General features: G+C 38.5%; 1 protein-coding gene across 9 annotated transcripts; it reads left to right on the forward strand.

Moving 5' to 3' along the window:
• The first annotated feature begins 57,957 nt into the window (after positions 1 to 57,957).
• Positions 57,958 to 121,432, forward strand: CHD1 (chromodomain helicase DNA binding protein 1). 9 transcript variants are annotated; one of them, XM_062019423.1, is made up of 38 exons: positions 57,959 to 58,289; positions 60,016 to 60,051; positions 60,195 to 60,399; positions 78,901 to 79,099; positions 80,013 to 80,117; positions 81,741 to 81,808; positions 83,830 to 83,979; positions 84,301 to 84,581; positions 85,611 to 85,836; positions 86,681 to 86,781; positions 87,039 to 87,217; positions 88,083 to 88,210; positions 88,756 to 88,972; positions 89,549 to 89,638; positions 90,473 to 90,663; positions 91,708 to 91,896; positions 92,197 to 92,359; positions 94,553 to 94,705; positions 95,170 to 95,241; positions 96,801 to 96,950; positions 97,506 to 97,654; positions 97,900 to 97,996; positions 98,085 to 98,180; positions 99,970 to 100,146; positions 100,339 to 100,499; positions 102,080 to 102,121; positions 102,864 to 102,994; positions 103,362 to 103,500; positions 104,212 to 104,362; positions 105,294 to 105,416; positions 105,798 to 105,935; positions 109,079 to 109,342; positions 109,741 to 109,881; positions 111,809 to 111,987; positions 115,712 to 115,808; positions 116,013 to 116,070; positions 116,993 to 117,200; positions 117,406 to 121,432. In XM_062019423.1, the coding sequence occupies exons 3-38, from the start codon at positions 60,347 to 60,349 to the stop codon at positions 117,767 to 117,769; spliced, it is 5,430 nt and encodes a 1,809-aa protein (XP_061875407.1). In that variant the 5' UTR covers positions 57,959 to 58,289; positions 60,016 to 60,051; positions 60,195 to 60,346; the 3' UTR covers positions 117,770 to 121,432. The 9 variants fall into 9 exon arrangements, with proteins under 9 accessions (XP_061875415.1, XP_061875407.1, XP_061875414.1 ...); XM_062019425.1 differs by having other exon boundaries at positions 57,960 to 58,077; XM_062019429.1 differs by lacking the exon at positions 57,959 to 58,289 and adding an exon at positions 58,324 to 58,526.
• Positions 121,433 to 140,567: the final 19,135 nt, after the last annotated feature.

Raw genomic sequence — 140,567 nt, forward strand, 5'->3', positions numbered from 1 at the left:
TTAGACAGCCTTCCTTCATGCCAGCCGTCTTCCCTTTGTCCCAGTGAAATATTTGATTTCCCTTTTAATTTCTCAGCTTATTATAAAGACCAGTCTGATTACAGGTCTAAAGAAGCTCTAAAGAGTTTTCTGATAGTCTTTACTTTGAGAAACCAGGATGTTTCTATTTCACATTTAAACAATTTCCCCATGAACCAAAAGAGTGGTTCAAAGGAGAAACTGAAGAGAAAAAAAATATGGAAAAAATCTAAAACGTGTTTTCTAAAATATTTTTGACGGGGGTTTAACAGTCACAGGGGAAAATCAAATTTTTAAATACCAGGGATGGGCACTAATTTCTTACATTCCTAAATGTCATCTTTTATTCCAGGTTTATATTGTGAATAAAGTATTTGTGGTACTGCAAATTCAAATTTTACATCACCTCTGTAAAATTTAACTTGCCTGGCTAAGTGTAAGAATATAAATTTGAAGAGAAAAGTGTTCCAATCCTCTACTTGAATGAATTATAGTTCTTAACTGAAAATCATTTCAAAGCTTGTCCAATGCCAAGAAGTTATGAAAAGTTAAGTAGCAGAAGGATCTTTGATAAATCATTCTGAAACTACAGTAAAGCCTTATGAATGTCTGTGATACATTTCCCATATTAGCTAGGAGATGACATTTGGATTAAGGAAAAAAGAATAGATGAGATTGAAGATACAGAGATTTGAAAAGTAACCAAACCAGAAAATATCTGCAAGGTTAAAGGGGAGAAGAAAAAATCCTGCTATGGAATTCAGCATGAACTCACATGAAAACAAAATTTTGAAGAATAAAATAGCATAATGAGTGGAAAAAAGTGAAATGTAAAAGTCTTTAAATGTGATGATTTAATCAGAATAAATTAGGATATGAATAGAAATGTAAGTAAAAGATTAGTAAATATTTTCCAAAATAATAACGATGCAAACTTAGAACAATTAAGGGATTAAAGAAAACAGATACATAAGCAAAGGTATTTAAATCAAAATCAACGTAAGTAATCAAAGAGAATAGTATATTTCTATTTTTCATTATTAAAATATAAAGTCTTGAATTTCAAAACATTCAAACAAAAAAAGAAAACTCTTTTCTTCAAGCTGAAAAAAATCTCTCAAGGATATTCAAAAATAAAATACCTGGATGTGACAGAATACTGAATTTCATTCATTTTAAAGTATAAATGACTATGAAATAAGTTTAATCTTAACAGAAAAAACCTCAGTTGTGCCAAATCTGATTACAAAATCAACATTATACTCAGAAATTACTTTTTGCTGTTTTTAAAATGCAAAAATAAGGAGAATATCCTCAAAGATGCTGTCTAGAACTTGGCAGTAAAATGATGCAGAATTTCCTGTCAGTTCGTAAATGTTTTTCTTGAGACAATCCTAATATTTTTTTTTTTTATCTAGTACTTACAGCTCTTGTCCAAGAACAGAAGTCAAAACATTGAAATATTAAAGAAACTCAGAGAGGCTGTACTCATACTATTTGCAACTTAGAAGAAGACAAATATACAGTTTTAAAGGAGAACTCAGGTGTTCCAATTCCTGCACAGTACCATTGAGGATTTGATACTTGTTCAAAAAGAAGTTGTGAAACTGCCTTGTTTCCCAATAAGTAAAAAGTTTACCTTTTGCACGTAGTATGCTCCCTAATTGTCCAGAGTTATACATGATCCAAAATGGAAGTGACCTGGTCTATAGACTTGGTCTACGTTTGTTTCATCTCATGAGTCGAACACAGCACGCTGGAAAGAACAGCTTGCATTGTACAGATTCCTGTCACAAGAATCTTCCCAACATATCTCAGTTATGCTTGAGTAGTTCTTCTATTTGTGTACATCTTCAACAGGCATTCTCATTATTGTCTTCAGACACCAGTAGAAACCTTGGTCATAGCTTGCAGCTAGAGCTCTGGAAGGCTGCATGTTGCCCTGAGAGCTCTGTTTGTGTATGTGTATCAGTCCCAGTGGTTGCTAATACTACAAGTGATGCAAAGGACAAAAGTTTCTGTTCAGAGGTCTAACTTAAGTTTACTGAAGGAGCTTTATGATTGATGATGTAGTCCTGGAGACTGGAGTTTGGCTGGTGAAGCCACAGCCACTTAGCATCCTGATGTCCTCCAGCAGCTAGTCATCTTTGTTACATCCTCCAAACGCAGAGGCCAAGGTTGTCAGGGACCAGAAACCCTGGAGCTGGAGTAACAGATAAGGTCCCAAGTTATGAGTAAAAGTTTGACAATGATAGATGTTACATAATCAAAAAAATAAATACTTCTCCAGAAAAACTCAAGACATAAGTATATGTAACTAGAAGAATGGCATTGTGTTTAACCTTTCCATTTCTTTTCCTTCTCAGATACTTTATTTTTTTTTAAAGCACTTATGTATGTCTTGATTGTATAAGGATTAATCTTGAAAAAATATAGTCTTTTTTGATGGTATTTATTTAATTCATCTTTTGATGTTCCAGTATTGTAAGCTAGAAATCCTCTCACAATACTCATAGAAAAGTGGAAATACTGCAAATATTAGCAGCTGGGTTCTAGATTCTTTCAAATTTCATTGACTTAAATGTAACACCCCAGTAAAAAATTGCATCAAAAGCACTCAGTTGCTTTAAGTTGTCTTTAAATGTCTCCTTTGAGGCCTTAAAAACAACTGTTCACAGAATCACAGAATCTTTAGGATTGGAAGGGATCTTGAAAAATCATCTAGTCTAACTCCCCTGCCAGAGCAGGACCACCTAGAGTAGGTCACACTCATCCAGGTGGGTTTTGAATGTCTCCAGAGAAGGAGACTCTTCTTTGTATTTCTTTGGAACCTCTTATGTTCCAGCTTACATCCATTGCCCCTTGTCCTATCATTAGACATCACTGAGAACAGCCTGGCTCCATCCTCCCGACACCCACTCTTTACGTATTTGTAAACGTTAGTGAGATCACCCGTCAGCCTACTACGAGCTAAAGAGCCTCAGCTCCCTCATCCTTCTATCATAAGGGAGATGGTTGACTCCATCATCTTTGTGGTCCTGTGCTGAACTCTTTCCAACAGCTCCCTGTCCTTCTTGAACTGAGGAGCCCAGAACTGGACACAATATTCCAGATGCAGTCTCATAAGGCAGAGTAGAGGGGGAGGAAAATCTCTCTTGACCTACTGCCCACAACCCTTCTAATACACCCCAGGATGCCATTGGCCACCTTGGCCACGAGGGCACATGGCTCGCTCATGGTCATCCTGCTGTCCATCAAGACCCCTTTCCCCTGTACTACTCTCTTAACTATTCATTCCACAACATGTACTGGTACGTGGGGTTATTCTTTCCCAGATAAAAGACTCTCCACTTGTCCTTGTTGCATTTCATTAGATATCTTGCCACCCAACTCCCAGCCTGTCCAGATCTCATTGAATGGCAACACAGCCCTTTAGTGTGTCAGCCACTCCCCCAGTTTAGTATTGTCTGCAAACATACTGACAGTGCCCTCTGTTCCCTCATCAAGATTATTAATGAATATATTGAACAGTACCAGTTCCAGTACCAACCCCTGAGTGACTCCACTAGATACATGCCTCCAACCAGACCCTGCCCGAGACTCTCTGCCTTCTTTCCTTTAACCAGTTAACAATCCACCTCAGTATCTAATCATCCACCCCACACTTTCTCAGTTTTACTGCAAGGTTCACTAGAATTTATTACAGATCTATAGATAAAGTTATGTAACTATAAAGCTAACTGGCAATTTGAAGAGATGTTCCCAGGTCAGGCTAGCTTTCCAAATCCTACTTCTCCCTCATACCTGGATACTGCCAAAATACATCAAATTCACTGTGGATATGTAAGCAGCTTTCATTACTGATATCAGAGGTCATTAAAATAAATAAATATAAACTTCTAGTCTTTCATCACACTAAGAAGTGATGAAGTTTGAGGCTTTAGCTAGATAAACTTTAGAACACAAGAAAATACAAAGAATTACGCATCTCATTTATTTATGTAGTAGATATGTTTATGTATAACATAGTATACTTTTGATACATACAACTGGGAACAATTCTTCAAGAATTCACTTCATGTAATCAATGAGAATATAGTAGTTGTTGTTTGAAGCAACTTGGGAAAGCAAGAGGGTAAAGTGAGAAAATAACTGGTGTCTCTGACTTTGGAAGTCTAAGAGTAGACATGGCTACATTTCTTTGAAAGTCGATTTGGAAATGTACTGAAGCAAAAAAATCCACTATTTTGTGGTGATGTAGGCCTGTACATCTCTAAATTGAAAGTGCACAAATTAAGGCACAGACAATATTATGCCACTTTGAAGACAAATACAGGAGTGTTAAAACAGTGAACAACTGTTCTTTGTAGCACTGTGGTAGCATAGTCAATATTACACAAGTGTATGAACAATATGACCACCCAAGCAGCAAGCAACAGGATTGCAAGATAAAGAACAAGGGATTATAAACAGCTTGGACATTCCATCAGACACAAAAGGAGGCTGAGCAAGGAAAATTGCACTAGGAGCAGCAGAGATATCATAGAATCATATAATCGTAGGGTTGTAAGGGACCTTTAGAGATCATATAGTACAATCCCCAGGTCAACCTAGATCAGGAACACGTCCAGGCAGGTCTTGGAGACCTCCAAGGAAGGAGACTCCACAACCCCTCTGGGCAGCTTGTTCCACTGCTCCGTCACCCTCCAATAACTCAGCTTAAGCCCATTGACCTACCCCTGTAGTAGCCTAGTCAAACTTGCAAAGGAGGAAGAATTTGAGAATGTTTTCAAACTTGTTTAAATAAAGTCTGGTTGCCATTTGAAAATTACAAACCTGGGCAATAGTTTAATACTAGATTTTTATTCAAAACAATGCCAAAGCCCCCACTATCCTGATCCAAATCTCAGCATGCTACCCCAGCTGCCTGCACAATGTACACTACTTTGAGTAATCAGTTTCTGTAGTCTACAGAACATCCGCCCACATGAAGATGTGGCTGATAGAAGCCACGTCTTAGAAAAGTTTCAGAGACACGGGTATCAGGTCAAACATTCAGCCATGTGTGTTCCATCATGCCTTCCTCCTGCCTCTGAGATGGCAAACTGACTGAAAAAAACCTCTCTGTTATCATTAGCATCTTTCCTTCTCTGACCTAAGCTTCACTGCTCAGCTACCCCAAGGTCCCTTGCATGAGCAAGAGACAGAAGAACAAACTGCAGCACAAGCCCAGTGCAACCTGAAGCTGCAGCCTCTGTGGTATGTCATTATCAAATCAGGAAGACAATAGGAAGCTGATTTTGTAACTCTTGAGACTTTCTGTATGGGTGCAAATATTTCAGTCATCTTGATATCACTTTTGAAACAAAAAGAGAGCATAGAACAGTCACAATGACCAAAGAAATCTGAAGACAAAAGAAAATAGTCCACTTATACTTTCTCATTTCTTGTACCGAAAAGCTGTGCAGAGTGATGAACTTGTTCATGCAGACTACAGATGATCAAGGATCATAGCTTTCTGTGCTAACTACATAGCATCAGCTTCGTGGCTTTACATAGTCACATCTGGTTCCTAAAGTCTAACAGGCTTCTGTACATAGTGAATACATAATAATGTGTGAAATCTATTTTTTAGTATGAAATATATTAACAAATAAAGTTAGTCATGCCTTGTTGTAACGTTTGAAAGCAGTCTACTCTATCAGACTTACAAGCATTCAAATTGAGTGGTATGCAGATAGATAACATAGGTGTGCCTGGACATATACACACAGAGTTGCAGCAGACACATTGTTTCAATAAGGCTGTTGGAACATGGAGTCAGCAAACACCACCCTGTCCCACCCCGAACTGTGACAGAACCAACCTGAATCCCTACAGAGACTTGAGTTCTCTATCACTTTTTTATTTAGAGATTAGAAAGAAAAAACAAGCTCTTCTGATGATAGTTCTGAGACAAATTTCATTAGCAACATTTTTGTTCTGGGACCATTCACTACATTATTACAGAATAATGTATTGCTCCTCATCTCTTGTTAAAGTTTAGCTCAGCAAATCCTTAAAATTTTAATTCATTCTAATAATAAATATTACAAATGTAGTATCATTGGTGAATGGAAACCCTTAAAATATTCAATTAAAATTGAAAAAAATAGGATATATCGAATAGTGAATTCTATATTCTCTTGCTTACATTGTATCCCACTAAAACTATCCTACTGGGAATTCTACAGACAAGACTTTCTGAATATATACAGCATCTAACTAGCACTATAGAGCTGCAATGGAATAAGTTAGATGGCAATATATTTTTCATCTTATTTTTGTTGGAATTTTGTCATATTATCCCTCTAAGCTGAATGCCATATTATACATACAATCTGGATTAGAGAAGAATAAACTGCCAGAGACAATGAGATTGAAGATACTCAGTACCTCAAGTTAGTCAACATTATTAATCACTAAAAGTATAAGTTTTTATAGGATTTGAGAATTTAATATAAGAAAGTTCTATTTCAACATAAGAAAAAACTATTTCGCTACGTGAGGGAATACTGTCACAGGCTGCCCAGGGAAGCTGTGGAGTCTCCTTCCTTGGATGTCTTCACGATCCACCTGGACACGTTCCTGTGTGACCCGATCTAGGTGGACCAACTTTGGCAGCGGGGTTGGACTAGATGATCTCTAAAGGTCCCTTCCAACCCCTACTATTCTATGATTCTATGATTCTGCACCTGCAGACAAAATTCAAATTCTCAGCTTCTTTTTCAACATCTGTCTTTGGAAATACAACTGTAGGAAAGTATACTGCATCCTTGGTTCCAACTGTTGAATCAAATATGGAACAAGGGACATTTTACTTGTTAAAGAAAAAATATTTTCCTTTCAGAGAAAAAACCACAACTTTTAGCCTCTCTTATTATCAAAATAAAATTTTACAAAGAATAGATATCATAGCTAATTTTCCAATGTACCAGAAGTAAATTATACCATAACTACACCAGAAATAAGAAAGCAATAACTCCTGCAAAATGGTGGTTTCATTTCCCCCCAGCTTAGACATAGCTGTTCAAAGCTATGTCTTCTATAGTAACATGAAAAGAAAGAAAAAAGTCTTGCATGTTTAATATAGGACAAAATTTTTGATGGATTTCTCTTCATAATGGTAGCAGAAGGTAGGGTTTTTTACTGTATTGCCTGGCAACTTGCTTTGTGTTAACTTCCTTATAAAGTTATGGTCTCTTCACTGTTTAGTAGACTTACTTATAGTATGAAACAAAACGTTGCGATCTGTTGTCTTCAGCAAAGTGCTAAACCTGGTTTCAAGCTATAGGTACGTAGAATCACAAAAAATAATTTAACTGAGTCTGTTTTACAAGACAGCCTTATTTAGTTTATCAGTAGTATTCAGATAGCCTACCATATATGTCTCAGTAGGCTGAAAGATCTCATAGAAAATGGTCTTGTTTGTTATGACAATGACAGCTATCTGTTAAACTTTAGAGCTGACATTACAACAGAACACCTGAAAGAGTCCTCTTACAGTTTATGTTGCCATGTTAATTCCTCTTCTTGGGGAGAAGCTGCAGATGTAAAATTCTGAAGGGCTGTATCTGTAACCTGGGTCAGCAAACTGAGATAAAACAATTTATCACAGCAAACACTAACTACAGAACCACTATGGCTCCTTTTCAGTCACTCTAAACTATTCGCAGTGAGCCTGATGCATTAGTAAAGAATATTAACTCTAGGCAGTAAGATTTACACTACGATCACTTTGTAGAAAAGCTCCAGCAATCAGATATGGTTCAACCATTCATTTGCTGCTTGTGAACTGAAACAGTAATATAACCCTTTTTCTCACTCCATCACTAACTGCCCTTTCAAAAATCAAAATAGCTAAATATTTTATAACTTTTGTGCTTTGAAAGTCTATTAGAACATATTTTTGTTACCTTTTCCTTGTATCTAAACTAATCTCTTCAGAAAACTAAATAGCTGAATTGTAATACTATCCTGTGAGAGGTGTGAAAGATTTAATATGCATCACTGTGTATATACTGTGCATATACCTTGTGCAGTTCATCTCACCACTATTGTATGACTACTGATGAGATCCCAGTGAACTGGTGCACTCTCTCTGAAGACCTTTCCCAATTTATAAGACTTTTTTTTTTTTGGTGGCTAGATTTCTGACTTATGGTGTGCAGTATTTTGCAGACCTTACCTTCCAGGTTTACCTTCAAACATAAGGTAAATTCAAGTTATATATGTATCATTACTTTTCCTTCTACCTTCTTTTCTGGTTTGCCAGAAAGCAGTACAATTTTACTGTTGTTGATTTCTGGAAATGAGATAATCCTGGTATAGAACCTGATACTGAAACAGGAGAAAAAAATACTGACTGTAAAAAACAAAAAGGTGATTTTAGTTTGAAATCAGGGGGAATTTTGTCCTTGATACCAACACTGCATACGTGTGGAGAGAAAAGCTCTTCTTCTATATGGTGGTTTGTGGGATTTTGTTGATTTTTGTTTGGTTGGGTTTTTTTCCCTTTTAAATTGTTTGTTTGGCTTCTTTTGGGGGGGAGGGGTGACAAAATGGGCAGCTGTGAGCTCTGTGAGCTAAATAATAGTGTAAAAAAATGTTACTTCACTTGTACAATAGTGTCTCTCATTTGAACCACAGCGGAGAATTTTCAGTTCTCAGCTGGAAGAAAGCACACATCACTTTGAGTTTGACAAATATTTTCCTTGTTTTATTATTTTGTGCTGATGTATACATTTGGGAAAAGACTCAGAAAGAAATTCTTGATCATGACACTTTTATTAAATATACAGTTTACCACTCGGGCTGCTAGCAGTCTTCCCAATATTTGCTGTAAGAAGCCCTGAGGCTGAGGGAGCATTTGACAGAATTTCTTCTGACAGTCAAGGAATAGCAATATCCTTTTTTGTGCAAAAATCATGTCAATTAACACAGATACTTAAATTTAAAAATGCATATTAAAAAGTCATTCCTAATCTGAAGTGGCATACCATAATCTGTTTATTTTGAAGCTCCTAACATAAATCATATCCTTCAAGATATTACTTTCTCTCTTTAAGCTGTAGTGCTCCTATGTGCTGATTTCATCATCTAGAATACATAGTAGAGCTGGATCTTCAGCTTTTTCTATGAGGTAGGACACACAACAACAGCTAGCAAGTACAGAATAACCAGCAGATCCTCTGAGCACCCCTTTCCCACCCATATACACTCTTTTTCCTTACTCTTCTTCCAGTATCTTTTAATGGAAGATCATGAGCTATGTTCTGCAGAAAATAAAAGTATTCAGAATTCTTAACAGTATTTCATACATTTTCTTTTTTGTAAGCAGGAATTGTACTGGTTCTGCTGAAGCCTGAAGCATCTGATTTATTGCCCTATGGTACTCTCAATTACAAAATATTTGCTTATCATTAAGTAAAATATCCAAGTTAAATAATATGTACATAATTATGATTTTACTGTTCTCCAAAGCAGTACTTAAAATACTCTAGAAAAATGAGTACAAAAGGACAGAAGGAAAATATTACAGCTGTAAAGCTTTAAATTATATAAATCAATCCTGTAATTCCCCATATTTCTGATATTGGACCAGAGAATTCTGGCAGGAGCTGAGAATAGCTGCTTCTATGAAGGAAAAGAGCAGTGGCCACCACTGATCCTGAAAGAAAAATAAAGTTTATATTGCCCATGGCCAAATTTTGACAACACTCAAGACTTAATCAACACTGATATTGTCTTTCTAGCTTCCTTTCTTAAGCATCAGAAGATCTTAGCTTTACTCAGCTAGATAAAAGATAATAAATTCCATAAGCCACTATAGTTCAGGAATATTTTTCACAGTTCAGAATTAAAAGTGAGGTTGTTAATTATAGCTCTTGTAAAGTAGCTACAGCTTACCATAAAACTTTTGAGAAATTGCATTGTGTACAGAGTTCAGAGAATTACATCTGCTCTGCAATTCAGTAATATAGCTTCAGAAAGACTACACCAGCTTTAAGTGCGATACTGAGTTCTCACATCAACCTGTTCACGTCAACACAGAGCATTGCAATACATAGTAAACATGACAGCTGCTCTTACCCTATGTATGTGCCCAATGACTTCTCAAAGTAAAATATTCTTTGATTTCTGATTGAAAAAAAAAAGCGCTTTTAAAGTACTTTATGCAAAAGAAGATAAAGGTCAATATCCATTTTCAAACATAGATATTTTTATTTAAAAATGGAAATGTGAACATAGATTTGTGAAATAAAATAGAATTGAGGTAATAATTCCTGTACCAATTTAAATATGAAATAAAAGAAGTTATGCACATAATATTGGTTATTATGTTTTACTCAACTTCACTTTCACTGTGTTGGAAAAACATTGTCATTCTTAAGAGAAGTAGAAAAACTCAGAACATTCCAGACTGATAAATACTTAAAAGAAATAATTAGTCTTGTGAAATTACTGTTTGCTAGATTTCTTTTTGTAATGAAAATGTAGACAGATACATGTGCATATTTCAGTAAAAAATCTCTGTACTTATAAATGCTTGAATATAAAAAACTTTTCATATAAATATTTAAGAATAAGTAATCAAAAGTCTAATGTTTTTCAAAACACTGTACCTGTAAAAAAGGTATTATTATTTACGATGTTTCTTGTAAGAGCTAGAAAACAGAATCAATATTTTTGCTCTGGCATATTTTTTCTTCGCATAAGACAAGAAGGGCACATCTTTTATTATGTAAGTTGAGAATACTTTTTAAATTAATAACATTTCTCTTTTTTACAAGTATAACTCTTAATAAGCAGTTTGTGAACAATTCATAGTCAGCATTGTTACTGCCTTAACAATTACTTAGTTATAATTCTATTGTGTAGTACAATAAGTATTTAATATCCAAGGCAGAAAGAAAACTGCATACCTGATGACAGCAAGTACTAAGTAGAAGTCTGTCTCAGTTCTTGACAGTAAAGATTTGCAGTTGAGACAACTAAATAAATATTTAAAATCTGATTTTGTTGGAAAAAAATAATAGAAAGAACCCAGTATCCAACAATTCTTGAACTAGTCCTAACAACGGAGGAATTCTTACCTATTCCAATGCATGTCAAAAGGAATTAAATATGAAAATTTTGCATAAACCTTAACACAAACTCAGAATACATAAAGTTAATTTTGACTGCGTAAAAGGTCGTGAAGGTCATAAGCAGAACAGTTATTGCTATGCAGATTAAAGAAAAAATTCTGCATTATTGTGTGAATAGTATTTCTCTTCAAATACAAATTATAAGGAGATTAAATAATGTTAAAAGTTTTAAGTTCCTCTGTATTCATAATGAGTTTAAAATTCATGAATTACAAACATTATATGAGACCAGAAAGCTGTATCTAATGAATGATTTACACTCCTACAAAGGAAATGTATCACAACCACAAGGGTGAATCTAAAGAAAAAAAGGATCAGTTGCTCACATATGGGGACTACTTCTATATTAATCTAGGAGTCAGAGTCATGCAGTTCCTGGGCAAATTAACAGTAAATTCAGCAGAACTCTCAACACCTTGCTTCAAACATTTCCCCGGCTACATAGCTATGTTGACATTTACATCTGAACAAAAGCTGGAAGCAAATACTAGGAAAGAATGCTAAATTCACAAAGGGGAATAAAATAAACGTAGGGAAGTCTCAAAGTCCCTTCACTAGTTAGATATTTTAAATTAAATAGTGATTAAAAGCAAAGATGAAAATATAAATATATAGAGATTGCATGGCTACAATATTGCAAAGAGAGTGCATCAATATCCATCTTGAATTTCAAAATAAAGAATTTAGAAATGAAATTAGTGAGAGCTCTGATCTTGTGAATGTGAAAAACTGCACTTCAGTAATTTCAAAACAAACATACAAGACATTAAAACACAGTTTTAGATTAGAAGCTTACCTTGATTATGATGTATTATTGCATTATTATTGTATTAGTTATTCACTTCTGGACACCACTGTCTGATCCCAACATCTTTGCCTCAGTGAAAAAGTCAGAAAATATGTACATCCTTCCATAGACCAAAGACAGAACCACTTGTGTCTCAGAACCACACATTAGATCCCAAATTAAATCAGTGCCACAAACTTCAGTTAGAATAGACCAAAATTTTCCAGAACTGTGAAACACACTCATCTGAAATATGAGAGGAACAGGAGGAGAAATGCTGGAGTGGTGGGCACAATAGTACACTATATGGCCACTTAATTGTGATCCAATGTATGATGCTACTTCAATACATGCAATCCTCAGATCTCAAACTGCACATCCCAGGGGCACTGCCACCACCTCAGGCTATTTATCCAAAGAATTCTCTGCCCATCAACAAACCTTTACTTGTAGCTGAATTTTTCTTTTCAGTTATTTAATTCACATTTACTTCTCTACCTACCTCAGCTCAGGAGCATGCTCTTTATCGATCTGTTGAAGTCATGTATTACAATTTAGACCCAGCTGTATCTTAAAACTGATTGATTTATTTCTTTAGTTTAACTTTATCAAAGGTATTTTTCTGTTGTGATTGTTAAATAAATTACTTGGTTCTAGAAAAAAGCCATCATGAGATGCATCCTCCAGGTACATTATTATCCTGCTAATCAACATTTGCAGTATTATTTCAGTCCACCTTCTGCTTATATCATCATTTGTAATTTATCTCTGCTACTTTTTTGCTGTGCTTTGGGGTATTTTATTGACAATACAAGCTTTTGGACTATATTAATCTCAAGTGTATTGTTGATAATTAAGATACATAAAAATTATTTTAATGTCTCTTTTTTTTCATGCATCTGTTTCAAAATCTGTTCATTTCTATCTGTAACAGTAATTATACTCTGTAAAATATAGTATGCAACACCTTCAGGTGAGGATCTAAAAGTTGTTGTCCTTTTTGAATAATCCAGTCCTTAGGTAGGAAGACAAGTTAAAGCATAATGTTGAAGTTCTTTAGACACAAAACAAAATCTGTAGTCTATCCTACTGAAATTACAAATTACCTTGGAAGAACAATATTGATGTGCTATATTCTCATCAAGAGTAAATGCATAACCTGATAGACATAGAATCTATGATTAAAGTTAACATCTATTTTCCATACATCTATTTTTCACTACTAAGGGAACCTATTCTCTGAAAAGGGTCAGTAATGACATTCTCAAAAATGTGAGAGGCTTGCACATAGGCTTCTATGGTTTTTCTACCATGTCAAAACAAAAAAACCAAAAAAACCACCCAAAAACCAAAAAACCCAAACCAACAAAAAACCAAATCCAAGGAAGAAGCAGTTGCTGACTTTCTCCTCATCATTTTCAATGCTTTTTTACTTAGCTGGTTTCCAGCAAACTCGACTTCACAATTTGACTATCTCTAAATTTTCCTGAGTGTAATTTTTGAATACAGCGGAGTGACTACTTCTTTCCAAGTTGAAAAGCCCCTGAAAGCTTCTGATACCCAGAAGTCATAGTGTGCACTTGTGTGCTGACTTTTTGTTTAAGGTCACAGGCATAATATCTTCAAACTTAATGGGATTACTCATGTGCACAAAATCTCCAAAATGGAGATTCATAGCTCAAGACTAAACAAAAAAAATCTCAGTGAGATTAAGTCAATGTGTCTAGCTACCTAGTATTACTGTGTATAGAGCACTCTTGTGGTCCCATTAAAAACTACAGAGGTTGAACCCTATATGTGGCCGAAGGTGAAGCCCTGCAAAACCAAAAGAAAAGATGCAATTGAGTGATGTATTCAGAATATCTATTTCTATGCCTAGGAAAAATGTATGATTGTGAACATAGTATACAAATTGTGGAAGCACAGAACCTAAGCCACATTTCCGGAAAAGTACATATATGCTCACATTTTCAAGAATTCAAAGATGTACTAAATAGATGTGTTACATCCATTCTTGTTTACTCAGGTGGAAGACATGACAAATCAGACAACAGAACTTAAAACTAACTGTTGCTGTTGAAATTCTTAGTGAATAATTGTTGCAAATATACAGATACATATACAGAGATATATATAAGGGGTAATGGGATGAAGCTGGAACATTTAAACATGAGAAAAAAACTATATCACTGTGAGGGTGAAGGAGCACTGAAACAGCCAAAAAAGTCAAAAGATAAGTTTATCTTTCTATAATTATAATGCAGATTCTACTCTTGATTATTTTCAAATACAATGGTAACACTTGTTTTTTACAGAAAACCAGCAGAATACCTTTTAATATAAGAGAATAGTTATTACTACAATGTTATACAGCAGCTAACAATTTCTACTGAACTGAGTAATCTGTAATCTTTCATGAGACTTGCCACAATACACAAACCACAGTTCTCAGTAACCTAGAAAAACCTGTAGCAGAGGCTAACTTCAATTCTGCTTACATAATTATAATAAATTATCATGATAATATGTATATGACAATCAGTTCTTTCCCAGTATATGTTTTAATTTTTAAATGATCATGGTATTTTTTTTAAAGCATCTTTAAACTTCCAGAAAAGAAAAGCTATCAAGAAAAAAAGTTTGTAATGCAAGGATATCAGCAATGTCCACTAATTCTCCCATCAATGCTGTAGGATAAAGAGTGTACTCTCTTCCAGCAACAGACAATATTGTATTTTGCAGTTAATTGAGATGTTTATGTTGAACAAACACATTAGATAATACTGACTCACACCCAGACGTCTGCTTAGCAGTTATTCTTAACAACAAACAACGCTTAACAGTTATTCTTAGCAAGAATCATCACATTAGTAAAAAGGTTTTGTTGATTGGCTTACCCTGTGCCAGGTAAAGCATTTTATAGAATCAGGTGAAATATTTTGGCCTGTAATGGTTACTTCGCCCAAAACCACATGTTCAGTGACAACAGATTTCATTATTGTATTACATTTCTGCCAGACTATCCACATAAAAAAAGATTCTTAGGTTGTTTAGATGGAATAAAGATTTAATAAATCCCACATATAAATATCCACATGAAGAACTATTTCCAGTTTTCAAAGCTCAAACACATGGCCACAGATAGTTACTATAACTGGTAATATATCTATATAGGTTGTCCTTATTTTTAAAAGATACACAAATTTGATGTGTACCATGTTATACTGAACCTCTTCCCGCCACATATAATTGGAATGGCAAGTCTACATACACCCTGACAAATCTGCCATTGGACAAAACAGCAGTAACTGAGATGCATTTTAGAGTCCTTTGGAGGACAAATACAGTATCTCCAAGTGAACATGAGTTTTAAATGATGAATGAGTTTTAAAGCTCGTGATCAATGTTAAAGTAAGGTGATTTTTACAGTGACAAATACACTTCAAGACAGTGCACGCTCTCTTCACAAACATTTCATCCTTTGTGCTTAACTCATAAGATCTGTGTTTTAACGATGCTTAAATTTACAGTGAGGTCCTGGAAAATTTTCTACTTTTTGGTATAAAATTTGTACCAGTAAGAAACAACCAATAGTTTGATCACGTCTAGCATGTAGATGAACCTCTCTGCCAGTAATGTGAATGGAAAGAACTTGTATTATAATTTTGTGTCTTTTTCTCTGTAGAATCATAGAATCATAGAATGGTAGGGGTTGGAAGGAACCTTTAGAGATCATCTAGTCCAACCCCCCTGCAGAAGCAGGTTCACCTAGATCAGGTTGCATAGGAACATGTCCAGGCGGATCTTGAAGACCTCAAAGGAAGGAGACTACACAACCCCTCTGGGCGGCCTGTGCCACTGCTCTGTCACCCTCATAGTGAAATAGTTGTTTCTTATATTTAAGTGGAACTTTTTGTGTTCTAGCTTCATCCCATTACCCCTTGTCCTGTTGCTAGCTACTACAGAAAAAAGGGATGTCCCAACCTACTGACACCCACCCTTTAGATATTTATAAATGTTAACAAGATCACCCCTCAATCTCCTCTTCTCCAGACTAAACAGCCCCAGTTCCCACAGCCTTTCCTCCTGTATTCTTCCTATATGGAAGAATTTGTCCTATACTACTAGTAATTCTTAATATAAGTGTTTTTTATGATAGTCACTTTCAATCCCTTCCTTCTCCAAGTGGATATTCTTCTCTACAGATAGTAAAGAGCACTATTTTTTTCCATTTTCCCTGGAAATAGTGAATTGATTTACTATAACATTTAGACTGTGAGCCATGAGCTATTAGAGGCCTGTGCATTCTACTCTTGAAATACATGTTAGTGGAGGGAGAAGCACAGAATCCTTTAGAGATACTAGAAGGCCAAATTCATAGCTAAGGTGAATAGATAGGAAAAGCTGGGGTGGGGGAAAGAGATGAATGAAGTCAATAACCACTGTAGGTGACTACAGTGATCATGCAGAATCAGTGATTTCCCTTATGAATGCTAACAACAATTTAACATAAACTTTCAAACAAAAATTACTAAAATTACTCCTGCACCAAGAAATCCAGGAAAGACTTTTTTCATAATTTTTTATCATCAATAGGACATGAGCTTATGCGGGTCACTGTCCACTTGAACTGTTGGCATATCAGACAAGATTTTATAAGACTCCAGCCAAAAGATGCCATTGTAAGATTCTAATGGGAGACAAATGAAAGTTATGTGGTACTATTAAACTGAATATTGTAATCAACTGTATGGTGTTAAAGAGGTGTCATGGTTTTGTGTGGAGCTGTTTCTGGTAATAGGGAAGGGGCTGTAACATGGCTCCTGTAAGTTACTCAAAACTCTTCCCAGCTCTGAGCCAGACCCACTTCTGAGGCTGAACTAATTGGGTGCCTCCACAATCACTTTTTAAGAAGAAGGTGGGAGAGAAGGTTTCTTCCTGTTCCGTCTTGTTCTGGTCTTCTTTTTTTTCTGGTTGGTGGTTGTGCAAGGATGTCGTGGTTTAGGCCCATCAGGGAACAAAAGACCACGATTAGCCTCAAGTACCGAAGAGGCTGAGAATTGCTCGAGGGCAGGGAGGGCTTAATTGCCGCTTAAGGTTCAGGACAAAGCAGACCAGGCCACTCGGTTTGGGGAAGAAAAAAAAACAGAAAATAATTTAATGCAACATCAACTAAAACATACCCACAAAAACCCAAAACATAACCAAAACGAAACAACACAGAGGAATACGTCAATGAAGAGTCCAACCAGCCTTTTTAAGAACACCTTCCCGCCACACCTCCCCTCTTCCCGGGCTCAGAGCCCTGATCCCGGGGTTTTTACCTTGCCCCCCCCTGAACGGTTCGGGGGGGCAGGCAGTGGAGGTCTCAGTCAGTCTGCTCCCAATAGCTTCTGCCGTCTGTCCCTCCTCAGGACGTGCCAACTCCACACCAGTCCTCCCTGCAAGTCCGTGGGGTAGCTCACACACGTGGCAGCCCTGCACGGGCTGCTCCGACGTGCACCCAGTCCAAAGGCTGCAGCTCCTCTCTGCTTCTCGTGTGGGGCTGCTCTGCGGCGTGCAGGCTCTCCAACACGGCCTGGGCCATGGCCGTCTCCCCACACAGTCCCTCGCCCGTCCGGGCTCACTCACATGGAGCTGCTGGTGGCTCTCAGTCCTGCCACGGATCTCCACAGGTTTCAGGGACACAGCTTGCATTCTCGCCACGGCCTGCAGAAGGGTCTCCGCTCCACTGCTCCTCCTTCCTTCCTCCTCTGGCTGAAGGGTCCGCGTGGTCGCCTCCATCTTGTATCCCTCTTACACCTCCTGACTCGCATTTCAAATTCCCGTCCCCTAAATAGTGATCGCAGAGGCGCCAGATTGGCCCAGCCAGGCCGGAGGTGGGTGTGAACCCAGGAGCCGGGGGAGGGTCCGCAAACTCTTTACCGGGTCTTCACTGCAACCCGCTCCCCCTGTTACTAAGCCAAAAGCTGCTCCTTGCTAAACCAGAACAAAGGAGTTGGAAGAAAGAGAGAAGCAACCACGTTGACCTCAAGGTCAGCAAGAAGAGAGAGGAGGAGGTGTGCTGGAGCAGAGACTCCTGCACCTGTACACTACTCCTGTACCAGCGGTAGTGAGTATGCCCATAGGATGCCATGTCCCGTGTGAAGGACCCTGTATCAGCAGAAGCCGTAGCTGTTGGGAAGAACCCACACCAAGAAGTTTGTTAAGGACTGTGTCCCATGGGAGGGACTCCATACTAGAGCAGGGGAAGAAAGCCAGGAGTCGTCCTCCTCTGAAAAGCGAGAAGTGGCAGACAACATCTGTGAGAGATTGGCCACATTCCCCATTTGCCACCGTCCCATACTGTTGAGGGTGGAGGAGGTAGAGATATTGGGAGCAGATATGAAGTGAGCTGAGCCTGGGGTGAAAGGAGGGAGATCTTAAAGTGCTGGTTGTATTTTTCTCATCATCCTGTCCTGTTTCTACTTTTTGTTCAGTTCTGTTTCTTGTAGGTAGCAGAATAAGCTCTCCTTACTTTCCTCTCTAAGTCAAGTAGTGGAGTCTGTTTTGCTCAGAACCATAACTGAAGATAGCCACCTTCTACTTCCATTTCAAGGAACTGAACAGACATAGTACTTTCTCTTTAAACTGATGTGATGTACATGCCTGTTAACCTGTCTGAGACTTTGATTCCATCCCTCACAGCCTCTGTGTGTTTTCTGAACTTATCAAAGAAAAGCAGATTAACTTGCCTTACTTCAGTTGGATTCTCTCAGCACTAGTTTTCCTTTCTTCAAGCATATGACAGAATCAATGAGGTGAATGGAAAGTATCACTTCACTAGCCTGAAGCTCGGTGGTTTCTCCAGGAAAGTAGAAAGCATGGAGTTGACTCTCTGCCTAATACAGAATATAATTTTAAAACTCTTTCACATGAGAGATCACAATTAAGCTGTTTTAGAAAGGTGACAAGCATCACCTTGTTCTGAAAAGACCATGTCTGAGAGTATCCAGTTAAGTCTGTAGCACCCTAATCTCAGTGTGGAACTCTACATGATAAGAAAAAGACATATAGACTATATATTTAAAAGTATGTAATAAGATGTTTATTTATTTAATGACTCTGCAAAATAATCTATACTGATATTGAAACCTGTAATTCTAACTGTATTTCAGTTTATATTATCAAGTATAACCAATATGCAAAGTTCACATGCAAGAAAGAGAATTTTTTAATTGCTTTATTTTTATGCATTGAAAGTTTAAAAGCAGTTGTATTAATTCTTAGGGTGATTAATGTGCATACTAACAATTTCTTCAAAATATGCCTATGACGTTCACTACAGAACAAGAAAAAACTTCAATTTAAGTCAAGCCTCCCATCAAGCCTTCCATCAACCATGGAATAGGAGAGGGTAGAGTTAACATACAATTTGCTCAGAGTTGAATGAAGTATTCTTAAACAAAGCTGGGTTTCCCATCAAATTACTCAGAAGAAAAAAAAAAACCACTACATAATATCTTATAGGAATGTATCAATGCCTCCATAAAAATGTTAGTTGTTGAAACATACATTAAAAAATAGTACCTTTGATACAAATACATATCATTCCTCAGTTGCAAACAGTTTGCAATTGTCTTAACATAGTGCTGTATTCTGTTGTGTAGAATTGTCCTAAAGGTTTAGTAGTTAAGTGAACACTGGGACTAGCATTTGTCTAGGATAAAGGTTGATGAAAAGATTACTTTGACAGTAATCTTGTTTTGTGTCATTATTGAGAGGACAAGGTCTTAATGCAAGGTAATTTGGAATTATACAGTGATTTGGGTTGCAAGGGGTCCAAGGGTTGCAAGGGGGTTGCAATCTGACCCCTCATAGCAGGACAGCTTCAAAGTTAAAGACTCATTTGAAACTTGAGTAGGACACTTTTCCAGTTCAGTTCTGAATACCTTCCTCCAGCCACTACCTGCTCTAGTTCTAGACAAAGCCGTAAGAACATCATCATGGTTTATAACTACAATAATTACAAACAAATTTTATGTCTATTTCTCAAATGCAATCAAAAGCACTTAGAATCACAGAATCATAGAATCACAGTATGGTAGGGGTTGGAAGGGACCTTTAGAGATCATCTGGTCCAAACCCCCTGCAGAAGCAGGTCGACCTACATCAGGTCACAGAGGAACATGTCCAGGTGGGTCCTGACAACCTCCAAGGAAGGAGACTCCACACCCTCCCTGGGTAGCCTGTTCCAGTGCTCCATCATCCTCATTGTGAAACAGTTCTATCTGATGTTTAAATGGAATTTTTTTGTTCCAGCTTCATCCCATTACCCCTTGTCCTGTTGCTAGCTACTATAGAAAAAAGAGATGTCCCAATTTCCTGACATCCAACATTTATATACTTATAAATATTAATGAAATCCCCCCTCAGTCTTTTCTAGACTAAATAACCCCAGTTCCTGTAGCCTTTCCTCATAAGGAAGATGCTCCAGTCCCCTGATTATCTTGGTGGCCCTGCACTTGCTGCAACAGTATTGTTTCTTTACTTAAGCTGAGTTATTTCAATGTGTATCACTTCACTAATTGAAACAAGTTGTTGCTGAAGATGGGACACATATGTTTATCCATTCAAATATTAGTGAATTTATCTACTATTTACCATCATACATACCAACAGAAATATTTTCAGACCTCCTGATTTATTTTTAGCAAAATTGCATATTCTATCACAATTCTGACATATATATGAACAGATGGTGAGATAGATATACATATGTGCACACATATACAAAGAAGCAATGAAAAGCATAAACCATATGACTTTTAACAGACAATTTATTCAAGTCAATCCATATTGATAAAAAATTTCACTCAGTAAGTTTGGGGCATCCCTTTTTTCTATAGTAGATAGTAACAGGTCAAGGGGTAATGGGATGAAGCTGGAACACAAAAAGTTCCACTTAAACATAAGAAAAAACTATTTCACTGCGAGTGTAATGCAGCAGTGGCACAGGCTGCCCAGAGGGGTTGTGGAGTCTCCTTCCTTGGAGGTCTTCAAGATCCACCTGGACATTGTTCCTATGTGACTTGATCTAGGTGAACCTGCTTCTGCAGGGGGGTTGGACTAGATGATCTCTAAAGGTCCCTTCCAACCCCTACCATTCTATGATTCTATGATTCTATAAGTTCTGGCAGGAACTGTCAGTGTAGTCCCATTCCAGCCACATCTGAGAAATCTTCAAGAGCAACAACAAATGATTGACTGTAAAATCAGGAATAATTAGTAATACTGAAGCTTGTTTTATGCAGAATGGAAAACCAGATGTGTAGGCTAGAAAAATTGCACAGAATGTGGTTGCAATACTTAAGTAACATAACCTTTCTAAATATTGAAATATAATTCTTACATACTAATTCCTCATAATTCTTTCTGATTGAATGTAGTTTCAGTTTGAGAAGAGATTCCAAATTTATCTTGAGAAAATTTGCAACATTAAAGTATAACTATACATAATGAAGATGCTGAACAATTAAGAATGTTAATCTACATTATCAAGTAGATTTAACAATATGTAGGCATTTTTCTGGAACCACAATTTCTTGGGCAGCTGTGGCACGTTCAGTAAACCTGTTTCATTTTCAACAAAGAAAAATCTTAAAGTGTGCCATTTCAGACATAAATCCCCTTTTTAACCAGTGGTGTCTAGAAATCCTTGAATGAAAAATATCCGTAAATCTGAAAATCCTGATATACCATAATAAAGTCTGTTTCTGCTCAAAAGAAATTTGGAGTTACAAAGAAATGTCTCTAGCTCCTGGCAGGTTTTTTTAAGGCTACTTTCACACCATGAGTCTCAAGAGAGTATAATATGTCCAGATGCGAACACATGCCCAGCTCACACTTCAGTCCATGTCAAAGCAAAACCCCAATAAATACAACGTTTTCCCATGTTCTTCCTCCTCCTTCTCTGCCTCAGTTTTATGGATAATGAAGCTTAAATGTGACACAGAAGGAAGACAGCCGTTGTCTGGGGTCCCTCCTCTGGACAATAGAAGGATCAGAATTTAGGGTCTTGCCACACGGTTCATACATTCAGTGTCGTAGAGGCTTGGACCCGAACAGATTCAGAATCTGGTGTCTCACATTAGCAGGATCTAACTTATGTGAGGAGCAAATGGACAAGAACCTGACACAGAAGACATTAGCACTGCTATTCAGTGTCTAAAGACAGTTAGGTCCTAGCTGACTTTGTTTGCTATCATAGCAAACTCTCCTTACTGGGGTGAACTGATTTTCTTGAGTCGAGTGACAACTGTGACAAAAAAAAGAGATTATGATGTAGATGTGCTACTTACTGGATGTCTTTTAAAAGGCAAAATTATACTTTGCTGCATTAAGATGAATTGCACTCTAAGTATGTCAGACAATGGTAATAAAAGGAATGTCAGATTCACAGAATCTTAAAGGTTAGAAGGGATCTCAAAAGATCAGAGCAGGACTACCTAGAGTAGGTCACACAGGAACACATCCAGGTGGGTTTTGGATGTCTCCATAGAAAGAGACTCAACAACCCATCTGGGCAGCTCATTCCAGTGCTTTGTCACCCTCACAGTGAAAATGAGATCCCCCTCAGTCTCCTCCGAGCTAAAGAGTCTCAGCTCCCTCAGCCTTTCATTATAAGGGAGATGTTCCACTGCCTTCATCATCTTTGTGGCCTGTGCTGAACTCTCTCCAGCAGCAACCTGTCCTTCTTGAACTGAGGGACGCAGAACTGGACACAATACTCCACATGTTATACTAGAAGAGGTATGTGATTACATTGGAATGAATATACTTAAAATACTCAGCATTTTTGCAGATGAATTTTACACTTTTTCTGGATGAAAAACTAGATATCCATATGGAGGTGTTCTGGTTCAGCAAGGAGCAGCTTTTTGGCTTAGCGGGTTGCAGTGAAGACCCGGTAATGAGTTTGTGGACTCTCCCCCCGGCTCCTGGGTTCACACCCACCTCCGGCCCGGCTGGGCCAATCTGGCGCCTCTGCAATCACTATTTAGGTGACGGGAATTCGGAATGCGAGGTAGGAGGTGTAAGAGTGACACAAGATGGAGGCGACCACGCGGACCCTTCAGCCAGAGGAGGAGGAAGGAAGGAGAAGCAATAGACCAGAGACCCCTCTGCAAGCCGTGGCAAGAATGCAAGCTGTGCCCCTGCAACCTATGGAGATCCATGGCAGGACCGAGAGTTACCAGCAGCTCCATGAGAGTGAGCCCGGACGGGCGAGGGACTGTGTGGGGAGACGGCCATGGCCCAGGCCGTGTTGGAGAGCCTGCGCGCCGCAGAGCAGCCCCACACGAGAGGCAGAGAGGAGCTGCAGCCTTTGGAGTAAGTGCGCGTCGGAGCAGCCCGTGCAGCGCTGCAGTGCGTGTGAGGTACCCCACGGACTTGCAGGGAGGATGGGTGCAGAATCCACCTGTCCTGAGGAGGGACAAACGGCAGAAGCTATCGGGAACAGACTAACTGAAACCCCCACTGCCTGCCCCCCGAACCGTTCGGGGGGGGGGGGGGGGGGGGGGCAAGGTAAAAACTCCGGGATCAGGGCTCTGAGCCCGGGAAGAGGGGAGGTGTGGCAAGAAGGTGCTCTTAAAAAGGCTGGTTGGACTCTTCATTGATGTATTACTCTGTGTTGTTTCATTTTGGTTATGTTTTGAGTTTTTGGGAGTATGTGTTAGTTGATGTTGCATTAAATTGGTGGTTTTTTTTTTTTTTTTTTTCTGTTTACTTCCTCAAGCCGAGTGGCCTGGTCTGTTTTGTCCTGATCCTTAAGCGGCAATTAAGCTCTCCCTGCCCTTGAGCAATTCTCAGCCTCTTAGGTACTCGAGGCTAGTCGTGGTCTTTGTTCCTTGATGGGCCTAAACCACGACAGGAGGTGATATTAAACTGGCCTGTGAATAAACTATAATAGAAATACTACTCGCAGGTAAAAGAACATTGCCTGAGAAAATTAGAAATGCAAGTAAGGAAATTATTCAATTACTAACAATTTTTAAAAAACAAAAAAATAAAAAGCCAAAAATGGCAGAACCAGTGAGCAGAACAGAAAATTAAGTAAAACTGGCTGCTATTCATCAAATCGGGATGATTGTGCAGTAGAAAACTGCATAGTGGAACATTATTGCATTCAGTGGAAATAATTGCACTCCAATAGCAAAAACAAGTTCTGTAAAGCAATGAGATTTTCAGTGACAACTTTGTGATCAAATATTTTGAAGCCTAGGGGGAAAAGTTTCATAACAGAGTTTCATGAAGCTCAGACACAAACTTGGTCTTCTAGCAGACTGTTTCTTCTCAGCAGCAATCACCTCTCTGTACCATTGATGACACATGGAAAGAAAACCCAACAACAACAACAAATGACCAAAGAAACAAAAAAAACTAAGTAAAAGCATGAAAGAATATCCATGAGTTTTAATTCTGTTAGTTAATTGTACACAATCTCTAAGGCTGGGCATGTAAGAACACCAGACACTAGTCAACATGGCCTCCGTGGAAGACTCCTTCGGGGAAGGCTTACAGTAAAAATAGAAGTTCTCAAAATTACTCTATAAAACATATATATTGCCAGACTGATGAACAAAAGCAAATAATTTTAAAAACAAAGTAGTCAAAATGTCCCTTATGAGAAAAAGGCTTTTTCACACAAATAAGTTTTGTTAATATATATTGCAGAAGAACACAGAATTACAGGTAGCATTTGTAGCAAAAAATACTACACAATAAGCTACTGTGACCACAACAATGCTACTTGCAATACTATTGCACGTGCCCAAACACAGCATAGTTTTTCTTCACGACAGTCAGCTTTCAGACATTGAGGACAGACTCTCTGAACTAACATCAACCAGATTTCTCATCCTCGAAACTGGAATTGCATATTACAGTACTCCACATGTTCTCTGGGGTACACAGTACTTCTCAGGACCACACCCTAAGCCAGAAGAATGATTTACTGTTAAATTTGGATGGCATTTTTCCATGGCAGTCTCCAAAGTACTACTGTGATAAACCGCATCTCCAAAGCGGACACAGTAGAAATGGAAAATGCTGTTGTGGAGTGATGAGACAGGTTCTCTGTAACTATAAAGTACAGTTTTCCCTCAGCCTCAGTTTGTATAAGGACACACTAAAAAAGGATTATTGAGATGTTGCTTGTTAACCTTCAGAGTTTGTTGTCATAAAGAGTTCTCTATCTGTTTCTTTACATTTCATTTACTGGAGGCAAGGTTGTTGAACAGTGTAACTCTCCATTGGTACAGATTCAATGGGGAAAAACTTATCTTCACCTAGACAGTACTAGAAGGCTTCTGCTGCATGTTCTGCAAAAACGGGAAAACAAGATGACATTTCATGATAACTGTAAACTATCAAGTCTTTCTATGCTATAGATCAGGTAAGGTCTTCACTGGGTTTACATGCCCAAAAGTTGGAAGCAGAGGTGGCCTTTGTGAGGAGAAGCTGGGGCTGCCCTTGGTTCCAGCTGGCTCAAATAAACCCACCAAAAGGTTGAACCCCTCAGCCAACTTGGTGACATCACTCATGGTGCTTTTTTAAAGGTAAGAAACACTGTGCAGCAGAGTGTGGAAGGAGTAAGAAATGTGAGAGAAGCATCCCTTTGAGCACCATGAGAGAGAGAGAGGAGGAGGGAGGAGGTGCTGCAGAGATTCCTCTGTAGCCCTGAGTATGTGATAAGAGAAATTGCTAGATTTAATGAATGGCTATTGTGAAGCTGGGAAAAATGCTATTAGAAATGGATGGCTTTCTAAGATGGTTATGTGGAGTTATGTGAGAACTGTGCAAAATTCACAGATACCTGTTATTGAGTATTTGGTATCTCTTTGGTTAGAGCATTGCAAGGCAAACACTGCCAATCATACCTCACAGCATATTTCTGACAGTTGTTGCTCTTAAGTACTGTCTGCTTTGCTATACATATTCTGACTTGTAACAACAGTGATTGAAAAGCAAAGCATATGGTATGTATAAAATGGAATACAAGAGTCATTACTTTTATCAACAAACAGAAAAAATAAACAGCAGAAAAAAAATCAATTGAGATTAACATTTTGTAAAATGGAAAATAAAGATTCCTAAAATGTACCAACCCTAATTCACTGTAGCACTTAATGTACAATACTTTGGCATTTTTCCTTTGCTTTGAAATTTTTTTCTGTTTTTTTCTGTGTCAAGATTTTGACCTCTTCAAAGACCTGCTTGGACAGATCTCAGAAGGTAGAAGTGCCCAAGAGAGCTGGTCAATCTTCAAGCACCACTTCCTCCAAGCCCAGGATCAGTGTGTCACAACATGTAGGAAAGGAGGAAAAGGAGGCCTCCATGGAGGAGCAAGGATCTGCTGGGAACACTCAGGCAGAAAGAAGCCATTTATGAGAGGTGGAAACAGGGCCTCACCTCTTGGAAAGAGTATAGGAACTTTGCCAGAGATGGCAGAGGTGCAAATAGGAAGGCTAGAGCCCTTCTAGAATTAAATCTAGCCAGAAAAGTTAAGGAAAACAAGAATGGAGTTTTAATATGCATTGGCAGTAAAAGGAAGATTAGGAGGAAGGTAGGCCTGCTGCTGAACACAGAGGTTGCACTGTTGACGGAGGATGCAGAGAAGGCTGAACTACTGAATGCCTTCTTTACAGCCAAGGCCAGCTCTTGGGAAGCCCAGTCCAGCAAGGATAGTAGAATGGTCTGGACAACAGAGGACTTGCACTGGGTGGATAAGGAAGAGGTTAAAGATTTGTTGGCCAGGCTTAATGCTCATAAGTCAATGGGTCTCCATGGGATGTATCAGAGAGTGCTGAGGGACCTGGCTGATGTGATTGCTAAGCCTCTATCATTTTTGAACAATCATGGAGGACAGGTGGGGTGCCAGTGGATTGGAGAAAGGCCAATGTCACTTGTCCTCAAAAAGGTCCAGAAGGATGACCCAGGAAACTACAGGTCGATCAGCCTCGCCTACATCCCTGCAAAGGTGATGGAACAACATACTGAATGTACTCATTAAACATATGAAGGAAAAGGTGGTTATCAGGGGGAGTCAATATGGATTCACCAAGGGGAAATCCTGTTTGATCAACCTGATAGACTTCTATAATGACATAACTTGCTATTGCACTCAGACACCAGTAGAAACTTTGGACATACACTTTTTCCACAACTGAGAAGCTTAAGAAATATACATGGCAACAGAGAATACAGTGGGACATACACAAGAACACAAAAAAGGAGATGGTGAATGGGTGGTGAATTTGGAATTCTCCTGAGACAAATTCACATATAATAGTCCAGAAGGCAACTATTACTGAAAAATGGAATAATCATGCAAATGACTTATTTTTAAAATATCCAATTGCAGCAAAATATGCCATTGCAGCAGAAAAATAAAAACTGTACATGGGAAGTTTAGTACAATTCTATCAATAATTTAATAATAACAACAGTAACTGTAAAAAAATCCCTTACAAATCACTACGTGGCACAGTATAATTATTAAAGTTTTAAGTATGACAAGGTCAAGATTATTACTTTTAGTCATTTCCATTGTGAGTAGGTTCATGGAATTCAGTTTGAATAAATGGTTCACCGTGAATGTGAGCAGTGGCATTAGACCCTAAGTAAGCAATAGTTATTCTACTGAGAAGAAAGAGAATTTTTCCTTGAATGTATGTCCTGGTTTGAGCTAGGATAGAGTTAATTCCCGTGAGGAACCAGGAAAGGGTACAGCCTGAACAGCTGACCCAGGCTGGCCAGCAGGTATTCGATACCATCCTAATGTCATGCCCAGTATGCAGGTACAGGATAGCCGGAAGAAGCTCCCTACCGGGATCGCAGTTTCTCGGTCGCTGGTCCGTAGCAGTTGCTTAGGGTCGGGTCCTGGGTGGTGAGCCACTGCGTCATTCACCAGTTTTCTTTGTAATATCCCCTCGTCTTTGTTACAGTTGTTCCTCTTCAATTTTCCCTAGTAAATTGTTCTTATTTCAACTTATGCCAGCTCTTTTACTTTTTTTTTCCTGATCCCCTCTGCATTCCGCTGGGAGGGGGGGCAGTCGTGGGGTTTTTCCCTTTGCTCCGGCTGGGAAAAACCACGACATTTATTGGCGCTCAAGGTGGGGCCTAAGTCTGTGGGGCTTGGAGCATTGGAGATTAAATTTGAGATAAGGATATTAATTGTAAGCAGTAACAGCCAAAACATGAACTGTGCTGCTGACTAATGAGGTTTTCAGTGGTTCTACCTCTGGTGAAGGGATGAGGGGTGGATTCTTTAACACTTCTTTAAAAAGCAATTCGTGAAGGCGAGGAGTGGAATGTCATGGTTTGACATGACAGCCGTTTCTGGTAAGAGGGAAGGGGCTGTAAAGATGGCCCCTGTAAGAAGTTGCTCAAAACTGTCCCCAGCTCTGAGCCAGACTCACTGCTGGGGCTGAGCCAATTAGACACCTCCAGAAGAAGTCGGAAAAGGAGGTTTTTTCCTCCATCTTCTTCCTGTTTCTTCTTTCTTCTGACCCTTCTTCTTCTTCTTCTTCTGGCTGGTGGTGGTGCAAGGAGTAGGAATAGTCAGAAAAACAACCATGCGGACTCCAAGGTCAGTGATGAAAGAGAGGAGGAGGTGTGCTGGAGCAGAGACTCCCCTGCATTCTACAGAGAGAACTGGTGAAGCTGAGATTTATTTTCATTTCTTTGAAGACTCCGCATCAGTGGTAGAGACTCATTTTGCTAAAGCTGGGCCCGGACCAGAGGCAGCGATTCACTTCATTAAAGGCCCCAAACCAGGGACAGTAACTATGGCCAGAGGAGGTCATGTCCCATGGGAGGGACCCAATAACTTCGCCAAAGACCCTGAGCCAGGGGCAGTGATTTTCTTCTTTAAAAACTATGGCTGGAAGAGGCCGTGTCCCGAAGGAGGGATCTTTTATCACTATGGCCGGAGCAGGCCATGTCCCAAGGAAGGGAACCAATATCCACAGTTATAACTGTGAGGAGGAACCCACAACAAAGCAGCTCATTAAACTTATGCCCAGAAAAGGCCTTGTCCTGAGAGAGGGACCTTGTAACTGCAGAAATTGCAACTGTGGAGAAGAATCCACACCAGAGATATACACCAAGGACTGCATCCCGTGTGAGGGACCCTGTATTGGCAGAAGCCGCAGCTGCTGGGAACAACCCACACCAGAGAAGTTCGTTAAGGACTGTGCCCCGGGGAAGGAACCCCATATTGGAGCAGGGGAAGAATGCCAGGAGTCATCCTCATCTGGGCAGACAGAAGCAGCAGGGCCCATCTGTGAGAGACTGACCACATCCCCCATTCCCTGCCCCTCTGAGTCGTTGAGGGGGGAGGAAATAGAGATATCGGGAGCAGTGAGCTGGGCCTCGGAAGAAAGGAGGGATGGGGGAGGGAGATCTTAAAGTGCTGGTTGTAATTTTCTCATCATCCTACTCCCTTTTTGCTTTTATTCTGTTCTGTTTCTTGTAGAATAAACTTTCCTACTTTCCTCTGTAAGTTGAGTACTGGAGTCTGTTTTGCCAGGAACTATAATTGGCAGCGAGCCCTCCCTGCCCTTGTTTTAATCCAAAACAACATTGCTTATCTTTTTACTTTCATTTCGCTGACGCCTCCCCCAAGCTAACCCTCTAGGGTGGGGGTGAATGGGGACATCAAGCAAGAGGCTATCGTGGTGCTGCTGTGCTAGCTGGGCCAAACCATGACAATGTAAAATAAGTTCTTTTATGTTTTCTCAAAGACAAATATTGACTGTTGCTTTGTCAGCAATTGCACATGTAATCAGCCTGGAAGGGTTTGGAAAGCGAAGTGATAAAGTTATTTCTCGGAATGATGATAAAACACGTTCATTCGATAGTAACTGGAGAATATCTAATAGCCTCTATCAGAACAAGTTTTTTTTTTACACTAGAAAGTCCATATAACATGCATGCAACAGTATTAAAAGATCTGGATGAAAGATTCTCTAGGATATTAACATTTATTTTGAATAAATATTCTACCAGACTGAATGCTTCAGAATACTGAAAGTAGGAAGATAATATTTAAAAGTTATAACTGATATAACACAGCTAATTAAGACACCAAATAACATAATCACAGCAGCTTTGTAGGTTTTGATTATTAAAAAGCAAGCCCACGTGATAAACCAAAACTTTAATTATTATGAACCTGAACTTATTTGTTAATTGATATTTGTGGAAAACAGATTATTTTTATTAACATTGTATGCACATATATATAATAATTTTAATAATAATAACCACTTTAATATGCTAACACTTTCTTCTGAAATTCACTTTCATGCCATTTTATATCAGAACAGGAAAGAATGTCCACTTAGCATGGTTCTCACTACATGAATAACAAATTGATTGCTAATACTAGAAGTGCAACTGTATTGCAGGAACCAACAATTCATTCATGTTCTTAATTCTACCACTAAGTTGGAGTGAATATAATTACTCATATATTAATTGAGTTCAAAGATAGGTAATATGTATCACAGAACATCAGTTACTGATCCAGAACCATCTGGATTGCTTTCCAGTATAAATTATAGAGAGTCGTTTTACAAGAAGGTACTCTAAAGTGAGAAGTAGTAGGTATATAAAATATTAGGGGTAAAAGATGTTTATTGGATAAATTTAATTTCTCAGAGTAAGAGTCCAATATAAAAATTAGTCAGAGACTAATATAAAAATAGAGTTCTGGCTTTTTCAAAAATTTATGGTAGAAGGGTCATTTAAATTTAAGAAGGAAGCTGGTAAATAACAGCAAGATTCAAAAAAGTATGAGAAAGCTGATTACATGATTTTCATAGAATCATAGAATGGTAGGGGTTGGAAGGGACTTTTAGAGATCATCTAGTCCAAAACACCTGCAGAAGCAGGTCTACCTAGATCAAGCCACATAGGAACATGTCCAGGCAGGTCCTGAAGACCTCCAAGAAAGGAGACTCCACAACCTCCCTGGGCATCAATACTTCCACAATGGACCACAAAGTGACAAGGGCAGATGAGGCAGCTCAAATAGTACCCTCTCCTAGATGGTCTTAGGCCAGAGCCATACTTCAATCACAGGTCCACCACAAGCCCAGATGAACACAGGGGCACAAAAGTAGGCAGAGGGTAACCAGATTTAGGACATAGAAAAAGACTTACCCTGTCTTCTCTTGAAGCCCATAATGTGGTTTTCTCAAGAGAGGCTCAGTCCTGGCATACAGATGTGAAATATATCATAAAAGGAGAAACTCTGTAGCAGCTTTGAGGCTGATGGTGAATTGGGCGGCTGGCCTAGGTCTATGGGAGACATTATGGGATGCAACAGAAGGGCATTCTGGGACTGCACAAGACTCATAATGGAATGTTTAGAGGATGCATCTAGGTAATTTGGGGAGGAACATGGTGAATAAACAGTGTCATTTGTGTCTTAACTGTGTCTTAACTGTAGGCTGGTTGGTACTCCTACCTGGCTTTGCAGTGTGCCTGCTTAGCAGAGTCTGACCCATCTTCTCATTATCTCCATTTCTATCTCCTGCAGATAGGGACTGTGTGCATGTATGCCTATGGAATTTGTATGTCAGCAACTGCCATCAGACCATGAGTCAGATGGCTCATCTGTCTGTGGTGTCAGCAACTGGAGAAATCAGTGAGTGAACTTAAACATCATCAGCTAGGGCATGACTCTGAGTCATAGGTGCCCATCTATCTGCCCTGCCAAGTGCTAGAGTGAAGGTCTGAGTGATAGCTGAGACCACAGGCTAGAAAGCCTGTGTGCAGGGGTGCCAGCAAGTAGAGAGACGAGTGAGTGAAACCAACTGCCAGTCATTGGGATGAGAGCACAGGTCAGAGTGTCTGTGATGCCAGCAAATACACTAAGTGTGAATGTGCAGTGAATGAGAGAGCACTATCAAAGATTAAAGTGGGCTAGCTGGTGAGCAGGTGGAGTGAGTGATTGATGAGCCAGATATGTGTTCATGTTTCTAATAGTGAGAGATTTAGTTATTAAGGACACCAGAGGCATCCCAGTCAGCTGTTGGAGAGACGGTAGGGTTTGAGGTTCTCATGGTTCTGGTGCAGCCAGGAAAACAGCAGCATGCAGCCTCTTGCTCACCCCGCCTTCCCATCCACTCCCACCTTCTTTGGGATGTCGAAATCCCCATCAAGATGGGAAGAAAAAAGATAACCAAGGACCTTGTGGATTGAGACAAGGACAGAAAGCGCTCACTGCCATTTACTGTTCCAGGCAAAACAGATTTGACTAGTCAACGAACCTCTCTAGTATGAGTCCTTCTCAAGGACTGCAGCTTCTGCTCATAAACTACTGCAGCATGGAACTCCTCTGTAGCCAGCAGCATTTTGGGCAACTTCTGCTGCAACGTGACCCTCCTACACATTCATACCCTCTCCAGACACAGTCACCACCCCCCTGGTGTGGGGTCTTCCATTAAACTACCAGCAAACCAGAGCTTCACCACTCCTCTCCACAGATCACAGGGGGACCATCTGCCATCTCACCACGGCATGCATGAGAACCCGGCACAACTCTTCATCTCATTTCTTGCTGACCTAGGGGTCCACATGGTTGCTCCTCTCCTCCTCCAACTTCTTCCACCACTACCTGCGCAACAACTTCTCCAATACATTATTCACAGAGGCGTTACCTCCATTACTAATTGGCCAGGCCTGGATCTGGTGCAAGGTCCAGCTTAGAATTGACTGGCCCTAACCCTGAGAGCTACATGGGAAGCTTCTGGTAACTCTTCGTTTAAAGAAGTCACTCCTGTAGCTCCCCCGTCACCAAAAAACTGCCCAGGCAAAACCACTACAACCACACAGAGTAGAAAAAAAAGAAAGAAAAAAGTAGAAAAAAAATCACAAATTCTTCAGGCAATATTCCACAAAGGGAAAAGTACTACATTTCACTTTTTTGTCACCATCAGCCAAACTCTATATTTAACACACAACTCTCAGCAAGGCATTTAAAGGAGAGAGACTAAACAACTATGAAAAGTCTGTAAATGACAGCACTGTAATGATGCACGAGCAAATGTCACCACTTGGAATACACATGCACCTTATGTGGAGGAATTTCTAATTGATAGAGGACACGACTTGGTAACAGTGAACAACCCATGCTTTGAGACCTGCTAACAATGAACAATCCATGCTTTGAAGTTTAGAGTGCAGTTCATCTTTGAATCGTCCTTGGCAAAAGAGAAGAAAAGAAAGTCTACGAGACAGTAAGCTTGAGCAAGGAGAAAGTTGACACAAGATGTGTAAACCATAGATTGTTTGCCAACTATTGTGTAAAATACTGCGAAATCAAGCTAGCCTTGTATTGCTTATAAAAGACTGATGCTAATTACTGAAGTTTGAGTTATGATCTAACCATACTGGTGTCTGTCATTTCTCCGGTGGTGCTCTCTCCGACAAGCTTACATGATTACCCCAAACTAACTCTCTAAAGATGAATTGTGTTCATCACATGTTGCATTCATAATTGTAAAGGAGCATAAAGAGTTCAAGGACTAATTCCTGCCAAGTTTTAGCATGCTTTGTCATCCAGCTCCTTTACATTTTCAGCCTTAAATTAGTAATGAAACTTCGTAATCCTTGAAGACAAAGCAAAGTGAAACAAACCAAAAACCCAACATATTAAAAGTAAAGTATCTCACAGGTAAAGATGAAGGAATTAAATTTACTTACCAGACAAGGGAAATTACTTTTCTAATCATACAGAAAAAAAAAAAACACAAAGAAAGAAAAGACAAAGGAGAAGCCTTACTCCTCCTACTTGTTGAAAGATTTAAGTTATGTAAACTTTAATTAATTAACAGAGTATAACCTGCTGTAAAAAGCTTTCAAAATTGTAGCAATGCTGGTTCAGTCGGTGAGTGGCAAGGCTCTGTTCTTGCAACTCAGTGCCGACCAGAGGGAGCAAGGGGGTCCTGGAGCAGGGAGCAGTGGAGCAGTGAAGCAGAGGAGCAGTGAAGAGATCTATAAGGAGCCAGTAGCTCTTGCAGGCGATGGTCCTGCTGGGAGGCGGAAGTGAGGCAACCACCAGGGATTTAAACTTTCCCCAGAGGCGAGTGACCAGGAGCATAGTGCCGCAGTTAGCGTGGCAGTTCAGCTGCTACCTGTACAGATAACCACAAGGAGTGCCAGTGAATGCTCCAGTGAGTGCAAGCGACCGCAGCAAGGTGGGCAGGAAGGATGGGCAGGGATCCACAACTCAGGCGGTTCTCTGGTCTCAAGCTGACAACATGATGAGCACCGACCTATGAGCTAAAGCCAGGGCTCTGAATGAGAATGTCTTGCAGAAGACTGATGCATCCACCCAGATGGAGGTGGGTAACAAGGATGCTTCAGTACAGGTGAGCTGCAGGAGCTGTTTAGGTTTGTGACAGATGTCATCAAATTTGGGAGCTGTAGCATCAGGTAAAAGACCTGCAGGAAACTATTAGTAGGCTCAAAGGATTAGAGGAGCAGAGCTAGAGATTGACGGTTCTAAAAATAAGCGCCAGCCTCCACTGTAAACGAAATGCCTTGGACCCTGGTGACACAAAAAAAACCAGAGCTCTGCTTTGAAACCCTTCTTCCAATGTGCCAATCAAATAAAACTTTGAGACACTAACAATGGAGGATGTGGACAAGCAAGGTCCAAGTGGGGAAACCTCAATGACAATCCACCACCAACTGCTCCACTGGCAACAGGCAACAGGTACCTTAAAAAGAAGCAATGGGTGCTTGTTGTGGGTGACTCACTGTTGAAAGACACTGAGATACTCAACTTTGATCAGACAAAGAGTCACGTGAGGCGTGCTGCCTGCTGGGAGCCAAGATCCAGTCACGGCTGAGAGTGCCATGGCTCATCAGGGATTCGGGCTACTAATCCCTAGTCCTCCTTCCTGAATTATAAAACCTTGGGGAAGCAAGTGGATAGGAGGATCCAAGTTATTTTTCACCCATCCTGCCTAGCAGAGAAGAGTGCTCACTCAATAATAGAAAAATCATGCAATTTCACTCCTGCCTTGGAGGTTAGTTCTGGTGAAACAGTTTTGGTTTTTATGACAATGGGACCTTCTCCAATGACTGTAATTTTATAGCACAGGATGGTTACATCTGTCTCAAAATGGCACTGGAATCTTTGGGAATAGGCTGGCCAAATTGTTTAAGAGGGCTTTCAACTTAAATGTTGAACCTCAAGTTCCTGGATTGCAATTTTTTTTCCCACAGCTCTTACACAAACCATTGGCGTATATTACACTGGATGTACAGATGCACATCCGGTCTCCATACCCTTCTACTAATCACTTCCAAAATCTCATCATCATCAGTTCCACCCATTGTCCTGCCTTAGTCCACCCAGGTTACACCTTCATCACATCTCTTTTCAGTGGCTGTCAGAATGAAAGTTTAAGTTCTCCTCACAGTGTACCTTTCACCTTAGTGTCGTTGGTGTTTGTCCAAATGGCAGCACAAGGCAAAATCAGTCTTCATCTGCCTGCAGCAGTTGGAATTTATTGGCCTCAGCTTGAGTAGTTGGAATTTGTTGGTTTCACTCTAATTGGTCCAAGATTAGTGCTGTGAGATTGCTAGATAACAACAGATTGCTAGATAACGACAGGAGTCAGTAGTTGTCTCTGCAAAAAAATTAACAGTTTGAATACCTAAGAGTTACAAATGTTTGCTTAAATTTTTTAACTAAGATATATGATGTCCTATAATGCTTCATATCACAATAAGACAATATTACGAAAGCAAGAGCAGTGGAGAAGAAACATCGGAACTTTTCGTCCATTAACATCTGAACACTTACGCCACCGAAATGTAAGGAACGTCGGACGAAACGAGCAGACTGTAGGGGGCGCTGTGGACTTGCGGTGGCGACTATTGTGACTTCCTGTCTGTCTCTCTTTCTTTCTAACCTGTTGTCCTTACGTTGTTGTTTGTTTTGGGAAAATAAAGTAGTAGAGCACATAACTCCCTTTTGAGTCTTAATTCTGTTCCCAAGAATACATGATGCCTGATCATGATAATCTGAACTCACTCATGAGTTAAATCCAGCCACCCCCAGCTACCCAGACTTATCTGAGTTCAGTTGAAAAGCAGGGGGGTTTAACCTCTGCTAAATTAATTGCAGTGCAACAGGGTATTGTGACACCCACTTGGACACTTTCCAGTGCGACCTGATCTAGGTGATCCTGAGTGAGAAGGGGGGTTGGACTAGATGATCCTTATAGGTCCTTTCCCACCCCTGCCATTCTGTGATTGTGTGATTCTGAAAAAGTCCATGACATTGGTGTTTGCATTCCAGGAGTTTAAAAGAAGAAGCCACGTAGTCTCATCTTAAGAGAGTCGTATACAGGTATATGCCTGTATGTACATGGTTAAGTTATTTTGAAACGTTTAGTTTGGTTTAATATATCCTTGAAGTTTTCTTTTAGTGAAATAGCATCTCAGTTTCAGTAGTTTCATTACTGTTCATTTCATTCAATAGAACAACAGCTGAATTAACTCAACGTTCAGAGTGAACAATTCACAGCAGGACCGAAACTGTGAGAAGTTTCATCTGTTTTAGCTAGCCATATAGCCTAATAAATCTGAAAAATAAAATGTACCTTTGTCTTGTCTGGTTTTCTTTCCAAATCTAGAATCCTCCAGAGACAAACGATTTTTGGAAGATGAGTCTTTAATGCTTTCTTTTCTTGTCAGAATAATACTGAAGAATAATGATGGGTTTTGGCCATAAACTGAGAAAAAATACTGCTAAAAACAAATGCAAGATATATACTTGGCTCTGTTTGTGAGATGCAACTGAACAACAGAATATTTGGATTTCTTAGCCTTCGTTTAAGATCATGTGTGCTTTGTTCAGCTTGGTCTCTATTTTTCATTAGAAAAAAGATATATAGCTTAGGGGAAAAGAAAATATAAAGACTGGTTTGCTGAACAATATCAAATGTTGTTGTCATTTCAAGATGACACAGGAGATTACAATCCTCTGACATACTCTCCAGAATAAAGATTACACAAAAGAAACCCATAAAGGCAAAGCAGGTGAAATTTTAGAGGTTTGACAAGTTCAGTACTATTGTGTTAAACACTGATTGGCAACAAATTCTGTGACTGAAATTCTGTCTCTGTTCTCCTTAATTAAGAGTATTTTGGAGCATTTTCCATCTGGCATGATGAATTATGTATTTATGCAAGTCATTTTTTATCAATCTAAAAATTTCATTTTGGTTCATACCCAGTTCTGAATATATTCTTTAGCAAGTCAAGATCTACCTCTTCCTAAGCAGTAATCATTTTGATCCCTAGCAGTATTCATGATTTTGCATCTTCACACACACAAACCACAATATTTACACCAATATGACTCTGAGGAAAACATAGGAAAACTCTAGTAGGTTCTGCTCTGGCAGGGGGTTGGACGTGATCTTTCAGGTTCCTTTCCAACCCTTAAGATTCTGTGATATTCTGGTTCTCTGATATTGGGAGTGACCACAATATTTCACATAGAATCACACACATAGCAGGTGGAAGGGACCTCTAAAGATCATCTAGTCCAATCCTCCTGCTAAAGCAGTTCCACCTAGATCAGGTCACACAGGAACACGACCAGGTGGGTTTTGAAAACCTCTAGAGAAGAAGGCTCCACAATGTCCCTGGGCAGCCTGTGCCAGGGCTCCCTCACCCTCACAAGAAAATAGTTTTTCCTTATGTTTGTGTTAAATTATTTAGTCCCAAACAGGATTCCAATTAAAGTTTACAATTTATTAAGCGAATAAAGGCAAGCAAACAGCGCTGGATGTGCCAGGAGTCTCTGCTCAACCAAGACACACACTGTACAGCTCCTACTTTTGGTTTTTATTTCCTAGGTTAATACATATTCATCTAGGCTAATACATATTCATAGCTATGTCCTATGCATACATCCAATAGAACTAGCTGGGCTGAGTCATCCTAACAGACAGGTTGCCTCTGCCCAGCATCACATGACCAGCAACAAAGCCGGCTTAAGCTAACCACCACTAACCACCGGAGAAAAAGAAAAAAAAAATCGGCGCCTTGCAAAAAGATGGGAACTATATATACATCTTAAGCCTGCGGTTATACAAGGCACATTGACACAAATCAGATTAACACATTTCACATGTTTAAATGGAACTTTTTGTGTTCCAGCTTCTTTCCATTAACCATTGTCTTGTCACTAGATACAACAGAAAAAGTTTGTCAGGAAGCCACTTGCATTGCTACAAATAAAAGTGAAACCTCAAAAGAGAATGTCAGTAAGCCCTTTTGGAATAATGTATGGAAAGCCCTATGAGACTCCTGAACACAAACCGAATATATATGTAACAGGGAAAAAACATGTGTGTAACTATTTGCTTTCTCTTAGAAAAATTCTAGATAAGCTCCAAAGTGCAGTAGTGTGAAATTAACCTCTGACTTTGAAAAATCCAGCACACAATATACTGCCTGGAGATTATATCTATATAAAGACTTGGAATGGGGGACCTCTGCAAGGAAGGTGGAAAGGACCATACCAGGTGTTGCTGACCACCTTCACTGTAATCAAGATTGCCAAATCAGATGCCTGGATCCGCTACACTTGAGTGAAAAAGGCAACAGCAAGCCCACAAAAGTGAAGAGTTGTTGGAGATCCTTAGAAATTGAAGTTAACACATGACAACCATGGTTTCGTTATGGTGAGAAGGGAAATACAAGAGTATTGGAATATTATCAATGTTTTCAAAAGGGAGAAATTATGCAGATACAAGATTATTTTAGTCAATAACCTAACACCACACTAACTAGCTAAGCATTTGTTAAACACTTGCTAATAACTTAATTAACTAGCTAAGCACTTGCAAATAGTTTAATCACCAAACGATTAAGTACTCCTTTAAATTGCAAAAACCGTGGTCTTCATTTTCTTCATAGTGTTTTCCAGGTGGCCCTTCCTGGTCTGTTCTTCTGTCATAGCAACACGACCTTTAGCAGTGATGTGCAACAAGTACTGTATTGGGGTGCTGGGGGAGGTATGAAATTGTTTGCATGTAATGTTCTTTACTAAGATCTGAATGGGCTGAAAAAAAACAGTCTATTTTCTCTTGATTTTTGCAGAAAATTGGAAGTGAAATTTTATTTTCATGCCTTGACCTGACCAAAAAACCCACAATTTTTAAAAAATATTTTAATTATTAAAAAGAATAAACTTATTTTGTTCAAACAACACAAATACTAACTTCTTATATCCCTGTCATTTTGATTAATTAGTAGAAAATTTGGAAAGCTCATTATCATCACTAAGCAAAGCTGTGCCATCTAGGAGAAATAGTTTCAACCACAATGTAGTGGTTTTGCCTGGGCGAGGTTTTTCTGTAGCAGGGGGGCTACAGGGGTGGCTTCTTTAAACAAAAAGAGTTGCCAGAAGCTTCCCCTGTAGCTGAAAAGGTTAGGGCCAGTCAATTCTAAGCTGGACCCTGCACCTGACCCAACCCTGGCCAATTAGTGATGGAGGTAAAGCCTCTGTGAATAACATATTTGAGAAGGAGAAGCAGCTGTTGTGCAGTTGCTAAACTGCAGCAGCAACAGGGAGGGAGAATGTGAAAACATCTCTGCAGACACCAAGGTCAGTGGAGAAGGAGGGGGAGGAGAGTGCTTAGGCACTGAAAAGGCTCCCCTGTGATATGTGGTGAGGACCATGGTGAAGAAGGTTATCCCCCTGCAGTCCGTGGAGGACCGCCGGGAAGCAGAGATCCACTTGCAGCCCATGGAGGATCCCACACCGGAGTGGATGCCTGAAGGAGGCTGTGACTCTGTAAGAAGTTCATCCTGGAGCAAGTTCCGGGCAGGACATGGGAGTCTGTGGGGGAGGTGCCGATGCTGGAAGCAGGTTTGCTGGCAGGACTTGTGATCCTGCTGGATGACCCACGCTGGGGCACTGTGTGAGGAGCTGCCCCCTTTGAGGTCCCATGGGAAGGACCCACGTTGGAGAAGTTAGTGAAGGACTGTCTCCTGTGGAGAGGGACCCCACAGTGTAGCAGTGGGAAGTATGAGGAGGCCTCCCCCTGGAAGAAGCAGTGGCAAAGTCCATCTGTAATGAACTGACCAAAACCCCTATCCCCTGTGCCACTAGGGTGGGAAGGAAAGGGAGTCCCCGGAAGAGGGAGGGGTAAGGGGAGGTGTTTCTAAGATGATTTTATTTCTCATCTCCCTGCTCTTATTGTTCCTTTAGTAAATCAAACCTTTTTCTCCCTGAGTCTGTTTTGCCCATGATGCTAACTGCTGAGCTATCTCTCTGCTCTTATCCCAACTCACATGCCATTTGTTATATTTCTCTCTCTCTCCTGTCCAGTTTAGGAGAGGGAGTGATTTTATGACTGGATGGACATTAGGCTAAACCACCACTTACAGAACTTGAGATCTGACAAACCTTTTTTCAGATGAACATTTGAAAACAGTAGTCATTATTTTTTACACTCATTGTTACTGTTCTCTCTAAAAAGAGGTTCTTTTAGACAGGTTCTTTTGCTATATCTTTTGCTTATCCTCATTTAGTTTTCCTTTCCTTTTATATGGTATATAGGACATACTGTAGTGGTTTGTCAAGAGAACGTAACTTTGAAGATACTTACTCTCTTTATCTGTATTGTTCTTTTTACAATTTCATTGTAGCACTGCACCCTAATCCACACTGACAGAAAAAAAAGGCAGTGACTATTAAGAGGTACCAGAGAGAACTTACAGTTAATGGGTGCACAAGGAAGAGCACCTTACAGATTTCTCTTCTGAACTTCTCAAAAGTTATGCAAATATACCTATGTTTCACAAAGCAGGTAAAGTGATGTGATAGTGTGTGTGTGGGGGAGAAACAGCAAGGACATGACAATATCCTTAGCAGCTAAATTTAACAAAAAATAGATACTCAAAAGGAAGTGCTCATGCCTGAACATTCCCTTAGACTTCTCCAAGGTTAAAATCCACCATCCACTTTAGGAAGATCTATTTGCTGTTGACAGTATATAGAATTCTGCCTTTGGCACATAGCATTATTTCTCCATGAAGAGTTCACACGCCACTGGCAAGGTAATTACAATTTACCCATGCATGTTTATTTGAGAAATTTAAACATTAATAATCCCTCATTTGTATAAAATTGTGGCTTTATGTGGAATACTTTGTTTATATTAAAAGCTTTGTTTCTTAGCAATAGAAATATGAAGTATCACTGCCATTTTAGAGACCTTGTAGTATAGAGAGGAACGTATGATACAACAACAAAAATAACAGGATCAATATAAAACAAAACGAACAAAAAACATGCTGGAACATGAATTTTTCTTTATGAACAAGACAAATTTAGATCAGTTTTGCATAGCATGAACAATCTACTTTGACATGCAGATGAAATATCAATAGATACTAAATCTATTACAGATCAATAAATGAAGGCTAATAGGTCTACTGATAATTTAATTACATTAAAATTTTACAAGGATAAATTTATTGCCTTTATGTACATGGCAGAAATATATTTCAATGCATTTGTAAAACCACTAAGGTGATATCAGAAATGAGTATGATTACTTTTCTTCCAGATGCTTCAGGCAAGGCTATTTTTACATTATTGGAGAAAATAGCAAATGAAAAAGCAAATGTACATAACAACAGCAGCCCTTTCTCACAAAGGATTAGAGGAAGTCAAAGGCCAGTGAAAAGCTACAGAAATAAAATGGTTGTGGTTGTGCCCAGCCAGCAATGAAGCATCATAACAGTCTCTCGCTCACTGCTCCCCTTTCACCCCTATCCTCATTAGGATGGCAGAGGCCCCATCAAAATTGGAGGAAAAAGATAACCAAGGTTGTTGTGGATTGAGACAATGGCAGGGAGGGCTCACTGCCAATTATGGTTCCAGGCAAAACAGACCACAGTACTCAGATAGGAAAGCAGGAATGTTTATTCTACTACCTACAAGAAACAGAATAGAACCAAAAGTAAAAAGAGTAGGATGATTGAGAAAATTACAAAAAGCACCTTAAGATCTCCCTCCACTGTCCCTCCTTTCTTCCTAGATTCAGGTCACTGCTCCTGATATCTCTACCTCCTCCCTTCTCAATGGCTCAGGGAGGCAGGGAATGGGGGATGTGGTCATTTTGTCACAGATGGTATGTGCTGCTTCTCTCTTCTCAGAGGAGGATGACTCCTGGCATTCTTCCCCTGCTCCCATACGGGGTCCTTCCCCTGGTACACAGTCCTTAACATACTTTTCTGGTGTGGGTTCCTCCCAGCAGCTATAGCTTCTGCCGATACAGTGTCCCCCATACAGGACACAGTCCTTAATAATTATCTCTGGTTTGAGTTCTTCCCCACAGTTGCAGTTTCTGCAGATATAGGGTCCCTCCTATGGGGTACAGCCTCTTCTGGCCTTAATTTTAATGAGCTTCTTTGGCATGGGTTCTTCTCTACAGTTACAGCTTCCATGAATAATATGGGGTCCCCCACACAAGACATGGCCTCCTCTGGCCATAATCATTGCCCCTGGTGCAGGGTCTTTAGCAAAATGAGTCATTGCCCGTGATGTGGGGGTCTTTAAAAAAGTGCAAACAAGTCTCTGTTTCACTAGTCTTCTCCGCAGCATGCAGGGGAATCTCTGCTCCAGCACATCTCCTCCTCTCTTCCCTTACTGACCTTGGGGTCTGTATGGTTGTTTTTCTCTCTCTCCCAACTGCTTGTACCACCACCAGATGGAAAAGATGGAGGGACAGAAGAAAAAGGAACAGGAAGAACCCTCCTCTTCCAGCTTCTTCTTAAAAAGTGATGATGGAGGCACCTAACTGGCTCAGCCCCAGAAGTGGGTCTGGCTCTGAGCTGGGGAGAGTTCTGAGAAACTTCTTATGGGAGATATCTTTATAGCCCCTTCCCAGAAACAGCTTCATGTCAAACCATGACAAAATGACAACAAGCGATCTAGACAGGTTTTTTTAAATCTAATGCAGTTGATTCTGATGTATGCTGTAAAACAAACTGTCCTGTCACTGGTCACTACAGAAAAAAGTGTCGCCCCAACCTCTTGACATCCCCGCTTTAGGTACTTAAAAGCACCGATACCACCTTCTCTCAGTCTTCTCTACTCCAGCCTAAACAGCCCCAAGTCTCACAGCCTGTCCTTCTAAGAGAGACGTTCCAGTCCCCTGATCATCCTATGCTGGACTCTCTCCAGAAGTTCTCTGTCCCTCTTGAGCTGAGGAGCCCAGAACTGGACACACTACTCCAGACGAGGCCTCACCAGGGCAAAGCAGAGCTTGACCTGCTGGCCACACTCTTCTTGATGCATCCCAGGATGCCATTGGCCTTCTTGGCCATAAGGGCACATTGCCAACCAGGGCTCCCAGGTCTCTCTCCACAGAGCTGCTCTCAAACAGGTCAAACCCTAGGCTGTACTGGTGCATGGAGTAGCTCCTCCCGAGATGTAGGACTCTGCACTTGTCCTTGTTGAAAATCATGAGGTTCCTCTCTGCCCAGCTCTCAAGCCAGTCAAGATCCCGTTGAATGGTAGCACAGCTTTCTGGGGAATCAGCCAGTCCTCCCAGTTTGGTGTCACAAGTGAATTTGCTGTGGGTTACTCTTGTCCCCTCATCCAGGTTTTTGATGAAGATGTTGAATAAGGCTGGCCCCAGAACCGACCCCTGTGGAATTCCATTGGCCACAGGCCTTCAACGTGACTTGGCTGCATTGATCACCACCCTCTGGGCTCTGTCATTCAGCCAGCTCGCAATCCACCTCATCATCTCTTTATCTAATACACACTGTCTCAGCTTCCTTTGATGAACTTATTAACATGCAGCAAAAACTGAATCGCAGTTGTGTTTGGCAGGATTTTTGTGTGTGTGTGACGTCAATTTCTTTTTAAGGAGTTATACCAAAGCTAATATGATTGCAATTCATACTGAAGCATGCAACACAGCTAGAAAGTCTGGAATAGGATGAGATATTGGCATTCTGAAACTAGAGACTCCTAGAAAATTTTGTTACTATTTATTGTTAAATCTAAAATAACAGTAGTATTCTGTAGCTTTTCATTTTGTAAGAGTGTGAAATTTCAACTTCCATTTTAATTTATAAACAATTAAAATACTAAAATATTTTAATTTTCTGACACAAGTTGTAAGAGAATTGAGTGTGGTTTTGTAGGTTTACGTATGTCTGCTGTTTCAAGAATGTGGATGAAAACTTCAGGGAACAAAATAGTACATATATGTGTTGCAGAGAAGCAAAGGGAAGATTAAATGCTAGTAGGTAAGTGAATAAAAAGTAATGGTTGAGGATATTCTTCCTTATCGAATGCAGTTCTTGTGTCTTCAAATGCTTACTTCAATGTTTTCTGACAGAACTCTAACTTCTTTCACCACAGGAAGAGACTGGGAAGAGGCATTACAGACATTGTAAGACCTAGAGTCTGAGCAAAGGATAGATCTTTTCTGTGGCAATAGTGAAGAACAAGAGCACAAGGCAAATTTCACTTTCACTTGCACTTTTTCATTCTTTCAAGGTTACTCAGACCCTTCAAGCCCTAACAGTAAAGTATCAAGCACAGCAAGCGGGAATTCCCCTGCACCTCAGTGTGTCAGTCTGTGGATAAAGTGGAATTAGTGACAATAGCAGAATAGGTATACCTCGAGTCCACGTCTATCCAGAATTTGGTTTATCTTTTTTTCTCAATTCTACTACCTTATTCTCTTCTCCATTCTTTTTATTATTTTGGAAATTCACAAGTTAAAAATAAATTAAAAATAATAAACTGTTAATCAAATGCTTAAAACAAGCCTTTCATTGCACTTGTACAGAAATATTTAAAGAAAAAAATACTCTAAGGGACAGTTTAGAATGTGATGTCTTTATAAAGATCATCTAGGACTGAAACTTATGTCAGCAAAATCCTGCACTGATCGCCTTGTGTAGGAGATGGAGCTGTTTCAGTACATTAGCCGAACGTCCAGGAATGATTTTGCCGATCATGTTTAAATGGGTGAGCCAATACATCGCTTGTCACTAGAGGGAGCCAAAAGCTTTCTGTAGCTTTAAGTACCAACATTTCAGAAGTTTTCCATCCAATTGTCTATTAGCAACTAGTGAGGTAAGGTTAAACGTGCTCTTTTTTTAAAATTTTTTAAAATTTTTTTATTTTTTTAAGTTATTGTAGGATAAAATGGAGGAAATTAAAAAGGTAATAGCTTAGTCCTACTGGTACCAGTTTACAAGAATACAGGCACCTGAATTTAAAGTTTTGGTTAATAGAAATAAGCTATGCTCTTTCATCTTAGTAAGGAAGTTAAATTGTCATCATCCTCTCATGTATTAACTCAGGCTCAGAACAGGGTTGTCTCAGTGTCACTGTTTTGATAACACTTGTTATTGATTATGCATAGTTGAGACTCAGTTTCTCTGAGTAGATAGGGCAAGATATGGGTATTGTTTATATGGAAGAATAATGGTATGAACACTATAACAAACTAACAGAATAAGTCGTTCTTGACTCATTGTATTCCTTCTCACAGAAAGATTTAGTGCAGAACCTCAGAGCAGATGAGGGATTTTAAAACAGTATCAGCCATGCTGCAATATTAGTGCAGCTTGGCGGAAATGTGCATTTGATAGTAAGGCAAAGGCAGTATTCACCAAGCAAGCCCACAGGAAACTACAGCACCAAATCTGGGTTAACAATGTACATAAAATTCCAAGTGAGAACATAGTACTCATTGTGAGTTTGAAAAACAGAATGCTCCAGTATGTCTTTAGGCTAAATAATTGATCTTCTCCACCATTTTGACAGTGTAAAAAAGGTCAGATTTTTTTTTTATGTATGTATCTATGATGTTTCCAGGGGTAGTGTAATAATATAATTGCATTTCTATTTGGCGAAGGATTTCATATAGAGAATGAAAGAACTGGACTTCAAGACTTGGAAGTTTAGTGTGTTTTGAGAAGTATTTCTACTTAATACTAAGGCATTTCAGAGAGTTTAATTTTCTACCTAAATTGATAAGTGGATCTTCTGTTTTCTATTTGATTTTATCTGTTGGCTTTAAATTATCTAGCACTAAGAGCAGCTCAGATCAACCACAATGTATAGAGCATCCAGTGTGCTGTTTCTTTAGATAATTTACCATAGGAAAGGGACATAAGTGACTTTAAAATATCCTTCCACTTTAAAATATCTTTCAAATGCTTTTACTAAAGTGGGGGGGAGATAGGGTGTTAAGTTCAATTTGAATTGTTTTTTTAGCTAAATGAGTTTTTCTTTTGATTCACATTCCTCGTCTAGGAAGGTAAAAAAAGTGTAGGGAAAAGAATTACTCTTTACTAGGGGAAAGTAACACTGATAGAAAAGCTATACTGTGGCAGATGGACAGCATAACTATAAATGAGGTAATTTAAACAAAGTTAGACAGAGCTTGTCAAAAAACTGAAGTGAACTTTGGTATCTAAATTGCACTGTATTTGTCCTTTGAATTTACAATCACATGTTTGAAAAGTTCTGAAAAGATTTTAAGCTGATTTCAGGAAATTTCAATATGTAAAAATGCACATTTCCTACAGATAATAGGAGTTAAAGGCAGGTAATGTTTGCTTAAAGTACTTTTTAAAGTTGCCCAATTCTAATCATAGAACAAACAAAAGCAAAATACAAAACACTGGTTTTAGCATCTAAATCCCCTTAAATTTTCAGACCAGGACTGTGAATCCATAATTAGTATCTGCCTATTAAGCAACTCCTAGTGTCAGCTTCAGCTCCTCTACCCTGACAATTTCTGACAGATATTCTAGCCCTTCCACTATATTAGTGAAGAGCACTTTCTGCCTCCATTGTTTATATCATTTTCTTGTCTATAATATCTTTCCAAGGCACAACAGCAAAAAATTTGTCTCCTCTACCTTTGCACTGCATAAGTCGCAATATAAACGCAATGCAGCTGGGTATCATTTCAAAGAAAGCTATCTCACTGAACCGTACAGAAGCAGTAACCTACTTTGCATAATAGAACTGTGCTTGAAACCACTTTAGAGATCTAATAAATCTCTGTGCATCCAGAAAATACAAAGTTGCAATCAAGTAGTAAAGATGTTAAGACTGTCTATTAAGTTTATCATAATAACAGTTATGCAATATAGTCTGAAAACACCACTAGGGAGCAAACATACTGTCTCTGGCTGGGATAGAGGTAAAATTCTGTTTAGCAGACTGTATGGTGTTGTACCCTGCATTTGTGACCACAACAGCATTGATAACACACCAGTGTTTTGACTATGTCTGAATAATGGCTGTACATAGTCTAGGTCCTCTCTATTTCTCACTCTTTACTCCCAAGGAGTAGTCCAGGGGTGAGCCTGGGACAAGATGTGGACAGGACAGCTGACCCAAATTGACCAGACAGAAACTCCCACATGCTCAGCAGTAAAAACTAGTTGCACAGTCTTTCCAAAGCAGTTAATGTTCAAAGATAAGCTGTGCATTTATGTGCTGTTTGGAGATGGTGAGCAACTGTCTCATAGAACCACAGAATCATAGAATGTTAGGGGTTGGAAAGGACCTTTAGGGATCATCTAGTCCAACCGCTCTGCAGAAGCGGGTTCACCTAGATCAAGTCACACAGGAACACATCCAGGTGGGTTTTAAGACCTCCAAAGAAGGAGATTCCACAACCTCCCTGGGCAGCCTGTGCCAGGCCTCCATCTCCCCTACAGTAAAATAGTTTTTTCTTATGTTTAAATTGAACTTTTTTTGTTCCAGCTTCAACCCCTTACCCCTTGGCAGGTCACTAGGTACAACAGAAAAAAGGGATGCCTCAACCTCTTGACAGTCACCATTTATATACTTGTAAATATTAATGACATTCCCCTGCAGACTCCTCTTCTCTAGACTAAACTGCCCGAGTTTCTGCAGCCTTTTCTCATAAGGAAGATGCTCCAGTCATCTTCGTGGTCCTGCTCTTGAAAAATGCAGACTCCCACACCTTGGAAGGAACATCATGCAGCAGTACAGGGTGGTGTTGACCTGCCACAGAGCAGCTCTGTGAAGAGAGATCTGGGTTCTGGTGGACAGCAAATTAAACATCAGCCAGCGATGTACCTTTTTAGCCAAGAAAGCCAATGGCATTCTGAGGTGCATCAAGAAAAGACTATCTAGCAGGTCAAAGGAGGCCCTCCTCCCCCTCTACTCTGCCCTGGTGAGGCCTCATCTGGAGTCTTGTGTCCAGTTCTGGGCTTCCCAGCTCAAGAGGGACAGGGAACTTCTGGAGAGAGGAGAGCACAGGGCCACTAAGATGATTAGTCATGGCTCTTAGTCATGGATGGGCAGTTGCACCCAGCTTCCTCTGATGGAAAGATATGCAGGGCAGAGACTGTGTTCAAGGTCAGATACATACACACTGCTTTCTGCTACTACACAGCTTTTTACGTTTTATATTTTTACATACAAGGATATAAGAACACAACTTCCTGCAATACAGTAGTGTTCTTATTTCAAGTCATTGGATTTTTCCAAGTTTTACTATACAACTAGAAATTTACTAGCACTTCTTGAGGAAATGGAGGAGCATCTCAGCAAATTACTTTGTTAGAGCCATCAAAAAGAAGAGACAATTGCTAAATCTCTGTTGCATAACCCACATCTTGTTGTACACATCATTCATGTCTCTCCATGGGACAAAAATCTGGCCTGAACTGTTTCTTCAGAGCTGTGCTTGGAAGGACTCTTCAATCCTGGAACAAGTACAATAGGTTTCTTTCAAGTCTGTGGTGGTTTTGCCCAGCCGGAGCAAAGGGGAAGAAAACCGCGACTCCTCCCCCTCCCGACGGAATGCGGAGGGGATCCGACAGGGAGGAAAAAAAAAGTAAAAGAGCCCGCGTAAGTTGAAATAAGAACAATTTACTGGGGAAAATTGAAGAGTAACAACTATAACAAAAACAAGAGGCTATTACAAAGAAAACTGGTGAGTGATGCAGTTGCTCACCACCCGGGACCCGACGTGAGCGACCGCTCCGGACCGGCAACCGACAGTCCGCGCCCCCCGGAAGGGCTTATTCCGGCCAGCCCCCACCTATACCCTGGGCATGACGGTTAGGATGGTATCGAATACCTGCTGGCCAGCCTGGGTCAGCTGTTCAGGCTGTGCCCTTTCCTGGTTCCTCACGGGAATTAACTCTATCCTGGCTCAAACCAGGACACAGGTCTCAGGAGTGATGCTTATCTAGTTACTGTCAGCCACTACAAAAGAAATCTTACTCTTAGAATTTTGAAGTACAAGCTTTCAAGTAGCCTGAAGTGGAAGTATAATATGATATGAAGTGGAAGTATAATATGAACCAATTTGGAGATACTGGAGTTCTAGTTAGTGTGAAAGTGATCCAATTATTGGATCTACAAAGCAACATTTTGCTAGATGAGGTGGACTGCAAATGTGGCCATTACCGTTACTGTTGAGTACAGCAATATAGTACAGGCTTTTTCAATAGACCTCTACATGTTTTGTATGTTGCATGGTTAAATAGAGCAGGATGATTTCTCTTTCTGACAGAGCTTCTGTTTATCCTCCTTTCAGTAACTGGAAGGAAAAAAAATCACATATGATTACTTTGATTTCTTTGATCTATCTTTCCCGACAGCGGTAGGTTTAATAACAAAGGTTAGCTTTGACCTAAACTTTTGCATGCTCAAATTATAGTCAGCTGTCCACCCTTCTCAGAGTTAGTCTAAACTGAACATTCAAACACTGAAAACACTCACTTTTTTATAAATTTATTCACATATAAAAGTACTGAAGTACTAAAAGACTTCTCAGTATAACTGCTAGCATGATCAACCCATTATACTGGTAAAACTGAGAGAGAAAAAAACAGTCTTATACAATTTGAACCAAGACTAAGGTAACTCATTTTTTCAGTTGCTCTAATGAGAAAATTGCATTACTCCAGTATGCAAGAGGCACAACGTTCAAGGTTTTGGCTGAATAGTTACATTAGTGTAACACATCTTAATTTGTTAAAATTGATGGGAAAAAATAGCCTCCTTGTAGCTGAGGGGAAGCTCCAGATATCTGCATTTGTAAATGTCTATAGTGTAAACTATGCCTGGTTGAGATATGAGAAGGGGAGGCTTGGGGTTGTAATAGCTGTGTAAACAAAAGCTCCAGATGTAAATATAGTGTTTTATATACTGGCATATAGCTACTTTATGCTTCTTCACAATTCATGTTACAATGAGTTATAAAATCTAAGGCTACAGAGACATATTACAAAGAATGGGTATAAGGTCACATAATAATTCTTACCAAATGAAAAGCTAGTTCCCAGTAATACACAGTCACACAGGAGGGCACAGAACTCTGCCTTACTGTGGAAATTCATTAAACAAAGGTACATATTTCCTGACAGCTGCCTAGTACCATGCCTTTTGCTATGGCACTCTACCTGTCTTGTGCTCTACCAACCAGATTAGTTGGATTTGAGAGGACTGATAAAGAAGGAGACCACTAGAAGTTCATCATACACCAACATGCAAACAGGAAAAGCAAGAAAGAAGACAGATGTACAAGGCCTCTGTGATATTACTGTTGCAAACCCTGCAAAAGGCAAGATATCCTACAGATAGCATAACAGCACTCTAAAACAGACATAATGGCTTGAGTTTACAAGTAGGAGCTGATTTTTTTTATTGTTTTAGAGAAATGTTTTAAGTAACTTTAAACTTAAATTTTTTGGAGTCTTTTGAATGTGGACAGTAGAGACACTCTTCAAAAGTAGCTGGTTTCTTTCCTATGCCTTACTAGCATTCTTCTAGTAGAGCTTCCTAACAAAAAAACCCCAACATTGTCACTATTTACTTTTTCACTCCCCATCTTCTGCAATAACTTTTGAAATCAGCTAGCAAGTTCAACCAAGCCTATCAAAAGTTCTGGGGTTCTGAAAACATAGTCTGTGGTTATAAACAGAGGTCTTAAATGACTAACCCTGATATCCAGTATCAGCTGGAATACAACAAAGCCAAATCAGCCTCCTCCTGCCTTTCCTTTCCTTCTCGCCACTCAACAGCACAATGGAGTTAGCAGATGTGAAAAGAAACTTGATGTGTTGAAGAGTGGGAAAGGTCAGAGTACATAACAGAGGTTGACATAGTGGTACATAGGATTCAAGTTTACAGACATAAAGATGTTAGTTAGCTCTTCCCTGAACACTTTTTTTTTTTTTTTTTTGCTTTTAGAGACTTGGAGACTATCAGATAGAGCGTGAACCTGCAACAAAGATAAGTAGTCTCTCTCTGTAAACAAGAAAAAGGAGTCTATTACCTGGTGTGCTTATGGATGGGTCTGCTCATTACATCATGTTTTCTTTTTTAAAAATATACAGCTCATTTACATTCAAAGTCTGGATGACTTTAAAACCACAGTGCTCTTTTGAAACGATAATGATTTTGAAAGTGATAGGCAAGAATCAAAACAAGCCATATTCTAACTTCGACACTGCTACTGAACCCATATACTTTTCTAAGTAATTTCAAGCACTCAATAAACATTGCAAGAAAGTATAATCTGTCCTAAAGGAAAAATGGTAAAAAGTAGAAATGTAGTTTGAAGAAGCTGCTGTTGCTCAGCAATGGATTGTTACCTATATTGGAACTGCTCTGGTGTACAGGAAAAGTAAACACAATCACAGTGTTAACCATTTGTACACCTACAGATGAGGTATTACTAGGCTGCCTACAGGGATGATTATCACATGCAAGACAAGTATCCTCAGTAAGGCTTGGAGATTACAATGCTGTGAAAATAATTTTAGTTAGCTGACTGTTTCTTCCAACCGTTTTTCATCTTTTCTTCATTCCTTTGATCTTGGCCAGTACTTGGATATGTCTTGTGTTTTATTTTGTAAGTTTCCATTTATGAGCTAATTTTCAATTAAATTAGAACTAGAAAGCAAATTCAGAACATTCAACAAACCAGTGAATTATGGATGTGCGCACTTCAAAGAGATCATTTGAAAACAAACATCAGAGCCTCAAAATGAGAGTTAAATATACTACACATATATTGCCTCCTTTATAAAGGCTTCGCTTATGTTACTTACTTATGTAGATTCAGGCTTTACTGCATTCATTTTACTGCATATTTTATTGTATTTATTGTAATCCAGCAAATAGTGCACCAAAAATCCTGCTGGTCAAAGTATAGACTATTTCAAACATACATCTGTACACGGAGTTGTTCATTTCACCTGGGCATTTTACAGTATTTGTTTTGGCTTTTAAAAGTTTTCCTTAAGTTACCATGTAGACTAATGGAATATACATGTTTCATAGATAGCTATAAACCAGAACTTAGTAGACAATATTGTTAGAACTTTCTGTCATTGGCAACAAAAAAGCCTTTACTAAATTCCCAAATTAATAAGAACTCTTTTTCCTCGTAGAACTAAAACTTTCTCTTTCATTTTTCTTTTAGCAATTCTACAAAATAAGTGAATTTTTGTTACCTGTGGTTTCTTCCAAATCTTAATCTCTCTTTAGCATTGAGCAGCTGGTTGGTTGATGAGGACCAAGTGAGGAGGGAAGGTAAAAAGAAGAATTTTTTGTTGTGGTTAAAAAAAGAGCTGCTGCATGTAAATTCTACTGAGGAGAAACAAAACTTTTACAAAAGGAAAGTCTTTCTTTGTCCAGAGGAGCTTCTATATGTTAAAAATAGAACAGTGATAAATAAGATACCATGGTAACCATGAACAACTAACACTATTAACATGACATATTAAGGTAAATAACCTGAAAACATAGAAATCGAAGTAGATTGTGGTAATTGCATAATGGTGAACCTAACTTGGATTGTGTATTGATTATATTCTGTCTACAAGCACAAACACAACTCAAGAACAGAGCAGAGAGAGGTGGGAGTAAATGTGTCCCCTTAGGCATAATAAATATTCTCACCCACAACCTTGAAGCTTACAGAGATCCTAGAAACTTGGAATATTGCTTCAGAAGAAACACAGCTTTTTCCCATGGGTGTTAGCTTTTCTGTAATAATAGAACGCTTTGTCCAGCTGTCCATAAAATGTTGTGAATCACCTGTTTTTGTCTCGATACAGACTAAAACCTATGTGTACCAGAAGTCAGAATTACTTACGGTGTTAAATGTTGCTAATACAGGAATGTTTTATTATGCCATCTGGGGAAGAAGGAATTTGTTAAAGATGCCAGGTTTTGATGTGAAAGAAACATCCTTTTATGACAGGGACACAGAGAAAAATCTCCAGATACAATTGTGGCATTTTCTAACCACTCTAAAATGCTGCTACTATCTCACTGCACAAGTATCACCGCATGTGCACCTTTGTGGTGACCTATTTCATAAAGTCAAAGTGAACAGAAAACAATCCTATTTGAGTGGGAATATTTTTTGGCTGGTATGGCAGACAAGACAATGGAATAACAGTAGCTCTAACTCCAGTTTATTTAAATCATTGTGAAACCATATATTCAAATAGGATTTCTGAGTTATGTGAGAAATTTTAACAAAAGTTTTTAGGTTAGAGAAACTAAAGAAGCCAAGGTTTTATCCAGTTTTGGCTGGGATACAGTTAATTTTCTTCCTAGGAGCTGGTACAGTGCAGTGCTTTGGATTTACTGTGAGAACAATATCAATAACACCTTGATGTTTTACTTACTGCTATGTAGTGCTTTACAATTTTTTCACTTTCTCAGACTCTTGACAGCAAGCAGGTACACAAAAAGCTGGGAAGGAGTATGGCCAAGACAGCTGGCCTGAACTAGCCAAAGGGCTATTCCATACCATAGAACATCATGCCTAGTATATAAACTGGGAGAAGTAAGTACAGAGGGATGGGATCATTGCTTGGGCATCTGTCAGCAGGTGGTGAGCAGTTCCACTGTGCATCAATTTTTTTTTTTTTGGGGGGGGGAGATTTATTGGATTATTTCTCACTCTTTTCATTAAACTCATTTTAATTACTATGATTATTATAGTATTTTTTTTTCAGTTCTTCTCCACAGTGGGAGGGGGAAGAATGAGCAGGCAGTTGAATGGGTGCTTGGTTGCTGGCTGGGGTTAAACCACAATAGAAGGTTATTAATTAAAACATAACTAAAAAAGTAGGCTTCTTACAAGTTTTGTAACTAGGAGTTCAATTCCTGCTAAACCAGAAATTTACTCTGGTTGAGTCTTAAATCTGCCTTGTATTGCAGTGATTTCAAGTGAGATTATCAAACATGAGGCACCTTCCTTTCTCAAACACAAATGACAGACCATGTGCAAATACATTGTGAGGAACAGCACTTTGGGACGTATTTAGAAGACATAGGGAATGGAGGTTATCACTTGTGCTGCAAAGCCTAGGTTAGTATTTTTAAATGCTGTGTTCAGGAAACAACCCATACTAGTGAGTACGCAGACTAGTATGTCTGCTATAGACAGGAAACAGTAAGAGATTTCATCCCTCTATCTAAATCATGTAATTGCAAAAAAAGTGATTAAAAAAATTGAAAAAAAAGAGAATTGATCCTCATTGGAAAGGAGGTAGGTTTAATCTTATTGATTTATATATGAAAACTATTGGTGTTTAAGCTCTGAGGGAAGAAAAATAAAAATCTGGTTTAGCAGATTAGTTAGCAGACTACCCAATAGCAACAGATTACAGTAAAGTTTATACATAAATGTCTTTCTGGCAAAAAGTTGTTCATAGCAGGTGTATGCATCACTTAATTAACCTAAAACAGCATTGCCTGTGTGCCAGGACCTTCTAACCACCACAAGGAAACTCTACAGGGACATGTAACACGCGTGTAACTGTGAAGGGGATAGAGTGGTGCTATGTATCTGCAAATGGAACCATATGTGACAATCTAACAATCTTGATAGTACTGTGTGTAAAATTCTCTGACTATGATTATCAATTTATGCTAGTAATCATTCTGTCATATGTTGTCAGTTACTTTTACTAGCTAAACAAAACTATTACAAAAAACATACCTCCTACATCATATCTCCTACAGTCAATCTTGCAGAATATGACCTTCTTAATGAAGAAGAGGTTCTAAACACTGAGAGGAACATCAGTAAATTGTGGTCATATTTCAAATGTTTGAAGATTTGGGGCCTTAACCTGCAAAGGAAACTGGCAGTGAGATCAATATTTAAATGTAGAAACTATCACAATAGTAACTCTAACCATGCAAAAGACAAAGTAGTAGTTGCCATGTGAAATGGAAACCCTAGACTTTCTCTTCCAATTCTTTTCCTGAAAGAATAAGTGTGTTTTGCTAATTCCTGTACTAATAGGTAAATCAACTTATGGGATTTATGGGCATACTATTTTACTTTCATTTGTTAATAGGAGCTGTTGACACTAGCACAAATTAAAAGTCAACATGTATCAAAATGAAATTATGCATATGACTCAAAGCAGCAGCCTGGAAAGATATTTTCCAACAGAGCAAAACTATTTCCTGTACATGATTTCTTACAGAGGGGTAGGAAGGACAAAGAAAGAAAACAGTACGATGAAAGTCACTTTATTGTGGTGAATACTTAGGAACTTGGAAGAGAGGAAGTTAGGTAGAAAAAAATTGACAAAATTGACTAATATCTGCCCTCTTTATTGATGTTCAGCTTTCTGAATGGTTAATAAGAATTGAGTGCATTCTGTAGCGAAGCAACTGAAATTGCTGGAATTTATTTTGCTCTTTCTGTTCCCATACTTTTCCTGTGCATTTGTTCTATATCTCCAATTAGACAAAGTGTATCAATTTGTAAGAGAGACTAGGTAAACAAAAAGGGATCCTAAATTCATGCCTTTACTTTTATTTGTATTTAGGTGTGGTTGCATTATTAAAGGTTTTGCTGAATCTGTAGATCATGTTGATATTAAAGGTTGATATAAATATATGTGTATATTTGTACACATATATTGACCTCTGGGAGTTTACCAAACCAAATGAAAACTGTTTTGTTATTTATGTGTGTAACTCAAATTATTCATCTATGTAAGCCATGTCATTTTTACACCAAACAGAATTCTTACCAGAATTCTTATCAACTTGGTCTTTCCTCCTGCTTTCTGCAAAGTAACTGCTTTAGTTCACAATTTCTGCACAAGGCCTATCCCTTCTGGATGAACAAGGCAGTGGCTTCCTACTGTGTTCTGTAAACAAATCCCTAACGGTAATAAATATGCTTACATTAGGGTTTGAACTATCTTTAATAAATTTGTATTTAATTACTTAATGTTTTTGTTGTTAATGACTTAATTTAAAAGTTACTTTCATTTTGACATTTGTGAATTTAAACCTCAGTCCATCGATTTTGAAGTGCTCGTCTGTTAAAATCTCCCTTAAGCTGATTTAGGCAAACTTAAGTGCTTCAATAAGGAACATAGCATCACGTTGCGTTCTTGCAAACTTTGAAGCTGCTTTCCGGTCTGAGAAATTTCTGGAGCATCTTTTTAACATAGGGAAAAATTATTCTCTGACATCAACTCCTGTCATTTTAGGGCACTTTCCTGTATGGTCCTTGAGAGCTAGCTAATTTATATCATCTAACCTCTGCTGCTTTTCAGCAGTGAGTTGCTGTGTGTAGCCGCCAATTCCAATTGGTGGGCTAAAAGTGCAGATCCAAGAAACCCCAGGAACACAGCTGAAGGGTGGCAGCTAGATTGGTTGTGCATCCCCCACTGAGTGCTGAGGCAACCAGCTTTGTTCATTCTGGATGAGCAACCATCAGGTAAGATATATGCCAAAGTGATCTCCAACTGACAGTGGCTAAAGTGTTGGCTCCTGGCAACACTATTCTTCAAGCTTGAATTGATTCGACAGCTACTGTAACCACCTTCCTCTAGTTTACCCAGAAAGTGGCTGGGTTCTTTCAATCTTCCCTTCGTTCATGAGCAAACTGTGTTTTCCTGCTGATCTTGACCTCTTTGACTCTTGTAGGACACTAAACAAAACATCCAAAGGCCTGCTGCCAGATGTCAGTCAGTTAGTAATGACCTCACAACTCTCCTTTTCAGTAACAGACTGTAACTGCACATGTGTCTCAGAAGTGGAGAAGACATGAACTGGAGAAGTGAAGTAAGCTACTTCCTGTTTCCAACAGTTTGGCTGTGGTGTTCTCTTACAGCATACACCTTCATTCAATTGCCACTACTTTCCTTTGTCACTCAGGGACCATTTGGACACACAACTTACGTTACTTTTTTCTTGAGTGTTTTATTTTGAGGGTTTAGTTTTCCCCAATACCTAACGTGAAGCACCTGCAACGTATGCCTCGCACGAATCCCTTTGAAAAGAGCGGGCATTAGCTTTAGCAAGGGAAGGAGGAAGACCAGCCCCCGGCCAGGGTATAGTGCTCACGGGGACAAGCGTCCTCCCAGCAGCGAGGCTACAAAACCAGCGTTTTTAGGCTCCCGTATCACTTGAAACTCCGTGGACTTACTAAGAAATGTGGTGTTTGTCGCCAGGCTGCGATCGTACACCGAAAACCGCAAGAAAAAAAAAAAAACCAACAAACAAAACCCCAAACTGTTCAGAACGCTGCCTGGGCCACGCTCGAGGGCGCGCCGCTCAAGTCACGGCACCCCTCCAGGCCGCACCGGCCCGCGCCCTGCATATCCTCGAGGTGATGGAAACTGCGCTCGCACCGACCCCGCTCACCTTCGGTGCGGCGAGCAGATGGCTGCCCCGACCCCGCCAGAACCCGGGCTGCCTCGACCCCGCCAGGACCCGGCCAACCCGTCGAGCCTCCGGCGCCGCCTTCTGCGCGGCTCAGTAACACAACTCATCCGGCCCAGCCCTAGCTCCTCCTCCGCCTGCCGGTCGCTCCCAGGGCGCAGGGCTGACATCACGCCCGGGGTTTCCATCCGACCGAGGGAGGGGGAGGCTGAGCGGAATGGCTGCGTGATGGCGGCGGTTGGGAGGACTTAAGAAGCGGTGGCGGAGAAAAGCGGCGCAGCTTTTCTGCTCAGGTTGTCCGCGTGCCCCTCCCTGCTCATTTTGGGGCCCCATTGTTCAGGCTGGTGAACGAGAGCACCGTGCAGGGCTGTAAGACGCCGGCAGTCAACGGGCGGAGTGCGGCCCAGGCCCCACCGCAGCTGCGGCACGAACCTCCCCGTGAGGCGTAGTGCAGTCTTGGGCCGCGGCGGCCCTGGGAAGGCCGGGCCGGGCGCGGCGCACGCAGGTAGGCAGGCCTGCCATGGCCTCTCTGCTTCGCGCCATTCGGGAGTTGTGCTGCTTCAGAAGATTGAAGTGGGGGCGGGCAGCGCTAAGGAGATTCGGCGCGGGGTCAACTGCCGGCTGAGTGGGGAGCAGGATGCCCGGTGCTGGGCTGGTTTCTTGGGCCCGCTTGCTGTTTTGTGCAGATGAAGGGAAGGAGCTGGTATGGCCGAGGCAGGCAGCTGGGGTCGAGCCGCTCTCGGTGAGTCCTGCGGGAGTGACCAGTATCGAGCCGCCGGGGAGGCAGGAGAGCGGCCTTGGTTCCGCTTTTGCTAGGGGGGGCGCCGGGGGAAGCGAGCACGGATGGCAGCGGCCTCCTTGGAGACGCTGCCAAGGGAGCCTTGGCCGGGAGCGGCGCCTGTGCAGGCCACGCAGCTAGCAGAGGGCCGGCGGCGGGAGGCAGCCCTGGCCTAGGGTCCCATGAGAGTGCCCTGGGGCGGGCAGAGGGAGAGCGACTGCGGCGCGGGCGAGCAGGGCTCGGAGAAGGATAGCCGCAAAGCAGGAAGCGGGTGGTAGGGAGAAAGTTTTGCCGCCGCTCAAGGCGTTTCCCGGGCTCCAGAGAGTGCCAGGCCCGGGGCTGGGAGGCGTTTGTCGGCGCAGAAAGGCGGCCATGGGGAGCCCACTGCCGGGCGGCCTGGAACGTGGTTTCACGGGCGGGCCGCAGAGAGCCGTCTAGATTGCTGCCATTGCCGCCGCAGGTTCCCAGACCTTGCATCGCAGCCCCTCCGTGGTTGCAAGGCATCTTCCTGTCACTTTTCCCTCCTTTAACCTCTTTTGTTTGCTGGATTAAGTGGCCTGGGTGTCGGAGACGGTGCCTGAGGATGGCAGAGCATTTCCGATCTCCCTTCCGCTCCAGCCCGCCATGAGCGCTGGATTGGTCTGTTGCATGTTGGAGGAGAGGACCTCGAAGTAAGCAGACAGAGGGCGACCCCGTAATCTCTTTCCTACCACTGAATCTGTGAGAGGCCCTGCTCTTTATCAGATTATCAGTGAGTTTATACTGAGGTCCATTTACCATGAGTGTAAACTTTTTCCAGTTGCCTTGGCTAGATCTGATTTAAGATGCTCTTTCATGTGAAATAACGATCATTCCATCTGTGGGATCTTGATGGTTTGGTTTAGTGAAAACATTTGTTTTAAACGGGACAATGTTTATCTTCCTGCCTCTACCCACAAACAATGTAAGCATTATGAGTATTCTTGGAAGTGCTTCCACTATCTTTTGTACATGAAATACATTTCACTAAGTAGATCTCACCAGAACAGTGGTATCTGTGGTTTTTACTTCTGTGTTCATGCGGGCAGTTTTTCTTTAAAAGTTAGTTTTTCTTTAAAAGTCAGTACTGTGGTAAAAGTTAAAACACAAGTTACAGTGCAGACATACACTAAACTGTTCTCACCTTTCAGTGACAAAGATAATGTAATTTCCTATTCTGCAGCTAATAGTTTAGCAGAAGTTGCCACCTTTAATGCACCATCAATGAAAAGTTGCATAAAGAAGCATGATGGCCTGTATACTGGGAGCCAGCTGCGGTTGAAAAAGCTAGACAGGTCTTTCGTGAGTTTTGTGTGTTTTATTTAGTTCTTTCAATTTTTTTTAAGTGCAAGTAATAAAAAGACCTTCCTCTCTTGAGAAGATTTTTTTTCTGGCTTTCACAAACATCAGAAAATACTTTCTTTTTTTTTTTCAGGCAGAAAACGGTGATAAAATGATCAACCACAAACAGGTAACATAAAAAACTATTTTTGGTTTAAAACATGACATCAAACATGATGCCCTTTCAGTGTTAGTGAAAGACCAAATTATTTTTGGTATCTTTAGTCACAAACATACAACAACCTGTGTCAACATTATCCTTCACTATTTTAGGTATTTCAGAAGACGTCTTGAGTACCCACAGAGAACACTAAAGCAAACACATCACCTGGTAAACCTACAGAGTACCAAGAATTGGATTCTTGATATCTACCTTGTAACCTGAGTGGACTTTTATTTATCTTTTAAATATCTTAATATTTACAATGAATGGGCACAGTGATGAAGAAAGGATAAGAAACAGTAGTGGAGAGTCAAGGTAAGTACTTTCTCATTTCAGTTATTCTTGACTATGTAGTCTTATATATTTTGTTTACTAAAACTGTTTTCTAATTGAACTTGGTGCCAAAGCTTCCTAGTTAGCAAGCAGGCCATAGTTTTGGATGTGCTTTATTACAAGTACTTAATCTGCTTGTTATAGTCACATAGCTTCAGCTAAGAGTTGATGATGTATACACCCACATAATGAAGCTTAAATATTATTAAAACATGTCAGCATCCAACAGAATAGTGTTACTGTTCTAAAGAAAAAAACCTTGAGGTGTTCAAAGCTGAAGTATTGGATTAGGATGTTAAAATAAAGCTGTTGTCTATGAAGTGCAAATCATGCATGCATAATATGTGTTGTAGTACCCTGAGGACTGGTGGAAGTGGAGCAGTTGGCTACTCGTTTTAGGGATTTTTATACAGATTCCCCCTTTAGAGCTGTCAGAGCAGTACAACTGAAAGTGTTAACTTTGTGTTTGTTTTCTGAAGTGAAAGTATGGTTTTCCCACTGTGGTATGTTTTTTAATCAGTCTTCTAATACTGAATGGTAGTTTTCTAGCATGTGCAGCATGTTCACATGTTTGGAAGAACCTAATCCATGCAATATAACAGACAGTTTGTAAGACTGGAATTAAGTTCTGTTTCCAGAACAGTGCTAAGTTCAAAATGTCCCTTCTGGCATTATGATGAATGCTGAGGTAAAGAAGTCAAGGTAAACTTGAAAATAAAAAGTAGTTTTAAACTTTTCTTCTAAGAAGTGGTTGTGACTGTACTATTAGTCTACCTATCTTTCTGCCCTGTTTTCTGATCACAGACAGTTAGCTGATTCTGTCACTCAGAGGGTCATAAAGAAAGCTACATTATGTAGACTTTGTGGAAACTTCCATTTGTGTAGAGAAATACCTAAATTATTGCCTGAAGTGAAGACACACAAGAACATAATTTCCAGCTGATCAGTTAGCATTTACTGGCCATTAAGCTTGTACAGTTTATGATAAAGTGGAGGGAAGGAGAAAAGTGGTTAGGTGACTTTAGGGGTAAGTCACAAAGATATCTGTGAACAGTAAAAATAAAGAAACTTTGTGTATTAAGTCAAGCTTCCTGTTATGCAAGGGAATGTCCTAGAAAAGACAGTAAACTAACCATCTTGTGAATAATTTGTAAGCTCTATTGGAAGCAGAAATGTTCTAAAATTTGTATATACTAAAGTTCCTAATGTTCCAGGGAGCAAACGAATTTGGAGTTCCTTCTAGTAAGGGGCAAAACATTCCTGGTTACTTTAAAAAAAGCCTTGTCAGTTGAGAAAAGAAAAATGAACAAATAAAGTGGTGCAAGCAAGGCTAGTCTTCTGAACTGTAAGACCTCAAACAAAATTACCAGAGACAAGTCTGATGATTTTTGTGGGGCAATTTTCTTACTGCTGGAAACAAATTACCTTGTTAAAGATACATGGGAAAATGTCTTTGTAGAGAATTGTCTCTGCTCATAAATACCAATATAGCAAAGTTATTTAAAAGCCATAACCATTCATAAGATTAAACAAGCTAAACATCATCAAGTTCCTAGTATTTTCAGGAGGATGCTTAGTACTCAGATACTTGCCTGTGAAGCAGAATTTTTTTTTCTTAAATGTCCTGCTGAGCACAGTTTTATAAAGTTTTAAAGTGTTCAAAGCTTTTTTTCCTAGACCTCTATGAGTCACTAAACTCATAGCCTGATTAACAAGCAGGTCTTGTAAAGCTTATTTCAGGTTTCCCATGTCTTATCAGGAAATTGTGGATTTTGTAAATGAAAGGTGAAAGCTTTCCATTTTAAATGATGGAAGTGTCTAGCCTATTTCCATTATTAAAATAATTATTGCAGAGGGCAGTTGTGCCAAGCAGCAGCTGCAGACAGCTAACTAACTTGAGGAGTGTTACTGTATTTAGCCTACAAATCTGAAAACATGAATTCTGTGAAATTGAAGTAGAGAACAGTAATGAAATATGTTTACTAAGCTTCTGGTGGTCCTATTCCATTCAGGATGCTAGGGAGGGAAGTGGAACAAGTGAAGAAAGCAATTGAAAATTATTGTTTGGAATAAATTGCAAGGAACATCAAACTCTCAATAACTGGAAGAAAAGAAGAGATGAAGACAAATATAGTGATAATCTAAACAGCACCATTGGTGACAGCTGGAGGCAAGCATTGAAAATCTGCATCACTTTACAAATTTGGCAGTTTACAAGTACAGTAAAGCCATTCACTTCACCTTTTTCTATTGTAAAATTGTGTAGCTATTGTTCTGGAGTAAAAGTCTTGATAACAAATATAGCATGGTGTAGTTGTGTTGCCATTGTTACTTTAGAAAGTTAAGAGAAACAGTGCTTTACGTCTGGATTTAAAAATTTACACAGGTCTCATGGATGCTGCATTCTATTATGGAAATGCTATGAGTTGCAAAAGTTGAGGAAAGCCTGTAGTCTCAATGGTATGAGTGCTGGAGAAGGGATTGATCATAAACCCTTGATTTTACTTAATGGTCAGTATTGTGGTAGGAACTTGGAGCTGCCTTTTACTCTCTGTGACTGACCGTAAAGGTGAGTTATTTCTGAAGTGTGTGAAAGGAATGGCCAATTTGACATGCTCCTGCATTCCTTTGTAGCATTGCATCTGTTCATTTGCCTTTCTGAGCAGAAAGCTTTCTGTTCCTGTAGATGTTGAGCCTGAAGTTCTGTTTTGTTGAAGGTGGAAAAGTGAATCTCTTGTATTTGCACAGTTGGATAACTGGCTACACTGTTTGGACATTCCTTACTTTTTTCAGCACCCTCTGAAGCTATAAATCAGTACTAGAACCAAATGTAATGGAAATTGTAGACTAGCATAAACACTATTATGTAATCTCATAGAATCATAGAATGGTAGGGTTGGAAGTGACCTTTAAAGATCTAGTCCAACCTCCCTCCCAAAGCAGGTCCACCTAGATCAGGTCACACAGCAACACATCCAGGTGGGTTTGGAGACCTCCAGAGACGGAGACTTCACACCCTCCCTGGGCAGCCTGTGCCACAGCTACCTCACCCTCACAATAAAATATATTTAAATAGAACTTTTCCTTATGCTTAAATGGAGCTTCTTGTGTTCCAGCTTCATCCCATTACCTCTTGTCCTGTCCCTAGATAAAACAGAGAAAGTGATGCCCCAACCTCCTGACATCCAGCATTTAGATATATGTAAATACTACTGAGGTCCTCTACTCAGTCTCCTCTCCTCTAGACTAAACAGCCCCTGTAGCCTTTCCTCATAAGGAAGATGCTCCAGTCCCCTGATTATCTTGGTGGCCCTGTGCTGGACTCTCTCCAGAAGTTCTCTGTCCCTCTTGAGCTGGGGAGTGCAATTACATATATATAGTGGAATCTACTCTCCAGCTTTTTGTTTACTTGAAGTCACTACTCTGAAATCTTTTTAAGTAGCTTAAGGTAAAGTATCACTGATGATGTTTGTCTGGGCGGCAACTGAGCGTAGGCACAAAAACTTCATAGCAATACTCTGAGAACATGACTCAAGTCAAGCAAACATCTTGTTGTACTATTCTTAAAAGCATTCTGTTACAAATTGGGATATGAATAAATGCATACTAGTTAGATAGTAATAAAAAAGCTTAATCAGCAAGGAAGGGCAGTTATACCTGAGCTGCAAGACAAGCTCCAGGTAGAACAGGGACTAGAAGTGAAACATTGGTGATATCCCATCTCTTTGTTTGTCATATGTTTCCTGCAGAACAAGGTATAGGGGACTTCAGCAAACCTTCCTTCTCTGTAGGTAAAAAGGTGTGTGCTCAGTGCAGCTTAGCTCGAAGGTAGCTGGATAGAATGTATTGTACACCCATTTTTGCAGTAAGCAAAAAGCAGCTGCTTACAGCAAAGACTGTCATTCTTTACACTGACATTAATAGAAGATAGTAATTTCAGTGGGTTTAATTCTGTTGTGGACTAGATAGTCTGTGGACTACAAAATATAGTTAAGTAAGGACTAAAGAGTTTTTCAGCAGGCTCCAATTTACTATATAAATGCATGACTTCTGAAGGAGTTAAAAAAGATGAACTGGAAACCATGACTTTGGGTTCCTGTTTTCAAGAAATCAAAGGAGGAGTTAAAACAGTGATTTCCCAAGTGTATTTGCAGGATTACTCTCATGTGCTGGCTTCTTTTTCATGGAAGTTTAGTAGATAATATTAATAAAAGTGTGTGTATATTATCAAGACAGCATATACATAAAACTATACATATGTACATACATATTTACATGTTAGCCCACAGGAATTCTCAAAACAGCAAAAGTACCTGAATAGTAAAGGAAACTGTTGGTAGAACTTAGACTGAATGGCTAGTGGATGAAGCAAGCTCTTCACTTCTCTTAGCAATAATCTTGCTCTTTCATTAGTTATTTTGTCAGGAATGAAGGCTTAAGAGGTTTTAACATAGTAAAGCATGTTAATGTGTTTCAATCCAAGTTAAAAGCAACTTTTCAACTCTTTAAAGGAATTCTGATAGATATGTGTCAAAAGCCAAGTGTTTTTTGTCTGGCAGCTATCCCAGTTAAAAGAAGAAACTATGAATTCATGATACAGCTTTCATTTTCTCTGTTGTCTGTAGTTTGGCTTTAGGACTCCCCCTTAGGTTATCCAGGACCTAGTCTCTGTCTAACATAACTGTCTGGTGGATACTCATTCCCACACTCTAGATCAAATTCCACCATTCTGGGCATTTAAAAATTTTAGGTGAGGTGGGCTTTTCACATACCTTGAGACATAGTCAAGTTTTGTGTTACAGGCAGTGTATAAACCAGACCTATGCTGACGTAGACCCTCAAGTGGAGGGTTTTTTTAAATTAAATTCTGTTTTATACTTTTTTGCTGGTGATTTACAGGGAGTTTATGGTAAAGATGAAACTGTTGTCCCTGGAACCTGTTGCATGTCAAGGGATGGTCATGCTGAATGGCAAGAATAGTAGACCCCTGGGGAACCACTGATGCCTCCTACCTGTGAAGGATTCTTGGAACTGTTTTGCACTCTTAAATGTGTGACTTGTGGCTCTCAAATAAAGATTTTCAGAGTGGTTCATAGTATCATAAAAGTTGGTAGATGATCGGTGAAATTTTGAAACCTTTGCTTTGGAGAAAGATTATAGTAGTGGCAGCAGATGATGGTTTACAGGACTGGAAACGTAACACATCCAAGTTGTTAATCAATATTGAGTTCATGCTTTGTAATAGCTGAGGACAAGAAGTACTTCTTGGTAGCCTGAACTTTGTACTTTGTTCCCCTTGCTTTTTATTGATGGTGATAAATAGCATAGACCTTCCTTATGCATCTAAATCAAATTAAATAGCTAAGATTTTTTAAAAATAAAAAACGCTTATATAGCATTTGCTTAAAGAAACTTGTGAACTTGCAGTTTTAAGAGTTTAACATTTAGTGTTTGTTCTGCACATTTTGAATAAGCTTTTTGTATTCAAATGCTTACCTTTCTTCAACTTCTGGTTTATTTTAAAAACAAACCCAACTCAAAAACCCAAACAGTCTATTTCACCTCGGATGCTTTTGGGGATTTTTTGTAATGTGTCAAATCAGTACTCTCTTTCCTGCTGTTCTTAAATTGGAAGATTCTTTAGGTAGCTTAACCTAATGAATGCACTTGAAAATCAGTGGTGATAAATTATATGCTCTTAGATCCATTATTGTCCTAGACCTTACAAAGGAGTCTAAATACTGAATTAGTGCTTTTACAATGTGACATGTAGCTTTCCATTGTGGGATTTCTCTTCTAAATTCATTCTGTAAATTGACAAGCTTTCCTTCCTCATCCTGTAATCATGTGAGGTGCACCTTATTTTAAGGGCTAAGCTAGCAAAATTAAATTAAAACTGTTGAAAAGAGCTAATGACTCTGTTACAGGATACTTGCTTTTATTGTTTCAGTGATCTGGGTCTTTAAACCTGCCATCTCTCTAAAGCATTCTCCAGCTTCATTGCACAGGTGTTTATTTGGAGGGATGGTAGTTGGTAGGGGGGGAAAGGTAAAAAACAAACATGAAAAATTATGACCTTTGATAATTTCATTAAACTGTGTTGCTTTTCCTGCAAAGTAGTTTGTAAATAAATATTGCATTCAGGCATCAATTCGTCTTGAATATGTAGGGGATATCTGGAGACAGTGTATATAAAAAAACCCCAGCCAAATAACTTCAGTGTGTCAAACTTCTGTACCAAATCAGGTTTGACACATACTGCTGTACAAGTGCAACTACGTGACTCAAGGGCTAGAGGTTAGGAAGCTTTCTTATCTAAGTGTCCTGAAAAGGCTCTTCAAAGCCTTCATGTCTGAGTTTGTCAACATGCGACAAACTACTTTTTCATGTAGAAGTCCTGTCCTGAGAACAGGCAACTCATTTTTAATGTATACTATTGCATATGCTTGCTACTCCAAGTTAGTATTAATGACAACTAACTCAGTAATCATTGCTGTGTTTTGTTTACATGGTAGAGAAATAGTTGTGCTCCAGCCATAGTGAAGAGATCCTAGTTACTTCTTCATACATTTTTGTATTTCCATAGTCTTATGATGCTCTTCTGTTTTGTACAGTCGTTTGTATTGCTGTCTGTTTAGGGTTGGTTTTTTTAAGTTGAATAAAGTAAATGTAGCATATAGTTTCTTATTCGGGACCACTTCTAATTTTACTTACTTCTTCTAAAACATAAGTAATATATATAATTTGCTTGAAGCTGGAGGAGGGAGGAAATCTTGTGACACATTCTTAGAAGAGAGACTTATAAAAGCAGTTCCATTTTGAGTAATGGAGTTAAGTGCCTAAAAGAGCACAAATTATTTTCAGCAGTTAATGTTAGCAAATGTTGCATTTCTGTATACACAAGACCTCTATTCTGTAGTTTAACTTGCTTTGCCCTGTTGTTTCCATCTACACTTTCTATTCTAGTCCTGATAGTGTTTATAATTTCTTTTGGTATTTGATTTGGAAGCCCATTTATCATTGAAGAAGGTAGGAAAAAGTGCAAGTTAGACTATAAAATAAAGATGACTAGAAGAGATCATCAATACAAGACCTCCCATTAAAGGGAGACATAATGTGACATGGTGGAATAGGGCAAGTGTGAGAACCACAGGTGAATAATTAGTTGAGAATGAAGTCTTGTATGTCATTTCTCTCATTATGGTTAAGGTATGCATGACGTTGTTACTGGAAGAGTTGAGTGGAGAACTTAGCTTCTACCTGTAGATTGTTCTGCAGAGAGATTTTCTTGCATTCAGAAAAGGTGAGGGAAAGACAGGAAAGTTATAATTTATCCTAGCTGATAGGGCTAGGACTAGTCAATTCTAAGATGGACCCTGCACCTGACACAGCCCTGGCCAGTTAGCAACAGGTAACACCTCTGTGAGTAAGGTATTTGAGAAGGAGAAGAAGTTGTTGCCCAGTTGCTAAACTACAGCAGCAACAGGGAGTGAGAATGTGAGAACATCTCTACGGACACCAAGGTGTCTAGGTTTAGGCCCATCAAGGGACAAAAGACCACAATTAGACTCAAGTACCGAAGACTTGAGAATTCCTAAAGGACAGGGAGGCCTTAATTGCCACTTTTGATTGAGAACAAAACAGACAAGGCTACTCAGCCTGGGGAAGAAAACAAAATAATTAAATCCACCACCAACTAAAACATAAACATGAACCCCCAAAACATAACCAACACAAAACAACACAGAGTGGTACAATGATGAAGAGCACAACCAGCCCTTTAAAACCACCTTCTCCCCACCTCTCCCCTCTTCCCAGGCTCAGAGCCCCGATCCCCGTGTCTTTTTCTCCTCTCCCACTGAATGGCTCTTGGATCCCACAGGAATGGGGTTTTCAGCCAGTCTATTCCTAATAGCTTCTGCTGTTTATCTTTCCTCAGGGCAGGCTGGCTCCTCACTAGTCCTCCTTGCTCCTCTGCAGGGTACCTCACACACCCAGCAGCCCTGCACAGGCCACTCCGATGAGTGTTCATCCCAAGGGCTGCAGCTCCTCTCTGCCCCTTGTGTGGGTCTACTCTGTGGCTCTCAGGCTCTCCAACATGGGCTGCACCATGGCTGCCTCCTCACACAGTCTCTTGCCCATCCAGGCATACTCACCCGGAGCGGCTGGTGGCTCTGTGGGGAGAGAGGAGCCCATGCCAGAGCAGGTTTGCTGTCAGGACTTGTGATCCTGTGAGGGACTCACACAGGAGCAGTCTATTCCTGGAGGACTGTTTTCCCAGTGGATGACCTACATCGGGGCAGAGTGTAAGGAGCTACCCCTGTGGGAGGCCCCATGTTGGAGCAGTTTGTGAGGAACTGTAGCCCATGGGAAGGACCCATGCTGGAGAAGTTTGTGAAGAACGGTCTCCTATGGGGAGGGACCCCACAGTGTAGCAGTGGGAAGTGTGATGAGCACTCCCCCTGTGAAGAAACAGCGGCAAAGCCCATCTGTAATGAACTGACTGCAACCCCCATCCCCTATTCTACTGGCAGGGGGAAGGGAGGAGAGTCTTGGGAAGAGGGAGGGGTGGGGGGAGGTGTTTCAAGACTCAATTTGGTTTCTCATCTCCCTGCTCTTATTGTTCCTTTAGTAAAACAAACTCTCCCTGAGTCTGTTTTGTCGATGACAGTAATTGCTGAGCTATCTAGTTATATTTCTTTTTCTCTCCTGTCCAGTTTAGGAGAGGGAGTTATTTTATGATTTGGTGCACACCTGCCTAAACCACCACACAGGCAAAAGGCTAGTGAAGTTGTACCCAGACCATCTCGTTACTTTACTTCAAGTGTCTACAGCATGGTGGGTATGGTGTCCACTATTGTGTTTTGCTGAACCCTTTCCAGTAGAAGCATCTTAAGCACAGGCAATGACCCTGGCTTCTGCAGGAAGAGAAAGTGGCAAGGAGTAACACACTTTGCCTCTCCTTCTCTGTAAAGAGAACTCTGGAAACCAGGATACAAGTTTTGCTGTTCTTGTGTGTGATCGTTTAAGCCCAGCTGACAGTGCAGCTTGCTCAGCTCCCCAGCTGACCTCCACTTCCCTTGGTGGCATGGTGGAGGCCCCAGTGAGATGAGGAGCTTACCAGGTACGATCCTTGGTAAAACAGAGTCATCTACTTGGGGAAGAAAACAAGATCAGTTTAATCCACCAGCAGCTAGAAACAGGAGAGATGAAGGAAACATCTCTCCTCATCCTGGGCTCAGCTCTCTGCTCCTGGTATTTCTACCTCTTCAGTGGCACAGGGGGCAGGGAGTGGGGGTTGGTGTTCGTTCCTCACAAATGCCCTCTGCCACTCCTTCCTCCTTAGAGGAGGACTCCTCACATTCTTCCTCTGCTCCAACACAGAGTCACTGCAACAGGATATAGTCCTTAACAAACCTCTCTGGCCTGAGCCTTTCCCTTTGCAGCTCCTCACAGACTCCTCCCCACAGGTCTCCTCCACAGCAGCACAACTCCTGGCACATTCTGCTGTAACACTGCCTCCCCACAGAATCATAGTGCCTCCAGGCACAGCCAGCTCCTCTGCCATAGGGTCCTCAATGAGCTGCCAGCAGAGCTCAGGTCCATTTTTACCCTCCATGGGTTGCAGGGGGGCGTTGGCCATCTCACCACGGGACACAGAGGAATCTCTGTTCCAGCACACCTTCTTCCTTACTGCCCTTGGTGTCTGCATGGTTGTTTCCTTCTCATCCCCCTTCTTCCACTACCTCCAACCCCTCTTCTTCCAGCTGCTTCTCCTTATAAAGTGATCACAGAAACACTTAATTGGCTGAGCCCCAGGGGTGGTTCCAACTTAAGAGGCAGTTAGGGGAAGTTTCCAGCAACCTCTAACAACTGCAGCCCATCCCCTATTACCAGAAAGGGCTCCACACAAACCCAGCACCCTGAGAATATTAATGTACCATGATTAGACTGTACATGACAGGTAATTGCAACAGTATTCCAGTCCTTGGTTGTGAAAGTAGTTAATGTTGCTTGCATTATAGAGACATACTAGAGACATATAGAGACATACTAGAATTTTGATAATTAGTAGTGCCAATGCAGATGACTTATTTTGTGATGGTCAGTGGTGCTACTTTTCAAGAAAAGTTAGTCAGGTTGTGGACCCTAATTAGACTGCCTCAGATAATGCTTTAAAGCTCTTTAGCTAGGCAAGGAATTACTTTTAGACTGCCTCAGAAAAATGCAAGGAATATTAAAGAATCCCATAGCCAAATGTGGGAGAGAAAGTGAAGGGTGTTATGACTCACAGCTATTATCTCCCTGAGTTCACATTTTAACATTTTTATTCGAGCACTTATGTTCTGTTTCTTTAATACAAATAAACTCTCCTGCTATCAGATGGAAGGAGGAGTGTCTTTCATGCAGTAACTGTGAAACTTCATATCCTGTGTCTTTTCCTATGAACTTAAAAACTCAAAATTCACATTTTAAAAACAGACTCTCCAAAGTTTTTAGTGATGGTAATAGACATTGCAGTGAAATATAAGTTCTGCATGCTGTTGCCCTTTTTCTTAGTCATATCAGCAATACCATATTCCATGGGAAAGAGAAGGCTTCGCACCAGCAGTTTAACACTTGGAAAAGTTACTTGCTGTATGTTATAGTGCAGTGTGAAAAGTGTGTATACTAAAATTCAAAGCTATCAAAAAAACCCATTTTTCCTTTGAAATCTATTTAGCTTATTTTTCTGCTTTCTTTATTGATTTGCACTGCTTTATACTTCGGTTACAGGATTTTCTGAAGAAATCCTGCTTCTGGAGACATTCAAAACCCACCTGAACAAGTTCATGTGTGACCTACTCTAGGTGGTCCTGCTGTGGCAGTGGGGTAGACTAGATGATCTTTTGAGGTCTCTTCCAATCCATGAGATTCTGTGATTCATCATAGACCCTTTGGAATGTTTATAAAAACAAAGGCAGTTTAAAAAGCTGAATCTCTTCCTTCTGTGGATGCTACTGACACCATATGGAGGACTGGAGAGGGCAGCCAGTAACAATGTTGGAAAAAGTTAATCTTGTAGCACCCTCACCAACAGGTGAATGTATTGGTGAGGACTGGGAGTGTTTGCAAAGTGCGTTAGCTCATACTGTTGTTTGAAATGTTGTTCAAATTGTATGAAAATTGCTGAACCTCAGTGCTAAGGTAGGAGCAGTTAAACGGAAGCTTTTAAGTTCCTTGTTCCTGAGTTCCACCTTTACTATGAGATGCTGAATGTAATGCATGTGCTTGTAGAAGTGTCTGTAGCTTTTCTTACATAATTCCATTTTTATTCATAGGGTTAGCATCTAGCGTACTAGGATTTAATATGAATTGCTGCTCATGTGGAAGAGGGCCATAGGTAATCCTGTGAAAGAGATTACAGATTTATGTTTGGTTTTGATATCTAAAGCTTTCATAATATTTTTGGGTTAGGGAGAAGGGAAGGCTTTTTCTCCACTACATTTTGTTATCCCTTAGTGCAGTGGTCTTCAAAATTTTCATTTGCACACTCCTAGCAATAAAAAATATTTGAGCATACACTTCCAATGTATGTATAGTTCACTTATAGTGCTGTACTAATACTTTCCTTATAAAATGTGTACAAGAAACAGACATTTTACAGGGATAAGGTGGGATAATATTTGAAAATATTGTAGTTTGTTAATGGCAAAAAAACCCTTTTTGCACTTACTAAAAAATTGTTATAAATATTCTTCTTTAGTAAAATCTTGGTTTAACACTTTTATGATACAGTGGTTTGAAGGTGCTACTGCAAGTTCAGTTTATTTTGGCACTCAGTGCCTGGTATATCTGAAAAACATACCTCACAAAGACGTGTGGATCTTAATGGAAGAACTACATAATTGACCGTGCTTAGTAAATAATGAGAATATTTTTTTTCAATCTCATCAACTAATTTGCAAAGTATTTTCTTAAAATTTGGCTGGGAAATTTCTGTCTGCCCTATTGTTGTCAGTTCTTGCAAATTAATCAGCAGGAATTGCAGTTTTATATTTTTAACAAATGTGTTCAAGACCCACTGAAACTGTTTGAAAGATTTTTAAACATATTAGAAAATGGCAATCTCTGAACTTTTTAAGTGTATAGGTATAATAGCTTTCATAGGTGACAGGAGTTGGCTTTGTCAATAAAATCACATAATGACGGAAACTATTCCAAACGTCTGTTTTCAGGATGTTCTCTCCATGCTATGAGTTTCTATTGAAAAGTAGTTGCTTTATCATTATTAAACTGCCATTTTCACCTGAAAGGGATACACTAGGTACGTTTATTTTTTAAAAAATATCTGCTAGGTAGCACACTACTGGTGACCACTTGTTTTCACAGAAAAGGCCAGTAAAGTAGGAACACTTGTCTTCAAAAACAAACCAACCCCCTATACCCACCAAAAACGAATCTTCAAGGTTAGCAATGCTTTTAAACAGTGAACCCAACTTGGTACAGAAAGATTTCTGTGGTCACTTCCTGCCATATTTTGGTATTTAGCAGTCTTGTTTTTATAAAATTAACCACCTTTCACACTTATGCTTCTGGCTCCAGATTATTTGCAGCAATACCTTGCCTATGGTTGATACAGTAGATGGTTTTCATGTGTGGTGCAATTTCCATCATCCTCACTAGAACCTGGCATTCCAATCATATCAGCCACTCCATCAGTGGTTACACTTGCACAATTTTTCCATAAAACTTTTCTTGTAAATTAAAGAAATCATTAACCGTTGAAAACATATCTTCTCTGGTACATCTTTTCTTCAGTACCTCACAAAAACTTAGTTCTTCATGCAATTCATCATTCAAACAGGATGAGGCAAATACCATAAGCTTAGACACGTTAGAAGTATCTGTACTTTCATCTAACCATAGAGCAAACCTCATACAGTGCATAATCTTTTCTAACACTTTTTTCTTCAGTTCACCAATATTTTCCCTGCATCCTTCAGCAGTATTTGCTGACAAGGAAGTACACTTCAGTTTGTCGCTATTGTTTTCCATGCATTATTTTAGCCAATTTTGCAGTAATGAAAAGTAAATTCTCCAATAACGTGACGTTTTTGTCCCTTGCTTTAAGATGAAGAAACCTCAGAAGAAGCTGAAACATTGCTTTTTTTTTCTTGGTGTTTTTGGTGGGGTTTTTTGTTGTTTTGCTTTAAAAAAAAAAAAAAAAAAAAAGATTGAAAAAAATCTAAAAAGAAGTTCTAATATTTTTCTCACATATCCCCCCTGGATTGTCTTGCTCACCTCCTGGGTGATGTGCTCCCTTTTTTGGAGAGGATCGCCTTCAGGTGCCAGTAGTTTTTGTCTTGACAATGAAGCTTGGTATGACTGGGAGAGAGGAAAGCTGTTTCTCTTTCTTGAACACCATAGGACAGAAAGCCTTTATTCTTCAAGTACAATTTTTTTTTTTCTCACTGAGGAGGCAGGCGAGGCAGGGTGACTCAGAGTCCTGCTCATGTGATAATGAGAAAGTTTCATTTTTAGAGTTTGTGTAGATCAGCACTACCATCAGACAGAAATAAAAACCCAAGCATAGATAAGTCCCAATGATTTTACATCTGCAGAGAAAAAGTACTACAAAAGGTTAGTCTCTGGATGTTGAATTGATACAGCTTAACAAACTGCTATTATCTGTGTTGCATAGAGGTTGAAACAAAACTACTGCTACAGTAATTTTTCAGTTGGACTTAATTTTCAATACACTAATGTTTTCATGAAGGACACTGTTTACACAGACATGGCAAGAAAATGCCACAGAAACATTTGACTTTTCTATTTGCTGTGGAGGAAAAGGTAATTCTTTATTCTGTTCATGTAACGCTTCCTTTGTCCCAAGTGAGTCTTTCTTTGCGTATTTTACTGCCTTTCTTTATTTTTAGAAAAAAGTTGAATAGGTCTATGTTTTTAATTTACTGCTACTGCTTTCTTACAGGTATTACTTAAAGAACAAATAACACGCTCTTTTTTAAGTTGATCATTAGACTGACAAGTTGATCAACTGCTCTGATGCTGGTCAAAAGCTTTCAGATGAGAGATTAATAAAACCAAGAAAAAGAGGAGTTAGTAGTGAAGTCCATTCGTTCTTTCTGTCTGTCTTGTAGATAGTTACTTCTACAGATAATTAAAGAGTTAGCCTTAGGCTGAAAGTTTCCATTATTTGAATTGGATAGTTACTTCTACAGATAATTAAAGAGTTAGCCTTAGGCTGAAAGTTTCCATTATTTGAATTGGCCGGTTGGGCTAGTCCTGTTGGGCAATAGAAGTTCTTTTTACTCAGGTATTGATACAAAAAGGTTTTCAACTGCTGGCATTTCCAGAGTCTTTGGTTAGGAAGTCAGGTTTTCTTTTTTATTGATTTGGTTTGGTTTGGGTTTTTTCCCAGTTTAAGAAAATTTCTGTGAGAGCAGAGGCAGTGACTTTGATAAGAGGGAATGGCCAAACTAAGTTCCTTGTTCTTTAGCTTTGTCATGGTGACATCTGTGTTAGTGTAAAATCACTTGGAATTAGCTAGTAGTGAGTTTTTCTTTTAAAAAGAAATAAATCAGTATCATAGTTTGAAATGATGATATATTAGTGTTAACATGTTGTGAAAGGAGATTAGTATTGCAAGTCTAGACCTAACTGTTTGTTTTCTTTTAAGCACAGGAAAAGCAGGGATATTGTCTACACCCAAAAATGTTTTGTGTTTTGATTTTGGCATAAACATGTTCTCTTTCAGATCTTTGATGCTGAGACTGAAGTGATAAAAAGAAAAATAATAGTTTTTATCTCTTAACTTGAAAATATTTTTAATGCTGAGCATAGAGCACTTAACTGGTACCTTTTACTGCATGGTATGTGTTTTGCCTCAAATTCCCCATCACTGTTAATGTTGATTCAGATCCTTTAAATTTCTCAGAGGAAAGCTCTGTAATGTCTGGACTGGTGCAGCATTGGGGAATTTATAGGTATTACATGGCAATGCTGCTCAGTACTGTCTTGGTAGTTTGCTATGTTTTTGCAGAACTTAGGTACTACTCAATTTTCCACCTTTTTGGCAAACAAGAGCTTTGGATGTCTGGGTCATAATATTGTTTTTGTAGACTCCAAGACAACATCCTGCTGAAGTTCAGATGTGAACATCCTATGAAAATGCACAATGAAATAAACATATGCTGGGAGTCCTCAGAGAATATCAGTTACTTGTCTGGTAGCCCGTGAACAGTCACTTTTTATCTGGTGCACATGAGGAAATACACAGGCAAAAACTCTAGTGTAGTTTCACACATCTGTGTTAATTCGGATCCTTAAAAGTAACTTCTGCCCATTGTGGACCGGTATTGTGTGCTTGAACTCCTATAGTGATTTTTAGTATTTCATTTCAAACTCTTTTTAAGCATGTATGAGTACTGCCGTAGCGTGTTAAGATCTCAAATGTTTTACAAATCCTCACTGTTTCCCTAGTTTTAAAATTACTTGCTGCTAGTCAGTGTGTCTTTTCCCTTTTCCTTATGCTGATTTAACACTGTGGCATAAAAATCCTTAATAAGGCATTTGATGCTGTGGCCTTTAAATGTTGTTTTTGTGTTTTCCTCTGTTCTATATACCAGTTATCTGTTAGTCTGTGGTAGTGGTGCTGCATCATTTTTGTACATAGTATCACTAAGGCAGGCCTAAATCAGTTGTGATAATAATATATTCTTTTATCTTGTTTCTTGTAATTTCCTTTTTACTTCTGCCTGCAGTTTTGTTTTGTAGTCTTGCATCTGTTAGTACTGTGGTTGAATATTGAGTTCAAGATTTTTACTCTTCAGATGTTACTATTAGCTGATATGCAGTTGGATTGTATTAGTCTGCTCTTGTCCAAATCAGGCCAACGTATTGCAGGAAGCAGTATTTATGAAATAGCTCTTACCTCACTGGTGCTGCTCATAAGCCTAGTGGGATTTCATTCCCAGCCTCCTAACTTTGCTGAGAGCTACTTGGCAAGGTGAGAAAAGTAGGAGTCTGTGTTTTGTCTGAGTATTGAATAATCTGCATCTGTATACAGGTTGGTATTTATTACTTGATGGAGACATTAAGTGATAGCTGTCTATCTCTTCATGAAGGAAGAGATTTGGAATTAGTTTGTTTTTTGCATCCAATTGCAGAGCAACTAGCAGTATCTACTACACTTTTTCTTTGCCCACCTCCCCCCGCCCCGTATCAATTCTTTTGATTTTCAACTCTTACAACAGTTGAAGAGCATTAAACTGCTTAAAATTTCCCATCAACTGTGAGTCTAACTTTCATTAATGGATACAATTTTTGCTAATCTAAGTAAACTGGATTTTTTTTAATTTTCCTTTGGTCTCTCTACCTCTCCTGTATTGGTTTACATGTTTGTCATAATGTTGACAAGTTGTTTCACCAACATGGCTTATTCCAGTGTATATTTGTCCATGCTACCTCAGGAAAGAGGTACTTTGCTTTGATTGCCTCTGGTTGTACATGCAGTTTAACTTACGGTTAGCACTATATTAATGTACATGAAATATTGTACTGCCTTATGGAAAGCTAACTTAATTACCATCCTTATGGCTTAATGTTTTGCATCTTCTTTAGATTTTGTAATCCATGTTACAATGGTCCTTTTTCAGCAAGCCTTGTCCTACATGGAAGTATTGAATTCCATTTGCCTCCTCTGAGATTACATAGGTTCTAAATATTTTTGGTGGCTTTTTGTCACTAGGATTTATCTGGCTAGTATTTACTTGTGTCTCAAGGTTTCTCCATGATAAATTTTCTTCAGTATTTATTTGTTTGTAGTTAGTGCTGACCTCCACAGTCTCCCAGACATATACTTCCAACATTTTGAGATGTAGTGTTTTGTTATAATGATCAGATTCACCGAACGTTTATATTTAAACTGTTTACCAGAAATTAATGGCACTCCATGATTATATTCTGAAGAGATTTTACTTGTATATAATAGTTACCTTATCTTTAAACTCTAGTTATAGTCTGTAATGGATGTTCAGCTTTATTTGAGAAGCAAGGTTAGTGTTACAACATCATGCCTAGAAGTAAATCTTTGACAGAAGTGGTAAGGTGGGGAGCAGGCTTGTTACAATTTGTCCCAGTTTTCTTCATGGCAGGTGCAAGGAAACCTGGCGGCAATGTATTTCTCCATGTATCCCCATCTCCAGAACAAGGAAGTTTTGTGATCGTCTGGTTGTTTCTGTTAAAGTGAACTGTTACGGCTGATTGAGGTTCTGCATTGATATGAATAGTTTAATTTGGTTTTTACTGGTATGGTTTTGTTGGTGTTAGCAAAAGCAGAGTTACGTTCTGAGGCAGAGCATCTGCCGTCTCTCCTCTATGCTCCACTTCCATCAGACTGTCAACCAGATTAATTGTGCTGCCAGATATCAGGTAGATTTTGATATCAGCTTCTGGTTTTAGAATTTTCAATTCTGGCTTCATGCTTACCATGTTTAAGTGTTTCAGTCAATGTGTATATAATTTGAAACTATTTTGCTCTGTGGTGGAGTGATTCCAATGTTTTTTCTCGTTACTTTTGAAATATGGTAGTATTAACCTAATAAGAAACCTTACTAAAGTTTTAACTTGGCTACTTTGTGAAGTTCTTGTAGAACACCAAATATTTCAAAGTTTTTGAATGGTTATAAAATACATATTTAATTATTGTGTGTTAAATCTGTTATAAAACAAATACACAGGTGGAATAATTCAGTGGCTCAAGTATATACTAAGGACAGTGCTGTGGCACAAGTTAATACCATGACCAATTCAGAATTGTCTGTAATTGTCTGGGGAATTTTGCCACTGTTATTTTAACAGGAAAACATAATCTGCATAGATTTTTTTTTTTTTTGAGAGAGAGAGATGTGCTTCTAAATGTTTTTTTTTTTTTAAGGAATACTACTGAGCTATAGAGATTGAAAACAATCTTTTATATTTTGATTTGACAGGCCTTTATGGAGTAGACTTAACTGGGGCATGTATATGTATCTATATGTAGATATGGGGTTTGATATGAGGTTGAGCTAAATCAGGATTTTGGAGGGTTTTTGGTGGAAAGTTCATGTGAGCAAGAAACATCTCTGCCACTTTTATTTCTCTTGTTTGACTTCTCCATATTGATTTAAATCATAGAGTCATAGAATGGTAGGGATTGGAAGGGACCTTCAGAGATCATCTAGTCCAGCCCCCACCACGTTCTTACATTGTTCACAAAGAATTCACAAAAGCTTCACAAAGAATTATCAGATTACACTCTGCATTCTCATTTCTTATTTATTTTTAACTTCATCGCAACTTCTTTAATCAACTACATTCATTTGTGTGCTACCCATTTGTCTGGTCTAACTTAACGATTTATAGGTGAAGATGGGATGTCTTTTTTCCTTATAATCCTGTGATCTGACAATTGTGTGATATCCTAATAACTTCTCATTGCAGCCCATCCGATGATGATTCTGGGTCAGCATCTGGTTCTGGTTCAAGCTCTGGAAGCAGTAGTGACAGAAGCAGCAGCCAGTCAGGCAGCAGTGACACTGACTCTGGTTCTGAGTCAGGCACTCAGTCAGAATCAGAGTCTGGCACATGTAAAGAGAAGAAACAAATTCAAGCTAAGCCACCAAAAGTTGATGGATCTGAGGTAAACGTAACAGATAAATTAACTCTGTGTGGGCAGGAAAAAAAAATCAAATCTTTCTGTGCAAGTTTCAAGAGCAGTTTTAATTTTTCTTTAAAAAAATGAAAAAAGAGGTAATGCATTTTTAATTAGATTTTAACTTGGTCATGTTAATGAATGCATGTGCTTAGCTGTCTTAAAACATTGGGCTAAGTTTCTCACGTACTTTAGTTGGAAGCTTTTAAAATTCTCGCATTTTTAAGTATTTTGAGGTAAATGGTTACCTAATTTTATCATGCAGAAACACTTGGTGATTTACTGGAACTTAATGCAAGACAAAGGCACACTTAATGTCATTTCTGAAGTTATATTTTTACATTGTCTCTCTAAGGCTTAGTTTCTATAATTATCTAAAAATTTCAAGCTTACATATAGCTGACTTTCTTTATCCATAAGTCATCTGAATTGAGGAAAAAGTGGGCTGTAGAATTCTCTTCAGTGGGCTAAAATTACTTTCATTCTCCATAATCCTGTCTTAGTGACCACAAGAATTGAAGACTGTTGAGGACTGTCTTATTTTGTTCATGTACTTCAGTATTAGTGTATGAAACAAAAACATTATCAGCTAAGTGGTTTGAACGGATTTATGTGGGTCAGTGTAAAAATTTGCTGAACAATACCTACAGAACTATTAACATACGAGCATGTTAAATGTGCAGTAGAAATTTTCCTGGTAATTGTCATATAAGATTCTGTTATGCAGAAGTCTTGCTACTCTAAAAAGATATCTAATATTATTAGTGCATGCAGTATTTTCTAGTGATTTTTATTTTTTCAGTTGCTAAAATAAAGCTGCTCTGGGAGAGTAGATATATGGTAAATTGGAGAATTTCAGTAGATGTAACTGACATCTACTAACATCTCCATTCTTTTACAGTTTTGGAAGTCTAGTCCGAGTATACTTGCCGTGCAAAGATCAGCAGTGCTCAAGAAGCAGCAGCTACAACAAAAGGCAGCCTCATCAGACAGTGGTTCAGAAGAGGTGAATAATATAATCTGTAGATTTTTTAAAATGTAAACATCCCATCTCAATGTCTCATATGTTAGAACAAAATTATGTAGAGCCAAATCATATTCTGTTTTTAGCCTACAAAAGTAATATTTGTATCACCAACATTTTTATAAAGGAAGGTAAACATCTCTCTAGTTACTTGTTTTCAATTGAGCTCTATAAAAATTATAGAAGCCTCAATTTCATGGTCTTTTTAGGTTGATACTCTGTCATGCATGGACAAAGTTTTCAAAGTACTAACTTGCATTGTATTTTTGGTTTCTCGACTTTTGTAAAGACAATTAAATAATAAAAGATATCTTTATTTTTGAACTTGTTTCTATATAAAGTTAGCTTGACTAGAAAACTAAATTTTTGCAAATTTTCTAACAGTTACGATAAAAGAATTTTTACATTTTAAAATTAACACCTGTATTCTAGGTATTTTAAAACCTAAATCATAACCTGTAAAAAATAATAAAATCATAGAATATTAGGGGTTGGAAGGGACCTCAAAAAATCATTTAGTCCAACTCCACTGCAGAAGTAGGTCCACCTGGGTCAGGTCATACAGGAATGTGTCCAGGAAGGTCTTGAGAACCTCCGAGGATGGAAACCTGGGCAGCGTGTGCCAGCACTCGCTCATCCTCACAGTGGTGTAGTTTTTCTTAATGTTTAAATGGAACTTTTTGTGTTCCAGCTTCATCCATTACCCTTTGTCCTGTCACTAGATAGAAGAAAGGAATGTCCCAACCTCCTGACATCCACTATTTATATACTTGTAAAATATTAATGAGGTCCTCCCTCAGTCTTCTCATCTCTAGATTAAACAGCCCCAGTTCCTGCAACCATTCCTCATAAGGAAGATGCTCCAGTCCCCTCATGTTGACTTTGTGCAGTTGGAACTTCTTTTTAAGGACACTAGTGACTATAAAATGGGATTTATTTATAAAGCAGACTTTTTCTATGTCATTACAAAAACTATACAATGTAGTCACACTCATTTGGTTGGTCTGGTGTTCTCTGGTTTATCAGCTTATCATTACAAGTTGAACACAGAACTGAATCACCTGTTGTTAAAGCATTCATTTACAGCTATTGTTAAGTACTCTCTTTCTGAAGTATGTTTTTCAGGATCAAACTTAATCATGAAGATATTTGGTTTAGGAAAATCTCATTTTAAGAGAATTCTTGTTTTTTGTTAGAGAAAGAAGAAACATGTTTAGATGTGAGAGAATGTGAAAGGTGAGAAAGTTCCTGAGGGTAGGAGATTTTATTAGGATTTTGGTAGAATCATCATCTTAATTAGCATGAAGCATCTTTAACTGTGACTGGTTTTATGGAAGAACAATGGTTATTTTTTAAGATGGGGGTTTTTTGTGATATTCTCAAGAGCTGTGCTGGCACAATGTATTCATAGATGGATAAATACAAAAACAGTAGCAATCTTGTATCTCATTCTGCATTAATAGCTACACTGTGAGGGATGAAGAAGGTAAAACATGAATAATATTCCTCTATTTTGAAGCTAGGAACTGGTTTATCTTTTTAATGTTACAAGTCATTAATTCTTTTTGTGATAATGACTTGTTGTTCGGGGTTTTTTTTTTTCAGGACTCATCAAGTAGTGAAGATTCTGCAGATGATTCATCCAGTGAAACAAAGAGGAAAAAGCATAAAGAGTAAGATATTCTGAGAAGCAATAGCACATAATTTTTTGTGATAGTGCCATTGACTCCTAATTAATTCTTCATTTCTCCACACCTGAAATGCTTAAGTTACTTTTTAAATTCATCTTGATCTTGCATTTGTGATTTTGATAAATATTTTGGAATATTTAAAATGAACTTCCAAAGTAAGATGTTCTAAGAGAAAGAATTTGCAGTATTGTTCAAAAACATTCATCAGTGCTTTTACTTTTAATATACTTAATTGCAGTTTATTTTTGAGCTGAAGACTCTCTGTAAAAATTTTTTATAGAAATGGGAAATTATCTAAGTAGATTCTCTCACAACAAATTTGTTTTCTCTTGAACATGTTTAAAAGTTATTATCGTTTGGACAGTAACTAACTTTATTCATTAGCAAAGCATTTTAACTGAAAATAAATTCCTTTTAAATAATAGTCAAAAAGTTTGTGATTATATGTCATGATTGAGATAGTGAGCGGCAGTGACCTGTGTTCTTTATGAGTGGTGTGTGGTAAGTCAGCTGTTCTATCTTTCATCTTCTGCTTACTCATGAGTCACCTGAGTGTTCAGGGTTGCCAGTATAATATCTTTTAAAAAGTGATAGTTAGAAAAAAAAAGAGTACTAGCTATGCAGAATAGTTCTTGCCCAGCAAAGACCTGTTATTCAGTCTTTTTTTCGTTAAGAATTTGATTGCATCTAGTAGCACACTCTGTTACAGGAAATATATTTAAGTTTAGGGACCTGTAACCAAATCACTTCATATACCCAGTGCTTTGAATTTTTAAATATATCTGCAGTTGTCACCTGACATGCAGATCAGAGATTTTCAATATGTAACTTGATATATGATCAGGCTTTTGAGGATGGTGCTTTAAATCTGTTATTTTTTATATTTCCAAATAGATACAAGTTATGCATTTATCTTACTACTTTTTTAATTTACCATTTGCAGAAGAAGTATTTCAATAAGATACTCTTGGCCATCTGCTGTCTGTGCAATAGGCATGTATACATATTTGTTTTAGATGACTGGAACAATTGGAATATAATTTCCTCCAGGACCCAACGTCTCAGAAAACATGGAAGAGAGAATAGGGGAATCAAAACACTGATTCCTACCCTTCCTGGTTGGAAAATTAAGGAACAGATTTCTTGGCAATATTTGAGCTTTAATGAACATTACTGTTGTTCTAACATATTGGTCAGTTAGATCTAAACCTTATTAAAGATCTAGCAATGTTTCAGTAGATAGGTACTAGGGGTTTTTTCCATTCTTTTTCAATAAGTTATTAAGATTAAATTTTCCTGTATAAAGTCAGAGTTGTGGCAAAATGCTCTTAATTTGAAAGTTATATCCTCCCTGTTGCAAAGTAAAGTTCTCATTTAAGCAGGAATAAGGAGATCTTGCTGCTCAGTCATAAGTGTCTTACTCATAGTGTGTTGTCTGATTGTGAAGCACAGATTTGGGAGCTCTGTAAGAGCTTTTAAGAGCCAGTACCACTCACAAGTTGCTGCAATTCAAGTTTTTCGGAGCGTTTCTGTGTTCTATTTTTTTTTCATTCCTGTGCCCAAGTTGCTGTGTGTGCCACAGCAACCACAGACATTAGACAGCATGGAACTCTTCAGTATATAACATGACAGAGTTTGATGATATGAGTATGTGTAAGTTCTGATAAATATATATATTTGCAGTTAGACTTGTTAAGTACTTTGATTTCTTTATGTTATTTTAACTAATTCATCCATGCTGAATTTCATATAGATAGCCATATTTTTGTTTTATTTTGAATTTTAAGTCTACCTTTTGATAACAGAAAACTTGGTTCAGTTCTGCTTGAAGTTGTTGGACACTTCTACTTACCTGTTTTTCATTGATCACAATTTTCTGTCTTATCAGCTGAAATAACTTTTAAAATATTTTTATTCCTGTGAAGAATGTTGAAATACCTGATTTTAAAAAACAAAAACAACAACCTAATGTAAGTTACTCTTTTGTCTTTCAATATGTACAGTGAAGACTGGCAAATGTCAGGATCAGGCTCAGGATCAGGAACCGATTCTGATTCTGAAACAGAAGAAGGTAGGGAGAAAAGCAGTTATGAAGAGAGTGAATCTGACTATGAGCCAAAAAATAAGGTCAAAAGTCGGAAACCTCCAAGCAGGTATGAAGTCATGCATTTGGTTACTCTGATACTATTTCTAATTAGCAGTAGAGTATTCACTGCTACTATACATGCAAACGAAAACACTAATACTTATTTGAAAAAAAAAATAGCGGAGTATTTGTAAAGCTACGTAGTATGTTACTATACTATAATGTGTTCTATACTATAATGTGTTCTAGTGAATACGTTTTCTTGTCTGCTGTAACTAAAAGTAGTGTAACTGAGCATTCATGAAATACATGTATTGAGAAAGCAATAGAGATTTATAGTTGTCACTACTGAGACATTGTTGTTGTGTCATACCTTATTGTCTTGAAGAATTAAGCCAAAAAGTGGGAAAAAGAGTGCAGGACTGAAAAAAAGGCAACTTGATTCATCAGAGTATGAGGAGGAGGAAGATGGTGATGATGATGATGATTATGATAAGAGAGGATCTCGTCGCCAGGCAACAGTCAACATTAGTTACAAGGAAGCTGAAGAAACTAAGACAGATTCTGATGATTTGCTAGAAGTTTGTGGGGAAGATGTCCCACAAGCTGAAGAAGATGAATTTGAAACTATAGAGAAGTTCATGGACAGTAGAGTTGGACGAAAAGGAGGTATTTATTTTGTTTTCTGTCAGTGTTCTTAAGATCCTGGAGTACATTGTGGTGCAACTTCAGCAGACGTTCTTAGCTCTAGGTCCCCTGTGAGGGTTACAAACAGCAATAATTTTAAAGTTACCAAACAATCATATTGTTTTGTCTTTCATATTCATAAGGATGTTCATTTTTTTAAAGTTCATTCTAAGTGTTGCAAAGTAAAATGTAGAATTGCTTAAGTAGAAAATAAAAATTAAGTGGAAGATTAGCTCCACATCACATAAATGCATACCATATTGTTATCCCAGTTCAGTTATATTTGGTCAGTAGAAATTATATACAGTGGAGTGGCAAAAGTGGACTAGACAGGAGAGCTGACTGGTAACATGAACCCTAAAAGATGGTGTTGGCAAGACTGAATCACTGAGGTTCTGATTTCAGTTGCTCTATAGATTGTACATGATGCGATATGTAGAATTTTGTAGTACAAAATACATCTAAAATTTCAGTGCTGCAATAGTCTGTGAACTCTTAAAAGTATTTTGTGATTAGTGGTAGGCATGTCATATTTCCATCAATAATAGGATGCAGTGTCTAGTAGTTCTGTTTATGTGTTTGAATCTACAAATTAGGATTATAATTATTAAAAAAAAAAAAATCCAATCAACCAAAAACCCTAAACCCTTGGCCTGTTGCACTTCAGAGCCACCTTTTTTTTTTTTATTTCATTAATTATACCCAGACAACAAACAGTATTAGTGGAGCATGCCGTGTTGACCACTTGAAAAACTAAGATTGCAAATGAAATTCTCTTGAGGAAAGATAAGATACTGCAGGTTAGGTGCAGAAGCTTTTTTTTTTTTATTCTTTTGACTGCTTGTGTATATGTTAACAGATCTTATATCGTAATTGTCCAAATTAATGACATGAGAGCTGTAGATACTAGCCAAGTATATGCTCATCTGAAAGTATCACTACTTGCTTTTTACTGGTTAACTTATGGCAGCGTACACTTACTTAAGGCTTATGATGTGATTTCTTTCTCAGCCACAGGTGCTGCAACTACCATATATACAGTTGAGGCAGATGGTGACCCAAACTCTGGGTTTGAAAAGTCAAAGGAGCCAGGCGAAATACAGTATCTTATTAAATGGAAAGGTTGGTCACACATCCATAACACCTGGGAAACTGAGGAAACTCTGAAGCAACAAAATGTAAAAGGAATGAAGAAACTGGACAACTATAAGAAAAAAGATCAGGAAACAAAACGATGGTGAATATTTTTATATAGATTTCCATGATACTTATTTTGTAACAATGTAGATGTTCTTTTGAGTTACTGAGAGGTGTTACCTCTATTTGAGGGCATAATTAAAGTGTCAATGCAACAGGAAGACAAAAACTTTAAAAGCTGAAGCTTCCTTACATGTGCCTGTAAGATAATCTTCTGAACCCGATTTTTAATATATATGTGTTATAAACTGAGTTTTAACAAGACGAGTAGTATTTAAAAATAAATAATGAATTGTAAATTTTAATGATTTTTGTCATTTTACTTGGATCAGAGTTCTTCAGGAACCACTGCAGAGATTATTAGTGTTTTCTTGGTACATTAGCCATTTCAGATTACTTTCAAGAATTCAGTTTTTTTACTCAAACCTGAAGTTCAAGCCTGAGAACAAAACTCTGAAGAAATCATACATTTTTAAGTCACTTTTTTGGTTTATTAGTATATCTAATCAGTGAATACCAGTGGAGTTTTTAGCAACTTAATGATAAGGTGTTTATAGAGTTAGCGACCCCAAACACAGTTCCATGCAAATACTCAGTAAAGTTGACTACTTAGTATTGAGAATAGGTTATTCTGAATTAGCTGCATGACTAGTACCACCTGTAGCTGTAGTAGTTGTTTTTCTTGATAAGCATTCTCAGACATTAATGATGAGGTAACTAGGTGAGATGCAACAATTTTATAGTAGGAGTTTCCAAGTTGTCCCTTCAAAGAAGCTAAGTGACATGCCTGCGATGCTTACATTTCAGATTTAGAGCTGCTGAACTTCCTTTAGTTTTATAACTGTACAATATATTAGGTGTTGTAAAGTAATTCTTCTTAACAGGTTGAAAAATGCTTCTCCAGAAGATGTGGAATATTACAACTGCCAGCAGGAACTTACAGATGATCTACATAAACAATATCAGATAGTGGAAAGAATAATTGGTATGTTACAAACTTATGGACAGAAAACAGTGTTGAGAATTTTGTATGTTCACTGTTTATATGTTCCATTTGTAAAGAAATTTAAAGTATGAGTATCACTGACTTCTAGTCCAAACCAAAATGCAGTAAAGAGGACAATTGTCAGACTGTCTCTACTATGAAGCTAGCTTATATTGTCTTATTACCCAAAATGAGTGTTTTCGTTAGATAACAGAAGTATTAAGTGCTTATCAGACATCTCTGGTGCATTTCTGCAGCTCATTCAAATCAGAAATCAGCAGCTGGCTATCCAGACTACTATTGTAAATGGCAGGGTCTGCCTTATTCAGAATGTAGCTGGGAAGATGGTGCTCTCATTGCTAAAAAGTTTCAGACACGCATTGATGAGTACTTTAGCCGAAATCAATCCAAGACCACTCCATTTAAGGATTGCAAGGTGAGTGACCTAAACCGTGTTGATAAGACATTAGTGTTTTGGCTGTTGCTTAATAGTATTTGCACAGTGTTAAGGCCTTCTCTGTTTCTTGCTGTGCCCTTCCCACCATGAGAAAGCTGGGGGTAGGCAAAGGGGTTGGAAAGAATACAGCTGACCAAGTAGTTATTCTATGCCATGTAATGTCATACTGAGCAAGAAAACAAGTGTGGACTGAGCAGGGCATTTGAAGGTAGCTGTTGCTTGGAGACTTGGTATGTGTCTCTCTCTGCTATGTCTGGGTTTGGGTTTTTTTGATTGTGGGTTCTTTTCCTTCACCCAGTCAGTTATTTTGACCCACCAGTTTTTCGTGGTTTTGTCTCTCCAGTTCTTTCCCCTGTCCCACTGGTGTGGGGAATGAGTAAGCAGCTGCTTGGTGTCTTAGCTGATGGTCAGGTTCAAGCTACCACAGAAGTTGTGATAGCAAAAATGTGAAAATCTTACATGGATCCAGAGATAACATACATGTTATGAAAATTTTTTTGAAGGTAGTTTAGAATACTAATAATGAGATATAGTAATATATAAGGGAGATATCACTACTAAGAGTAGCTCTTTATAGATACCAATCTCCTGTGGTTTTACTGACATTCAGTAGACAGTTTGGTTTTATAGTGTTTTAAAAGTAAACTTTGAGTGAGTTTATGTTAATTGATTAATTAAACCAGTTTCAGCTTGCAAATTGCTTTGTGTTTATATATGGCCTAGTTTTTATCAATGGATAATAAGCTAGTCTTGGTGGCACAGGAGATCTCTACTGTTACTTTTTTCAATAGTCATTGATAACTTCAGTGAGTAGTAGAACTGATGATCAATTTTTTTTTGACAGGTTTTAAAGCAGAGGCCAAGGTTTGTTGCACTCAAGAAGCAACCATCTTACATTGGAGGACATGAAAGTTTAGAGTTAAGAGATTATCAGTTAAATGGATTGAATTGGCTTGCTCACTCATGGTGCAAGTAAGTAGAGTCTGAAATCAGATTTTCTGTTCATACATTGTAAGCACTTACAAAAGATTTTTCTGTACTTTTTTTTTAAAGGAGGAGGGTTCCATACAGTATGCTCAAATTAGAGAGCTGAAGGCAGTGGTTTTGCTCTAAGTAGCAAAGCTTTTCATTCTGTGGCTGTTACTAGAAACAGCAAAGCTCTTTTGTTTCTTTGCTTTTGATTCCCCATGGGATTAAATTGTACTTTTTAAAAAACACAACAAACCTAAGACTATAAAACAAAAAAACTCAAACTTTTCTGAAATGTCAACATTAGTATTACACTTTTAAAATTAGACTCATGAGGAATATTTGCAAGCTTTTTGTTAGTTTTTTTCATTTCATTAAAGTATTGGAGTGGATGTTGGAAATTGGTTTTATGTAAACAAACTTCTTCAAGATACATAGTTAAAAAATCTTGAAAACTTGTATGACTGGTTTCTATGCTCAAAAGATAAGTATTTCTTTTTGTCCAATCCCTCACCTTCTCTACACTCTCCGTTTTGGTTTTTTTTTAGAGGGAATAGCTGTATTCTTGCAGATGAAATGGGTCTGGGTAAAACAATCCAGACAATTTCTTTTCTCAACTACTTGTTTCATGAACATCAGTTGTATGGGCCTTTCTTGCTGGTCGTGCCGCTTTCTACCTTGACATCTTGGCAAAGAGAGATTCAAACTTGGGCTCCTCAAATGAATGCTGTAGTTTACTTAGGAGATATAACTAGCAGAAATATGGTGAGTGTTTCCCTTTGTCATTTAGATAAACAAGACTCACTTTGTGTTCCTGTCCTCATCTAATCTCCAATATTTTGGAAAACACTTATCGAAACATTGTGTGTTTAAGATGCAGATTGAAAGCTTAGTTTTTTATTTGATATGTGACCGATTTCCTTCCTGCCTCATAGTGAATAGGGTTAAAGATTGAGTCTTGCATTTGAAAGCAAATTATTTTCTGCCATATGATTATTTAGGTGGATATAGTAAAAACAAATATGTGAGCAAGCCAGTTCTAATCTTAATTTGTTTCCTGAAAGGTTATAGGTTGGTTTTTTTCATGTGTTTTCTGGATGCTAGTAATCTTATCCATTAAAGTAAAAAATGTTTTATAGAAATTCTTTGCTGTTTACTCAGAAGGTTAAACAAAATATTTTTTAGGTCCTTAGGTTGGAAGTTCAGACTTTTATATGTTAATACGTTCTGCTTTTATTTTGTGGCATGTTATTTACAGTATGTCATTAAACATTTTCATTGCTATAGTACTTAAATTCATCCCAATCAACAAGACCCTTTTTCTCTTGATTCTTTTTGTAGATAAGAACTCACGAGTGGATGCATCCACAAACCAAACGATTAAAATTCAACATACTTCTAACGACATATGAAATTTTGCTGAAGGATAAGGTAGTTACGCTTCTTCAGGGAGATAAAAATAATTTCTCCAGTCTAGAACTCTGTTTAGACTTGGATGTATTTGGTTTGTTGGTCGTTAAATTTATGGAGAATATGATAGCTTTTGCTTTTGGAAGTATGGCAGCACATGGTTGGAGTTTTGTTGTGTGTATGTGTATGTTTGGTTTGGTTTTTATATAAGCACTTTAGAATTACTGTATGTGTGGTGAGACTTTCAGCCTTTTTCAGTGGGTAACGCTTCTTTTTCTGCAGTTTGCTTGAGGTTCTTATTACTGTAATAATTCTTTTCCGTCTTCAAAAGCTTTATTTCTTTGCAGATCACCATCAAGGAAGTGATAAAGAACCCAACCACTACTACAAAAACTTGATACAGAACTCTGAAATTCCATTTAGATTTCCTTTATTACTGTGCATACAGTAGATTGTTTATATGTATTAATACTGTCTCCATATTGGTAGCATGCAGAGTTATTGTTAGTCCTTCTAACAGTACATAGAAATTTTTATAGATAGTCAAAAAGCTTGATTTGTTTGTATTTGCGGGGAAGAAGAGATCAATAGTAACTTTTTTCCTTTCATGTAAAAATTATGGACGAGACTTTCTGCTTCTTTTTTTTTTTCCCCTTTTAATTTATGCTTTCTTGGGATGCTTACATAGCCTTTCATTTAAATCTGGCAAATGTAAAAGCCATACTAAAATCATACAGCTGTCCATATTTAATAAGATAAACCAGGAAGTGATTATGTTTATGCCTTGGTTATGAAATGTGGAAAATTATGCAATGCGTTTATTTGTATGTTTCCCCTCTCTCTGTTTCTTTTAAGTCATTCCTTGGTGGTCTGAGTTGGGCATTCATAGGAGTTGATGAAGCTCATCGTTTAAAAAATGATGATTCTCTTCTGTACAAGACTTTAATAGACTTTAAATCTAATCATCGTCTTCTTATTACTGGAACCCCTCTGCAAAACTCACTCAAAGAGCTTTGGTCTTTGTTGCACTTCATCATGCCAGAAAAGTAAGGAAGAGTTTTATATGATTCTCTTTTAACATTTTTTTTAATCAAGTGTGTAATCATGAAGTAGTGTAGTGATTTAAGAATCTATAGAGAGAAACATACTGAAAGATAATGTTAGTATTCTGTGTAAAGTATATGTCTGTATTTTTTCATGTTGCTGGTAGCAGTTGTCACATTTTTCCATTTTAGCAGTCCACAAAAATGAAGGATTGATGTGTGAATCAGAACCTGGAAAAATGGCTTAATTTTTGCTTAAGTATGAATTTACTCTGGAGAAGTAAAATGAAGTCTCTTCTATGTTAATACTATTAATCAAAACAAGTTTGCACCAAGCTACCCATTATCTTGTAGTTCAGTCAGCTGTTTTTCCGAAATGGTTTGCATATTGTAAGCTTACTGCATTGACCTTATTTTTTACTGACTTCTGTTTCTACCCAAGATAAATTAGAGCTCGTGTGTGAGAGCACATGTTCCTGTCAAACATCTGGTAAATTCCAAGCACCATAGCTCCATTTAGTTTGAGCTGTGGATTGTACTAACTTCTTCAGAACCTGAAAGTAAAGCCACTATGGTCTGGTACCCATTATTCTTTTGGTCATAATGTCTCTCCTGGTCCATTAGCACAGAGAACAGTTATGTTTCAGCTGAACTGTCCAAGCTGCAAAATATATATTAAATAGTCCCTTGTTCTGTCACAAGTCCAACCATGCAGCTGGTTCTTTTATGCTTCTCTGGATAAATGTAATAATGGAATTTCTGGAAGCATCTAGGTAAGTATCCTTGTGAAAAGATGAAAATGCTGGGAGATGTTGAAATTCAATAGTTTTAATTCTGTAAATGTTTTTGGGAAAATTCCATTCTTCTGTTTACAAAGTAGTTTGAGTTTCTTGTGAGATGAAAATACAGAAGTTGTGTAAATTAAACAGAAGGGGTATGCTTTTGTATATTTACACACACTTTGTGTTTGTATTACTGTTCTTTAATTTTTCTTCATATCATTTACAATATGTCACTGTTTCACACTTATTCTCTATTATGTTGAAGATTTTCTTCTTGGGAGGATTTTGAAGAGGAGCATGGCAAAGGAAGAGAGTATGGATATGCAAGTCTTCACAAAGAACTTGAACCATTTCTGCTGAGAAGAGTTAAAAAGGATGTAGAAAAGTCTTTACCTGCTAAAGTTGAGCAAATTCTGAGAATGGAAATGAGTGCATTGCAGAAGCAATATTACAAGTAAGTCACAACTCTTTGTTGTAGTGATGTGTCCATGTGCAATTTACTGTAGTATAATAGTTTTTATAATGGAATTTGAACTTCAAGACCTAGGGTTTTAAAACAGCAAAATTTTGTGAACTAAGGGATTAAGAGTTATACTGGTCTAATGTTTATTCATGTAGATTCTTTTGTTTGCATGTTTGTACATTATTTTGGGAGTTGCTTTTATCTTTAGATTGTGTATGTTTTGAGAGCTTACATCTGCCTGTCTTCCACATACAGTTAGAAACTACTTATATTGTGTATCTTGTATCATAGGTGGATTTTAACCAGGAATTATAAAGCTCTCAGTAAAGGTTCAAAAGGCAGTACTTCAGGCTTTTTGAACATCATGATGGAACTCAAGAAGTGTTGTAACCATTGCTACCTCATTAAACCACCAGATGATAATGAATTCTATAATAAACAGGAGGCCTTACAGGTAATGCCACTTCTAAATGAGTAATAATGTTTTTAAAGTTCTGTTTTACATTTATAATGTTCACAGTTTTGTAGTGCTCTGATAATTCATTAATTCTTATGGAAGTGTGTTGAGACACACTTCCATACAGGTTATGTGGAAAAAGTGCATCCTAGATTTTACATATAAGTGAATTGATCTTTTTTTCTTAATTGAAACTGAAAAATAAACTGTCAATTATTAGACCCCAATTTTAATAATCCCCAATTTTAATTACAGTCAAAGTAAAACCAAAATAGTTTGAAACAGCCTGTATATTTTCATGCAAAATAAACTTGAGACCTATTTTAAAACTACGAAAAAAGTGGGTAAATAAAATGAATGTGAAAGGAAGCGATATACCAGTAATCTATGATAGCAGAATGCTTTTAAGGTTTTTTAATAATCAAACACTGTTCTCTTTATGCTTGCAAACAGCCAAAGTTAAAGGGAAAGTAACAAGCATCCAAGGCCCAGTTTGATTATTTTAACAGATTGAAATAATTAACATCTTTACTGGTACTGTTGTTACTTTTTTGTTTTGGTTAAGGAGAACTGATATTTGTACAAAAACTCTTGGGAAGCACAGTGGCAGCTAAGAAGACTGCTTATGCAGTTTATACAAATGCACGGTTCCTTTTTCTTTGTGCAGGGGTTCTTTGTTGCGCGAAACGGGAGTGACCAGACACCAATATGATGTGCATCAGCTCCAATTTATTGTCACATAATCATCACTTATATACCTTTTCCAAATGCTGTGTACATGCTACAATTCATGGCAAAAAGTTAATACTAAGCATCATGCGCTATGCATAAGGCCTCAAAGTTTCATTTTTGTAACAACTTAAACACCAACCTCATTGTGTAAAAACCCCATCCTTATTGTGCTTAAAACATCAGCCTTACTGTGTCTAAAATATCACCCCATCTGTTTGGCCTTCAGTTAGTTTTCTCTCACACTATGGTTATGCTTAGCTTTCATTTAGTTAACTTTATATTATTGTTAGTTACATATGTTACAATTTATTAGTCAAGTACAATCAATCGTATAATACTAAACTGAATGCTCTATTCAGTCTTCTAACAATGTCCTGTTTAATGTCCTGTCCTATCTTCTTGCTTTGACCTTGTTTCTGTTACAATCTGCTGTTTTCCCCTTGCTCAAGCTTGCTATCACATAGGCATTCTTTTCTGTCCTTTTTTGCTGTAGAAGGCAATTCACAGACAAACTGCAGACTTTCTTCGTTTCTGACTGACTCCATAACATTCATTATAGCCCAGGCCCCAAAGTTACTAGTTTGTGCAGTGACAAATATCTTCTGCCTTTCTGGCATAAAGCAAAAAGCACCTAACACAAAACTCTGTATTCCCTAAAATTTTGTCCCAAGTATCTTCATTTAAAGAGGCTTAATATTTTCAACACTAAATTTCACATTTGCTTGGCTTTCTGTTTTAATTATTCTAAATGGAGCTGGGAAGGCCTAAGAGTCTTTAAGTGGGTTACAGTGTTAGACACCACAAACAAGTTTACTCTCACTTTACCCCCTGCCTGAAAAACTCGATTGATAGACTTTGTTTAAAATACCTAGAGAATTAAGCAGCACTACTTATTTTCTTTTCAAAAGTTGGGAAGTGAAGAGAAAGTAGTGCTGAGATAGAGGATTTAGAAAAACTATTTTTTTGTTACCTTTTTTTTTTTACCTAGTAACAAAGAACTTGGGCCTACATCATAAAAGTGCTGAATTTTTTAAGCTCATATGTTTATTTCAAGTTATTAACATATGACTTTACAGAATGAAACTCAACAAAGCATTTCTTTTAAAAATACATGCGTTAGTAATGGTGTTGATTTCAATAAGAATCAACTAAGCTCAAATCCGAGTAAACTTTCATCTTCAGTTAATGCAGCATACTACTAAATTTATATAGCAGTGATCTTTTATGGTCACGTGAATTTGGTGTTTTGTGGGGTTTTTTTTTTGTTCTAGAAGTCTATATTGTTTTCTAAATGCAAATTTTAAATTATAAAATTCTTAAGGAATGTCAGAATTTTACTTTTTTTTTTCTTCCCACAATGGAAAGAAAATCAAATCTCCAATGAATGTCTATTCAACTGCAGTTTATATTAGTGTTGAGATTAACTTATTTCATAATATATTTTGCTTGGATTTGTAGCATTTAATACGTAGCAGTGGGAAACTAATCCTTCTTGACAAGTTGCTGATTCGTCTTCGAGAACGTGGCAACAGAGTTCTGATTTTCTCACAGATGGTGAGGATGCTGGACATCCTAGCAGAATATCTGAAATATCGTCAGTTTCCTTTTCAGGTAAGAATCTTGGTGGTAGTAGCCAACAACCTTTGATCTTGAATATATGAAAAAAATCTTTTCTTTATTCTGAGGGTGACAGACCATGGAATGAGTTGTCCAGAGATTTATGAAATCTCCATCCTCTGTGACATTCAAAAGCCCCTTTACCCAACCTGCTTTAGCCGTCCCTACTGGAGTTCGGGGAGTTACATGAGATAACTTCTAGGGGTCCCTTCCAACTGAACTGTTTTGTGATTATGTGATCTTTACCACTTTACAAGTGATATAAGGAAATGTGTTGTTTTCTAGCAAAACTGGCTGTATGCTGAGTAGTATTTTGAAATTAAACAAAAATTCATGTGAAATGTTGCATTACTTTTTTTTCCTTCACATTACAATTTTGGCAGTTGGGAATTCGAGTTGCTCTAATTTTTAATATAGTATCAAAATTATTTTTTAACTATAGTATTCAATCTCTTTAGAGACTTGATGGATCAATAAAAGGGGAATTGAGGAAACAAGCACTGGATCATTTTAATGCAGAAGGATCAGAGGTATGGTATTTTTTTTCCTAAAGAATCTGTTTTATTTTTTCCAAAGAAATATAAAAGAAACATTGCACAAAAAATGAAAGCTGAGGGAAGTGAGGAATGTGTCAATAATTCATTGTTATTGCCTGGAATATAGGGTTTAAATGCACTATTTTTTTTTTTCGCTAAGAAGAGGTCAAGTAGAAAACAAATAACTAATGAAAATGTTCCTTAGCAGTTGTGTAGCAATACTTTTTTTCTAAAGCTCTTTATCAAAGTAATTACAGTGTAAGTGCTACATAGACTTAACCTTAGCTTTGTTGGTGTGTACAATATAGCTGAACAATGTTTACAAGAGCATAGAAGTTGCACAAGCAGTTAGCATCAAAAACATCCTTTGACATTGGCCAAAACAAACTTGTGTATATCTTTGCATCAACAAAGATACTGTCATCTTTAGTTATTTCAAATCTGGCTTTTGTTATCTTCATTTGTTGGCATCTGTCTATTTGTCCTGGAAGAAATACTGAAAAACTGATTTTTAGACATTCTTCGTGAGCAGTCAGTGAACACATAGATGTCTTACAGATTCTTTAATTTCTGATTTGGAAGATTTGTAGCTTATTTAGCATTCCTGATATGCAAACCATTCCATACCTTTGATCAATGTAAATTTTTGTGTCCTACACTGGCAGATTTGAGGGAGCAGAGGCTGTTTTGGCTGTTGGTTGGGCTGAGCAAGTGAAGGATAGCAGTTTCACTGTGCATTTCTTGAGATGAAGAGGAATTTAAACATCATGCATTTAAAAAATGGAAGCAAATCTTTGTGCAACAGTAAAATTATGTTCTCAGTTATATTTCGTATTTCTTTCCTAAAAATTCCAAACATTCTTTATGGCTTTTAGCCATTACTGAGCAAAATTTCCAGGACAATTCTCAGGACTCATTCTTGAGTCTAATGGTTTGCTGTTTCCTGTAGCTGTACAGAAAGCAGGGATTTTCTTGGGTTTTTAAAATGAATTTTACTGTCTTTCATGTCTCAAGATCCTTCTGCACTCCTTCATAGTTGCCTCTAATAATTTTTTATTATCTACAGACTTTTTCACTTTGTTGCTTATCCCATTTTTGTGTGGTTCATGTACATGTTGAACATTCTTGAACTTGGCTGAAGACTTTTGCTTCCTGACTCTTAACTCGATTACCTGTAGGCTCAAGGATCTTCCCTGCTCTGGCATAGCTGTTTAGTGTTTCGAGGCTTCGGGTAGTAAGTGCAGGAGGGGGACTTTCTAACAGTAGGGATTTTGTACCTTTAAGTCAGTCTTGTTTGGTTGGTAGGTTTTGGTCAATTACAATTCTCTAGAATGCTCCTTCTTTTAAACTCTTCAGAAGTCAGTAACTGTTTATAAAATAAATTAATATTAATGTTTGCTTTCTACTTAAGGTTTAATTATAGAACAGTTATGGAAGTGGAAGTGTGTGATGTTGTAGTCTGTGCCACAGACTGTATGAACAAGTGTCATATTGGTTCCTTTAAGAATATTACAATTATTGTATGTAAACTGTTTCTTATTTTATTATTTCAGGACTTCTGCTTTTTACTGTCTACCAGAGCTGGAGGATTAGGTATCAACTTAGCATCTGCAGACACTGTAGTTATATTTGATTCTGACTGGAATCCACAGAATGATCTGCAGGCACAGGCTAGAGCGCATAGAATTGGTCAGAAGAAACAGGTATGCACATTCAACTTTAAGCTCCAAACCTGCAAGATTGTTCTGTACAGTAACTCTGTACTTCCTGTTTGCACTATTTTTGAGAATAATGAATACTTGTTGTGTATGTCTGAAAGTGTTAGTGATGCTTATTTAACTTCCTTGTTTTTTTAGTCTCCCTATATGGAGAGATAATATGCCAGATGTATTATATGGATAGGAGAGGGAAAAGAGTTAGACTTATCTATTCTGTGCATTCATTGGCATGACGTCATTCTAGAAAATAGTTACATCAGGCACGTCTGCCTTGCTTAGATGCTTCTTAATTATCTTCAGGTTTCATTCTGACAGAAGACATACAATAGTAATTGGAAATATGACAATAATACCTGTGCTAAATCACTGAAGTTTATAAAAGATAGGTCTAAGAGTTTATAAAGTGCTTATGAAAAGACTGTGGTAACATGATTGAACTAGTATTACATATTTGAAACCAGGTGATAAATTCAGAAGATACTTAGTGAAGACTGAAATTTCTCCTTGTTGATGCTTACTGTTTTTAAAAAATATATGTAGGTTAATATTTATCGGCTGGTCACAAAAGGATCAGTAGAAGAAGATATCCTTGAAAGAGCCAAGAAAAAGATGGTGTTAGATCATTTAGTAATTCAGAGAATGGACACTACAGGGAAAACTGTACTGCATACAGGCTCTACTCCTTCAAGGTATGTTTGTATTTATTTCCATAGTAGTTTATCCTTAAGTATATTTGACAAGCAAGTAAAAATGTAAGTTATTTGAATTATTTAATGAAAGGTAAGACAAGGCTAAATGTTTGCATATTAAATATGTTTTAAAAGATGTATAATTCTTATTTAGCGGTAAAAAGAAAGCTTAATAGACTCATAAAGAACTTGTACAGATTGATTGCTAAGATAAAATGTTTTTCCTGAAACTTCCTTTATTTCAGCTCAACACCTTTTAATAAGGAGGAATTATCAGCAATTTTGAAATTTGGTGCTGAGGAACTTTTTAAAGAACCTGAAGGGGAAGAGCAGGAGCCCCAGGTAAGTAGTGTTTCTGGATTATATAGATGAAACAACCAAAAATATGTACAAGATACTTCATTGTAAAGAGAAACGTATTCTTTTTTAGGAAATGGATATAGATGAAATCTTGAAGAGGGCTGAAACTCGGGAAAATGAGCCAGGTCCATTAACTGTAGGAGATGAATTGCTTTCACAGTTCAAGGTATTGCTATGTTCCTTCCCTCCTGCAAGAATTACACTTTCCTTTATAAACAGTGATGTTTGTTCTTTTGTATACCCATCCATCTCTTCATTCCTCTGAAATAGATGCCTCAGTAAGGCAACTTCAGGTCTCTTCTAATAAATACAATGTTTGTTCACCTATACAGGAGACCTACTTGTTTATACTGATGTATAAACATTTAAAAATACATGATGTATTTTGCTAAGAAAATAAGATGTATTTATGAATGCATTCATAATTATAATTGTAGGTAGTTTTGTGGTTTATTGATTGCTTTTGTTGTTAAGCAGCCGTGGTATCATGGAACACAAAATATAAAGTTAGCATTTGTTAGTCAAGGACTTCTAAAAATAACTTTTAGCCCTGAAGTAAAGTTGAATGCCAGATGTTTTAACTGTGATCCTTTGAACATACTGTAATTCGTGTGACAAAAAGGTATGACGTGTGTGTTCAGACTGTTAAGCAGTTCTCCTGCTGATTGTTCATTTGCAACATATTTTGATTTCTATCATGTATTAATATGTGGTTCAGCTATATTACTATTGTAGTTTTCTGGCATTTTTCATGCATTGGAATGTTATTAGCCTTATTATGAAGGATGTCAAACAACAACAGTCATACAGACATCAGAGATGTGTTTCATTATGCATGTCTACTGGTCATCTTTTGAAAGAAGAAAAAGATTCTCATTGTTTCTCATCTGATTTACTGGAAGGCTGTGCTGCCATCCAGTGAGATCTGGACCGACTTGAGAGCTGGGCAGAGAAGAACCTCATGAGGTTCAACAAGGGCAAGTGCAGAGTCCTGCACCTGGGGAGGTGCAGCCTTATAGAGCAGTAGAGAGTGGGGATTGACGTGCTGGAGAGCAGCTCTGCAGAGGGGAACCTGAAAGTTCTGGTTGGTAACAAACTCAGCATGAACCAGCAATATGCCCTTGTGGCCAAGGCAGCCAGTGGTGTCCTGGGTGCATCAAGATGAGTGTATCCAGAAGTTCAAAGGAAGTTCTCCCTCTGTATTCTGCTCTGGTGAGGCCCTATCTGTATCTAGACTCTTCAGTTCAAGACTTTTAGAGAACTTCTAGAGAGACTTCAGGGGATAGTTGCAAAGATGATCAGAGAACTGGAACAACTCTCTTGTATGAGGAAAGGCTGTGAGACCTGGTGCTATTTAGCCTTGAGAAGATGGAGGGGCAAGCTTATCAGTGCTTTTAAATACCTAAAGGGCAGGTGTTGAGAGGGTGAGGCAAGTCTTTTTTTCTGTAGCACCCAGTGTCGGGACAAGGAGTAATTGACACAAGTGGAACACAAAAAGTTCCACTTAAACATAAGGAAAAACCTCTTTACTGTGAGGATGAGGGAGCCTTGGCACAGACTGCCCAGGGAGGATGTGGAGTCTCCTTCTGAGGAGGTTTTCAAAACCTACCTGGACGTGTTTCTGTGTGACATGATCTAGGTGAACCTGCTTTAGCAGGTCATTGGACTAGATGATCTTTAAAGGTCCTTTAAAATCTCTACCATTCTGTGATTCTATGTTGTATGGAGTCTGTGTGTGTTTCATAAATGAATAAAAATAGTTTCAGTACAATCTTTCATGAAGCATTTTATATGCATAAATTTTATATAGTAGAAAACAATAGCATATATAAAATACGTAAATGCATAAAATATGTCATTTAAAACTTTTTTTTCCTAAACTGTTAATTGGTCAGTCTTTTTCAAATACAATCATGTGTTGGTTTGATGAAAACATCTATATTCTGATACACAAGGTGGCCAACTTTTCCAATATGGATGAAGATGATATTGAATTGGAACCAGAAAGAAATTCAAGAAATTGGGAAGAAATCATTCCAGAAGTTCAGCGGCGAAGAATAGAAGAGGAAGAAAGACAAAAAGAACTTGAAGAAATATATATGCTCCCAAGGATGAGAAACTGTGCAAAACAGGTGTCTCTTAATTCTAACTGATTTGTACTTTTATGTTGCCATTGGTCTACTTTGTATATCTGGGGTTCTTCATGGGTTTTGGTTTGGATTTTTTATTTATTTTAGTTTTTCTGAAGACATATCTTTTACAGTCTAAGTTAGACTTACGTTTGTCAGTCATATAGCTTTGAACTACTTATTCTGAAATTCCAGATCAGCTTTAATGGAAGTGAAGGGAGGCGCAGTAGGAGCAGAAGATACTCTGGATCTGATAGTGACTCCATCTCAGAAAGAAAAAAACCAAAAAAACGTGGTAGACCACGAACAATTCCTCGAGAAAATATTAAAGGATTTAGTGATGCAGAGATCAGGAGGTAAGATACTTACAAGTATTTGAAAGGTGTATGTCAAGAGGATGGGGCAACACTTTTCTGTAGTGTCCAGTGGTAAGACTAGGGGTAATGGACATAAGCTGCAACACAAGAAGTTCCACTTAAAGAACTTCTTTACTGTGAGGATGAGGGAGCCTTGGCACAGGCTGCCAAGGGAAGGTGTCGAGTCTCTTTCTCTGAAAGTTTTCAAAACCCAGCTGGATGCATTCCTTTGTGACCTGATATAGGTGAACCTCCTTTAGCAGGGGGGTTGGACTAGATGACCTCTTCCAACCTCTACCATTCTGTGATATGGGAGGACATGGATATTTAAAGGGATGAGACAGTTTTTTTAGTAGTATTGTTTTTACAACATTTGGCAGTACCAAAACCAGTCTTTTTTTTCCCTTGGTTTTCTTAGAAACTTCTTTATTGTAGGCATTTAACATTCTACCTTGTGTACTCGTGGTGCAGACATAGTGAACTGTCGTAGCAAGAATTTGAACCCATTTTAATGGGGATAAAATTAGATTTTTTTTTTCTTGATTGTTTAAAACTTGTTAATTCTTGCAACCCATGAAGACAGTAATTTCAAAAACCAGTTGTTACAGTGGTTGAGCTTTTCTTATAACATACAAGCAAAGTCATACACTTCACATAATTTTATGTAAAACTTCAGTGCTGAAAGAATATGTAAATCTTTCTGGTGACAACTGCAAAAATTTGACTGGATTTTGTTTTCTTTTTAAACTTCTTAACACTATAATTGAATTAATGTTATGCTTTTTAAAATGAAAAAATGTAAAATGTTGATTGAGTCTTCTACAGCAGATCTCTACAAATACAGTAGTGCTAACATATTTTTTTGGTAGAGAAGAAATTCTTTTGCTTTACATTTTTGGAGTTTTTAAATGCTACTTTGCTTCTGAAATTAAATTATGCATGTTTCTCTAAAATTATGTACATTTTTCAAAATATTTCTAGTTAGAGCAATAACTTCTAAGATTTATTTTGCCTTTCCATTTTCATCTAACAACACGGCAAATTTGTACTTTTTTCAGGGCTTCACTTCTTGCTTTAATTATTTGAGGCCTTGATTATTAAAGAAATAAATATTCTTTTAAAAATTTCTTTTTATTTCTTTTTATTTCATTCTTTTCTATCCCCAGGTCCCCAGTTTCTTTCCATCACTTATGTAGTCCTAGAGAGAGTATCTTTCATGTTACGTTTTCCAAAATCTTCAAATCGCCTATTGCAAATTGCTCCTATTACTGTATAGGGCATAACAATGCATGAAACTTCAGTGTATTGTAAATCCACATCCAGCTGCTGAATCTTATCTCTTGTAAATTTAATAAAGCAATTTCTGAAATAAATTGTACCTTCTACTGTTTTACTTACGTCAGCTCTTAAACCAATAAAACTGACTTTGGGTTTTTTGATTATGCTGAGATGTCCTACTCACTACTTTTTTTTTTCCCATTGTCCATATAGCGTTAGAATAATAATTATATTAGTATCATTTTAAAGCAATGTAGTTAGTTAAGTATACATATAAATGGCAAAATTATCTTTGTTACTAGGTTTATCAAGAGTTACAAGAAATTTGGTGGCCCTCTTGAAAGGTAAACTTGTTTTATTATTATTTATGTACCAGATTGGAACTTTTGCTTTCATAAAAATTTGAACAGTGTGTCAGGAAACCTTAGACTGAAGATGAAAAACAATGTCTACTCTTTAATCTTGAATATAATATGACTTTCACTTAATATCTCCCCTTTCTGCACGTATGATATGTGTGCAAACAGCTGCACAACAGGCCTTTACATTTGCAGGACTACTTACTCTTTTTATACTTCACCTGCAGTGTTGTTTAATCTTCATTGCTCATAATCCTTCAGTTGCCTTATTTGATAGCCTGTTTGAAATACTATAATTTTATTCACTGTTACTGTCAAAGTTAAGTTTTGCATTTTACTTTTTGTCAGTTCTTATTTTTAAGCTTGCTTTCTTCTATAATTTAAGAAAAACTATCCTTATTTTCCTTTAAAATAGTGATAGTCAGTATGAACATATTATATATATAATGACTCCTCTTTCTTTTTTTAAGAAATGTACAGTAATTTAACTCAAAACTCTAGGACTAAGGTCCTTTAGACTCTTTTTTAATTGTCCTCTGATACCTGTATGTTTCTCTTGGGTTTTGGCTTGGAGGAGGGTTTTTTGTCAAAATTGTGTACCAGCATAGCAAGTGTGGATGTCTTGTAACTTACTTGGTCATTTCTCTGATTTCGAAGTCTGAAAGAGTTCACAATTTACAATTTTGAAGGATTCAGAGTCATAAAATATGTGTTTATTTTATTACAGATTAGATGCTGTAGCGAGAGATGCTGAGCTAGTTGATAAATCAGAGACAGATCTTAGACGTCTGGGAGAACTTGTACATAATGGATGCATTAAAGCTTTAAAGGACAATTCGTCTGGACAAGAAAGAGCAGGTACAATGTGTTCAGCACGCTTGGGGGCAATAAAAAATGTCAAAAAGTCAGAATTATTCTTGCACTCTTGTCATAACGGGAAAGAGTTTTGTTGGGATTACTTCTTTTTTTTCCTTTCTCTGTATGAATGCATTCCGTTTTTGCTTTGGAGTGAAATTCAAAGGCAAACTGTTACACTGGATATTGTTTTCTGGAAGACCTTTCAGTTCTGGGGTTTAATTCAAGCATTTGGTTGAGAAAAGGTTATTTGGTATAATTGAAAGTTTGCTGCTATACTGTCAATCATACTTGTTTTCTTTACATTTTCCTGTATGACATCCATAAAGGTAAATATAAATATTTTAATAGCTTTGTCATTTGTTTTAAGGAGGTAGACTTGGGAAAGTTAAAGGCCCAACATTCCGAATCTCAGGAGTGCAGGTGAATGCAAAGCTAGTTATCTCTCATGAAGAAGAGTTGGCACCATTGCACAAATCCATTCCTTCAGATCCAGAAGAAAGAAAAAGGTAGTGAATTTTAGAGTTTTTTTAAAAGGAAGTAATAATGTAGGAAGTTTTTCCAGTTTTATTAGCTTTTTTCAGATAACTTGGGTTCAAAGCACACTCTTAACAGCATTGTCCCTGTATTCCCTGTAAGGACTAGTGGAATCAACATACTCCGCATCTGTTCAACATTCTTTCTTCCTATGCCTTAAAAGCCAGTATTGACTTTGTCTTCTCAGTTGTACTCACCAGGGACTGTTTTGAATTACCATTAATAATCAGGACTAGAATTCAGGCATGCTGAAAAGGTACTGTATGTGCATATTTGCTTGAGGGGAAAGCAGTATCTTGTTAAAGCACAGCAACAAGTTACTATCCTCTGAACTTTTTCCCTTGTGACACTTTGTGTCACAATCTCTAAACTATCCCTTAGTAGTTACGCTTGGATAATGATTTATGCTTTTATTCATGGCTCGACAACTTTGTGATGCAGTTTATGACAACAGATAACTGTTCTTCATATTTTAGTCTTAATTGGCTTTAAAACACATTTCAGTGCTGATAACAGTGAATATTTTATAGAAACGTTAAGAAAATACACAATAAATATTTGGATTAATTTCCTAAATATACCAGTATGTTGTCAGAGAAAATAAACCCAGTTACATCATCTTCTCTGTTGCTAAACTTCAGAAGTAAAATCCCTTCTTTGTCTTTCTCATTTATTTCTGCTAGGTATGTCATCCCATGCCACACCAAGGCTGCTCATTTTGATATAGACTGGGGCAAAGAAGATGATTCCAATCTGTTAATAGGCATCTATGAATATGGTTATGGCAGCTGGGAAATGATAAAAATGGATCCTGATCTCAGTTTAACACAAAAGGTATGTCGTCTACATATTTTATTAGGGACTTCACAATTACTGAAAGAGTTTATTTTATGATAATTGAAATTGCAGAGACATTGTACATGAGTTGGTATCAGGTCTTGTGTATTTTATATACCTTCTTGCTGTCAATTATATTGTCATATTTTCATGTACTTTCACCTCTGTTACTTGAGTTTCTCTTGTGAGTGTTTTCCTTCTCTCTTTTAGATGCTTTGTCCATTTTGTGTTCTTGACTTTCTGTAAGGGAGGTTTTTCTAGATATTTGATTTGGTTTGCTCATGTCTACTTAATCCTCAGATTCTTCACTTGAAACTGTCTCTCTCTCACAACATAAGAATAGCTGTACTAGAATTAGTGCAAGTGGCTCTTTAGCAATAGTGAGCATCAGGGTATTGAGGGAGAGACTGGGGTGAAGTAAACTTTGACAGTGCTAGTAGCCTGTAGCTTTGCGGTTTGAGGAGCCAGGTCTGTATCCCATAATAATGATTCTTACCTACTTCTATTGTCCATTAATTTGCCTGGGTTTTTTAAACTACCCATTTATATTTTTTGGCAGTACTCTGTAGTGAGTTGTGATTTAGAAGATCAATGAGGCACAGCCAAGAATAATCCCAAGAGTGGATGATTGGTACAGGAGCTTATAATTTCTTACAAAAACCATCAGAGTGGAAACAGAAATCTGAGGATTGTTCCTTGAATTTGTTTTAAACTATGAGGCAATGAGACTGCATTGTCTGCATGGTTGGAGATGAATTTCAGAAATTCTCCATTGCTTCAAGCATGTTGGTATATTTGCAAGATACAGTTGAAGTGGATTGTTTTACACCTTCTTTTACACACCTTTTTCTCTTCTATATGTTGAAGGCTTGCATATTCCAAACGTGATAGTATGTACTCATAGCTGTGGTACTACTGTTCTCCTCAGATTTTGCCTGATGATCCAGATAAGAAACCCCAGGCAAAGCAGTTACAGACCCGTGCAGACTACCTCATTAAATTACTGAATAAAGACCTTGCAAGAAAGGAAGCACAAAGACTTGCTGGTGCAGTAAGTAAAATTTGGCATTCATTACTGAGATAAAGTCACTACTGAGATAAAATAAGTTTATGGGCATGGTATCTGACGCTTTGTCTTCATAAGTTCTGTTCTTTATCTTTGTGTAGTATTACTCTGTATTGATAATTATATCACATGAGGCTAACTCAAGAAATTAATTTCAAGTTTCATATTGTATTATTCTCTTATTATTCGTATGTGTTCTCTAGTGTTGCTCTACACTTTATCTCCAAACCTGAGAAATGTCAGCAATTAGTGGCAATAAATAAAATAGGCTAAACTCTCGATTTGGTGTAAAAACAAATCTTATTTTGCAACTTAGAGCAAAGATGCTTGTCAGTTGGCATATTAAAGAGACTAATTTGCATTCAGGGCAATTCAAAGAGAAGGAAAACAAGAATTAAAAAGAATAAGGTGATAAAGGCTGCAAAAATAAAAGAAGAAATAAAAAGTGATTCATCACCACAGCCCTCGGAAAAATCTGATGAAGATGATAATGAAGATAACAAGGTAAATATTTTTATATGGTAAAGATGGCTATTCGGTTCTTCCTGTTTAGTATCTATTTTTGTTTTCTCTTCTGCTTGACTTAATAGTGGAACACTTGAATGTCATCCTCTTCCTGTCACCACTACAATTGATATTGCATCAGTACAAGCACATGGAAGACTCTATCTACATCAGTTTATTATAGGGCAGTTACTGAGGAATTATAAGTAGTTTTTCAAATTATGTTACAAAAAATATTATGATCTAATTACAAGTGGCATTTCTTAGTTTCAGCATTATTTAAAGTCTTCAGCATTGTATCTGCTAGAAATTGAAACCTCATGTATCACAACTAAAAAAATGCTGGTTATGGCTAAAGTGTTGTAACTGCTGATAGAGATTCTTGTGGTAAGGTTTTTATTCAGTCTCAGGAAAGAAAACCATCAAGCTCAATTAAAGCAGGCAGCATTGAATAAATGATATTTCAGTACTTGTATTTGAAAGCTCCTGAATACATCATGGCTTTCATTATCAAAAACTGTTTAACAAACTATTTAACCTTGTCTTTTATCTAACATGTTCATGTAGGCTTCTATCATATTAGGTCTTCTTATGTGTGACACAAGAGAGATGACTAGAGGTAAAAGTTTAGGTAAAGTTTAAAGTCATGTCACAGCTAATTTTATTAATTCGAAAACAGTCAAAACAACTCAGTGCAAATCCATCCCTGGAAAGGCAAAGGAACAGCTCATCCTCAATGTCATTTTTCAACACATGAAGGAAAACAAAGGTATCAATAGAAGTCAACACAGATTCCTGCTTGAACAACCTGACAATCTTCCATGATGGCATAACTGGCTGCCTAGATGAGGGGAGAGCAGTGAATGACACCTGCCATGACTTCAGCAAGGCCTTTGACACTGTCTCCCATAACATTCTTATCAGGAAACTCAGGAAGTGTGGATTAGAGGAGTGAACAGTGAGATGGATCAAAGACTGTCTGAATGATAGAGCACCGAGGGTGGTTGATTAGTGGTGCTAGTCAAGTTGGAACTCTGTGGACTTCCACAGGGGTTGGTTCTGGGGCCAGTCTTATTCGGCATATTCATCAACAACTTGATCTGTGGAGGTCTGTGGAGAGGGACCTGGAAGTTTTGCTTGATAACAAACTAAATGTGTCCAGCAAGTCGAAGGATGTTATCTTCCTTCCTCCTTCCCCTCTACTCGGTGCTAGAAATTAGGGTACTGGAACATCTCTCTTAAAAGGAAGTGAAAAGCTGTGGCACCTGGGGCTGTCCAGCCTGGAGAACAGAAGACTGAGGGGACCTTAACAGTAGTTATAAATATCCTAAAGGGTGGGTATTGGGACGATGGGGGGAGTCTTTTTTCTGTAGTGATGAGTGACAGGACAAGAGGTAACAGGCACAAACTGGAACATGGGAAATTCCACTGGAACAGAAGGAGAAGCTTCTTTGCCATGAGAATGAGGCAGCCCTGGCACAGGCTACCCAGGGAGGTTATGGAGTCTCCCTCTCTGAAGGCCTTCAGAACCCGCCTGAACATGTTCCTGTGTGACCTGATAGAGGTGAACCTGCTTTAGCAGGGCTTTGGACTACATGATCCCTAGATCATTCTACGATTCTGAAATCTATATTAAAATATTTTCTACTTGGTTTAAAGTGAACTAAATCAAAGTGTCTTAATGTTACCATTTTAAACTATTAGAAACTCTTTAACTATCAACTCATTTGAAAGGAAATAATATGTATGAGAATCACAGTTAAAACTGAGTCAGCCTTAGAAAAACTATGATACATCTATAAAGAATATCCATTTTTTACGATTGTGTTTCTGAATCTATTTAAATTATGTTGTGAAGAAAAAAAATTGAATGTAAACTGGTTTGCTTATAAATACAATAATTCATCTGTACTGTAAACCTAAGAACTGTAAGTATTCTCACAGTTCCTAGTAAATTAACTTGGGCAGCTGAATCCTAAAGTAAGAAAGTAAATATTCTAACTGTTTGAAAAATGAGTGTTAAGACGTCATCTCAAAACAGAAGACACTGCCAGTCGGTTTATGGAGTTGTTATATTTTGGGAAGGTGCCTAGAATACTTTCCCTTTCTGTATATTTGATAACAGTTACTCATCACTTTAATACTTTTGGACACAGACTCAGAATTGCACTTTTGAAAACTGGACTATAGACAAGAATTAGCTTTAACCACATATGCAGTTGGTTTTAGTTAGTTAATTGTAATACTATGTGCATTATTTAAAATTTACTTATCTGTTTTGTTATTAGAACATTCAGGGAACAACTAGAGTAATTTGATTTTTGCTGGGAATTTTCCATGATACGTAAAAGTCTTGGTTGAGCTGATTACCTCATATAAGTAATTTGTTTGGCTTCAGGTATTTTTCATTATTTTTTCTGCAGTGAATTCTATCTATTCTTTTCTACAACATGCTCAAATTTGAATATAAAAATTATTCTTGCACCTGTAAATAATACTTGTAATATTATAGTATTTTTTTGTGTCTGAAAGGATTTGAGTTCCCATCCCAAACCTTCTAATGAATACTATAAAGACCAGTGGAATGGTATTTCATTCACCTTCAAATAATTAAATAGGCCCCTATGAGACAATCTGTAACTAGGACTTTTTTAAAGCCTTATTAACAGAAAACATCTAGAAAAGAGAAACTTGGAAGTCTGTTAACTTCTTTGATTATTTAACATGGGATTGGTAAAAAGTTACTGGGACATGGCTAATTAGAACAAGAGGGCTTCTAACATCCCCATCACTTGTGTGTCCCGACAAGTCAGCTAAGTTGTGCAAGACTTACTTCCTTACAGTTCTTAGCCCTTCAGAACCTAACTACCTTTTAGAAGGACAGAATTCTAAGTTAACACTAAGTTAAAGACATAATTTCTCATCCCCACTGCCAAATCAGTACATAGTGTCACATCAAAGAAGTAAGTAGGAAGTGCTTGTCTTTCTTTACAGCTGCATTTGGTTCTGTTTGATAGGTGTGAAATCCATGTCCAAAAAGAAAAAAAAATGCATAGATGAAATGTATGGTTTAATCTGGTAGTTACAAAACTTGTATAGATAGGAACTCAGTTTGATGTGACATATATGCTTGCATATTTCAGGATGAGATTGTTTCAGTGAAACAGCCACATAAAAAAACTAAAGCAGAAAAAGAAACTGAAGAAAAGCCTGAGCCAGATACTGGTATAAAGAAGGAAACTGAAGAAAAAAGAGAGACAAAAGAAAAGGAAAATAAGAGGGATTTGAAAAGGGAGAAAAAAGAAAAAGAGGATAAGAAAGAATTAAAAGAAAAAGATATTAAAGAAAAGAGAGAAAACAAAGTAAAAGAATCCACACAAAAAGAAAAAGAAGTAAAGGAAGAGAAGGTAACTAGGTTTACTTATCTTACATAGCACTAGAAGAGACCACTAGGTTTACATGGAATTATTTTGAGATGAAAACTTACTTTGGATCTGATCAGTTATCATTTCACTGATGTCTTTTGTATCATATGAAGTTTTATTTTTACTACTTGAAACTGAGGACAGGCAAAATTGGAAATTACATCTTCATTGTTATGTATCTTCAAGTACAATAATTCTTTTATTCCTTTTCCGTTCTTCTTTGCCATCCCAAGAGAAAGTAAAATGTACTGTGTTTAATGTCACCATAATTTTTATTATTGCTGAAGAGAATGCATTATTTACAGGGGTTGTCATAGATTACAGGATCATTACAGAGCCAAAACAAATTTTACTTAAATATTTTGATACTTTGTTCTTAGGTAAATGAAAGCAAATCTGAAAATAAAGAAAAAAGTAAAAAAATGCCATTGTTGGATACTCCAGTTCATATTACTGCAACTAGTGAACCAGTTCCTATATTGGAAGAATCTGAAGAACTGGATCAGAAGACTTTTAGTGTGGTAAGTCCCTTTTTGTTAAGTTAGTGTTTATACTTGATAGTCTAAATGAGGACAATTTCTTGTGTTCTTGATTCTGTCACTGGGCACAGTAGCACACGATCTTTTGCTAGTAAAGTCTCAGATAAATTAATGTTATTGAGGCTGCACTGAAGTAATTTGTGTCTTCATTACAGAAGTTTCATTTTGTTGTTTGCTGTAATTATGCAGGAATGTAGGAAACTTGTCCACTGATATGAGTAGATTTAGGACAGAGACTCTAAAGATAAATCCTCAAGAACAGCTTGTGTATCCTTCCTCTTAATGAGCAGAGGTCAGTGAACTTCAGTGTGATTGCTGGAGTCTCTGGCTTTGCCTTGCCATAAATACATTTTGTCTATGCAAGATGACAAAAGAGATATAAGTTTCAGCACTTCCCTCCTGAAATATTGCAGACTTAAATTAGTCAACATGCAAAGGAACAAATGGTAAAGCCCATAGAAATACTGTACTGGAGTAATGTCTCTGACACCGAAGAGTTTGGTTTAATCACTTCTTCTGACTAGGGACAGAGTCAATATTAGAGAAAAAGGACCAAGGAAGTAATTGTCCCCCTGTACTCAGCCTTGGTGAGGCTGCACCTCAAGTACTGTGTTCAGTTATGGGCCACTCACTAGAAAGCCATTGAGGTGCTGGAGCGTGTCCAGAGATAAGCAGTGAAGCTGGTGAAGAGTCTGGAGAAGTTTCTGTGAGGAGTGGCTGAGGGAGCTGGAGATGTTTAGCTTGGAGAAGGAGAGGCTGAGACATGATCATTCTCTACAACTTCCTGAAAGGAGGTTTTAGTGAGATGAGGGTCAATCTGTCCAGTAACGAATGACAAGATATGAGGAAATGGGCCCAAGTTGTGCCAGTGGAGGTTTATATTGGACATTAGGAAGTTTTTCACTGAGAGAGTTACTAATCATTGGAACAGGGTGCCTAGGGAGGTGGTGAAGTTACCATCCCTTGTGAGGTTCAAAATATACATAGGTGATGTGCTGGGGGATATGGTTTAGTTTAGTGACGGTCTTGGCAGTGTTTGGCTAGTGGTTGGACTCAGTGATTCTCAAAGTCTTTTCCAGCCATAATGATTCTATGAAAAGGTATGTACATACAATTTATGTAGTTTAAAATGTCAGCTGATAACTTTGGAAAATATATCAGTGAGATACTTGGAGCAGCTAGTTTCCTGCACATGTTTTTTCATTCAGATTTCAAGTTTGTTTCTGCCAGACAGGTTTATTGAGTCTGTTGTGAGTGCTGACTATGACACACAAGTAAGAATCTCTTGAGTACAGCAGTGCCTAGTCTATGTATAGTTTTATTCTAACCATTCCAAGCACTGACTTAACGGTTTCCAGGATGAGCCTTGAGTGATTCAGGTGGATATATTTGTTTGGCTAAGTGACTGAAAATCGTGTGATTTCCATGTACCATTATATTTTTCTGATCAATTCTAAATTTAAGCAGAGTACTCTGTAAGCTGTCTTTTAAAAGACAGCTACTTGCCTAATGCAATATGTAATGTAGGTAATTACTTAGTGACATGAGCTGGCAGTGGAACAGCTTCCTTATTTCTCTGAGTTGACCCTAGATTCTTACACTCTAATAATGATACCCCATTTCATTCCATTCCAAATATTTGTTTGGTTTTCAAAAAAAAAATTTTTTAAAAAAATCTTTTTTAGGAGACATGTACATACTTCCTGTTTTTTCTTAGGGGAGTAATTCTATGTTGGGTCTCTGTATAGAAAAAAAACCTTTTTAAGAACTGTGAGCAAGTCTTTTATTTAATTTGGCTTCTAACAGTATTGTCTTTGCCTATATGTGTGTGTCTCATATATCACAGTAAAGGGTCATTATAATTCATTTTTTTCTTTGAATTAATACATTCCTTTTTTCCATTGTACAGTGCAAAGAAAGAATGAGGCCTGTCAAAGCAGCATTGAAACAGCTGGATCGGCCAGAGAAGGGCCTTTCTGAAAGAGAGCAGCTAGAACATACTAGACAGTGTCTAATCAAAATTGGAGATCACATCACTGAATGCCTAAAGGAGTACACAAATCCTGAACAAATTAAACAGTGGAGAAAGTAGGTTGTTCCCTGTGTACTTTCTTGAAAAAGGAAAATCTATATTTGCTTCTACTGTGATTGCTTGTATTAAGCAGAATACCTTTTTAAATTATTCTTCTCATTTCATATTCTTTCTTTCTTGTATCTTTCTGCTGTTCTAAATACAAGTCTGTAAAAATCTTATTATAGATCTCACTTTTAATGGATTGAAACTGCATAGCAATGCCTCTTAGGTGGAATCATATCCCTTCTAGCAACCAAAAGCCAACACAAGATAACTGGTTACATAGACTGTGCTTAGTGGAAAAGCATTCTTACCTGTAAAGATCTGGTTTTTTTCAACTTCCGTGGTTGTTGTGAGTTGCTTTTAGGCAATTCTAAATTTGTGTTGAACCTTGTATGATTTGAAGTTGCAGATTTTTTAATTATTTTTAAAATATACTCTAAAATTAAATATTATGCATTAATTACAACTTCATGAAAGTATCATAATGTACACATATATTTTAAAATGAAAGAAGAATTTGCATATTTATGATGTAACAATTTTTAAAAACTAAGAACAAATGTTTGTTTGTAAACTTCTATCAAGTTCTTAATGCAATTTGACTTGTATCAGAATGTGCTCTTTAATCTTTTACAGTTGAAAAAACATCCTACACTTCCATATACAGAATCTGTTAAGTTTTTAATTTTCTTGAAGGCTTTTATTAGTTCAGAATGTTTCTGCTGCTTTTACTTGCTTTACTTAAAAATACCAAGATGACCTGAGATACAAATCCCAGTTCCACATTTTACTATATTGCTATATTTCTTTAAGTGTAAACTCATAATAGAGCTACTATTCATAATGTCTGTGGAATGTTGAAAAAGGGTCTGGTCACTTGAGAGGAGTACAGGAACACTGTCAGAGTATGCAGAGATGTAACAAGGAAGGCTAACGCTCTCTTGGAATTAAATCTGGCAAGGGATGTAAAGGAAAACAAGAAAGGCCTCTTAAGTAACAGCAAAAGGAAGATCAGGGAGAGTGTAAGCCCACTGCTGAACAAAGGGGGTGCCCTGGTGACAGAGGATGCAGAGAGGGCACAACTACTGAATGCTGCCTTTGCTTCAGTCTTGACTGCTCAGGTTGAACCTCAGAAAGCCCAGTCCTTGGAAGACAAAGTCCAGACAACAGAAGACCTTTGCTTGGTTGAGAAGGATTGGGATATGGATCTACTTAAGCAAGCTGGACACCCACAGATCCATAAGTCCTGATGGGATCCACCCACGAGTACTGAGAGAATTGGCTGATGTCATTGCTAAGTCACTCTCTGTCATTTAAATGATTGTGGAGCACAGGTGAGGTGCCTGGGGACTGGAGGAAGGCCAATGTCACTCCAGTCTTCAGAAAGGCCAAGAAGGGGGACTTGGGGAACTACAGGCCAGTCAGCCTCACCTTCATCCCTGGAAAGGTAATGGAACGGCTCATCCTTGATGTCATTTTTCAACACACGAAGGAAAAAATGGTTGTCAAGGGGATTCAACATGGCTTCACCAAGGGGAAATCCTGTTTAACCAGCCTGATAGCCTTCTGTGAGTGCATAACTGGCTGGCTAGATGAGGGGAGAGCAGTGGATGTTGTCTACCTTGACAAGGCATTTGACACTGTCTGTCATAACATCCTCATCAGAAAGCTCAGACGGTGTGGCTTGGATGAGTGGACAGTGAGGTGGATCAAGAACTGGCTGAATGACAGAGCCCAGAGGGTGGTGATCAATAGCACAGAATCAAGTTGGAGGCCTGTGGCCAGTGGAGTTACACAGGGACCTGTTCTGGGTCCAGTCTTGTGCAACACCTTCATCAGGGACCTGGATGAGGGAACAGAGCACATTCGCCGATGACACCAAACTGGGAGGACTGGCTGATTCCCCAGAAGGCTGTGCTGCCATTCAGCGGGATCTCGACCGGCTTGAGAGCTGGGCAGAGAGGAACCTCATGATGTTCAACAAGGACAAGTGCAGAGTCTTGCATCTGGGAAGGAGCAACCCCATGCACCAGTACAGGCTGGGCATTGACCTGTTGGAGAGCAGCTCTGTAGAGAGAGACCTGGGAGTCCTGATTGATAGTAAGCTAACCATGAGCCAGCAGTGTGCCCTTGTGGCCAAGAAGGCCAATGGCATTCTGGGGTATATTAAGAAGAGTGTGGGCAGCAGTCAAGGGAAGTTCTGCTCCTCCTCTGCCCTGGTGAAGCCTCATCTGGAGTGCTATGTCCTGCTCTGAGCTCTCCGGTTCAAGAGATGGGGAACTGCTGGAGAGAGTCCAGGGCAGGGCCACTAAGATGATCAGGGGACTGAAGCATCTTCCCTGTATGGAAAGGCTTCGAGATGTGTGGTATTTTAGCCTGGAGAAGATAGAGGGAATCTTATCAATGCTTATACATACTAAAAGGCAGGTGTCAGGAGGATGTGGTGAGTCTTTTTTCTGTAGTGGTCAGAACAAGGAGTAATAGGCACAAACTGGAAGACAGGAAGTTCCATTGGAACATGAGGAGAAGCATCTTTGCCCTGAGGGTGAGGGATCCCTGGCACAGGCTGCCCAGGGAGGGTGTGGAGTCTTTTCTCTGGATGCTTTCAAAACCCACCTGCACACCTTCCTGTGTGACCTGATCGAGGTGAACCTGCTTTATCAGGGGGTTAGACTGGATGATTTCTAGGGGTCCTATCCAACCCTTACCATTATGTGATTCTGTAATCTACAATATTAGATTAGATGAGGAGCTTCCTGAGCCTTCACAGAACACTAGTATTCTGCAGTCTCTTAAACATTGCAGCTGTAAATTGCCTAAAAGAATTCCAGACATCTGATCTGATACTTGTGATCATAGAAGCAAATATTTTTTTCAGCATTTTGGTGTCTTGACAGCAAAAGGCTTGATTTGTTCTTGAGTACAGATAAGGCATAAACTTACCGCCATACTGCTTCCATACTCTTTCATAGTTCTCATTTGGCTTCCAAAGCTTTCACTAGGCTTTGGAATTCTGACAAAAAGGTTATCTCACTGATATTTTTATGAAAAAATATCATGCTTGTAGGTCAAATGTCTTAACGAGATTTCAAAATCAGCAGAATTTATACTTATATCGGTTAAATTTTTAGCTACTACATCACAAATTCTTAAAATTTAAAGGAACTTTCATATTGTGCTGGATTTGTCTGGGATAGAGTTAATTTTCTTCCTGGTAGTTGGCACAGGATTGCTTTGGGTTTATACTGAAAAGAATGTTCATAACAAGAATGTTTTGGCTATTGTGGAGCCTTAAGGCCTTTTCTGCTTCTTCCCCTGCCCTGCCAGCAGTAGGCCCTGGGTGCAGAGAAGGTGGAAAGGGGGCATGGCAAAGACAGCTGACCCCAGTCAACCAAAGTGATATTCCATACCATAGTTATTTTTTCCTTAGGTCTTATTTTTTCCCCTTTTTTATATTTCATTATTATTGTTATATGTTATTATCTTTTATTTCATTTTAGTTACTCAATTGTTCTTACCTTAACCCACAAGCTTAACTTTTTTTTTTCCCCTGATTTTTCTGCTATCTCACTGGGTGCCAGGGAAGTGCATGAGAGATCAGCTGCATGATACTCAGTTGCGATCTGGGGTCAAACCACAACACATACATAAACTGGTAGCTACATTTACAAGATTCATAATACAAGAAGAGCAAATCTATAGAAGAATTATAACTTCTCTTTTCTCCCTCCTCAGAAATTTGTGGATTTTTGTCTCTAAGTTTACAGAATTTGATGCCAGAAAGCTGCACAAACTTTATAAGCATGCAATCAAAAAACGCCAAGAGTCTCAGGTAATATTTCAGACACTTTCTAAATACACAAATATATTTTTTAAGCATTATGACTCAGATATAAAGGCATATAAAGAACACAGAAATAAACTTATTATAGTATGTATGTTTGTAGTAAGGTTCTATTCTGTTAGGATATTTTTCTAATTAATTCAAATGAAATTTGGAATTTAGTAATGAGGGTTTTGTACTTGTCTCTTTTAGCAACACAATGAACAGAATATTAGCAGCAATGTGAATACACATGTAATTAGAAATCCAGGTAAGAAACCTTAAGTCTATTCTTGCGTTAGATATCTTAGTTTTCATTATTATTTCATCTCATATGTCTTCCAAGTCAGTCTCCCACACTGCTAGGTATTGTAGAGATAGGCTGATTAAAAAACAACTAGTTTGCTGATGGAATACAGCTGCACACAGACTGAAGTTGATACTTACTGATTTTACTATCAAGTTATTTGACCATCCTTTACAAGTTTTTGGAAACATTTTTTAGTGTTTCCATTTGAGGAAATAGAGAGGTCTACACAAAACCTGTAAATTACTTGGAAATTCTATACTTACAGCTGTTGTAGTGTTGCTGTCTAAGAAAGCACCCTGTTCCTTGAAGCATGATTTATAACTGGCTACATGGGCAGTCTTTGGTTGTTGACAAATTTTGACAAATGTTGACAGATTTTTCAACCTCACTTGCCATCTTGTGATAATTGCTTTTATCTTGTGTTATGTAACACTTCAAGTATATTTTCATGGACTTAATACAATGTATTTTAGGAATATCAATTACATTTTCATTAAGAAAGTGTACCTTTAAAACTCTTATTCATACTAATACCATCCACTTTCAGAGAGGATGTTACTACCATCATGTGTAAAATTGCTCTACTAAAGGCACCTCTACTCACTGCTCATCTGTATCACTCTTAGCGTCATAGACTGAATGGAGAAGTTGAAAAGTTCAGTTTCCAGGTCCTACACACATACATTCAAATTTGCTTATTTCTGAGGGTTTTTTTTCAGTTCACTTGCAGTACTGCATGTGTCATTCAACTATCTAAGATCTTGCTTTTTTTTCAAGTTATGTCACTTTCATACTGCTTTACATCTGACAAGTAGAAATACTGTTTGAATTAGGTGGAGAAAAGAATTTGACACTTCACTTTAACCTCTGCTTTGTTAAACAGATGTGGAAAGACTTAAGGAGAATACAAACCATGATGACAGTAGCAGGGACAGTTACTCTTCTGATAGACATTTGTCACAATACTATGATCATCATAAAGACAGGCATCAAGGAGACGCTTACAAGAAAAGTGACTCTAGGAAAAGACCCTATTCGGTCTTCAGCAATGGAAAAGATCATAGAGATTGGGATCACTACAAACAAGACAGGTGAGTTTCTTCAGCAATTTAAAAATACATTAAGAATCCCCACCTTGTTTTTGTAGTACACTTTTAGCAAGCACCAAAACACCTTTTTGGAGTTATGCAAAATCGCAACAATGGTATCTCTCTAATGCAATTCTTTTCATTTGATGTAATTGTGACTCTTAATGTATGTTCAGTGACACTAATAAAAATAATTTCTATTCTTTAGATACTACAGCGATAGCAAACACAGAAAATTAGATGACTACAGGAGCAGAGACCACAGGTCAAACCTGGAAGGAAGTTTAAAAGATAGCCGGTCTCATTCAGATCACCGTTCCCATTCAGAGCACAGGATACACTCAGATCACCGTTCCACTTCAGAGTACAGCCATCACAAATCTTCTAGAGATTATAGGTACCACTCAGACTGGCAAATGGACCACAGAGCTTCAGGTAGTGGCCCAAGATCGCCACTAGATCAGAGGTCTCCTTATGGCTCAAGATCTCCACTAGGACACAGATCTCCATTTGAGCACTCATCAGATCATAAAAGTACCCCTGAGCATACATGGAGTAGCCGGAAAACATAACAAAAACTGACATTTCCTGGACCTTCTCTTAGCCATATACAGTAAACTAACACAGTAATTGCCTTACACGACTTGAAAGATACAGACTGGATAATCTATCAGTAGCAGTATTGTTACTTCTTTCCAGGATGCAAGGTCTATTATCCTAATAGAAGAAAAATATTTTTGTATTTAAAGTTTATGCTGCACTGTGCTGCAAATGCTGTGGCACTCTTTTTTTAAGAAATGGAACATGTTTACTTTTACAGGGACCTCAACACTGCCCCTTTCAGACTGGATCTTACTATAAAACGCTTCATGTCAAAGTGGTTTTAGGCTGAACACATTTTAAATTATGTTTGTAAATGAACTTTTAAACACTGACCTATGCTTATATTTCAGGAAGGATTGAGTTTATTTTCTTTTGTTTCTTAGTAAAGAACTCTCAAGGACTTTGTTCACTTTCCAAAGCTACTTGTTTACATTGTACACTGCGACCACCTTGCCACTTTTCATCACAAGCTTGAATATTTAAATTCTGTACCTATAACTGTAAAATAGCCAGGATTTCTCCTGTTTGTGATCAGTTATAATGCCTTTTTACAAAACAGAACAAAATAATAATAAAAAAGAAACAACACAAACAAATGACTGTAAATTATTATAAATTAATTAAATGAGCTTTTTTTCCCCTCTCAGGCTTTTTTTGACTGTTCCTTTCCCCACCAACTCAGGCCTTCTTGTCACAAGTATGAAATAAGACCAGTGTACCTATATGTTTTAATAAAATGTCTTGATGGAATCACTGCTTAGAATGTAAAAATTGTGGAAAGGGAACATTTTATTCCATTTAGTGCTCCTTTTTTATTGGATACTTCAAATACATATTTTTGGGGTTCTTTTTTTGCATTTGTTGTTATTTGTTTTGGGGTCTTTTTCATACTATATCAGTGTTGTCATTGTTCATAATGGAGTGGTAAGATACTCAGCTAAACTGTGCTCTGGAAAGCTTTTCAAGTGCATTGGTTTTAAAGAAGTAGTGGTAATCTCTGAACACTTCATACTCCAGATCATCCAAAATTTATTGTAAATCCATTTGTATTCCCTCTTCAACATGGGCAATAATGTTAAACGTGCTATGCAGCCAATTACTATTTTAGAAGTTTTGAATGGCTTTATTGACAGAATTGTTTAAATGCACACTGATTGTACATAGGTGTAACTTCTAACTGACAAATTAAATTTAAACTAAAAGGATACGTGGGCTCTTGTAGTTTTCCTGCTGTGTTTTTCTCTACAGCCTTGCTTTCTCAGGTTTACCCAAAAAACATTAAACTCTTGGGTACTAGATTTTAATACACAATGTAATAATTAGGGAAGATACATAGCCTGGCATCATGTGGTTGGAGCTATATCCGATGCTCCATTTTTTTCTCTGTTTTTCTAATGTTGAGCATTTTTTTCTAATGAAATAGGTTTATATGAAAGCATTAATAGAGAACCAAAATCTGTCAACAGAGTTATCTTTTAGGATTTCACTATAAGCAGTTACTGCACATTAAGTTTTAAGCTTATTTAAAATAGCCTGGGTTAATTAATGCTGTTTCATTTCTTAAGTCTTCATCTTCCCAGGATCTGGAGGGGCTTGATTGAGCTTGATTGCTGCAACAGTGTTTAGGTAGTGGCACATTGTGTCTGATGAGATGGTGCATGTGTGCCATGCATCTTCTGCATCTCGTGGTAAAAATCTATAAGTTGGAGCATCTCCAGCCACTGACAGATTCTTACTGCCTGGGTCGAACACAGCATTATGTCATTGTGGCTGAGCCTGTCTAACATGACACGGTTAGTCTGCATCTCTTTTTGTTAGCGCTATCTCAAGTCTTTCTGAAATAGGCAAGACCAAATACTTACTTGGTGGCTTTGATGATTAGGATCTTTGGCAATTAGCCTCCTTAGGTTGTGTTAACTTCAATCACATTTGCAGATTTACAAATCACATTTGCAGCAGTTCCAATTTTTCCCCTTTGGTTTCAATTCAGAAAAAGTGGAGATAGCTTCCATTATACGGTGTATATTACAATTATTTAGAGGAGGCTCATATCCTCTGCAAATAAGATACTTATAATTGATTTTTCATGCCTGCAGATTTGATCTTTCTTTTAATCATTTGTCATGAAAAGTCTGTCAGATACTAATGCTGCCTGTCCGTAAGTGGTTTTGGTAAAGTAAAAAATCTGGTTGACTGCAAGAGAACACCCCTCATATGGCCATTGATAAAGATTCAGGTATTTTATCTACCATGCCTGGAGGTCTTAAGATTTCCATCGTGATGCTGTTACATGTTTCTAGTCTACCTAAAAAGATTAGATAGATGAAATAGATTGTTGGTCAGTCTGAAAAAGTATCTTAAAAACTGTATTGCTGTTATTGGCTTAAAGGACAGAGAAATGCATGATCTGATTGCCATTAGCTTATGCTGGCATCATCATTTGGCTGCTCACGGTCATTTTGATCTTCAGTGCACATGTCCTGGTCTCTGAGCAGCACTTACACAGCTTCTGGTTTCTGAAAGCCTTTCACTGCTATCAAGAACAGGATTTGTGAAGAATTCAAGCAACAACCTGGAAAGAATGGCAATTCCTGCAGAAATGTGACACTTCTAAAAAAGGAGTGTGCCATGACTGCTCTTTGAGACAGACAGCACTGCAACATCAAACACTGACTGACTAGATCTGTCTTCCTTCTTCTCAGAGCTCAATTGGCCTAATTTGTTTGTGTATGGTGTTCTGTATTCAACAAATGGATGTTGTGACCTTCACAGCCCTTACTGTTTAGCTGCAAGGTTCCCAGTGAAAGTGTAAAATCCCAGAGAAGTACTCCTGTAGTGATGTATTTTAAGGAGCTGTTTCAATCTCCAGTGTAACACTTAGTGTCGTGTTCACCGACAACAGCTGTTTTTGGTAGGAAATTATCTCACCATTGCTTAGGAAGATGAGCAAGACTGAAGACACTAAAGATGATGATCCTGATAGAGCTTTTCTTCCCGATGAGACATTTTTATTGCAAGTTTCTTCATTGAATTTTATTTGAGCAACAAATTAAATCCTGGCTTCATTTTGTGTACTATGGCCCTAATAAGGAATGACTGTAGACAATCTTTATATGGGAGTAGTAAAGACTATTAAAAATAGGTAACACCTGGCATGAGTCATCCTCATGTACTGCTTCAAGGTTTCTTTTACTGAACTATGTTGAAACAGGTACATAGTGCCTTTACTTGTATCTCTTCATTCTTCCAACCAAGCTAGTATGGTTAACTGAAATTTAGTCTTTGTTCTTAAAATTTTACGCTGAAAATTTTATTTGTGAAATGCTCCAGAAGCAGTAGCTAAGAAATAGAAGGGGAGGTTTGTGGAATTTTTTTTTTCTTATCCTTTTCATTTTCTCTACAGTCCAAATTATTAAGATAGAAACAGAGAACAAATGAGTAATGTAGAACACATTCTGGTCCACTCATTCTCACAGATCTTACCTTGTATGCAGTCAGTAAAAGATCATCCTTTGGATATGGCCCATACTAAACCAATATTTCTTGCATATATTTTCCAACCTTGTAGCCCACACAATGTATTGGTAACTTTTTTTTATTTACAAAATTTTTTTTAATAAGTGAAAAAATAGTTTGGGATAAATAATTACATTTAATTGTGATTATTAGTTTGTGTCAAGAATTAATAATTCCTCTTATCATATTGAAAATATTTCTAGAGCCAATGCACAAAATAATTCTTCCAAAATTATTTGTAGCATTTTCATAACCTCGTGGAAGCTGCTTACTTTGTTTCACACTTCAAAATTCAGCATTAAGCTTTTAATTTATATCAATATGATGATTCTATGATGATGAATATAATTACCACTTAAAATGTGTCAGCAGAATAATTTTTTACAAAAGCTTAGCAATTTGTTCATGAGAGATATTGTAGAAAAAAATGGAATGATGCTGATGTACAGAAAAGTGGCAAGTCTTGGTCAAATGTGTAATTCAGTTTATTTCAAAACCTCATTATTTACATAAAGTGATAAATACAGAAAAATTGCATGTATTTATTGTGGATTATGAGGACTGTATTTCAAATTTGTTTTCTACTGTAGAATATTACTTATTTTCATGAATCTTAATCATTCACAGGAAATAAACTAACAGTCCTTTGAGATATGCTAAGCGCTATCTTCATTTATGAACCTTCAAAGCGATTAATTCATTGATGTTTAGTCAGCATCGGAGACTTAATTATAGCCTCAAGTCCAAGCTTGATTCATTACAATAATACTTTTCTTCTAGCTGTAAGGAAAAATGTAGCTGTTTAATAGTCTATAATAATATATATGAGTTATATGTGAGGTAGCTGCTTTCTAAACCTTGGTTAAATGCTTAATCTTTCTGTTACAAGTGACCCACAGTCGTTTGCCATGGCAAGTAATACGGCCTCATATGGATGTTCCCGCGCACCTGAATGTCTTTTCCACTATGGAACTAAGCATGTCTCTTGCAAATATCATGTGTCAGGCAGTGATGGTCTATTTCACCTAACTCTCCTGAAGTGTTTCCTTGGCAGCATATATTACTGGTGGATTACTTGCGGAATCAAACTCTGTAACTCAAAGAGTTATAAAGAAGGTATGTTTATTCGGCGCCGGGCGCACGGGGGATCGCTCCACCACAAACGTGCGCTCCTGACTCGGCAACTTGCTTGATTTATATTTGTTATAAAGTTACAAAATCATATGATGAGATTATCCGCCTAGACAAAGACACAACCTGTCCCCGATTTCGCATGTAAATTAGGTCTTTTCTTCCTTTCATTTGCTTGATGTCTCCCGGTGATGGCTGGTGATGGTCTTTGGGGCCTTGGGAGATGAAGGCTGATAAGTTCTGAGGCTTTCTCACCCCAGATCTTCACATATCGCTTGGCCCCTCGCAGAACCAGTTTCTGCCCTCAAGGAAGTTGGAGGACCCCGGAGGTATTGTGTGAGGAGATAAGCGTGACCTTTTACAGCTTGTGTGAATTTTGTCCTGTCTGAAAAATAAGCTTTATACTACTGTGATAAGTTAGTATAAGGTTTATTAGCACATGTTATTATAAAGCTCTACATCAATCCCCCCTTTTTCTATAAAATTAGTAAATTCTTTTACTATTGATACAGTGATTCCTTATTAAGGATTTTACTAAAGTACTTATTTGAATCAAGCTTGTCTTAGCTGATGTTCTTTCCACTTAAGAGCATGCATCTCTGGTGCTCTGGCAACAAAAGAAACATCTGATACAGATGACAAATAGCACAATGATAACAATTATCAGAATTGTTACCACAAAAGTTGTATCAACCCAGCAAAGTTAGGTAACCGTGAAGTTAATTTACTCCATGACTCTTGTCACTTCTCACGCTTTTGCTGTTCTTGTGGGAAATGCCTTTGGCCAACCTGAAAAGGTGTCAGTTAGCACTAACAGGTCCCTTTTCTCTGCCAATTTGACCCATCTCTGGTTTAGGAGTGTTCTTTGGATTAGTTTGGAGGCAAAGATCACATTGGCAAGTTACTTGTTTTACAGTACTATATAAATTCCTGGCTATAATTTGCCTGATTAGATGCCTGTGCAGAGCCTCTGCCCCCCCAGTGTTCCTTTTTGTTCTTTGCTCACTAAAGACCATAGTAAGTAAATGGGAATGACTAATTTTCCTTGTGGGGTAACAGCCCACAATCCTTCCTCATTATATGTGGCCTCTAGATCTGTGATCAATTTCTTATCCTTTTTAGTATAATTAGGCTTACCTTCCAGGGAGATTTGTCCATCTGGAATCAAGGCTCCCTCAAACCTTACCTCTCCTTTTGCAGCCTGTTTTGCCTCTCTGTCTGCCAGCTCATTTCCTCTTTCCAACTCCGAGCTTGCTTTTTGGTGCACCCTCATGCATAATAGCCACTTTCTCAGGGAGTTGTATGGCATCAAGTAGTTTTAAAATTTCGTCATAGGTGCTTCCATCTGTAAACCAGCTTTCCACGTTGTCCAGAGGGGTCTCCTTCAGGTCTCCTTCAGGACCTGAAGCGCTTAGATTTTGTATGATCTTACTCTCTTCCAGATTATATATTTTCCAGAGCATCGGTTCATGAGGGTTTCCATTTACTTGGATTATTACTAAGAACAACACTAACGGTATACCAAGAGAAAGGGTATTTATCAATTTTGCTAATTTAAGTATGTTTTTACCAGTCCTGGGGAAGTTTGACCATTGCTGCTTTTGCGTCCCACTGTTCTGGTTCTTTTCTCCACAGTTTGTTCCTCCTCTGCCTCGCCCATCGACTCGGTTGCTTCGAGCCACGGGGTGTACCATCTTCTCGGCAGCAAGGGAACTCTTCAGGAGAACAGCTGTTTCGGGCTTTCTGCCTGTTTACATAGGCTTCCCGCTTCGCAGCTTTAACTAATGGGACAAAGCAAGACACAGTTAGCACTTCCCTTCTGCACTTTATAGCCAGGATTTCAGCTACAAAGGGGACTGATTCGTTGAAATGGTAACAAGAGTTTATTCCTTTTGGCAAAGATTTCCCACCACTCATGGGATTTTTTGAGTAATTTCTTGTTTAGACTCTAATTGTTTTAATTTCCACTCAGTGAGAGTTCTTTGGATTCATCAACAATGTGTGCAAACTCCTATTGGAGGGTATTCACATTCACAGTGGGTCCACCATTTATCCTGGCATACCTTACTCCTAAAACAAGTAAATGGATAACGATTACAGTTCAAAGATTATAATTCAAATCATTAAGCCCAATTCATATACTCTGAGTGCATATATTATTTATATCAGTATATCCTCTATATTCAATATTTTATAGTTGCATAAGTTTAGTAATTTACTTCAGCACACTTTTTACGCTTCCATATATAATAGATAAACAAAGAAATAATTGATAAACAAAGAAATAATTATTGCAAATGTAAACAACAATAAACACTTTATACCGAAAGGTAACAACAAAATAATCAAATAAAGTCTTTGTCATTACGTTATCTTTTCAGGGTTATCTTGGTGTCACCTGGAGTACTGATTACTTTCCAGTGGGGTCTCGTTACCGGGCCTTTAATGTGACTGGCATGAGTCCATCCACGCTCAGCAGTCCGGACAGCTGTTTCTGTTGTAAGCAAAACAAGATAAGGTCCCTCCCAATTGGACTTTAGGGTTTCTTCCTTCCACACTTTAATCACCCAGGTTTAACATTGTGAATTTTTAAGTCCAACGGGGGGGTCATTGCACAATCAGTCCATGTTCCCAGAGCTTGTTACGATGTGCTGCTAATTGCGAAACATATTCATTAATTACAGGATCTCGAATTAAAACATTTGTTTGTGGACTTTCAATTCTATATGACATTCCATACACCATTTCAAATGCTGATATTCCCACATCTGCTCGGGGCCTGGTTCTGAGAATTAATAGTGCCATGGGTAGGCAGTTAATCCATGATAATTTGGTTTCTATCATTAATTTAGTCAAAGTAGTTTTGATTTCTCCATTCATCCTTTCAACCTTTTCCGAACTTTGTGGATGCCGTGGTGTATGGTATTCCCACTTAATACCCAAATTTTCTGTTAGATCTCTAACAATTTTTGACACAAAGTGTGTTCCTCTGTCCGAGTCGATTACATCAGGTACTTCATATCGAGGTATAATGTGTTCAAGTAATATCTTAGTAACTTGGTTAGCAGTTGCCTTGGAGGTAGAAAAAGCCTCAACATAATGTGTTAAATGATCCACCATTACTAATAAATATTTGTAACGCCCTACCCTAGGTAGTTCAGTAAAATCCACTTGTATGTGTGAGAAGGGTCTGTATGCTGGGGAACGTCCTCCAAGAGGTTTTTGTCTCATGTTGTTTCGATTAACCCTTTGACAGATCTTGCAGGCTGCTGTAACCGTTTTTGCTATGTTATATACACCTATACATGCAAATTGTCGATTGAAATGATCAACTAACGCCTGTGTTCCCCAGTGTGTTTTACTATGTATTTTTTGAAAATATTTCAACTGCTATGCCCTTTGGCAAAACTTCTCTCCCATCTGGCAATATGTACTTGCCGCTGTTCAGTTGTTTGAAAACGATTGTGTAACAGTTCATTATCTTCTCCTGGGTACAAAAATTCAGCAGGATTAACTACCCCAATAGTTTTTTTAAAGATAGTTTAGGGGATTCTATAAGTATCCCCTCATACTTTAATAATCGACTATCTGTAAGCCATTTCTCTGCTTTTTTTTGTTGTAACACTCCCCTGATGTTATGAGGCGCATATAAGACAACTTCTCCATTAAAGGTAATGCGATTTGTTTCTTCAAGTAATAAGGCAGCTGCAACAATGATTTGTAAGCAGCTCGGCCAACCCCTGCTCACAGGGTCTAACAGCTTTGATAGGTATGCCACCAGTTTCTTTTGTCCAGCCCATTCCTGAGTTAATACTCCGAATGCCGTTCCTTCATGTATGTTAACAAATAAATGGAATGGCCGCTTTAAATCTGGTAGGCTTAAAACCGGTGCTTGACTTAGCTCTCTTTTGAGGCTGGCAAACTGCTCTTGATCCTGAGGGATCCATTTGGGTATTCTGTCTTTAGACAGTTGTTCATATAAGAATTTAACTTTAAAGCTATAATTCTCTATCCATTGCCTACAATATCCAAATAGTCCTAACACCTGTCGAATTTGTCTCTTAGTAACAGGCACAGGTAATTCCAGAATTCCTTTAATGCGCTCTGGATCCAATATCTTTTTTCCGTTAAACAAATAATGTCCCAAATATTTAACTTTTTCCTCCACAAATTGTAACTTTTCTCGTGATACCCGTAGTCCCTTTTGTGCAAGAAAGTTTAGGAGTCGAATGCTTTCTTTCCTTACATCTTCCTTATTATTCCCTGCTATGAGCAGATCATCTACATATTGTAACAGCACGTTTCCCGTTTGTGCCTGGTATTCCTTTAAGAGCTCTTCCAGGGCCTGTCCAAACAGATTAGGAGACCCAGTGAACCCTTGGGGGAGCACGGTCCATCTCAATTGCTGTCTACGGCCTGTTTCTATGTCTTCCCATTCAAAGGCAAAATAATCATGGCATTCTTCTGCCAGTGGACAGGCCCAAAAGGCATCCTTTAAATCAACCACACTATACCAGGAGTTATGGGGTCCTAGCTTGCTTAGCAGTGTGTATGGATTTGCTACTACAGGGAACCGGGTGATAGTTCTTTTGTTTATTTCCCTTAAATCATGTATGAGCCGATATTTCCCATTAGGTTTCTTTACAGGCAGAATGGGGGTGTTAAAGGGTGACATACAAGGCTCTAAAATTCCTTGTGTTAATAATCGATCAATTTCTGGTTTTAATCCTCTCCGTCCTTCTAGGGATATGGGATATTGCTTTACCCTCACAGGTATGTGGGGTTCAGAAATTTGGACTTTAATCGGTGGGATTTCCAGTCTACTAATTGTGTCCGGAGAGTACCAGACATTGGGGTTAATTTGTTTTTGATCATCCACGGTCAAAGGATAAGCAGACACTGTTAGCTCTTGATTTTTACTTTAATTTCTAATTGCAATTCAACAATTAAATCTCGTCCTAGCAGATTAAATTCTGCTTCAGGGACGAGCAAGAGCTCACCCATTCCAAATTTATTTTCAGTTTCGAATACCACATTTTTGATTTTACTTACTTTAAAGGGTTCTCCTTTTGCCACAATCACTTGTACTTTTTTTCAGGGGATACTTTACATCCCTCAGGTATTTGCCTAATAGTCGATTTCTCAGCCCCAGTGTCTACTAAAAAGGTGAACTCTTGTTTATGGAGACCTAATTTTATTTTTATCAAGGGCTCATGATGACTCCGGTCCCCTAAAATATAGAGCCCCTGACTCTCCTATTCTGTCTTTAACATTTCCTCATCCCTGATCCTTTCTCTGCAATCCTTCTTTATATGTCCCTTTTTTCCACAGTAAAAACAACACCTCTGTTCCTTCTTTACTACTACATTCCCTTGTTTCGTTCCAGCAGCAGTTTGTCTTTTACGATCCTCTCTGACCGCTGCTACCATCATTTTCACTTGCCGCTTGCTGCTCTCCTCCTCTCGCCTTACATAGACTTTCTGGGCTTCCCTCAATAATTCATCCAACCCTCTCACTTGCCAGTCTTCTAACTTTTCAATCTTCTTTCTGATATCCCCCCATGATTTTGCTACAAACTGAGTTTTGAGGAGTGCTTGCCCTACAGGGTCGTCTGGATTTACCCCAGAATACAGCTGAAGGGCTTTCCTCAGTTGTTCCAGCCACTCAGTAGGGCTCTGATCTTTCTTTTTCCTTTGTTTGGTTTTTATTTTATTCAACGGGTAAAGTCTAGTTCCCGGTCTTTTTAGCCATACTTCCGCATATTGACTTTCTTCCGGGTTAAGAGGTTTTTTATTATTAACCCAGAGATTTAATTGTTGTCTTATCCAATCTTCTTCTGGCCCGCAGACTAGCCAAAAGATATTTTCAGATTCTATCATTTTTTGAAATCTTCTTCCCTCCCCATATCTTAGTACAGTCTTCTATCATTTTTTTGCTTATCTTTCCCTAGTGTTTCAGGGAAATATCTCCAATCGTCTAAGATATATGCCAGAGGGGTATCCTCAGGTACAGTAGGTACCCTTCCCATGGGAGTCGAAGGCTTGCTGCCCTTCGCCCCCATCTTCTGGATTATCCACAAACACACACTCACTCACTCCCCTTGTTCCTGGCCCAGTCCCTCGCGGGATATGGGAAACGCAGTACTTAAGGGTCCACACTCGCTTGATTCAGTGTATCGAACCTCTCAGTCACTATAATCCAGGAAACCCAATCCCACCCGAACGGAAAAACCCGTGAACCAATTCACAATATACTTACGCGTCCTGCGTCTTCGTCCAGACTCCCGTGCACAGAATTTTTATGGGATTTTACCGGTTTCCCCTTTGCTCATTATTCTAGAATTTAGGTTCGTCGGTAAGGTTGAGGTAGGCTGTCAGTCGCGGGGCCGCGGATTGCCGCGGGGCGCCTCCCCGGAGGACTGAAGCTCACCGTTCCTTATCCGAGTCACGGCACCAAGAAATTGTCATAAATTGAGACCACAACGGATCATAATCCAATTATAATTTTATTAATTGTAGCAAGTAGAATATGAGCAAAGACAGCGCTGGACGACAGGGGAGTCTGCGCTCCGCCAACTGCCGTGCTGATCAGTTCAAACAGTCCCTTTTTTATACATTTTAGTCCATGGCCGTGAAGCACTGTAGGTACTCTGCACATTCTTCAGTTGCTGTGAAGGGGGTCGGTTTCTGCCTTCCGGTGGTTGTTGAGTAAGGAGTCTTCCTCCTTTGTTCCTCAGAACATCCTGTAGTTATCTTTGAGCAGTATCTCTTCTGCTTGCATAGGTGGTATTGGTATGTAAAGGCAATTACGGTTATCTTATCTCACACAAGTGATGTCCGGCAGCTGTTCACATAAGCAATTTTCCTGTCTTTTGTTGTCTAACCTTTACATTGAGCTTAACATAAATCTCAATAAACAATACCTTAGTTCATAGTTTCTTACAAGGTCCAGGTGACTTGAATATACTGCTTCGATGGTCTCTAAGCAATCATGCTGCACTGGTTCTCCTGAGTTTCTGCTAAGAAATGAAGCTGGACTGATAATGTTAGTGACCACAATTTCCACATCATCCTGTTCCACTATAATGGCTTGATATTTTAGGAACCTTTGGGGAGAGAGAGCAAGTGTCCCCCTTTTCTCTTCTGAAACTGACGATACTATGTGAGACACCAGCACTGTCGTCTTCCAGCCCAGAGTAAATTTCCGGGCTTCTTGAATGTTTATTACAATGGCTGCAACTGCCCCCAAACATTCAGGCCAACCTTTTGCTGTTGCATGCAGCTGTTTGGAAAAATAAGCAACTGCCCGACGATATGGGCCCAAATCCTGGGCTTTTGTGTGAGAAGAAAAAAATGGTTTACTCACATCTGGGAGTCCTAAGGCTGGGGCAGACATCGGAGCCTTCTTTATCTGATCAAAGGTCCATGCAGCTTCTTTATTTCATTGTAGATTCACCATCACATAAAGGGCGTCCAGGTTAGACAGGCATCCTTTGTTTTGGTCGAGATCAATATATCATCCACATACTGCAGGAGTTTTCCTTCTTCAGATGGGGCTTCCCATGGTTCGAGACCTTTGGCTAGCTGGTTGCCAAATATGGTGGGGCTATTTTTGAATCCTTGAGGCAGCACCGTCCAAGTAAGCTGATAAGCTGAGTTTTACTAAGCTGAGTTTTACGTACACTTTTAGGACTTTCCCATTCAAATGCAAATACTTTCTGGCTGGCTTCATGGAGAGGGAGGCAAAAGAAGGCATCCTTTAAATCTAAAACAGTAAACCAAGTTAAGTCAGGTGTTAGCACAGTTAACAGGGTGTAAAAATTTGCTACCACGGGGTAGAGGTCCTCAGTTATTCTATTGACTGTCCGCAAACCTTGGACTATCTGGTAAGACCCATGCAGCTTGCAGACTGGTAATATGGGAGTGTTAAAGCTGGACTCACACTCTCTTAAAAGTCCTAACTGTAAGAATTTTTCTATTATTGGTTTAATCCCCTCCCTGTCCTCCCTCCTCAAGGGATACTGTTTAGTCCTTACTGACTGTTGTCCTTTAAGTTTTACCTCCACTGGTAGGGCATTCTTTGCCCTTCCGGGTACATCTGTGGCCCATACTCCTGGATATACTTGGTTCATGATGTTTTCGTTAATGTTTCCTTCTGTATCGATATTAGTTAGTAACAAGCTCATAATTTGTATATAATTTTGATCATTCACCTCCAAGCTAATGTGACCGTTTTCAAATTTAATCGTGGCTTGCAACTGCTCCAGCAAATCTCCAAAGAGCTTTTGGGGCATTGGGCATATACAAAAACCTGTGAATTTTACTTGCTTTCCCAATTTGTACTTTAAGGACTCAAAAGTATGACTTTTCACATTGACCAGTGGCTCTCATCACCATAACATAATCATTACTTTGTGGTAACAGTTCTTGATTTAAGACCGAAAATGTCGCCCCTGTATCTATTAGAAATTCTACTTGTTTTTCATTTTTCCCCAGCTTTAGTGTAACCAGTGGATTTGCTAGGGTAGACTCCCCAGGTCCCCGTCAATCGTCCTCCTTTAAGTGGGCTATTGCAGGTGGGCTATCGCAGGTCTCCCTCTTCGTCCATCGTAGCTCCCCTTGAACCCCTTAGGGCATTGTTTTTTCCAGTGTCCCTTTTTTTACAGTACGCACACTGATACCTATCCAGTCTCAGTGGCTCTCTTCTTTGTGGTCTCTGTTCCAGAGCTGCCACAGTTGCTATTATTCTTTGTTCCATTCTCCTGTCCTTGTCACTTTCCCTATTCCCAAAGACCTTCCATGCTTCTTCGATTAACCTTTCCATATCCCGCACGTCTGCCCCTCTTAATTTTTGCAGTTTTCTTTAGATATCATCACATGACTGCCCTATGAACAAGGATATTAGCTGTTGCTGGCCTACTTCGGCCGACAGTTCCAGGAGTATATTTACGCATAGCAAGTCTTATTCTATCTAGAAATTCTGAAGGGGTTTCAGAAGGGCCTTGTCTTGTGGCATATGACATTGACCAATTTTCCAACCCATACTTTATCCACTGTTGATATTGTTGTAACTGCTGATAATTGTCACGATCATTTGGATCCCACCCTGGGTCTGTCAAAGGTATACACTGATCAACTGTCCATCCCACTAATGTCCCTTCCGTAATTTGGGCCTGTACTTGTGTTTTCAATACCAACAGCCTTTCTGTTTTGCTTAGTGCATCCAACATAGCATCTATGTCTCCCCAGTCTGGATCTAAAGTTTTAAGAATCATATCAAACCTTTTAGCAATGCCTATAGGGTCCTCTCGGTAATCTCTTACTGTTTCCTTCCAGGAATCTAAGTCATTAGTGGTAAAGGGAACCTTTATTTTTGAGGGCCCCATTGGGCTCATTGCCTGTCTCAGCGGGGCTTGAATTATTGGACCCACTTTACTCCGAGTCCTTGACGTAATGGGGCTGAAACCAGGGCCCTGTGGCTCATTTTTCACTGTTCCTTTGTCTGGTATCGGTGGTGTTTCCATATTTATAGCCCTATCAGGACCTACAGAAGGGCCAGGACCCATCCCAGGGCCAGATAACGTTCCTCTGTCATTCATATTTATACTCATTGTTGGGAGAGGTCCCTGACTGCCAGTAGGCATGCCCATATTCACTGTCCCCTGAGGACCCATATATTCCATTCTCATTTTCTCTTTTATTACTTCTGCCCCCCTTTCATTAGGAGGGGGCATGGAGGGAGGTATATAGCCTTCTAGGCTTTCTAAATCATTTGCCTGATACACCTTATCTCTACTGGTGCAGCGCTGTCCGACACTGCAGGATGAACAGCACCTTTTTAGTTTTCCCTTGTTTTCTCGTTCTAGGGCCAGTATCAGGGGATCTTGGGGAGGAGTTAGCTCACAAGCCTGCTGCCATTCTGGGTGATTTCTCAGAGCGAAAAATATGTCCACATAAGAAGCCTCATCCCATTTTCTTTCCCTCCCCATCGTCTAATTTATAGAGTGGCCACCATTGGTTGCAGTATTTTATAAGTGTTTTTTACTTTCTGTACCCCTAGTCCCCACAAGATCTTTCCAATGTGCCAATATGCATCCTAATGGACTTTTCTCGGCTCTCACACTCGGAGAGTTTCCCATTATTTTCCTATATTCTCAAATTACTCTTTGTAACTCTTTCTCCGAAATGTTTCTCAAAATAGGTAATCCCAACGCCCAACCACAAAACACGGTTGTAATCTCAGCTATATGTTCTTCACACTCTGGACACCAGCACCAATGCTTATCGTAGTCACCACCCCTTCCAACACTATTACAGTTATATATTCTAGCAAAAGTACGCTTCAGTTTTACCCACCCAGCATGTTCCAAAAGGGGCATTTCAAACAGGGAATTTCTAATGGGGGCAGTGGATGGAGTTCTTGCTTCTCCGCTGTATAATTTACACACAAAAGTTAAGTATATTCCCTGATATTTATAGACTCCGGATCCTCCCGTTTGGGGCAGGATCCTCTCCCCACCCCCCGAGGGCACTATAAAGTTTTCATTAATGCATTAACACCAAGGAGCTGAAACCACCGGCAAACTCGTTCACGTTCCTTATCTTCTACCTTGATAGTGTAAAACAGTACTTTTAAAATATTTCTTGGCTCCCTTAGTTCACATAAAACATATGTAGACAAGTTAACAAACACTACAATTACTTGACACGCTTCGTCCGTCTCCGGCCGGTCTCCTCGCGGAGATACGGAACCGCGGATAAGGACTCCACACTCGCTTCGCAGTCAGACTGCGTCTCATTCATTTAACACTCAATACACACACACATCACAACTTTACAATATCCGTTTATCTTAAATACAAATAAGCCCGGGTACTTCCAACGCCACAATACTATTATTATTATTACACCAGTTGTTATCCCTTCCGCAGCTGCAAACTAAAACCAAGATGTCATGCGAATTCGCCCTGTAACCATATGAATCTCGACTGGGGCCTCTGAGTTACGAAAACTAAGTAACCCCCCCCCAATGTCGGCTGGGGCCTCTGAGTTACGAATACCAAGTAACCCCCCCCCAATGTTGGCTGGGGCCTCTGAGTTACAAATACCAAGTAACTCCCCTCCAATGTCGGCTGGGGCCTCTGAGTTACGAAAAACCAGGTAACCCCCCCCCAATGCCGAGATTCTTCCCAACTTACGCGTACATGGGGACTCTGTCGTGCGCCAGACGTCTCTGCGCGACTTACCGATCGCCCCGACCGCGGTCCCTTTCCCTCTGTCACATACCTTGTCCGCAGGATAGATGGTCGTTGTCTGCTCCCGCAGTGAGCGGCTGGGAGCGGAGTTCCTCCGAAGAAAAAGACTCGGGCCGCGGCTAGGATGATCAGTCACTCAGTCACTCCTGCAGCCGAGCAGAGCGCGTCCCATCTGGGGTGCCAAAATGACTTGCGGAATCAAACTCTATAACTCAAAGAGTTATAAAGAAGGTATGTTTATTCGGCGCCGGGCGCACGGGGGATCGCTCCACCACAAACGTGCGCACCCGACTCGGCAACTTGCTTGACTTATATTTGTTATAAAGTTACAAAATCATATGATGAGATTATCCGCCTAGACAAAGACACAACCTGTCCCGATTTCGCATGTAAATTAGGTCTTTTCTTCCTTTCATTTGCGTGTTGTCTCCTGGTGATGGCCGGTGATGGTCTTTGGGGCCTTGGGAGATGAAGGCTGATAAGTTCTGAGGCTTTCTCACCCCAGATCTTCACATATCGCTTGGCCCCTCGCAGAACCAGTTTCTGCCCTCAAGGAAGTTGGAGGACCCCGGAGGTATTGTGTGAGGAGATAAGCGTGACCTTTTACAGCTTGTGTGAATTTTGTCCTGTCTGAAAAATAAGCTTTATACTACTGTGATAAGTTAGTATAAGGTTTATTAGCACATGTTAGTATAAAACTCTACATCACTGGTTACGATTCATTATAAAGATACTGATCAATTTCTCTCATGACATGGACACAATGGACCCTGCAGCACTTTGAGAAGAGGCCATCAGGACACAGATGACCAAAACAATTCATACATGGCACAGGTCAATCTTGGGTGGTATTTGAAAGGGGTCTGGTAAAGTCTGCAGGGAGTGAGCCACAGGCCAGACAGCATGGGCACATTCTTACTGAGCTGTGTTCCAGCTCTATTCTGGAATTGATTTGCAAACTTCTAATACAACATAGTACCTTTTTGTGTGAAGGATATAAATGAAAGGCAGTGGAAATGTACACATCTGACTGAAGTCACACAAAATACTTTTCTGCTTAAAGTTTCCTGCCAAGAATACTAATCCTAAACCTGAGTGAACTGGTGTAACTAATTGTGGGAGCTGGGCATTACTGCAGTTGATTCCATCCAGTTAAATGTACCATGTTTGCACAAATGGAGAGCACTGCAGGATGGATGACAGTTTTACAGCTGTATATGGGGTGTCCGGCTACACTTCTTCACGAGGAAGAGGAGTCAGGTGAGTGTATGTTTTATGGATGCCAGTCAAGTGATCACTGAGGAGATGGTATCTGTGAGAAATATTGATGTTGCTTTTGCAGAATTAGAAAGAAATTAGGAGAAGGAATTTTGACTGCTGTCTGCCTCTGTGTAATGTAGATCAGTGGACTGACCATGACTGTTATCTGTTTGTTTGTAATGTTAACTAGAGTTTTAAGTCTCAGGTCTATGGGGAATGGGTGATAATATACAAAAACCAGACATCCCCTGGGGGGATCGTAGGTGCCCCTACAACTTGAGAAGTTGTAAATCTTGGAGTACCTAATCAATGAGGAAACGAGGGAGGGACTGGGATAGGGAATAAAAAGCCAAATGTTGTACCTGTCAGGTGTGCCTACTAGCTAGGACACCCGCTCTTGCAAGAACGCTTAATAAAAGTGCTTCACTGCAGAGTCTGACCTGAGTCTTTCACGAGAAAGCTTGTTTTGTTTCTTGCAGTGCCGTGGGGTACTGCTAGTCTAGTCCCTTTGACCCCTACTAGACACCTATTAGCCCATCCTGGTATTCAATGCCTGTAATTTTCCCAGCCCAAATTTCCACTCCATAGCTTCACACTCAGTGTTCCTCAAGTGTGTGGTTTTGTCAACATACTGCAAAGGCAAGATAGGAAAGCCTTTCTCTCAACCTTCCTCCCCCTTTCACCATTGCTCTGCTTCTGCATCCATCTTCCTAATCCTATTGTAGCTTTCTACCAATACCCTTAACCGTACCCTCCGATGAGTTCCAGGGCCTCCAACTCAGCACCCTCATGCACGTACCTTATTTTTTTTCGAGTGTACTGTTTATATTGCTAGCCAATACCTAGCTTTACTTTTGGCTGGCTGTTGCAGTTAGTGACTCTTGTGTACTTCAAAGCTTGAATTCTCATTTTGGTGAGGATTTTGGAAGCCTAGGCAGATTGCTTTTCCCAAGATCAAGAGAAGGACAATAGAAAAGGAAGAAATCCCAGGAAAAAGTTGTTCGTGTAACATATCTAGGATTCTGTGAGACTTAAGTTCATACAGTTAAGATGGAGGTTTACTGTAATAATTGCTACTCTAGAAATCATGTGGAGGAATGAAGGTGAGAAAGAGAAGGTGGGATAAATTCCAAGTCTGTTCATAAGCTGTTAACAAGAAGCTTGCAAAACTGCTAGTGTTGATGGATCCACAATCACGAAAAGACTTATCTACACAGGAATGCAGATAAGCAGCCACTTCTCTATTATGCAGCGCTGGGAATAGCTCCTCCATATGTGCTTCGTTGTTAGTTACCATTTTCAGGGTTTTTATACAGCTCAAACAAAAGAATCACATTTGCCAACACAAGCATGCGTAAAATGTCCATCTATCAATTTAGCCCTTCACCTTGATTAGTTCCCAACAAACACAAACTTTCCAAAATCACAGTGACTGGTCAAAAAAAGATATCAGTCCCTTTGTTTTAGTAACAACTAAGGTAACAGCCAAGGTAACCTAACAAATACATTTACCAGGGTCTTGTAGCTAAGGTAACAGGTCCCCATCAGGTGTGGTATGTAACTCTTGCAGTTTGATCCTTATGTGATTCAAATCAATACTTACTTAATCAATAGGTGTTTGAGTTATTTGCAAGATTGAACTATTACTAGGTGATTAACAAGTGCTTAACAAGTGCTTCACTACTTATTGTGATGATAAGTTGATAACTAAAATAATTGTGTATCTGCAACACTTGAACTCAAAAAAACCAGAGTGCCCTAGAACATGGAGGTTTTAACACAATGTTGCCTAATGTTGCAATATCCTTGTTTTTGAGAGTTCTGCAGATCATCAGAGTAGATCAATTGTCCTAAGAGCAGCTACTGGCAAGTAAATTTTATGAATATTATTGAAAATTAGGTGAACAAGATGTAATTATTGAAGACTTAAAGAAATCTGATGCAAGACTCTGAGAGGTTTTAAAATAGAAACTTTTGGTCCTGTTAGAAGGCTTAAATTTAGATATAGACTGATTAATACAGTAAGGCTGAACACCAAAGAACATACTCTGTTATTATTATTTATTTGCTAACAGTATATATTTTATTTGCCACAGGTTTTTCAGCAAGCTCAGTTTTAAGTCTATCTTCTCTGAAAAGAAACAGAAATCATGTCAGAAAATCACATACCACTGATTGTACATACAAAATGAAACTGAGAGCTTTTATTACTGCAGTACTGTAAGACTCAGCCTCAGCTGAGTTTTAATTGCAATGGAGTTAGTATTTAGTGAAGTAATTAGAGCATTTGGAAAATAACTTTCTCATTCATCACCTAAAATTATCTACTTATTTTGGTTTGCAGTAATCCTAGCATCGATAAGAGGATACTTGTAGTGTATAAACCAATTAAAAGTTTCTTTATCTCTCCTTTTCATCACAGAAGAGCAAAGAGAACTTCAAAGCTCTGATTTTTTGAGCATATCAAATTGTCATTTTAAGCTTAATTTAATCTTAAATTAGAAGTTTCTGAAATACTGAAGAATATACTCTGTGAAACTATCTATGCCTACCAGTATCATACTTAAGTGCTATGTCTTGTGAATCTTGAAACTGTGAATTGTAGTTGATAACTGAGCAACATGCGCAACATGCACTGAGCATCTGTAACAAAACAGGCAGAAATCTACAGCCTTTCACTTCTTTTGGCTGGATCCAGCTGCTCCATCTCTTTTTGGTACTGTTTGCAAAGGAGTTGTTCGTGGGAGAGATGGCTTCTTTTTTTAAAAAAATAACTATTATTTGATAATATTCTTCCCATAATTGAATCTGCCATCAGAGGTAGATGGAATTTCTCCAACAGAATAGGGAGAAGATCAGTTTTAAAAGGCCTGAAATAGAAAATTGTACCTCGCTGAAGTGTGTCTATTAAATCTAGAAGGTTAAAGTCTAATCCTTTCTTTTGCCTAGCATGAAAGTGATTTTCCTGGCTGGAAAATTTCCCTTACCTTATCAAGATGTTGTGGTTTGGCCCAGCTAGCACAGCAGCACCACGACAGTCTCTTGCTCAGTGCCCCCATTCACCCCCACCCTCGTTAGGATGGCAGAGGCCCCAGCAAAATGGGAGTAAAAAGATAAGCAAGGTTGCTGTGGATTATGACAAGGGCAGGGAGGGCTCACTGCCAATTACAGTTCTGGGCAAAATAGACTCCAGTACTCGACTTAGAGAGGAAAGTAAGAAAGTTTCTACAAGAAACAGAATAGAATAAAAGCAAAAAGGGAGTAGGATGATGAGAAAATTACAACCAGCACTTTAAGATCTCCCTCCCCCATCCCTCCTTTCTTCCCAGGCCCAGCTCACTGCTCCTGATACCTCTACCTCCTCCCCCCTCAACAGCTCAGGGGAGCAGGGAATGGGGGATGTGGTCAGTCTCTTGCAGATGGGTTCTGCCGCTTCTGTCTTCTCAGATGAGGATGACTCCTGGCATTCTTCCCCTGCTCCAACACGGGGTTCCTCCCCTGGGACACAGTCCTTAACGAACTTCTCTGGTGTGGGTTGTTCCCAACAGCTGCAGCTTCTGCCGATAGAGAGTCCCTCACATGGGACGCAGTCCTTGGTGAATATCCCTGGCGTGGGTTCTTTGCCACGGTTGCAGCTTCTGCAGTTATAGGGTTCCTCTCTAGGGTCAAGGCCTCTTCTGGGCATAAGTTTAATGAGCTGCTTTGTCATGGGTTCCTCCCCACAGTTACAGCTGTGGATATTGGGTCCCTTCCTCGGGACACGGCCTGCTCCGGCCATAGTTTTAAAGAAGAAACTCACTGCCCTTGTCTCAGGGTCTGTAGTGAAGTGGTTGGGTCCCCCCACAGGCCTTTAATGAAGTGAATCGCTGCCCCTAGTCTGGGGCCAGCTTTAGCAAAATGAGTCTCTGCCCCTGACACGGGCTTATTATCAAAATGAGTCTCGACCACTGATGTCTTTAAAGAAATGAAAATAAATCTCAGCTTCACCAGCTCTCTCCATAGAATGCAGGGGAGTCTCTGCTCCAGCACACCTCCTCCTCTCTTTCATCACTGACCTTGGAGTCCGCATGGTTGTTTCTCTCACTGTTCCTACTCCTTGCACCACCACCAGCCAGAAGAATAAGGGGCAGAAGAAGGAAAGAAGATGGAGGAAGAATCCTCCCCTTCTGGCTTCTTCTTAAAAAGTGATCGTGGAGGCGTCTAATTGGCTCAGCCCCAGAAGTGGGTCTGGCTCAGAGCTGGGGAGAGTTGTGAGCAACTTCTTACAGGAGCCATCTTTACAGCCCCTTCCCCCTTACCAGAAAAGGCTGTCATGTCAACCATGACACAAGATCTTAAGAGTTCATAAAGTCATGTCAGATTCCAGATAAATACATCTGAATAGTTGGGATCCATGTATTCCTTAACCATAATGCTGGAGGCAAACGTATACAGGTCCTCCATATTCCAGCACATTCTGGTAAATTTTTTTAAGCATAAATGCACTTTATTAGAGCCTGCAAATGTGTATCTCTCTTGAAATGATTACCTTTTCAAAGTTCACATGCATAGCCTCAGACAATCACAGATGAAGGCAATTTTAAATTCAAGAGAAATGCCATAATCATGACTGCAAGTAGGGAAAAATCCAACCAAGTTGCACTATCATAGAGACACGATGGGCAAATGTGTGAAGTTTAATGTGTATGTATGTTTTCAAGTTACGGTACTGAAAACAAGAAAGTGTGATTTATCTGATAGCATCAACTTATTTCTAATTCATTCATTTTGCTTTTAAATTTGATTTTTCCATCTGTACTTAAGATCACTCTGGTAATTTGGTAGAAAACTGTTCTTAATAGGGAGAACACTCAAAACAGACCTTATTATTAGAACCACAACCTATGATTCCATAATTACAGAAAATATAGTCATTATTAATTTGAAATGTGCTTACATTGTGAGTCATTTTTCCATTCATAACCTAAAGGCTTAATATATACACTAGTAGTATAATAACATACAAAATAAAGAGATGGTCTGACAGCCTACCATTTCTTTACAAAATAAATATTTCCAATAAATACATTGCAAACATTCAAAACTGTAGCAAGATTTGTAAATTATAGTTCTAGTTTTTCTTCCCCATAAATATGACTGACTTAACATTTGTGTAATTGAAAAACAAATCACTTTAAATTTAGGAGATTCCAGAACTAAGCTTGCTTGCAGAATCCTAATTCAGACTCCTCTATGCAATTCTTGTAATACAGTTTTAATGACAGAGCCCCAAACTACTTTTTCTAGTGAAGCCCACTTCATCCACTGCAGAGAGTGTGTCATGGTTTAACTCTGCCCAGCCAAAATCAGGACAGAGTGCACGAAGTAAATACAATACTTCATCATTACTTCAGGTATGATCATGGAACAAAAAGCTAATAATTTCTTCTTGGGTACAGTGATGCACTCACAGTTTAGTACTGCAAACACTTCAGAATGTATGTTTTATGAGATGAACTAGTATTATTCCAGCATAACAAGGAGGACACAAGACATGTATCTGTTAGTACTAATGTCTTTTAAACACAATAATGTATTTTATTTTATTCTCACCTTTTGCTTCCAAA

Source organism: Colius striatus, chromosome Z, assembly GCF_028858725.1.
Source record: "Colius striatus isolate bColStr4 chromosome Z, bColStr4.1.hap1, whole genome shotgun sequence".
NCBI lineage: Eukaryota > Metazoa > Chordata > Aves > Coliiformes > Coliidae > Colius > Colius striatus.

Excerpts from the sequence above, each read along its gene's own strand:
- CHD1 (XM_062019423.1), top strand. The coding sequence starts at position 60,347 with ATGAATGGGCACAGTGATGAAGAAAGGATAAGAAACAGTAGTGGAGAG. Across the intron at positions 102,122-102,863 it reads TTTGGTGGCCCTCTTGAAAG|ATTAGATGCTGTAGCGAGAG; the intron begins GTAAACTTGTTT and ends ATTTTATTACAG. Across the intron at positions 109,343-109,740 it reads AAGAAGTAAAGGAAGAGAAG|GTAAATGAAAGCAAATCTGA; the intron begins GTAACTAGGTTT and ends CTTTGTTCTTAG.